Below are 144,179 nucleotides of genomic sequence, written 5' to 3'. Positions count from 1 at the left end.
GGCCTGGTGCAGCTGCAGCATGCCTTTTCAACAGGACGAACGGCTCCACAAGCTCTTCCTCTGGTACTGAAGCTCCTCTGATACTCCTGTAGTATAGTAGCTATATGTATATTTGGAAAAGGTGGAAGGCCAGGATTTTGTTTGTCAGACCGTGACATATTTAGTGCTATACTATTTAATGCCACTGCTCTTAAAATACAACTGTGGATCCAACTTGAGTATTTATTTGATTAATTATTTCTAACTGTCCACCAGGGGAATGTTTCTGATGTACGAGCATCAGTGCAGGACGGGGTGATCAGCTGTTCCTTCACTTCCATGAATACTTTGTCTACTCAGAGGACCACTGGCCTCGACAAAAGCTACCATCTCCTGTTTGCCCATGGACCCAGCAGCAGTGGTAAGGCAGACATTGTGTGACGGTGGAGGAAGAAGTGATTTCTGTGACCAGGGATTAAGATGTTACTACCTGTAGAAAAGTGTGTTGTCTGGGCCGTGAGCCTTCTTAACAGACCTAATGAGCACCTTTTAAGCACGTACTGTATACTTGTATCTGTAGTGAGATGACTGTCACCATTACATTTCACTCTCCACTAAATATCACACGACAGAAAGTTTGGCGTTTGGGGAAAGTGTGGATCATCTCCTGCGGAGCTGGGGAGAGTGCAGCACTGGTGTCTTTGACTTGCTTCTCAGTTTCTCAGCAAATGATCTCGCGTGTGTGTGTGTGTGTGTGTGTGTGTGTATCTGTGACTCTCCTTGCTTTTGCTCAGTGTGTTCAGATGGATAAAAAAAGTGAGGACTGCCAGACACTCTGGGTTACTCAGTTCAACAATGGTTTTGAAATGGGTTCAGTTCTCAGTGAATAGAACCGCTCCAGCACTAAGTGGAGCGCCTGAAACTCCTGGTGATTAAGATGAATATTTTTGTCTTAATGTGCTTCCAGATATGCAATGGCTCCTCTGTCATGTCCGGAGTGCCATCAGTTGTAACTTCACACTAACTCACTTCTAACCACACTAAATTTAGTGCACTCTTCAGGCAAGTACAAATCTTTGTCAACACCTCGTAAAAAATGACCATCTGAACGGGGTTGACACGCAAATCAAAGAAGTCAAATGTTTTGAATGTGATTTAATCCTTCAGGCATTTTGACAAATCAACTGTTTTCCTTACATTGTTAATTTTTGCTGCTTCTCTGGGTAGAGTAGTGACTACTTTGGGGCAATCCTCCGTCTTGTAGCTAGCCCTTCTCATTGGTCGGTATCGGTCTATATAATGAAGTGTCGTGTCCTCTGATTGGTCGGTATCTCAGTCTGTATAAAGAAGTGTTGTGTCCTCTCATTGGTCGATATCGGTCTATATAAAGAAGTGTCGTGTCCTCTGATTGGTCGGTATCTCAGTCTGTATAAAGAAGTGTCGTGTCCTCTGATTGGTCGGTATCAGTCTATATAAAGAAGTGTCGTGTCCTCTGATTGGTCGGTATCAGTCTGTATAAAGAAGTGTCCTCTGATTGGTCGGTATCAGTCTGTGTAAAGAAGCGTTGTGTCCTCTGATTGGTGGGTATCAGTCTGTATAAAGAAGCGTCGTGTCCTCTGATTGGTCGGTATCAGTCTGTATCAGTCTGTGTCCTCTGGGTCTGAACAGTGAAGCCGATGCTGAAGAGAATTAAAGCTGCATCCTCTCTAATGTCCACTGGCTCCAAACAGAAGTCTGATGGGATGGAAGTCAATGAAAAAATTCTCTCCTGATTTGTCAGTTCGGTGAACATTTTCCCAATGAGTTTATGGTCTCAGTCGCTAGTTTTCAGTCTTGGTGTGCAACAATGTGTCTAGTCTTTATATTTTTCATTGTTTTTGGACAATAATGGAGCTCTCTGGCAATGAGGAATGATGATAATAGAACTGGCTTGGACACAGGAGCATTTTGTAGTTTTTGCTGTTATGTGAATATCATATTGCTTACTGCTTGCCGCTGCTAAACATAAGAATGTGCAATGACATGTTCCAGTTTGAACAAGAGGAGCAGCAGTTATCAGAAAACTGAGCCAGTGGTAATAGAGAAACATCAACCCATTAGGTAAACTAGTTATTTCAAAATTCAACAGAAAGCCACAATCATTGAGCTGTTTTGTGCACCTCTCCTGCAGGACGAATCCAGTTCCACAGAGCTACCTTCATCAGTGCTGAAAAAGTTGACATTTCCAGACCTGGGCTTGTTAGAGAAGCTCGATGGCCTCATATCATCAAAGCCCATGGTGAGAACCTGCAAGAGGGATTTCTACGGTACCACTAACTAACAGTCCTAACGATGTGGGAGACCCCTGAGCCTTCACTTAGCACCTCCACGCACATCTATACCTGAGGACTCTAGATTCAGTGTTATTACTCATTTAGCTGTATGAGATATTCGATGGTTGTATCTTTAAAAAAAGTGCTTGAGACTCTGAGGTCGCCTCAGCAGTTGGAGATTTCTGGCAAGTTATGAAATACTGTTGGGTTAAACAGGTTACATTGGATGCCATAGAAAGGCCAGTGCTTCAGGGGGGCTGCTGTTAACTGAAGGCCAGTGCTTCACTTATTTGCTCATGGTCACCTCAGACAGAGGTTCTGTGTTGGCACAGCGGGAAGAAACGGAAGATGAGTGATAAAGCCATCTGCTGTGTGTTAAGAAGCATTCTAACATGAACTGTGTTGCAGGAGCACTGATGCTGACAGCCTGGATGACCGCGGGATCACTGGGAATGATGGTGGCCCGATACGTGAAAGGAGTGACCAAAGGACAAAACCTGTGTGGCAAAGATGTCTGGTTTCTGGTGAGACTCCATTTTCATTCCAAAGTACCACAGAACTAGGTAGGAGCGAAAACATTTGGAAAAGCAATCATGAAAATATTAGATTAAAGTCAGGAGCATATCAGGATAAAAACACACTTAAACATTATGTCTTTGTGACATAAAATGATCAGACAGTTGTTATCCCGGCTGTTCTCCCTCTCCTCCTGGGGCGACAGCGTAGTGAAGTCTCAACGAGCTACACCTACAACCATAGTAACATCATGGATCCAACAGCAAGAAAATGCTGGTGTGTGTTTAAAACTGTGCCAACTTTGTAGAAAGCAACAATATACCTAATGTGGGCTATTTTTTCATGGTACACATCAAATACAATTATCTTCATGTCAGAGGTGGGATGTAAATAAGTACATGTAATCAAGTACTGCATTTAGGTACAATTGTGGGGCATTAGTAATTTAGTGGGGTATTTATACTTTATGTGAACATTTCTTTGACAGCTGAGTTACTTTGCAGATTTAGATCATCAATAGAAAATATAAATCAACTAATAAATGATACGTCATTATAGGTTAAGGTTAAGCTGCCCAGCAGTATAGAAAGGAATTAAGATTAGCTCCAGCTTTCCCAGCTGTAACACTGAAGTGATGAAACAATAATGAATCACTAATTATAATCCTGTCATATGATATATATCATTCAGCAAGCTGAGATGATGTCTTTAGATTGTCTTTAGATGTCTTGAAATTGATTACTGTGAATATGAATTAGAAAAACATTTTAGATCCATTAGTATTTCAGGTATTGGTACCTGCTCTCTGGCAGGTGTCCTGAGCTCTGTCTCATGTTGAACTGTTTGTGGTCCTTCAGGTCCACGTTGCAGTGATGAGTGTGACAGTAGCAGCTACAGTCATCGCCTTTGTCCTTCCCTTCTCATACGTTAAGGCCTGGTCTGGGGTGAGTACACCAGCACTGCTGTGACTGCCGCTTTGGCATCAGAATACACAAGGACTTGGCATTGCACTGTAGTATAAGTATGTTATAGAGTCATTTGGTAACAATGAGAGAGTCGAGAGGCAACATGACAGCAGGCTTGTCTTGATATTTCGAAGGTTGTGTCCAGTCTTTGCTCTGGGTCTGATCTAAATGACCACAAACCCAGAGAGTACAGCCTTGTACTAGCAACGCCACTCTCATCACTTCCTTTTCATCGGTCATGCTACAGCTCAGTGGGTGGAGCAATGGGATGACACTGTAGTCCAAAAGTATGACTTTAAGGAATAGTTTAACAGTTTGTGCTAATGATGACACGATAAAGTGGATAATGATGTGGGACTGTCTCACTCACTCCATGAGAAGGACCCACAGAAAAGCTGAGGGAGGCGGACATGTGCCTCAGTGCTTCAAAAATGAATTAGCTAGTTTGGAAAATGTGTGCCTCACTTCTGTTAAACTGCACGGCACAGCTCCTCTTTGGGACCGTCCCAGGCTCTCCCATGCAGTGGATGAGACGTCCTGAAAGGGGCTGGAATAATATTCCAACTCTTAGCCTGTAGAACACGTGTGGTGCTGGGGCTGCTAAAGCTTCATACACAGAGACCTGTGAGGTCACAGCATAGTGCTTTCAAAGGAAGGAGGTGGAGTCATCTACACCAAAAGGTGTCATCCCCAGGTCAAATTTTATTCAGTCAGGGGGACAGACTGACTATATTAGTTAATACAAAATTCCATATTCTTCCCCACTTATTAGAGCCTACTCGCATCAATACAACTGAACACAAAACAAAAAGAAGCAACAGTCATAAATACCCCAAACTAAATGTTAATACAGATCATATCTCAGTGATGGGGAGTGTGTTTCTTATTTGTACTGCATTTATTTGTGCACAGTCACAGACATAATTATATAGATTTATATAAATATTATATATTAGATTATATAAATATAATGTGCATTTGCAGGAAAATAAAATGAATGAAATGCAACTCAGGCTGACCAGCAACCTGAAGCCAGAGAGGAGGAAAAAGACTAAAGCTGTGCATTATTGTTGACATGAACAGACAAACCCAGTTCAGTCCAGCTTGCTGTCCAGGTTTGCTCCCCAGTACTTGTAATCCTGCACACTTTCCACATCCACTTCCTGGATGGAAACAGGGTAAGGGGTGTTTTCAGCCCACATCATTCAATGGAGGCGTCTGCAACGCTCCTGTATTCAGCTCCTTCCCTTCGCTTGTGCAGCCCTCAGTTACTGTAGGAGAACTACAGATGAGTCTTCCTGCACCATGGTCAGCCTGCTCCCCAGCAGGGCAGGCCGCGGGGGGCTGAACTCACTGGAGAATCAAAGGTTATGACTCTCACAGTGCCTCTCGGCTAGTCCAGGAGAGCACAGGCACAGTAAAGTGGGGAGATGACACACTCCCACCTTTTGTCTGGTGTTCAAGCTGAAGAGATTCAGTCATGGTTTAACCTCAACCCGAGGGAGTGACCGAAGCACAACGTTCAGATGTTCTGATGCTTGTCTGTTTTAGTGAACTGAACTACATGTTATAACCTGTTCTCAGTGTAACAGGTGTGTGACATGTGTGTGACATGTGACACGTCACACACATGTCACACACATGTCACACACATGCAGTGACTGAGTGCCACTGTTGCTGTGTGCTGTTTGCAGGGAGCCCATCCTGTGTTAGGCTGCCTGGTTATGATCCTCTCATTCCTCCAGCCCATTCTGGCTCTTCTGCGCTGTGGACCACAACATCCACTGTAGGTACCCTGTTGTATGGGTCTGATTCATTAAGTCCTCAAATCTCACATCATTCATTGGTGAAATCCAGCACAACATTTATCAGTGCTCTGCTGACCTTGTGCCCCTATCAGTAGGATAGTATTGATTATATACACATATATGTGAAAGTTATTTTATTTCATCGATTAAAGGTAGTGTACCTAATAGAACATTAAAAAACACAATTGTAGTAATGAATGTAATAATGAAAGCAGCTGTATCCCTCTGTCTACCAGTCAAGTTGCAGTTCACATCCATACGAATAATGTGAGATAGGTGAAGAGCATTTCTTATGTTTCCTCTTTTCTCTGACAGGAGGTTTCTGTTCAACTGGTCACATGCTTTAAATGGATTGGCGATAAAAGCTTTGTCTGGTAAGCTCTTGTCTTCAATAAGAAATGTTCAGAAATTCTACCACGAACGTACTGTCAATCCTTGGAACAAGCCTTGAAAAGGCTCTTTTTATGTGACATCACACAGTGGCAGCCATATTCACCGGCCTGAAGTTGATTGACAGCAGCCCTGACCGATGGCTGATGAAAGTGATGGGTGGTTTTGTTGGCTGGGAGGTTTTGTTCTTCATCCTTTTGGATGTCCATTTAAAATGGAACATTAACATTGCAGGTAAATACACCTTTGCATCCCGTTGTTCTAGTAAAGTGGCTCCTCTTGGGTTCAGCCAAGATGAAACTTTGTCAGGATCGTGCTCAGGGAACCTTTCCTGTTCTATCGTAGCAGAGACTTTGGAGAAGACGCAGAAACCCCCAGGACACCAAAGATAGTGATGTGACCTGAACCTGTGTCTCAGTCAGAGACCTGGGGCCATAGACAGGGCTTATCTTACCTTTGGTATACAAGACTCTGTGGGTCATAATTGTACCAATAAAATAGGCACATAAATAGATCTATTAATTGATAGTAAAATAAATGAATATGAAATTCAATTAATAAACATCAACTCCATTGTCTGTACCACTTATCCTTAATGGTCGGTCCCTTACTGTGAGGCAACAGTGCTAAGCACCACATCACCCTGCTGCCCAACATAAACTGACTGTTTACATATCCTGCAGCAGCTTTAATTTTTCCCTTCTTTGTGTTACAGATACTTTGGAATCAAAAATGGTGAGACAAAAAGCCAAATATAGAGAAAAACTGAGATGGCATACTGCTGATTTCTAACGTAAATGTCGTTGTCTTGCCAGATAGTGGTTGGTGTCCTGCTGATGGCTCTGTTTTTCCTGGGCAACGTTACCTTTTTGGTGGCACTACTTGTTGGAATTGGGATGTCATAAGAAGAACCACAATAGAGCAAAACAAGCAACTAAAGCATTTACATTAATATGTATCAGGAGTTGCCAAATTGACTGTTGATTTTGTGATTGAAAACTGCATTTTTCTTTGTGAAATGCTTGAACATATTGTTTCAAAGTTCACTTTGCAGGCCCTACCTCAAAATAACCTGTGTGCAACCTGTTTGTGTGTAACCAAGTATACATTTGTAATTATGTTAGTAGACAAGAATGATAAACTGAGATGTGATGAATAGGTTCTCTCCTGTTTTTTAAGTTGCTGACTGTGCTGTCATTAGCATTGAATTATTAACCTCATCACTCATGTTCAAGTGTTGTCTCTTATATTTCAACCAAATCTTTTCCATAAGTTTAATGTGAGATGAAATGTTCCTAACTTCAAGCTGGTCAGTGAGTTATGTATGATCCCATTTTAAATGATCTCCACTATTTCTGTTTCTACCCCAGTACAGTGGAGGTGAACTGAATTTCATTTGTGGCACACACAGCATTGAAAATTGCCAAATGTGCTGGAGACTGTAGAGAAACATGCAGATTATTTAAGGGCAGCAGTCGTAGCCTGCTCTTCTGCTGTTGTTTCTGATGGGGATGGACAGACACCAGCAAAATTAAAGGAAAACGCTGTGAGATAGGTATCATATGAACATATTTAATTCAATCTATCCTCGATGCCTTTGTTATTGCACATCTCTAAGGACACAGATTTTGCAGCTCTGAGGCTTATTTTGAGCCAACGTTAAACCAGAACCATCTGGCAGCTCTTGCAATTAATCTTTGATGGGGTTTATTAAAAGCTCAACTTGAACGCCTTTGCAGATGGTTTGTGTTTTTTACAGTTTGTACATTTGAGAGATTTCAGAAAGAGGTTGAAGTTTTTATCTAGGTACATACTGATGGGATGGTCTTAACGTCAAACATCCTAGAGAAGACCAGTCTAGCGAGATCATATTAAAACCTTTAGAAAGGCCCTCTGTAATGCCAGGGCCGCCTATTACTCCTCACTGATAGAAGAAAATAAAAGCCCTAGATTCCTGTTCAGCACGTTAGCCAAGCTGACAAAGAACCCCATTGATCCTTGTGTTCCTTTAGAGCTCAGTAGCAATGACTTTATGAGTTTCTTTAATGATAAAACTCTTACTATTAGTAACACACTGTGATTCAACCTTAAACACAGGAAAACCAAACCCAATATTTATATTTTTTCTCTAATTGACCTTCAAGATTCAAGACGTTTGTCACTCCAGTTGTATCAGTGCACCAGTGTGAAATTCTTTGGCTGGAAGCTCCGTTACAGACAGAAGTAAACAAAGAAAAAGAGATATTGGAATAATGATCTATATAGTGTGCAAAAAAAAAACAAAAAACAGTATAAAACGGTATTCAACAGGCACACGTGCAATAAAATAGTATCTAACTATCCTGTCTTTCAGACCCCATCCAAACTAGGTTGCTGACTCCAGAGCTTGGCTCAGACAGCAGGCAGTGCAAATAAAAGTCTTTACTAGGAGTGGTTGGTACGCAGGTAGGCAGTCCAGTGAGAGTTAGGAAGCGACCAAGTCAGGGAACAAGCAGGGCTCAAACAAACCAGGACCAGAATACACAGGGAGAAAATGCTGGACTGCTTGTCACAAAGGACAAGACAAACTGGCATTGAAGGAAGGCAAGACTGACTAAATACAAAGGACAGGCAGGTAAGGGGACCTAATTGGGGACAGACCCTCACACTCCATTAATTTCCACTGTTATGCAGATGATACCCAATTATATCTATCAGTAAAGCCAGATGAATCCAATCAGTTGGCTAAATCTCCAAATCTGCCTTAAGGACATAAAGTCCTGGATGAGCAGCAACTTTCTGCTGCTAAACTCAGACAAAACTGAAGTTATTGTGCTCGACACTAAACACCTCAGAGACACCTTTTCTAACAACATAACTACTCTGGATGGCATTACTCTGGCCTCCAGCTCCACTGTGAGGAATCTGGGAGTCTTATTTGACCAAGACTTGTCCTTTTACTCCCACATTAAACAGATTTCCAGGACTGCCTTTTTCTATCTACGTAATATTGCAAAAATCAGGCCCATCTTGTCTATAGATGATGCAGAAAAATTAGTCCATGCATTTGTCACTTCAAGGTTGGATTATTTCTGTTCCTTACTATCAGGCAGAACTAGGAAAAGAGATCCTATTTCTCCTGTACCAGCTTCTCTTCACTGGCTTCCAGTAAAATCCAGAATACAGTTTATATATATATCTCTCCCCCATCTTTTTTTATATTCCCCCTATGTATGTTAAATAGTTTCTATTTTTACACTTCCTCTGTCCAAACTGTATATACTTTTTGATTTCTAGTCCTGTGCTGTAATGTTGTGCATTTCTTAACTTATCTTTTCTTATCTTATCTCATCTTAATGTTACTAACTTGGTATCTCCCTGGAGCGCACTGGAGAAGGAGGGGGAGGGACCTGAATTTGTTACATATTCTCTTTTCAGTGTTGTCTCACTAGTGTGACAATTATTTTTTTCTGATCCTGGTCTTGTGCATATTCATATTTAAACAAGAAAGAGGCAAGCACAAATCTCTTGAATTAGGAAACATATAGCTAAACCAGAAAAAATAGATAAAGAGCATTACTGTCTGACTGTGCATACATGTAGGATGCATTCAACAGGCATCTCCAAAACCCAGATTAATTCTAAAATACAAGTCAGGTATGTCTTCTGAATCTGTTGAGATAACACAGGTAACTTTAAGATGGTGGTTATAGTTCTAAATATAGTCATTAAACCACAGCAATTCACAACATAAAATTACTGTGTTGACCTACTGACAAACAACACACTGCATTATGGGCAGTGTGGAATATACACTTCCTCTGTAATGTAGAGCTGACATCCTGAACATGTCTTCCCAGTAAATGCTCCTCCACCCCTGCCCTGGTCAAACTTTCCTCTTTCTCTTCCTCTAAAAGAAGGAATGAACCACAGTGTTTCTTAAATAGCATTGCAAATGACTAATGACTGAAACATGCTAAAAGCCAGTGCAGGAGATATTTTCTCGGCAAGACAAATGGATTTTCAGCAGAATAATTAACTTAATTAACAAATTTGCATGCATATTCATCAAGCCATTGAAGTCACTCCAGCAGCAGCTTGATGAACACTGCCGTAATAAGGATCTCATTTACATCCTGTCATCCACCACCATTTGTAGATGAAGATGGGATAAACTGGAAAAAAAGAGAGAGAAAGAGAAATGAAAGATTACCTTGAAAATACAGAAATATTTTGTTAAAGGAGTGTGTGGGTGATGCTGGCTGCTGACTGCCAGTTTTGTCTCAGGGCTTCAAGATGGCAACCCTGGCTCCTTCTCTCTCTCATCACACACTCCTCATGTTACACGTGTTCAAACCCTTGTCACCATCTTGAGGATCTGTGCATTGTATCATGGTATTGCTGCTGATATCAGGGAGCATTTAGCTGAATCCAGGCCTCAGATCTGCAAATAAAAACAGGACTTCTTTTTCTGCATCAGAAAAAAGAAGAGAAATTGTGTAGTTTTTCTTGTGGTGTTATCTGAAAAGCCCAGAAAAGTAAATTCAGATGGTTCATATCTATATGGAAATCTAGATATTTTGAGGTACTGGCCTCAAAGACACACTCCCTTACTGAAACAGATTGTTTTTGCATTTTCAGCTCCATTTCTTGCACTGTTACTGGCCCTTGGTAACAAAGCAGTTCAAAGCAGTACATATCTGTTTTGCAGTCATTGTGGAGACGTTTCTGCCACAAAATAAAGTAAACCCACTGGGTCATCCCTTCCACATATGGTGGGACAACATGAAGACTGTTGTGTTGGTTTCTGGAGCCAACAGCAGAACAGTTTGTGCGCTACACTTGTACCCTTGAGTCTCAGTTTGACCAGAGTTAGTGTAACAGCAATGGTGGACAGCAAAGTGGATTCAGATTTTCAGTGGGCAGCACCATCAGTTTGCTGAAGGAGGTCACGTGATGTCAAGGCCCTGCACTTGATGTCACAATGGGGGCGAAATGTGAACAGTGCATTTTTACACATGAAAAGATGAAGCAGGAAAAACAGAGACAGTCTTTTCTCATATTTACAAATGACAAAAGTATATTTTGTGTGTTTGATAATAATACATTTTAATCTCTGGTTTACTTAATCTGCCTGTGTTTGATGGGTCACTAAAGCCTTGAGGTGTATAGGAATGTGTAAGATAACAGCAGTGCATTTAAGGGCTCATTTGAGAAAACATAATGAATAATAAACATCATCAGCACTGACTCTGAACCATTTGCTAATACTGTTGCATGCTGGGATAAACCTACATAATCACGTATAATAATGGTCTCTAGCCTTTCCTATTGCATCCTGTGTTACTGTGCTGGATAGCTTTGTGTCATTTTAAATCATTGCAAAAGTAACCGTATCCTTTCTCAGCTGCAACACAAAGTATAATCTTCTTTCAGAAAGGATACTGTATACAGTATTCCCATTTTAAGCAAGTGCAGCCTTGTATTTTTCAATTTTGCTTCTCTGCATGATGCCTTAAAGGGCAAAAGTTATATGCAAAAGCTAGACTGGAAGTTATTTTTCTTCTGGCAGTTTCCAAACAGCTTCAGGTTCATTACCACTGTCTTGGGAACAACCAAGACAGGCCACACCCATCGCTGGTGCTCTCTGCAGGAGTGCAGGGCGGTGAGCCACAGAAGAATTATATTACCCCTACGTGTTATCCAGAGAGTGAGTGATGGAGCCCAGTGCCATCTGTGCTGCCTTTCATTTGCATCTCCAACAACTGCCCGTCTGTTTACTCCACTCACTCTCCATCTTTTCTTTATTATTTATTTTGCACTGTCTAAGTACATCGTCGTTGTGACTTTAAAGGTTCTAGTTTGCTTAAGAGAATAATCACGTAACACAGCTTGGTCTCTTAGGGTCATCCTCATGGCATTATGCTCCCATTTGACCAGGAGGAAACTGGAAACAAAAACTTGTATATATTCACAATTCTGCATTTGGGATTCAGTACTCAGTTTGATAAGTTAAGTCAAGCAAAGCCAAGGTATGTGTCAGAAAACCAATCCAATCGATTTCCATCCTTGATGTCTGATAGAAGAGGGTCGATGAGAACAGAATGCCCTTCTGCATTTCTATTTTGCTTTGTTTGCAAAAAATACCCTCAACCGTGTAATTCTTCCCTAAAGCGCTGAACGTCTGTGCTGAAAATGTACACAAACACACACGTACACACACACACACCCTCTGTTCTGCCATCTCCAGCTGGTGATACATGCTTCATAATGACGCTTTGTTGGATCCTGACCAAATGCCAACCAGGGTCTTCCCACATACACCAGCCCCCCTCCCACACACACACATGCACACACACACACATGCACTGATACCATGAGACACAGAACTGAGAGACTTTCTATTGGGTTAACACACTCCTCCTCACATCCTCCCTTCACAAACGTGCATATTTACAACCACACGTGCCGTCTACTCTCACAGAGCACCTGACACTTCCCTTCATGGGTTCATATTTTGCATCAGTGTCACATGTCACAGAATCATACACAATCATCAATTATCATGACAGGATATTTCATATACTGCAATAAATCCCTTAGTCTTTGTATTCAAATGGTGTCCCCACACACAAATTCAACACATTCTGGATGTGACAGAATACAAAAGCCAAGGTACGAGTCACATAATGAAGAAATGAAGAAATAAAGAATGCTTGTCACATATCTCAAAGTTCACATGGGACATGCACACCGGTCTCCTGGGCCAAAGTCCAGTATTCGAAACAAAGCATCCAACTAGCCCTCCACTTCCATATTATGAGTTTTGTTGCTGTTATACATTGGCCTTTAGTGTCTTCTACAGGAGCTCAAAGGGCATCACTTACTAAAGGGTGCTGTATTTGTCAGTGTCAGACGCCAAAGACGGTGACAATAATTAACGCCCTGGGAATGTGAACGGGCTGATCATTTAACAGAGCTCTAACACACTTTCGGAAAGCATATCTCATGTTCTCACAACTCTAGATCAGCATCCAAAAAAACACACAGCAGGTGAAACTCTACAATTCTCCCACAAAATTAAACTTAAAACTCAAAACAAAGGCATGTCTCCTTAAATAGTATTTTATGTTCAAATGACACACACACACACACACACACACAATCATATGACTGAACATTTGTAAGAGTCAGTTAAACATTAATGTGCAAAATGTTAAGCATCACTCTGAATGGAGAACACTCACAAGCAACTTTCTGCTGCTAAACTCAGACAAAACTGAAGTTATTCTGCTCGGCCCTAAACACCTCAGAGACACCTTTTCTAACAACATAACTGCTCTGGATGACATTACTCTGGCCTCCAGCTCCACTGTGAGGAATCCAGGAGTTATCTTTGATCAGGATTTGTCCTTTAACTCCCACATTAAACAGATTTCCAGAACTGCCTTTTTCCATCTACATAATATTGCTAAAATCAGGTCCATCCTGTCTATAGATGATGCAGAAACATTAGTCCATGCATTTGTCACTTCCAGGTTGGACTATTTCTGGTTCTCTGGTTCCTGAGGATCCTGGTCCTGGTTCTCCTGCTGTGGTTCTCTGGCTTCATGAATCACTGCTGTGGATCATCAGCCACCACCACTTTTTACTGATATTAGTACTGTTATTATTATTCAGATATTAACTATTGTCATGTTTTTCAGTGCTACCATATTGCTAATTTATTAGTCACATTCCTATTGTCAGTGCTATAGCTGCTGTTGGTATTTTAGTTGCCGTTTGTTTTGTCTCTCTCTCTCTCTCTGTCCAACCTCCACCCAACACTGTTTCTGTTCCAGGTTTCTTCCCGATAAAGAAGAGTTTCTGTTGCCTCATATAATATCTGATGCTGCTCATGTGGGGATTCTTGAGTCCTTAATGTTGAATTCCTGAATCGTTGGGTCTCTCTCTAATTAAAGAGTTTGGTCTAGACCTGCTCTTTATGAGATAACGCTGTTATGAATTGCCGCTATATAAATAAAGATTGATCGAACCATCCATCTATGGTCTGACATTGGGCAGTTGACACTGGGTGAGCGGCAGGGTCCACCCTGGACTGGCCGCCAGCCAATCACAGGACTGACACAGAGACACAGATAACCATAAACAGAAGAAGCTGGAGTACCCAGACAAAACCCAAGCAAACTCCACCTAGCATCACTAACTAACCCTAGCCCCAAGTTCAAACCGCAAACACTGGCCAGCAGATTGTGCCCTCAGTACAACTAGTCAGCTGGAAACCCAAGCACACACACATACAGAACCTACCTACATAGCTGATCATATTCACACACAAACATCCAACATGCCACATTTCAGGAGATTCAGAGCCACAAATAGACAAAAAATAATTTAAGGCAATGTTTTGGTGAAATCCATAAGCTTGGTGTGTATTACAACTTCTTCCAACTGCTAACAAGTGTTTAGCTTTGCTGAAAATACTTTCTCCAAACTCTTCAAACAGCAACACACCTCCATCACACAATGAGCCAAATAGTTAATTTTCTGCTCAAAACCACATTTTGTTACCAAGTGTTCATTACAAATTGCAGAAAAACCTTCTCTACAATCACTAGCTGTATGAAAACACTGCAAACAGACTCATCATTAAAATGATTCTTTCTAAATGTGCACACATTTTCAGTCACAGCACAAACACATTCGGCGTACTAACAGCTGATGGAGCCACAAAACCTCCATCACCGTTCATGTTTCTGTTCTACCTGCAGACAGCTAACAACATGAAATCCATCGTTCTTTATTCTTCGTCTCCTTCACCACTCTACATCTCTGGCTGAGTGTTGAATGTGAACATTTTTGGCAGCAAATTATCACAAAGTGAGGCTTTATTAGCAACATGAAATCAATGCCAGTGATCAACAAAAATCCAACATACGTGGGCTTTGGTCACAAATGTGTGAAAATGAAACACACAGATCCAGTACAAAAAGGCTCAGAAGGCTCACCAAAGGTGCCCTGAATCTCATCAGAGGTTAAGGCTCTCCTTGGTCTGCCTCTCTCTCCCATGTCGGCATCCATTGCTCGAAAACACAGCTCACCTGTGGTAATTGAACAGCTGTGTAGCGTGTTTGCCTGTGTGAGAAGTGAGTGGATAGTAGGAAATCTAAGGTTGGCGTTTTGAACGGCAGAGTTCTCCATGTGAACATGTGAGTGTGTCAAATGTGGACAATTATGTGTAGTGTTTTGAAAAAGTGTCTAAAGCAGGAAGTGTGCTTGTATTTTAGCAGCATTAGTTAGGTTGACACATGAGTTACAGGGTGTGGTCATTGTGCCTCAGGTACAGACAGCTGAGGAAAAACTACTCTAGTACATAGTACAGCTGGTACTCCTCATCCTATGTTATCACCTTTAAGCACTCAGGAAATGCCATGGCACCTCAGCGTTCCACTATTGTGTGATACACAGTGGAGCTCAGTGATTAGAGGAAACATGCTCTTAACATCCTGTAGTGTTTTCTCCATACAGGCCTGTTTCTTCCACATGGTCTGCTCTCTCACTGTGAGCTCCAGATCATAGATGTAGGTCTGCCAACAAACCATTTGGTCTTTGTGTGGGCTGCAGAGTTGGTGTGTGCGCCCATTGTGTAGCACCAAGAGACAAACACACATACGCATGCTCCCTTCAAGGCGTGCATATATTCTCTAGTAGAGAACCCTAACCCTAACCACCCACCATCCCAATTAAACTGTCACATTTCCATATTTTTACATTAAAGATACAACACATTTTGTGACACAGTGAAGATTATTGGACGTGGAAATGAGCTGAATGTCTGGCAAATGACTGGATGTTCAAGGTTAAATGCTTTTTGGTGTGTCTTCCAAATTCAGTGCCGAGCCTGTGGCCATGGACAGGAAACTCTCTGGTACAAAGAAGAGGAGGAGGAGGAGCAGCCCCACCTACACAGAGGTCTGTTCACAGTCTGCCCACAGTTAGTATCAGTGTTAACTCTCCTTCCTCCTTTGCTCCTGACAGAAAAGAATCGTAACTCACACAGCAGCCAGAGGTCCTTTTCAGAGAGACACAAATACAGTTTTAAACAAATGGTGAATTCTTTTCCTTGGGTGGGTTAACAATCTTGTTTAGAGAGCCACAAACATGTTGGGGGAGTCAGCCATCAAGAGACTGACCAACACATAGTTGGTTTTGCTCTTTTCAAGAGATTTGTTGAACATAATCAAAATGTAGAGTTTTGCCAGCCTTATTAGCCATATTATCTCAGCCCAAAACAAATGTGCCCACACACCACCCTCCACCAGCCAGGTTTCTCGGCCGTTCTTGTTTGTTCCGTGCACAGCGACTGTGAGCTTCCTCCTGTCTGTCGCTGGGCAGCAGCTCAGACTCGGTTTTTTTGGGTCGGTTTCTTTGTGCTAGAGGTTCGCTCACTGAACGATTCACAGACAATCATGCACTAACATACAACTAACCTTCCGTCCCGATGACCAAAACAGATCACAACACACTGTGACTTCATTCTCTGCTCAGGTCTCCACTAATCTTCTGTATCTGTTTAATTCTATTTTAATGTCCTGAATCTCATATAGAGAACCTTTAAAACGGCAAAGGCACAGAAAAGGAGCAGAATTCTTTCAACTTAAATACCTCATTTTATGTTAAATGGGCAGGAAGAAACTAATGGTATTTTTAGGGACTTTGATGGGGTCATTAGCAGTTCGCAGATATCAGTATGAGCTGGTAATATAAATGGCCTCATTGTATGACATGCCCTTCCAAATAGCTCTTAATGTGGCTCTGATTAGCCTGAGTCAAGAACAGACAAACTTCATGTAATTTGTCCAGATAGGATCAGTTCATCCATATTTAATATGGATGAGCTGATATTTATTATTCATAGCTAATGAGCTTCTAGATAGATGAGCCCAATTGTTCTCATTCCACGAGGCACAAGTGCACTTGTTGGAGTGCAGGCCTTTGGATGGACACTGAGACGGGTGAGAGGACATTTTGCTGTCCTTTGTTGAGGTCAAAGTTTCTCCGCGTGAGGGTCAGGGACCCCAGCGGGATGGCAGAATATGAGTGAATGATTTACATAATCTGAAAACATGAGACATTTCACGTCTAATAATCACCTGAAACAGGAACCAGTTCTGTTCTGATTTCATTATTCTGAACACACACACACACTCTAGCCACCTACCAGAGCTAAATGTTGGTCGGTGCCAAACAAAGAAACAGAGAAAGGGGGAAATTGGTAGCCTAGAGGTTAGAGAAGCAGACTAGTGGCCTGAAGTTTGCTGGTTCACATGCCTGGCCAGACAGCACCAAAAAGCTGGCAACAGGACAGCTGTCAGAGTCAAGATCAGATAGAAGCTTCTGCCCCCAAGCCGCAGTGTTTATGTCAGTGTGTCCGGGGTGTTTGATAGGTTAAATGGAGGAGATTTATTTCCCTGAGAGGATTGATGAAGTACTTTTTTATTCTATGAGGGAAGTTTGAAGCAGCATTTCTAAAGTTGCTGCTACCTGACAATTTTATTTATTTACTTATTTTCATAAAACTTTTATACAAAAACTGGAACAAATTATTGGTTATGGATTTGTCATGATCACCAAATTCCTATTTCTTTCATGTAAAACGGTGCAACGATAGTTCATAGTTGTCATAGCAACACCCCTCCCCCTCGGCATGAGGACAGGCCTGCTTCAGAGCTCCGTGTGTTTGTGCCTGAACACGACATGAAGAGAAATTAGTGGTTAGAGACGCTCCTGCCATTTTGTGTGCTATTTTTCCATTGGCCCAACAAATGATTATTATTTTTTTCGTAACTTTTGATTGGGTGGGCAGGAAGCATGTTTGTGTGGGCTGAGCCCGCCCCTGCTCATCGCCACCTCCGGCATTGTACTGCAGGGGCAGGGAGGGAGCGGGATGAATGCCAACCTGACTCCATTCTAAAATGCAAATGACTTGTTGGCTGTTACCACAGTGTGACTTCAGTTTTGGAGCATCACCTGGACCCACCCCTCTTGAGTCCTATTGTTCTGAGGAGCTTAGCATCTTAAACCCTCTAATTAAAACTGGAAAAACCCTCCTCCATGCTCCAGAACACCCTCCTCATCCAAACCCAGATTATTTAGATTTTAATGGAGGAAATTCTGTGTCCCGTACCATCTGTGACTCGGGACATGTGGCAGGATTTTGAACATGGTGACAGAGGGAGAGAACATGCATGTGTCTATCTGTGACAGACACATGCAGATATCAGCACACAAAGACCCACAGAGGGGGCCTGTCTGTGCTCACATCATGCCTCCAATGCAGACAAAGTCCCTTAAACTATAAGGATTGTATTATTTTCCTCTTTCTCTTACATTAGGGAATAGAATTCCCAATGCTGCTCAGCCCCCCTCCATCCTTCCCACCGCTAACCTTTGGAGATTAAAGACAAAGGCTTTAAAGGCTGCAAAGCAGAGTTTATTAACATGAATCAGGAATTGACAATTGGAAACTGTGATGACAACACTTCTTTCATTCTCTCCCTTAATGATTTCATTGTCAACAGTGGAATTGTGCAGTTGAGCAGTAGTCTATCAGAGATGTGTGCTTGCATGGATTTGAGTGACTACTGCTTTGGGATAATGTTTCACCAGGTTGCCGCAGAAGTTGAGCCAGGTTCCACCTTTTGGTCAGGACCCCTCTGCATTGGCCATCCCACGTTGTCAACACAGTGGCCTCTTACAGAGTTGAGTTGAGTAGAGTTGTGTTATCTCCTCTCAGTGTGAGGAAAAGGAATGTTTTTTTTGAACCTTACAGCCTGTAAACATATTCTAGTAGGACCCCAAATACAAGAATGAACCTGAACATGAGCAGAACAACAACTAAAGACACAGGGTCCTTTATGAAGATACAGTATTTGATCACTATCCACATAATTCTACATAGCAGCTTTGTTTCTAACACTTAGTAACATTCTTCATTTATTCAGGGAGTATCCAGGTGCCTGTGCCGTGTTAACCCTATGGAGCTCAAGCTTGTTAGCAACCATTAACAGCACCCAGCTTCATAAATGTAAAGTCAGATTCTAGAGTCACAAATGATACCCGATAATTAGAAGGGAAGAGAAAACACAAGGATGTGGAAACACGAAACACAGTTCACTTGGTGAGTGTTACTCTGCTCGTTTTCAGGTTTCAGGTATTTGGGTGTTTACGTTCTTTAATGCTCCACCCTCTTTCTGAATGTGCCACCTTAGCTACTGTCTCTTTAGGGCCCCCCCAGAAAAGTTCAGTCTGCTCTCATTGGGACACTCCTACATGCCTGAGCCTGTTCCAACTCTGGGCCACATTAGCAGAGCAACATGCTAACACCAAGTTTAACAGAAATAAACAGAACAACTTCAAACACAAAAAACTTCCAGCTCCAAGTCTGAGGTCAGGCCACAGAGCTCGCACCGTTAACAAAGCAGTCCCTGGTGAAATAACACACACACACACACACACACACACATCATTGGGGGGGGGGGTGTTATTCCTGTTGGTTCTTTAAGAGGCTTAATTTGGCTGAATGTGTTAATTGCAATCGCCCATTCAGAAGCTGACACCTTGCAGCTAATGTTAGCGTACTTCATACCACCTTTTCTTTGCAACTTCCTGATATTTAGAAGTACACTTCCACACTCAGTGGCCTTTCTGTAGAGGGTGAACCAGTGATGGAACGGTACCTCAGCACATTTTTATAGATAGATAGATAGATAGATAGAGAAAGAAGCTGAATCGTCAGAAGTAATCCTTCTGTCTACCTGCCAATCAATAAATCAATTAACAGACAAATAATAAATGACTAAATAAATAAGCACTGTGGAACCTGTGCTCTCTTCTAGGCTTTACCGCAGCCATGTTTGATTTGGGCTTAAAGATTTTAGATTTATAAAATGTTGCTGCATTTACAGCTGCCTGGCACCATAGATGTCTGCCAGTTACACTCATTCCCATCATGACATCATTCATTGATCATTATTTTATCTGCATGAACTTCTAATCCTGCCTGACTCTGCTGGACCTCCATATTCTTTGAGCTCCCGCTGGCCGTCAGGCTGGATGTGGACAGATGATGATGTTGATGTTTAGATAGTGGTGAGAAGAAGAGCGATCCTTTGGACTGAGACTCTGCTCTCTCAGGATGATGCACACACAGACCACATCATCTCTGCTGCCAGTCAAACACAGGAGCATAAAGAGGAGACAGAAAATCCTAAATATTCAATAGTAAGAAAAGAGTTCAAAGCACACCAGCACCGAGCTGAAGCAGCCTCACAGGCCAGCTGATCTCATCAGCCGAGGAACACCAAGAGTTCCTTCAGTGTTTCACTTAGTCTGTGTTTTATCTGCTGTATAAAAGTTCCATGAAGCAGGTGAGGCTCCTCCCAGCTGTGGGCCGAGGTTTGGCATGGCCACATCACTGTCCTGCTGGAGCAGAAACACCAGAGATGTGTGGACAGTCAATGTGGCCGGATGTCTGTGAAACAGAAAAAGAAATTCTTCCGCTGTGGCTCACTGTGAAGGGATCTGCGAACACATGAAGCCTGAGACTAACGCCACATTTTCACCAGCGACATCTGAGGGACGGCGATCCACACACACACACACACACACACACACACACACACACACACACACCTATTTACATATTTACAACCACAGTTTCACTGCGTCATTTAAACGAAGTCACAAAACAAAAAAACAAAGATGGATTGCTCCTATCATATATAATAATAATAAATATATAACATAATAATAAAATGATAGAATATATAATGTAAGTGTGATACTATAATGATAATAGGGATACCAATACTGACAAACTACAAACAACAATAACAAAAAGATAACACAATTATTATTATTATTATTATTATTATTATAATTAATGTAAAAATAACACAACATTGTCAATATTATTATTATTATTATTATCAAATAACAACAATAATAATTATAAAATAATAATAATAATAATAATAATAATAATAATAAAGATTGTTGTTATCCTTTTGTTTTATTATTATTAATAATATTGTTATTATTATTACTGTAATAATAACACAGCATTGCCAGTATTATTATCAAATAATAATAATAATAATAATATAATAACAATAATAATAATAATAATAATAATAATAATAATAATAAAGAATGTTGTTATCCTTTTGTTTTATTATTATTATTATCAAATAATAATAATATAATAATAATAGTGATGATAAAGAGTGTTGTCATCCTTCTGTTATTATTATTGAATCATTCTTCTAGAATAATAACCATACTAATCAGAAAGGTGCGGCTCTCCTCTTATTGCATGGCTCCCTTCGCCTTTGTGTTATTGGTGCTCTCTTATTCCGGGGGGGTCAGTCGTAGTAAAAAAAATACCAGCTTTAACTAAACGAGCTGCCAAATCCAAACCAAAACAACCCCAACATCACGCCCACGTGTGTGTGTGTCTGTGTGCGCGCCACAGCGCGTGCGGTCCTCCGAGGGCCACGTCAGTCCTGACAAAACGCGCGTGGCAGCCACACAACAAGCGTTCCGTTAATGATGGTTCAGCAGTGGGAGCGCCCCGTCTCTGTCTCCTTACGACAGGCTGACATGGGCCGTCCCTCAGTTCTGGAAAGGCTTGTTGAGGTCCTCGTGCCCCTGGTACAGGTGTCCCCGGAGGTGGACGTCGTACGGGCCGAGCTCCGCGGAGGGGCCCTGGCTGATGGAGCAGTAGCGGAGGCCGTAGTGGCAGCTCCGGTAGTCCGCCGGCTCCTCGTGTTTCAGGGAGAAAATCCCATTGAAGTTGATGGGGGGGCTGAGGGCCCCTGCGTCCAGGGGGCTGGAGCAGTCTGGGGAGGGGCTGTCATACAGAGCCTCATAGGGGCCGCAAAAGGAGCCGAAGGGCCGCAGGGGCCGCCCGCTGTCCGCCGAGCCGGGGCCCAGCAGCTCGGGCCCGTGGTGGCGGTGGTAGGCCGGGTACAGGGACACCGACTCCCCGCCGGGCTCCGACATGAAGCTGCGGGCGTTGAGCTGCAGACAGCTGGCCACCAAGTTGGTGGTGGGCTGGGAGAGACCCTTACACAGAGTCTGGACGAACGTGAGCAGGTCCGGCCTCTTCCCGGTCCTCAGGATCTCACCGAGGGCCCAGATGTAGTTCTTGGCCAGGCGGAGCGTCTCTATTTTGGACAGCTTCTGGGTCTTGGAGTAGCAGGGCACCACCTTCCTCAGGCTGTCCAGCGCGTTGTTCAGCCCATGCATCCGGTTCCTCTCCCGTGTGTTGGCCTCAATGCGCCGCAGCCGAACCCGGTCCAGCCGGGCCTGGCTCAGCTTCTTCTTGTGGGAATCCCTCCTTCTCATCCCGCCCGCCTGTTCCTCCTCCTCCTCCTCCTCCTCCTCTCCATCCCTCTCTTCGTCCTCTCTCTCCGACTCCAGCGCGTCCCGCGGGGCTGCGCCAGGCTCGGGCTTCACCGGTCTGACGGACTGGTGGGGGGCCCAGCTGGAGGTCCTGAAGGGACCGTCGCTCTGGGAGGAGGGCAGCTCGTCGAAAGGCAAGGTCAGCATGTCGTCCTGCAGCATCTTTGGGAGAAAAGCCAGACCAGGATTAGACGGGCTGTAGAACCCGGACACGGAGCAGATCACACGGTATCGATCCCAGATAGGAAACATCACCGATCACCTCTGATCAGCTGAGAGACAAGAGCTCACTCCCATCTGCATTTTCAGAGAGAAACCACCACATGGATCTGTAACTAAATGGTCAATGAGAATTCTACTACTGCTACTCTACTATTATTCTTAGTGTTATTAGGGCTTATTATTATTACTATTGTTATCATCCATCATCATTTGCAGTATTAGTATAGAAGGCCGTTACCTGTTCCTGCTACTAACTGAGAACATGCCTGTCAAACACCACATGAGATAAAACAGCAGTGATGCTTGAGAGCAGAGAGAAACGAGCCTTGTCATCCATCCCAACAGAACTCCACCTGTTTTTATTCTTCAGTTACACTTCAATATACAAGAGCCAGACACAACCGTCCTCCCGCCACACTGATGAGCTCCTCACCCAGGTTTGCTGTTAAATTCCACAGAGCATCTTCCTGAAGCTTCCGGGCGCTCAGACAGGCTTTCAGCAGCAAGTATCAGTCCTCCTCCTCCCTCTCCCTCCTTCCTCTCCTCTCCTCTCCTCTTCCTCTCCTCTGCCTCTCTTCTTCTTCCAGTATTAAAGACATTGATGCCATCTGCTGCTGACGTCATGGGGCAGGTTAGTTCTCCAGGGATGCTCTCTGTCTCTCCCTCCCTCCCTCTCTCTCTCTCTCTGTATATCTCTTACCCTCTCCCCCCCTCTGCTTCTGTCTCTCTTCCCCGTTCTCTCTCTGTCTGTCTGTCTCCCTCTCTTTCTTCCTCCCCTTGTTCTCTGTCGCTCCCTCTCTTTCTCTCTCTCCCCCCCCTCTTCTCTCTCCCTCTCTCTCCCTCTCTGTCTCTCTCTCTTGTCTTTCTCTTCCCCTGTTCTCTCTCTCTCTCTCTCTCTGTCTCTGTCTCTCCCTCTCTGTCCCTCTCTGTCTCTCTCTCAGTGTGACTATGCCCCCCCCCAGGGCCTCTATCCCAGTGCTCCCAGTGTAACTATGCCCCCCCCCCCCCCCAGTGCTCCCAGTGTGACTATGCCCCCCCCCCAGGGCCTCTATCCCAGTGCTCCCAGTGTGACTATGCCCCCCCCCCCCTCCCAGTGCTCCCAGTGTGGCTGCTCCCTTGGGACAGATTAGAGTTTCTAGATCAAAGTGCTGCCCCTACAGTCCTACAGTCCTACAGTCACATGATGTGAGCACATGAAGGAGGGACAAAACATCCATAATACATGTCCGGTCTAAAGAGTGTGTCTGACAGAGACTGACGACAGCTTTGGGGGTGTTTACTTTTGTGTTGTATCGTCAGTCTCTATAAAATGGAACCATATTTGTTCCACAGAAGCTCTGTTTATTTGTGGGTTATGATATTAGGCTGTGATACATTTCTAGTTGGTATAACTGGACTTGTTGGTTTAGAAACTGTTATTAAACATGGAAAATGAATTTATTCAGAAATGTCACTATATAATAAACAACAGTCATTTCTATGCCTTAACAGAAGATGTGATATTAATCATTACATCAAGGCCTAAAAGGGACAAAATAAAACCTGAATATTAGTGGTGGAGCCTTTTTAAGGATGGAAAGCTTCAAGATAAATAAAGAACTTCTTTCTGACCGGGAAGAACTGGTTTGTCAAAGAGCCCAGTCGATCCACTTCACCGGTTCTTACAAGACCTTCAGTCCAGAATAACTTCCCCGCGAGGACTTGCTGATTTTGATATTGCGATTTCAACCCATAACCTCCCCAGCCTGGAGGAAATGTAATCGCTGCTTCATAATGTCATCCCGTCCCACTCCATTGACAACGATAGTGAATCAGATGGTTTAGGTCCCATTCAAAACACGACACGCCCGTAGTCTCAGAATAATCATTAGACCCACCAGCCCTCACTGATGATGAGAGTAATCTGTACCAGATAAGCACACATCCTACACCCACATCTAAATCTGAGGTCAGTCTGTGTTACGACCTGAAGCACACAGGAGGATGGATCCAAAAGCTCGACATGAGGCAGCACGATCGTAAAAGGTGCGGTTTAATGTTGCATAAGATACAACCAGGACACAGTCTGTACCAAAAAATACTTACTAATAGATACCAACCGGACTGGACTCAGAAACAAAATAATATGTACACCAGGGAGGGGGGCACAGGTGGAAACCATCAGGGTGGGGCAGACAGTCACAGGAGCGGGAAACACACAAGGACAGGAAGTCAAGGGGCCTGAAAAGAGGGAAAGATGAACTGAAGAAAAACAGGAAGTAACAGAAAAAGACATGAAGGAAAGTTAACAAACTTGAGGAAGCATAAGTCAGTCATTATTCATGAAAAGTCATCAAAGGTGAAAAGGTTTCACAATGTCCACTGTTCATCAGCAACGCTAGCAGCCATGCCAGCAGAGTGCTGAGGCTGCAGGTACAGCGCTGCTGTTAGCTAAATACTCATCTTAGCATGTTAGCATGCTTAATGTGTTAACATTTGTTCCTGAGGACTAAACACAGGGGATTCTTATTGAGTCTCAGGTCACCAGATTTGCTGAGATTCATCCTCTTGGCATCATCTTGGAAGTCATTATTTCTATGAGCACACGGTGATGACCAATTCAAAAACCTGTTAAAAACTTGTTTTAAAAAAATAGCTTTTTGTTACACACAGCTCCAAAAAGAATAAGAAAACACTTAAATCTCAAAGTAAAAATATAAATATATAAAAATATGTATTAAAAATTATTACACAGCGGTAAATTATTGCACCAGATGAGTCCAGAGTCTCATCATATATAAACAACATGTACACTCAGAGTGAGGAGTTGTATAGATTAATGGCCACAGGCAGGAATGATTTCCTGTGGCGCTCTGTAGTGCATCATGGTACAATCAGTCTGGCGCTGAAAGAGCTCCTGTGTCTGACCAGCACGTCATGGAGTGGGTTGGACACATTGTCCAAGATGGCTCACACTTTGCGAAGCATTCTCCTCTCTGACACCACCGTCAGAAGGTCCAGCCTCACTCCCACAACGTCACTGGCCTTGCAGATCAGTCTGTTCAGTCTGTTGATGTCCTCTACCCTCAGCCTACTGCCCCAGCACACCACAGCATAGAAGATAGCACTGGCTACCACAGACTCATAGAACATCCTGAGCATAATTCATGTCCGTTGAAATGACATTTGAAGCCTTTTTTCTAAAGGTGAATCTGGAGGTGCTGAATTCCATCTGAAAATATCATATGGAAACAACTTTATTGGGATTATTTTCAAATTTAAACTTATTGCATCTTGCAGGTTTGAGCAGGACATGTGCTGAGAACACCTCGACATACAGATACAGAGATACATGTAACTTAGCAGGATAAGAGCTCTGAGATGAACCTTGTGCTTGTGGTTGTTACTCACTGTAAGTGTGAAATATTCTGTATCTCTATTGTTACAGACAGAAAGATTCCCCCGGTGGGACTGAGGAGGACTGAGGGGTCAGAGGAGGCCGCTGAGAGAACCACAGAGGTGCTTGTGTGGATTTTACACTCACAAGGTAACTACATGTAAAAACTGCTGTCTGATTGCACTGAATGCACAGTGGCTGCTCTGTATGTTTCTAAAGACCTCTAACTTGTTTGGGTCCTGGACTGTGATTCTTCTGGGAGGACAGACATATTATAGACATATTGTGAGTTACATGTACATCCATCCAGCACATACTAATGATTTTTCTTCCTCTGACTCCACAGGTTTGACTTGTTTCTGCTGCTTCCCCAAGTTCTGCAGGCCAGAGCACACATCCATCCACCAGTGATGTGTCATTTAACCTCCCAGTCAAGACTCTTCAGTTCAAGATAAAGTCCAGAATTCCATCTGTCTCTGTCTGTATGTGTGTGGATGACATTACTCTGGCCTCCAGCTCCACTGTGAGAAATCTGGGAGTCTTATTTGATCAGGATTTGTCCTTTAACTCCCACATTAAACAGATTTCTAGAACTGCCTTTTTCCATCTACATAATATTGCTAAAATCAGGCCCATCATATCCACAGATGATGCAGAAACATTAGTCCATGCATTTGTCACTTCTAGGTTGGACCATTGTAACTCATTATTATCAGGCTGCCCCAATAAGTCCTTAAAGACTCTCCAGCTGTTTATTAATAACTGTGTATGAAGGTTCAGGTCAGTGGGTGTCATCCTGTTTTGTTTGTCGTAATCTTGTGGGCCTGTAAAGCCCAAAGCAACACCTGCAAAATACACAGGTGAAGTCTAGTGTTGTTTTAACTTATTGGTTTGAATATTTCTCAGAGAAACTCACTGGAGTGCTGAACTTGTTGAGGCAGAATAATTAGACCCTACAAGACACACTCCCTAATCCTGAGGAGCCATCCCAGTGGCTGGAGCAGTTAGAAGTGGAAGAGCTTATGGAGGAAGACGAGGGATGCCAGGAGAAAGCACACTTGTAGATCTAGTGGTTTCTAGTGGCTAGCCAAAGTTTGTTGCTGGGATTTTCTTTTGAATATCCGGGCATCTATCTGCATCTGCGTTTGGGTCCTTTCCTTCTGAATGTGGCTATCGACCCCTTGTAGACACATCTGTTTAAAGTAAAAACAGTAAGCACTAGAACATACAGTGTTTAAAACAGGGATGTTAGAAGCATTAGCCTGTTGTTCTTACAGGACTCAATAGTGAACAATAATCCATCATCATATCGTTGTCTTGTTGTTACTGTCACAGTTCCACGTCAACTGAACCCACGAGGTTTAAAAATCCTGCAGGCAGAGGCTAGTGGAAATAGGCCTGTGTGTATGTGTGTGTGTGTACTGGAGAGCTAATGAGGAAATAGGGAACGGGTGAGTGGGGAGGACTGAATAAATGAGCAGAGAGAACATCAAACCCAGAGTTAGTTACAGCAGGACACTAGAGGCAGCTGACCTAATGTGAAATAATATTTGCTGGGTTGCTTTGTGTTATGCAGTGATTTAAAACAGTTTTATTGAAGGGGGGGTTGGAAAGAATCAAATTCAATTCTGCGTTTGCACACAAAGTGTTAAACTGGCTTATGTCACAATCTGCTGTGCTGGTCTGCTGCTGCTGGTAATTTTCCACTCTCTGACCTACTTACCTGGCCACGCCTTCCAATCAGTGGCAATCACCCTCACCTAGTTCCCCAGCTGCACGCAATTGCACTCACCTGCCTATTTAAGGTTCAGCAGTAGACTCCCTCAGTGCCAGATTGTCTTAGCTCCACGCCTGACCTTTCAGCACTCCTGTTTGGACTGATTTCCTGGTTGTGACCCTGTTTGCCCCTGACTATCGCTCCTCATCTCTGCCCTGGTAACTACCTCAGCCTTCTGTTCCTGACCACGAGCTACGCCTGTGTCCTTCCTGGCTTCTGTCTGCCTGCTGACTACCTGACCTCCCGCCTGTCAACGATTCTCCGCCTGTTTACTCCATTTGGGTTAGTTTGCTTCGCTGTCTGCCTGCCTGTTGCTCACCCTGGTTCTGGATTTAACTACGAGCCTAGCCTGTCCCTCTCTGGTCCAGTTGCCTCCCATCTACCCAGCCAGCAGATAGTCATCTGCTTTTCCATTAACTGTGCTGCTATTGGGTCCTGCAAACACCCCGTTACAGGTTTATAGTGCTCACTACTGATATAATATCACAACAACTCCTTCAGGCAAAGTGCTGTTTCATAACGTTGGTTAATACTTGAACTGTCACTCAAACATTCCATCCATGTATTATACACCAAATCTGTGCTCTGTGTGAAACAGGCCATATTCAGCATGTTTAGTTCACCATTCATTTAGGACCTTAACATTAATGTTAATGCTTTTCTCCATGTACAGGCAGCTTGACACCCAGTCTCCTCCAAAAGTTTACTGACTGGTTTTATTTGTTTGAGATGAGACCATTTATCTGAGACTTGAGGCAATTATGAAAGCATTTATTGTGTTTTCCTAAAAACACCTCCTGATCTGTGTCACCTAAATGAAAACCCACTGACCACACACACACACACACACACACACACCCACCCACCAGAAGCATCGTTGAACTCCACAGGCTTTGCCCCTGGATGTTCATCTCCAGGATCACATCCATACACACTTAGCTGCTGCAGTGCACCCCCCCTCTGGAAGCCTCAACTGGCCTGGGCCTTTCTGGTCCACTACACACACCAACATCTGAGTCAAACTCCCCATCTCAAACTAATCACTTCGCTGCACTAATTGCAAATGCAAATATGGAAATTCATATTAATGAATTACTCTGTTAATTAGTAGTCTGGGCTTTTGAGGCCAATAAATCACTGTGCAGCAGATAGAAGACAAAGAGGAGGCACCATCCCAGTCTGACATTAGAAATTTAACATGCACATAGATATGAATGCTTACCCCCAAAATAGCCCCCTGAAAACAGCCCCCTGATCCGCTGACACCGCTATGAGAGGAAAAGGCAGCGGGGGAGAGATCAGCTCTCAGCCTGCTTTTAGACTTCATTATCACATTCACCGCTCTCAAAGCCAAAGTGATAGGTGGCTGTTCTCACACCATGAGGCTGGGATCACACATGGGCCAGCGGCAGCAGGGGGGGGGGTTCAGAAACCCACAGGACGATGGTAGATGGATGGCTGCTGAGAGCCGTCAGTTTGTCAGTGCAGACCCACCAAAGCCTCTGAATTCATGAGAATATGAGAATTCAGTGAGATGATTTTAAGCATCAACCTCTAAACTGCCCTGACTGCCACCCCCCCTTTACAGCCCCAAAGAAGAAAACAAGCAGTGCAACAGCAGGGACATGATATCGTACATTGACTGTATCCAGTGCCCCACCCACTGTATATAGAGCCACTCATGTCGTTATCTATTCAGCATTCACTCTGTCTTCATTCCTCGTCCTGTACATCCCTGTGCTCTTCACACCACTACATCATAAAAACAAGCAGAGCAAGTGCTCCACCTGAGGTTTGGTGGTGACTGAACATTTGCACAAGCCTCAGTGGCTGCTGCCTCACACTCACTCATCACTGCCACGACACCCACACACACCCACACATGTTCTACTACTGTCCATAATGTACATATCTCACCTACAGTGTGTTCACATGTATGTCACAGTCTGTGCTGAACACTTCTTATCCATAGTGTATTCACCTGATTCACACCATCGCTCCAGTTATTGATTCTGGATAGAACATGTCCTTAGTAGCACTGCACCTGCATTGTTGCTCCTCCTCATACTGGACAGATCTGCTGCACGTTACTATCTTTTTTACTTTTCACCTCTGGGTAGATGATGAACAGCATTCTGCTGTCTCAGGACATGAGCTACTCTGTGTGACGACCACAAAGATGAGTGTAATCTAATCCTCTCTTGTAAAGTAGATCCACCACTGGCAAATGTATATTTGACCACTAGGGTTAGTTTCTTTTCATCCTCTGAACGTCCATAGAGTTCCTATGAATGAGAATGAATCATTCGTCCATGATTGAACAAAGGGCAGATATGTGTACATTATATATGCATATGTATATATACAAATGAATGTAGTGTTTATGGTCAACTGAGGAGAAAAATCCACATGAATTGTCTCTTAAATCACAACTGTTGAAAAAATAGGACATTTCTGGAGTTGCAGCCTCAGACAGGAGACTGATCACCTCCTTAGGAGAAGGACTCTAAACAGTAATGTCATAATTATGTTCTAATGGAAGTTTATCTCTGTTTAATTTCTTCTTATACATTTTGCCAATATTCTGATTATTTTGGGCAGTCCTACAAAATGTGTGTGTGGTCTCCTACCAGGTCACAGCCCCCCCTGCACTGACCAACTGTCCATTACCGCTAGCCCGTAACACAGCCATCATTCAACAGCACAATGGGAAATATGGCTTTGGCTGGATTCCTGCTCTTTAGATTCAAATGTAAGACCTGCTCAACCAGCACCAACCCCCACCATGTTCAAAACAGTCTGAGTAATGCAATCACCTCTATATATATATACACACACACACACACACACACACACCATGCTTTGCTGGAGCATGGAGCACTTTGTAAACTTCTATTTTGAGTACAGTACAAAGAAATGTTCTACGTGTTATTGTGACAAACATAAAGATCCAGACCCATCCCCATGGGGTGGGGGGCTTTGCTCTTACTACATGTCTTGTTTTCTAATAGAGCTGCTTAATGATGTGTGTCACATTGAGGAGCTTGTGGGTAAAGCAGATCTTGGCGTGGCACTGTCTTTACTGTAATGGCTGCTGACTGCAGTCAGTCTGTATGCACACACACACACACACACACACACACACACACACAGTCATTCCCACGCACATACATTCACACACACTCATTCTCACACACGCACACTCATTCTCTCTCACACACACACACACACACAGTCATTCATACGCATGTACACACACACACACACACAGTCATTCCCACGCACGCACATACATTCACACACTCATTCTCTCACACACACACACACACACTCATTCATACGCATGTACACACACATACACACAGTCATTCATACGCATGTACACACACACAGTCATTCATACGCATGTACACACGCGCGCGCGCGCACACACACACGCAGTTTGTAGAGGCCATGGTCTCGCTCTCAGGAATACCTGCTCCTACCCGACAATCCTGCTCTGCACCATTTACAGGAAGAACAGTACTTTAGTGAGCTAGCAGCTAGCATTTTAAGACAAGAGCAGTGCTAGCTCCTTACACTATTGTGGCTCTCTAGGGAAATTGTGTCATGTCAAAGGTTTTGTGTGTGTGTGTGTGTGTGCATCAGATTTTGTACAATGGCCATATGAAGATGGGGTTATCAGACCTACACCTCATGTGTTTATCCATAGTACCATCCATATTTGATGTATCCTATAGTATAGGTTATTCATTACTTAACTATTAGCCCACTATTCCACTCTGCAAATACATTTGAAATGTTCAATTGATCTTAATATAGGGCTACTTTATTTATTTCATTTTATAAAGTGGACCTTCAAAGTGCTCTTTAAAACTAGCATCACAGTTGTAGTTCTCAGGTTAGGGTTGAAAACAGCATCATAAAAAGATGTATACTGAATATATCACTTATCTAGTAAACCAACAATACTGCATCTAGATGATCTATGTTAAGTAAAACTAAATTTGTTGGTTTATGTCAGATATTTAAGATATATTTATATTCTAGTAAATTAGGATTAGGGATGGCATGTATCTAATGAATATATCAAATCTCTAGTACAGCTGAATTAGTAATAACACTGAATCTAGATGATCTGATTAAATTCGGTATGTAAACCATATAAAAGTATCATAGTAACAATAAAAGATTTGTGACGCAAAAGTGGACTGTGTTTGTTTCCATAATGTTCAATGAGGCTAATTGGTAATGAAGGCACTTCAGGTAGAGTGGGTCGTCCCTCAATCAGAAGGTCGGGGGTTCGATCCCCAGCTCCTATGGGTCAACATGTCGAAGTGTCCTTGGGCAAGACACTGAACCCCAACTAGCTCCTGAAGCAGCTTCAGAAAAATGTCATGACTTCCTTGCTCTTAACACACTATCAGATAAGGAGCTAATTGCTACTCTCAGGAATGTTTTGGGATGTCATTAGCTGGGAAACCACAACCTGGGCCAATTTTGAAACAAAATGTATTATTGCATTATTCTCTGACGATTATGAAGACAAATTAGCAGAAAGGGTACAAACTCAAGTACAGTTTAAATACTGTGGATACACCAGCTCCCCCCAAACCTCCAGGCCTGTTCTGTTGGTGTTGCAAGGGGGCCCGTGCTCCTGCTACATGTCCATTCGCTGATAATCGGAAGAAAGGCAAAGGAAATGAAACTTTTTCTAGATCAGGGTCGCAACTTACAACTAACTTACCATTGCACATTTTACTTCATTCGCTGAGGAGATCTTTAAGTGTAAATTCAACCAAAAAGAAAGTCATACATGCAGAAACAGAAACACAGTAAGATCCCGTCACCAGGATTCAACCCTGTGCTGCCACCTACTGTCTACAATTAACAAGTACAGCCCCCCCCCTTTTTTTTGCTGTGACATTGCCATGGTAGCATGGCAGCAATCTCTCAAATGAAATGAGTGCAATCTGTAGCGTGAGGGGACCACAGCTTGCATTTTGCTGTGCAGCCTTGTGTTCTAAAGTGACAAACCTCGAGATGACCCTGATCCCTGATACTTGGAGTCAGTCCACAGGTCTGCACCCACCCAGCATGGTCACAGGTGGGCTCAGCACACAGCTCAAAATACAGACACTCATGGTCAGACGTTACTCCGATACAAGCCGGAGCTGTTCAGTCAGATTTGTAACTGAGGTAGAGTACTGGAGTACTTATTGGAGAACTTTTTTGCTTTTAAGAAAGCGTAATTATTATACTTATTTAATTGTTAATGTCAAAGCTTTTCTATCTGTTGCCATAATGCATTCACAAAGGCTACAGGCTGAAACAACCTGCTGAATGCACTGACTCATAGAATAAAAAGCTTGTAGAATTCACTACAAAGCCCATAGAAATCCCAACAGAAACACAAAAGGCCAGCCATTCTCATTTTCATTTGTTTGTCTTGTCATTTAATGTCCATCTTGTCTTTGTCATATGTATTTTTATCATTTAAATTTGATTTCTATGTGCTGCCACTGTTCACCTGGATGTTTGTTCAGTCGTATGCTGAGCTGTCACTGAGTGCACACTGTGCCATTTCAGCTGGTGATAGAGGCTAACAGCTAACAGTGAGCCATCGCGCTTCCTTCTCATCTCTGTTGAGAGTTGCACATGCTCAGGGCTGACAGCATTGGAGGAGGACCTTACAGTGAGCAGTTTTTCTCCTCTGGTGAACACAGCGTTTTAGAGAAGAAAAGAAAATTCATCCATTGACTTGAAAGCCCTGCTCCAGAATAACGGGGAACCTTCAGAGAAATGTAGTGGAGTCAAAGTCATACGTTTCCCAAAGAATGAGTATTCATGTAAAATACAGAACCTTGAAAAATGTCTGTAAAGTAAGTGCTTGAGTAGATGGACCTGGTTTGTGTCCAGCCCTGACTAGGGTTTACTCTGCAGTGAAGAGGATGCTGTTCACACACATCTGAAATTTACAAAGCATCTTGAATGCCATGAAATTGAGAGCTTTCTGAACAGGTCTTTCTTGTTATGTTAATGAATATCTTAGCTGCTTAGCAAATAACACTGTATTTTTTTCAGTCAAACAACCAAACAGTTATGTAACAGTGACATGATGTCCACACTTGTTGTTCTTTACTCTGATTGGCTGTCCACTAACTGCCTTCCTGATCCAAAAGGCCCATCTGGCAGCCTGCTCAGGGTGCTGATTAGTCATGGATTCGGCCCTGCACCCTACCCACCCCTCCTCCCGACTCCCTTGGGTGCCTGTGCATGCCACCCACATACAACCTGTGCACATGACAGCCTCCGCTGAAAAGACTTGGCCCTGGTCTAGAACAATGTGTGAAGGACTCAGGTCAGGGCCTCAGTTCATTCAAAGACTTTCAGTCCTTGTGAAGTTACAGCATCAGCTGGCAGTGTGTGAGCACCAGCATGCAGGCGAAGTGGAGCAACACCGTTATGTATTATCCTTTCACTTTCTTTTCGAAAAGATGGCACTGACTCTGTTCACAGAGTGCAATAAAAACAAAAAACTGTTCCAGGCTTTCTTTTGACGATGAACTGAGCTCCTCTAAAAGTAACGGGGAGTTCTACGAGCTGAGCAGACTAAAAGTATCTCCTGCTGTCAAGTCCTGTCTAAGGTTCGTCCTATTTACTGGAAATGGACACCACAGGGGCAACCATCCACCGTGCAGGCAACATGAAGGCAGTCTTGAGGCCATGCAATGTTATTGCAAGGACTGGAATCACTGGTTGATCTTGATCTGGTCTTGCTCTGATGAGTATGCTAAGCAGGAAGCAACGAGGTGATGTGATAAAGTCCCGCCAATGGTTTTTCCCACTGATTCACAGTTGGTAATGCAATAATGCACCAACGAACATAGTTGTTGGTCTTGAATTCTTCTTTGCCAAGGAGGAAGGAAATACTTCAACACATTCTTAGTCCTTCAGGCCAGACACAAGGCATTTAGGGGAGAAATGGTTGATGTAGAAAAACATTAAAAAGCTTAGTGGAGCACCATATTTCCCTCACCTATAGCAAGCTGTCTTTTGGCCTAAACCAATCTTTGGAGACTTGGTCTTTGGCCTGAGGTGGAACATGTAAAGCTCAGCCGAATTCAGGTCAAAGGTAACGTGGGTAATATGTTATGTGGACACCTCCCTCAGAGAATAGTGAGACTGATAGAACTGTTGCATATGTCAAGGGGTCGAGTAAGCACACTGTTGTGACAGAGCCACCTAGGTTGGAGCCGAGCACTCAGATTCTTCAGAGCAGTGGGAATGACCCCAAGGACAGGATGTATGAAGTTTTAAAAATAAATAGCTATAAAATACAAAATAAAACCCCAAGACATAAAACAGAGGCATCATTTAAAAACAAATGAAAAAGGCTTTAAAAGCTTCTACATAAAAACTAAACAAAACAAAGGTCTTTTAAATAAAAGGAGAGAGAGTCACCACAGTCCAGACATAACACACCTCCACTGAAGAAACAACCGTCTTTGGCTAAAAGGTCTGAAGGTCTCCACCGCCTCAGCTCGAGCTGGCCCACCCCACCTGGGTCTGCTGCTTGTCCCCATCTCCATTGCCCCCGAGAATTTTGCTGTATATCTAGAGTTATCATTATATGGTCATCTGAAACCTTTAATTAAACCATCTCCATCAACAGACTCTGAGCGTCCCTTCTGTTCCCTGTCACCTTAATGCTCATTATTAGTCATATTCCTATTATCAGGAATATAGTTACTGTTGTAACTATACCCCCTGTCTCTCTGTCCAACCTCCACCCAACATGGACCCTGACAGAAAGCCCCCCTCCTCTGAGCCTGGTTCTGTTTGAGGTTTTGATGTGTGGAGGGAGACCCCCAACTTGGGCCAGAGACTAAGTATCAATCTTGTCCGTCCAGGTTTTAAGTTTTTCAAAGACTTCAGAGTTCAGCTCAGTAGAGATTTATTGTCGACAGTAAAGCCTGAGATCTGAACAAGACAAAAACTTGAACAGTTCTGACATAGCAATGCACGTCTTTTATAACCTGCCCCCTTGCATCTGTCCCCAGCCAAGTAAAATATAGCACGTTTTACTAGGAGGAGTTTGTCCCTCTGACTACTGACCTGACTACTTAGTCTTACTTGGGGAATTTCCACTGGGAAGTTCTTATTTTTCTATTTATCCTATAGCACCTCCTGTTGGCACCATTAGGTTCCAACTTCTCCTCAATACATTTTTTAAAACAGTACTTTCACTTCACTTTCCACCATTAAGTTCTGCTTTCTTCTTAATGCATTTTTAAAAACAAAGTGTAAAATGAGATAACGCTGTTATGCTGTTGAGTTGCTGAGTTGGTGCTATATTAATAAAGCCTTTGATGCTGTCTGATTTAATCTTCCCTTCACTTGCTCTGTGTCTATGTCTCTCTCCTTTGTGTGCATAATGTGTTTGTCTCTGTTTGGCAGCACATGGATGTTGTTTTCCTGGATATACTGTATATTACATATACATATATTACATTTTACATATATCTACAGGTCTATTCTGTACACACAGTGTGTGACACATGTCTGACAATTAAGTAAGAGAAAGCATTCCTCTGTTGAGTTTTCTTAGTTTATTCTTTTTTCCCATTTAAAGGTGTTTCTTTGGGGATTCTTCCTTATCTGAATAATGGCTCTAGGACAGAGGGTGTTGTATACAACACAGATTATAATGCCCCTTCAGGCAAATTTGTAATTCAGCCATCAGCCACATGCCTCTGGAATTACAGTACAACTCACACCAAGTACTATTTCCAACCAACCAGCCAGACGCCATCTTACCTGGCGCACATGGAGAGACACTTCATGTAATGAAGGTCCTCTTAATGACTTGTACCTTCTCCAATACATTGCATAGATCAGTGTGAAACACATCACACAGAGTCGGACCATATAATTCTTTTGGGGTTGAATGTATTTTACTGAGACTTTTCCTGTGTATTCATGATGTTGTGTGCGGTAACTGAGTGGAAGGAAAGCACACTTAGTCTGGTTGTATTAATATGGACTGCGTAGTAACCAGTAATGCACACAAGTAAAAAAGGTGTTTTTTTGAAGCAGCAAGTACTTTTAATGTTACTCTCTTTAAACGTATGTTCCTCCCTTTAAACTGAACATTTACTCTTTACTTGAGTGTGTTTTTGAGCCATTAACATATTTTTTACTTCGCTGTATTTGCCACTTGCCTTCACCTTTTAGTCTGCTCTAAATGATGGGATGACTCTGGGATGCCATGAGGGAGAGGCCGCCTCGTGTTCCATCTGTCCTGTTCAATCTTTCAAATCCCACATCAGAGACAGACGTTGAGTCTGGCTGATCAGATTTGGTTAATTTGATTTCCTTTATTTTTCTGCTTCTACCCTGTAAGCAGACTGTGGCCTTAAATAGTTTCTTTCCTCTGACTTCTGGCCTGGTGTCCAGGGTTATGAACACCAACTGTATGAAACATGGACATAAGAGTAATTGTACTTTTACTTGAGCAGAGATTTTCAGTACTCCACCCCCACTGCCAAGTAGTAATTAGCTGAAGGGTGTTTAGTTGACTTCAGTCTGAAATCCAGACTGTTCCAGTGTTTGAAGGCAGTAAAGACAATGGCTGATATTTGATGTGTGAATGCAGATTTGATGTATTTGTGTCTTTGTGGCGTAGGGCTCTGCTCAGGGTGAGCTGCTGCTGTCCTCAAGACAAACCATGAGTTTGACTTAATGCTAATGTGAGCTAATTTATCAACAGTCTGTGTTTTAGTTATTAACTCTGCTCAGGTTTGATCTCTTCAGTTCTCTAGGCTGAACTGTACAGCAATTAATAATTTTGACCCATATTTTCTTTAAGTAAGGCAGCAGGAGAGCAGAAAATGATCCTCATCGGTTACTTAAAGCTACCGTGTGTACAATTTGAAAGACTTCAGCGTCTCCTAGTGGTAGAAAGAAGAAGGACAGACACACAGTGGTTATTTCATCCTCTGCATTCTTCTGCTTCTTCTTCTTTGGAAGATCATAAAACCATTGACAGAGGAACAATTAGCATCTTAAATGGCAGCAGCCTATCAGCTCCTCCTGCTGCTTCAACAGTAATACTGTCATCAGTAATAAGTGTCGCTGACAGTGGAGTCACTCTGAAGACAACGTTCCTGCTCCACACTTTGAAGTTTTACTGAATTTAACGATTTGCCCTTTTTGGGGTTATTTATCAACATGTGTCTGGTGTTATCTGACCCTGAGAGTGTGCCCCACCCTTGCCAATCATTAGACTGATACTCAGTACCTCTCAATAGACTTAAAGCACTGCTTCTATCGCAGGGACATGTCAAAAATGCCAGTGACAGTAAGCTTGCATGTGAGACACTGTGGTTCAGCATCAGAAAACCACAGAATGTTGCAAAGAAATAGTGTTATTGCAGCAGGAAAAGCCACAGTGTTCTGGACAGGATGCTGACAGGAGCAACTCACGATCTCCTGGAAATATAATTATACCTATTTTACCCTCTATTTAAAACATTCATCATCAAATCATGGGGAATGACTATTAGAATAACTGTGTTCATTCTCTCTAGCTTATCAGTAGTATCGATTATCATCATTATCATCATCCATGCGTGCTCCAGGAACATGAAGACACTTCCTGAAAAACAGGTATAAATATTCCCCTGAGGCAGGCAGACACTGATAAGAAGAGCAGGAAGCGATGTTCCCTTGTATGGCTCAGAAGTCTCTCCAGGTCATTTGCATGTCCCTCCTTCTCTCTGACATGTTTACAGAGCGGGACGGCAGCTGAATGAGACCTGCTGTCTGCACTGCTCTGCTTGTGAACTCCTGCTCTGGAGGAATTCAGCTGGGACCAGCGATCACATAATGTAAGGCCAGGAAGTCCACCTCCACAGGTAAGAGCTGTGTGCTAAGGTGTCTGATGTTTATTCAATCAATCAATCAAGCAATCAAATCAATCAATCAGTCTTTATTTATATAGCACCAATTCATAACAGCGTTATCTCAAGACGCTTTCCATAAAGAGCAGGTGTAGACCAAACTCAGGCTCAGGGGGGGGGGGCTTTCTGTTGGGGTTTTTTGTGCATCTTTTGCTTATCATTTGATGAGCTGTTGATCATCTCCATAGTTCCTATGACGTCTGAAAGGGTGGGGGCCAAGAGGGCCAATCTTGTGGCATCCAGGGTCCACTGGAGCCACATGGACCTACCTGAGTCCACCGCAGCTCCGGACCACCAGGCTCATGGTATGAAAGTGATGGAAATGTACTCAGCAGTAAATGTACACCACAGCCTGTCACTGGTGGTGTTAATCCCATTCACTTCTGTGTCACAAGTAAAGTCGTAACACTGACAGTAACATGTCTTTTTCTTAGTGTCGGTCATGTCATGATGCCATGATGATATGACACTGGCTTCTTTTAAGGCATTTCAAAAGAATTCTGCTTTATTGCAACTTTTGGCGGTATTTTTACAGCACACGTCTATTCATTATGATTTTACTGTACTCAGTCTGATCTGGTGACACGGTGACATCACCTCAGTGATAAGTTACCCAACGACGATTCAGGCTAAGAGAGTTGGGAAAAGCAGGGGTGTCATTGATGTTAAAGCTACCTGTAATGAACTGACACTCTTTAAGGTGTAGAGCTCACATCAGTGCACATCTGACTGCAGCTATAGTCACTGTGATGTCCTCTTTGTTCACATAGACACTCTACGTATATTTGTATAAATGAGGGGTTATCCTGTAAAACGTCATCATTTTAAAAGGAGGCATCGACCCATCACAAATCTGTCACATACAAGTAACTAACTGAGGAGCAAATGATTTCACTATGTCAGGATTCAGTGGTGGACACTGGCTGAAGAGTGAAGCCCATCAGATGAGATGTCAGTGGTCGGCTGTCGATGGAAGCTTCCTGATTCGGTCACTTTGTGTTGTTTGCAATCAACAGTTTCTTGTTACAGGCCTCATTATAATGTTTTGCATCATGTCAACCACAGGAAGTTTGAGCGAGGAGGACAGCGTCAGGAGATGGCTCACCAGCCCTGTCACTGAGTGAGTGTCTACATGGTTATACAGGCTGCTAGGAAATACAAGATCTACACAGCTTCCAACTAACTTCTGATAAGAGACACATTTGATTTGAAGTATTTATCAAAGTCTTATAAAAATGTGTTTATGGTGTTATTAACACATATATATGTAATATACTAATTAACATAATAAGTTATGTATCATGTTAGAGGGATTTTTAACAGCAACAACAACCTTAATCTAAAACCTTGCCCTGCTTCTGCAGATAATAATATATACATTCATGTCATTTCTGGGAGAAAGGGTTCTAGCAGCCTAACTTATTCTGACAATAATATATGACATGTTCAGCTGACTACATTGACTGTTACTGCCGGCACATGAGGGAGGCTGGGGAAGTCTGAGATCATGTGGTGGACAGAGTGACAATGAATGAGAAGAGGGAACGTGGCAGGGGGGGACAGAGAGGCAGAGAGGGACACTTCAGAACTGCATTAGCTTGTATGAAATATTGATCAAATTCATGTATTAATGGAATTTTCATCATAATTGATAAAAGAATCGAAGACTTTTGATATCTTCATCTGACTGACACCTTGTGATTAGCACTGTAAACACAGAACCATGGATTTACATGAGATATTATACAATATGGTATGGTAGTATCCAGAGGTGTGGACTCGAGTCACATGACTTGGACTGGAGTCAGACTCGAGTCATGAATTTGATGACTTTAGACTCGACTTGACAAAATGTAAAGAGACTTGCAACTCGACTTGGACTTTAACATCAGTAACTCGTGACTTCACTTGGACTTGACCCTTTTGACTTGAAAAGACTTGCTACTTTCCCCAAACCCAAAGATTAAAAAGTATGTTGACATGGACCACTATATATCTATATCTGTGTGTGTGTGTGTGTGTGTGTGTGTGTGTGCGTGTGTGCGTGCGCGTACCTGAGCAAGCGCGCTGTCGGCCCGACATCCAATCAAATTAGATCCACGTTGTTTTGATCCGACAGCATCCAACCAATCAAATTACAGGACAACCAATGAAGCGGATAAAGCAGCGCGCCAGTTGGCAAAAATGATACCAAAGATAGTTTCGTTTGGGTATAAAAACTACGAGGTGGTCAACAAAAAACGAATCGCAGTATGTAAAACATGCGGGTCGAAGATTACGGATGGAGACGCAACAACTTCCAACTTTGTTCGACATTTGAAGCTGCACAAAGAAAACTAAGCTAACACTAGCTTATAGGCTAACTAATTTAACTGCTAGCTGTAACTCACTGATAGCGTCACTAGCGCCAACAGGTATATGCATCCACAGCGGGTTAATTCCCTTGCTCATACTTATATTGTAAAAGGATGGTTTGGGATTTTTGAAGCGGGATTGTATGAGGTGCTTAGTCAGTGTACCACAGTAACGCTAGTGGAAAGCGGCATAATTGCCAATTCACTAGTGCTACTCGGCTCGACTAGGTTCAGACTGCTGTCAGCAGCAAAACGTAAGCAAACCTAATCAAATCTAGTTTAGTTTAAATGTACTTCATATTAAGTTAAAATAGTGAAAATATTATTAATATAGCGTACAATGAAAATGAAGACTCAAAAGGACTTGAAACTCAAATGGAGGACTTGGGACTTGACTTGAGACTTGTCAGTCTTGACTTGGGACTTGACTCGGGACTTGCCTGTCTTGACTCAGGACTTGACTTGGGACTCGAGGGCAAAGACTTGAGACTTACTTGTGACTTGCAAAACAATGACTTGGTCCCACCTCTGGTAGTATCACAGTATAGTGCCAACATCAAGTGTGTGTGTGTGTGTGTGTGTGAGTGTGTGTGTGAGTGCTTTCTTGTACTCTGTCCCTCCTTCTGATAAGATGTGACCTGTGTTTGCAGGGAAGATGCAAAGCATGAGCCACTGCGGGAAGCTGCAGGTACATCTGATGGAAATCTTTCTCTCTGTTTTCACTGTGGAACTGTGTCGCCTTTACCTCATGTCAGTCTCATAGTGTCTTCTCCCTTGTGTGATTCAGTGGTACATGATGGTGAGTACAACAATCTGTTTGGTTTAGAGCACTTCTGTAAAGGTCTAGTGAGCTCTTAGTGAGTGGACCGTTGTGCACAGTTCTAGTCCAGTAATGAATAGCTGAGATCTCGACCCGTTAACCTGTGGAGGAGAGGATGAATACTTAGGCTGCATATATTATGTCACAGAGGTGTTAGTGAGCATGAGAGAACACAGGAGTTACAGGAGCTAATGTGCAGTTTGTACAGTGTCTGTTGTGCAGTGAAACACACTGTGATGTGGTCAACAGATTATATTCCTGCTGCTTTACTCAAAGAAATGAATTGATTTCTTTTATCATTTATTTACTCATTTGAATACCCTTTGCCAAGACATGTTTTTTTCCTGACTACAGTTAGCCTGTTATTGGTTGAGGAGTGCTGAATACTTTCCTTCCCATAAGACTGAAATCAGAATTTTCTGTCTGAATTAATGTGGCTGAAAATGAATGTGGCCATGTGAAATCAAAGGCCACACTCTGATGAATTTATGCATGTTGTTGTTAAGCAGTGTGTATTATGTAACCTACACATCCCCCATCCTGCCCTCAGGTCAGCCCATTCAAACAGCATGCAAATGGTGGTTTAGAAAACCATGGAAACGGCAAATTTCCCTTTATGCCTCTGGCCACTCACCCCCCCCCACACACGCACACCTTCAGGTGCTCTGCTCGGCTGTTTGCCACTCAGGCAGGACTACCTTTGCCCAGAGTGTTGGGTTTGTTTGAGGCCAAAATAGAGCTTTAGACATTAGAGATAATGCTGTGTTCTACTACTGAAAGTCACTCAGACCACAGTGACGGAGGGCTGTATGCAGTGTTGTCATCCCCACAGAACCGTGGCAGTCTGTAGATACGCCTAGGACACACGCTTATGATGAAAAGATGTTGCAGAAAAGTGCATTTGACCTTTAAAAGCAGTTTTACAATGTTACAGTCTAGAAAGTTTCTGAAGGTTTGACCACAGAAAGCCTTTAACATAGGTGGCTGGCCATTCTGCCACTCAACAGTCTATCAAGAGTCAGTTAACCCTTCAGCACAGGTGATAGGCACCAAATGAAATGTTATGTTATTCATGTGAGTTCCTCCTCAATGTCACTGTGTTACCCTGTGCTTGAATAATTCAATACTATTGATAATGATCTGTGGACATAGCCTCAGTGATATCACCTTGAGATTTCTGAAAAGCCAGAGTGATGCTCCGTGGGTATGGAATCAGATTGGGGATCTATAAAGTTTTTTGAACTTTTTCTAACTTTTTTTTTTTTTGGGAGAAAGAATCTTTCATTCGCCATGCAAGGCATGCATGAAGAGGAAGCATAGGGGGGCATACAAGCAACTGCTTCAAGATTAAAGTGATCCCCAGGAGTCAATTCAAGCAAACAGGGGAACAACCTCCGGGTCACAGCCAATAGGAACGCGCCCTTGAAAGAGCCTGCCCACGCGATAGGTTTGTGTCAAAACTCAAACAAAGAATCTGGCAGCGCAAACGAAAAAGCCAGAAGCGTAACCAAAAGAGAGAGAGGGCGAGAGCAAAACTACATCCTTGAACAAAATAAAAGATGTTTTCAAGAGACATTTTTTATTTTGAAGGTTATAATTTTTTGCTTGAGTTCATTTTTTTCTCTCTCAAATCCATTTATTTTGATTGACTTTTAATAAGTTTTGCTTGAAACTTTTGAAACAAATCTGATTCCATACGTGGGTGGCTCCATATCTCTGCACTACCATGCTGGCTAACACTAAGAAGCTAGCCGCTAGAAGCAGCTTATATGCTGCTCTGCGTTGCTGCGGTCCATCTCTGTTGTCTCCCTGCTGTGCAGCTTGTGAGCTGCTCTCTCATGGTGAGAGACAACAGTAGTGTGTGTGTGGTAGTTTGTAATGTGTCAAGTGTTCTCAGTTTTGTGGACAGTGCTATAAAAATAAATCTTGACTGACTGAGAGAAATCAAAGTATTCAGTAGTTAAACTAGCCTATAGAAGAGGGGCCTGTACAACCGGGCCAGGAACACACTGCTCCTCTGATCTAAAAGGTATCTGGGTGGAAAAGCCTGCACGTTGTGACCTGTGTTTTACTGCAGCTTTGATAAGCCAACACTCACCCTGCTCACCCTGATCACACAACCATCTGCACCCCATTACTCCCACCCACTGAAGGGTGTGCCTCTCCTGCGCTGTCTGCGCTGACCAGCTGGCCCCCATCCCCTGGCAGAACTTGGAGCTGTGTGAAGCCCCCTCCTACTTCAAACGCTGCACAATCATCTTGGTCCCCATGAAAGCCTCCATCACAGGATTAAATGACTACAGGCCTGTCTCCCTCACCTCTGTGCTCATGAAACCCTTAGAGAGAGACTGCTGCTGAAACACCTGAAGGACATCACAGGCCTACTGCAGTTTGTCTGCCAGGCAAAAAGTGGATGATGAGTCAACATGGGACTGAACTACGTCACACAACACCTCATCTCCCCAAGGACACAGGCCAGGATCCTGTTTGTGGACTTCAGCCCGGCGTTCAACGGCAGCATCCCAGAAGACCTCTGCTCCGAACTCAGCCAGCTCATGGTGCCAGCCCCCGCCTGTGGATCACCTAACAGATCCCGGGCAGCAAGGGAAGCTGGGGAACATCTGGACAACCAGGGATGTGTGCCATCTGCACCAATGACTCACCTCAGGAGAGTGTCTGTAAACTCTTGAAGTCTACAGACGATGCAACGATCACCGGCCCCCTGGTGTGGTCAGAACAACCTGGAGCTGAACAAGCTCAAGGAATTTTATTTTCATGAGTAGCTGTTTGTTTTTTCTCCTTCTTTATATATCGTGACTGTTATGCACCACAACAGCAGGGCTGACCAACTTGTGTTGAAATAGTTTGCTTTAATTAATTTTCTAATCAAAGGTGAACTAAACTGTATGCAAGTTGTGAGGCATCTCTACAATTTATTCATTTGAACTCTATGTTACCGATATGTTTGTGTTGACTATACATTCATTTATCATAGCGTGTAGCATGTAACATGGTACATACCAGTCCAGAGGAGATTAGTCTCTTCATCTCTCCAGGATGTGTTCTATGGATATGAGCCGATTCTGCTGGAAAGTTGTTTTGCTGTCTGTCATAGTATTGTGTGGTTCTCATGTTTCTGTGTTTTGTATCCTGTACAGAGCCACTGAGGAGGAACCCCAGCAGTGACGATGACCTGGCCCTGGGTGTAGAAGGTAAACAGCCTCCTATCCTGGCCTTGTACGGTGACATTCTCAGCAGGGAATCTTTACAGGCACGGTCTGGCACACAAGGCACCGAGTTAAATATCAGTGTGTATGTGCGAACACCAGCAGAGAGACAGAGAGCTGGAGGGCAGTTTGACTGTTGTATGGCCCCGGTATAACAAACTCTTTAATTGGAGAGAGACCCAACGATTCAGGAATTCAACATTAAGGATTCAGGAATCCCCACATGAGCAAGAAAAACTTTCTGTCGGGGTCTGTTTGGGTGTGCATACATAGAGATGATAACGGGATATTAAGAAGTGTTTTATTCACCTATTTTGATCATTGTGTTGATGGTACGTGTCTACAGGCCTTTGTACAGAGATTTCACACTTGGCATTGCGTAAGATGATATGAGGCTTTTGCATAGCTGCTTAGCCATAGAAACTAATTTCCTGAAGCTTCCAAAACACAGTCCATCTGCTGATGTTGCTTCCACAGGCAGTTCAGAACTCTTTAGTATGATGGAAGGCTATTTTTCAGTGGGGGAGTTGAAGGACAGGTTTCACCCCAACTGATCAAATTTGTCTTCAGTACCAACTTGAAAAACAAGATCTGGAGTCCAGACAGAAGCTAAACAGTATCAGGATGTATGGATTGAAAGAGGCATCTTCTGAGATATGCAGAACTTTAATGAACCCTTCAGCAAACTGTTGCAGCTCCTGTCTGAGATGAATTTCATATCCATACTGACTGGTCCCAAAGTCTCTCTGTCATTATTCACTGTTTAAACTAACAGACTAACAAAGAGGAACATCGTTAAGTTAACATTTGAATGCAAGTGAATTCAGCCGTGTCTCCTCACTAGAAAGTCAAAGACAAACATAATCTGGAGAAATGAAAACCTACTGTGGACTGTGTCCTGGTAGGTTGTGTTTTTGACACAGTTCACATTCATCTGCAGAGGAGTCTCCCTGTGCTCACCTTAAATGTCAAACATGTAGATCTCTGGCTTGATATACAGTATCACAACTAGTTTGAGCTAGTTGTGGTCCAGTATACACCTTACATGGAAACCTTCAGTTCATATACACAGAGAAAGGAGTTTTAGGTGAAGTAAGAGATGTCTTGTGCCCCACTGTTATACTTACAAAATCTGGGAAAATGTGAAAAGTCGAAGCTTCTGAATTTTTCAGTGAGTGAAAAGGAGTGCATGCCCCAATGTCAACAAAGCCATTTCCACTGCCAACATGTCCTCTGTAAATTCAGCAGGTCAGATTCAACTCGTTAGAGATCACTTTACACAAAGGCCTGCATTATCTTAACGGTTTGATGAGAGCCTGTCTCTTTGGGCCCTCCAGAGCCCCCCTACCTCTGCATGTGTGTGCACTCTCCTGTAAAAACCAATTACAAGAGGATCAGAGCACTGTGGGCCACAATGTTACTGGCACTAACAGAGTTTTTGTCTTTTTCTTTTGCTATTTTCCTTTGAAGATCCTTCAGTGAAGTGCCTGCAGGTTAACTGGATTCAGGAGGAGTTTTTTTTGGTATTGCATAAGGTATGGCAGTAGAGAGGGAGAAACACTATGCTCTTGACACCATGCCAGTGTCAAATGGAGTCCCCGTCTGGGAGAGGGAGGTAGAGGCGACTGCCAAAACCCAAACACCCTCAGGGGAAAAAAGAAGAGAGGGAGGGTGAGAGACAGAGACAGAGAGAAACACTTTCCTAATATAGCTCGAGGAGCCTTGACAGCAGACCTGGACAGGATGTACTGACATTCAACCAGCATAAAATCGAAAAGATGATTCTTTGTGCTCTGCCTTCTCTTTTCCTGATGTTTCCCTCTCTGCTTGTTTAATTTATGGCTCCACATTCCCTCTTTCCTCCTTCATCTAGATAACATGACTTTTCTCCCCCTGCAGCGTCTTTATATGGTAACCAGGGAGTGAGGACAGTTCAGGACTTTCTGCGGTAAGGACGCTTCTCTTCCTCTTCTTCTCATCTTGTGTCAGATGAGGCTGAACTCGATCACACTGGAATTCATTCTAGCACTGTCAGTAGTAAATTGTCTGTATTTGTATAGCTCCTTTCTGGTCATTTTGACTACTCATAGCGCTTTTACATCACATCCTCATTCACCCATTCACACATCATTCATACAGGAGGAATCTAAGTTGGAGGAGGCTGTTCTTTCACACACTGAAGTATAGCAAATGTGTTAAATATGCAGTTCTGTATAGATGCTTTGATACCGTTGATTTTAAGTGAAAATGACCTAAGTCTTAGTTTATGTTAAGGTTTAACTGTTTATGATATTGCATAACATTTGAAAACATTTAATTTTAAGGTTGGAATTAGTGAAGGTTTGTGTCACAGTTTAAACTTCTACTGAAATTAGCTGCAACACATTTGGCAGAGGTCTGTGAACATCTGGTATCTCCTCCATCCATGCTATAACCTACCTGGATCAGCACATTAACCCTAGTCTCACTTTATTGCATAGGACCGTCCTAAATGAACCCCCTAGCAAAAACAGGTCATTCTAACGTATATTCCTGAAAACTGTGCCTTTTGAAAATGGTGTTTCTGACCAGGTCAGTCCAGCAAAACCAGTGGGAGAGAGTTGATCCTGTCAGCTCCACTCAGTGTCTGAGTGATGCACCCCGCTGTCAGTCATCATATTAACCGTCCTGTTCCATGTGGGCTTTGGCTGACTGGAATCCTTCCCTATTGTTACTGGATGTGTGGGCATCAAGTCTGGTTTCTAATGTTTAGTTCTGTCTCTTGGACATAGGTATCGGAGTTCTTTATTTGCTATCATATGGTACATGACCCAGGGGCAGATAAATGCTCTGTGGTTTATATCAACGCTATAAACGAGTGATCTACCACTGCAGTGTGTCTTTGACTGACAGTTGGTTCAGGCTGTAATAACAGCTTGTGGACCTGACCAGATAGTTAGACATTTAACTACAAGTCACATTTACCAGGCAAATAAGCCTCACCTCCACCCTCTGGATAGCACAGAGCACAGTTTGCAAGTGAAAGGATCAGAGGAAACTTATTACACAATGCTCGACAGCTGTACAGCAAATATGAAGCAGCTAAATGCACAAGGATGATATAACAGATTAAAGACAGCAGCAGGTTAGACAGGGCTCTGATCAATACAGAACAGGAGCACAATGTGAGTACACCAGACTATATGTATGCATTTCTGTCTGTTATATTTTGAGGACAAATCTTCAATTCAGATCAAACAGTTTTAGAATTTGACCTGTTCAACAATGTGTCTAAACATTTGGTTTCTTTGTTCATGTGCATGAAGAAAAATACAATGAAAACAGGAGGCTGTAGGTTTTCTGACAGCTACACCATCACAAGATAATATTACCGTGTCCATTCAAGATCATGTCAGTTACAATTGGTTATTACAATATTTATCAGTCAGGCTGCTGATTATCAAATGATAACCCACAATTCAGTGAGTTGTGTAGTCTTTGGTTACTACACTGGGTAACATCTCATGTGTGACACAGTTGCAGTAACACAAAAGCTTCTGAGGTTTGATCTTTAAAACTCCAGTGTCAAACTGTAATGAGTGGGTTTATCCCACAATGATCCGTTACAACCAGCTCAATATGGCTGAACTTCATCTACATCTTTCTTATTGTTAACACATCCCATTCAAAGGTCACATCCTGTGTGTTAGTCCTGTTTCGGTGTTACCTTGTCTGTGTGTCAGCTCTAAGCCCAGTGGCCCCTACTGAAAATATAAATCTTTAAAAATGCCACACAAATATACAATTTCTACAAAGGCTCAGAAAGTTCCTGGTCATGGTAAATTTAAGCAAATGTTTTTCAAACAAATGCTGCATAAATCATCTATTTGTTGGAGACTATTTTCAGTGGCAGATTGATCCACATGTGGTCCTCTAGTGAGTATTTGGAGCAGCAGGTTGGTGTGTGAGGGGACCGGATGAAAATGATCTACAGATCCTTTGAACTTTTCCTTAAACTAGTTTGTCTGTGCAAATTTAAGGTTACACATCCTGAAGTGAAAAGATAAGACCCAACGTAAGGAACATGAAAAATAAGTGTATGACTGGAACTGTGAACCCTCTGTTGTGGACCTGTTCAGGTGGAGCAGGTCAAGTCCAGCTCTCAGCAGGTGGAACAGCCTCAGCTCAGCAACGTCCGGTCACTCTGTACCATTCAGGTTCGACACACACACACACACACACACACATACTTGAGAAGGAAGTGGTTATTAGTGTATGGCAGGGACACATACTAATTTCTGTGTCATTGGCCTTCTGTGGGTAGTGTGATGGACATACTGAACCTGTGGAATGATGACCCAGAGGAGGTTCTCTTGGACCTGGGCTTTGGTTGTGATGAACCTGACCTCTCTGGACGCATCCCAGCTAGATTCATTAATCATCAGTCTCAGGCACGAGGAATCAACCTCCAGGTGTTTCTGGATGCACAGAAGAATCGCCTGGACCTAGAAAATCCAGATGTCAGCGGTAGGTCTGACTTTTAGCAATATGATCAGTGTTATGTACGGAAATGTACAGAAAATTGTTTCTGCACAATACACATGACAATGTTTAATTGTAATACGGGCATTATGCAAAATTTTGGAAACTGCTGACATGTATTTGGAAGAAAACAAATGTTTGAAATAGTATACTGTATATTGGAGCATTTTCCTTTCAAAATAAGTAAGGGTCCCATGCCAGTATAACAGACGTAGACCAAAGCACACTAAAGTATGTGGAGCCAGGTGTAACTACAGGGATCAACAAGTTTACACTTTCAAAGACAGTTCTGGTAAATGTTATAGTTAATTAAACATAATGTGGCAAAAATATTCACATTTTTAGTACATTGAAATCTAATATACAAAACACAAATCATACACAGAACAATAGCAATTTACAGTACAACAGATTTTTTTTTTAATTTACATATTTTAGGTTCGAAATTGCCGGTAGGTAAAAAAAAGTTTTGGAATTGGTTCAGCAGATTGCCAACTAAATCAACTGTGCCCAATCAAAGTACATCCACTATTAATCAATTGATCAATCAATCAACCAAGCAAGCAAGCAACCAATCAATCAATCTTTATTTATTTAGCGCCAATTCATAACAACGTTATCTCAAGACACTTTCCATAAAGAGCAAGTCTAGACCAAGCTCTTTAATTAAGAGAGAGGTATGTATGTATGTATGTGTGGATCTGTTGGAATGCTGCCATAGAAGTAACCCCAGTGAATACATGCAGATTATGTGGGATATATGGATACTGCGAAACCCAACATCTAAGATAACCAAGATGAGGTACAACATGTCACAGCAATGTGGAGCCAGGATGACAGGTCAGAGGGGGGATATCAACATCATGACTGAGACTGGGTACCAACCGCCAACAACAAGCTCTTACGAGAGAGATTCCATCGACACAAGGGTGGCTGACCCAAGATTGAAGATTGTGAGTAAGCTGGATACCCCGCAACCCCACAGCCAATCACCAAGACTAAGTAACAAAGAACCCTCTGAAAGTCTACTAGAAGATGTGAATGCAGCATAACAGACTATCACTACTAGGACCATAACTGAGACCAATCAGTTGATACTGTATATATATATCACAGCAACAGTGATCCCAGAGATGCTTGGCTACAAGATGAACAACATAAGCCACAGAGAGCATTACCCCCTAACTGGAAACAGGAAACAACTGGTCAGTTATCTACCTTTTGACAACATGGGAGCTCCTGTCAGGCATCATAGCAGCTAAGATGAGTAGACACATGGCCCAATACATGAGCAAGGCCCAGAGAGGAATTGAGAGCAACACCAGGGGAGTTAAGGACAGCTACTGGTCGATAGAGCAGTCACCCAAGACAGCAAGACAAGACAGACCAGCCTGTGCCCCACCTGGAATGACTACAAGAAAGCCTACTACTACGAGTGCCACACTCATGGATATTGGAATGCTTTGAAATGTACAACATCAACAGGACCTTAACAGCCTTCAGCAAGAACTCAATGGGGCTGTGGAAAACAACTCTGGGGGCCAACTCAAAGCCAATAGCACAAGTTACCCTCAAGTGCGGCATATACCAAGATGATAGACCATCCCCACTGCTGTTCTGCATAGGCCTGAACCCCCTCAGCCAGATCATCAAAGCGGAGCAATCACCAGTCACCTCCTCTACATGGATGACCTCAAACTGTATGCAAGGAATGAGCAAGACATGGACTCACTGATCCAGATGTAAGCACAGGTAAGGTAGTTCTACCTGCTTGGCATTTCTGCCTGTCGCACCTCCGACAGTGCCATTGAGCAGGCTGCAGGGTCATCAGTCAGGAGCCACCCTTCACTGCTGTTTCGCTCCATTATTCCCGGAACATCTCGAAGTGGTAGATGACATGGACTCACTGATCCACATCATCAGGATCTATAGCAATGACATCGAAATGTCATTCTTATTAGATAAGTGTGGTTGAATGGTATCGAAGAGAGGGAAGAAGATCTGAACCGAGCATGTCGAACTTCCAGAAGGCAGCATTGCAGATGTTCAGGACAACTACAAATAGTAATCAGTAATCATGCTGCTATAATTACTGTTATACAAGTAGCAGTAATTTACAATTTGCCCTGATAAGTTTCAAACAATATGGGGGGACTGGCCGTTCTTGTGGATTCGGTTGTTGTGCCTGTTACAGTCGCTGGTGTCAGTGAGTTACTTGTTCCACGACTATCAACTGATCTGCCCAGTGAACCTGTTTGAAATGTGTTGTCAAACTTTTTCTTGTCTTCTGCCTTTTCGTCTGTCTCCTCAGATCGGTTTAGACAGCTTGAGGTTCTTCAGCAGGTTACTACAGCATTCTCCTCCTTGGTGGGGTCTTCCTCCTCTGCTGTCAGAGGACCGCAGGGCAAAGACCTTCCTCCTGAGGCCCGGGAGAGGAGGAGGCGCGTGGGCATGCTGTTCAGACGAGCATCAAAGAAGTCACTCAGCCAAATCCGCAACCATAAAAGCCAGGACCTAACCACATCTGCTGCAACCTCTCCTCTTTGTGCAGCACCTGAGCTACTCCAGCCTCCAGCCAGCCTTGGAGATAAGAAAGTCCCCTTAAAAAGAGTTAGACCTGGACTGGAGTCTGTGTGTCTGAGTCCTCTGGCAGAGGAACAAGGAGCTGGTCCAGACCCTCAGCCTCAAGCAGCGTTTTTGACAGCACAGGACGGAGCCCTCCGACCCCCTGCGCTGAGGGAATGTCATCCCCTGACAGCCAGCACATTTTCACAGAGGAAGAGGAGCCTAGGGCAGGTCAGGGAATCATTTGAAATGGAAGAGGTAAGTCAAACTGCAACTGTAAACAGCAGGCCCATGAACATGGCTTAACAGATTCTATAGGCTGCCCAAACCACACATTTCACCAAAAGACTCTAATGCATTGTGGCAGATTTTACAGAGAAAGATGCTTTATTGCTATGAATTTAATCTACATTTTAGCAAAATGTACAAGAGTTTCTTATTTTCTTACCAACCCCATTTATGTACAAATGTGTCAGATCCAATGATCTGCACTCATAACGACTTCATATTGACATGTATATTGGAGGACATATACTAGCCCTTTTAACAATGATACATTTTGCATGAACCTACATGCAAAATGTTCATAATTGCAAAACATTCTCAATCAATGTTTATTATTTTTCTTTTACATCCAGTATCTGTTCCAATAAAGAGTGAGCCATATTTCTATGGTTCTGTTCTAGCAACTCAACTCATGTAGTTAAGTGTAGGACAGGATGGTGGTTCAGTTTTTAGCATCATTATGTCATGTTCTTTGTGCTTTGTTGACCTCCTCACTAATACTTTTCACTGTGGTACAAGACCAAGACATTACATTTCCCGAATTAGAACTAAATGTTACCAGTGAACACTGCGGGTCCTCTAAAAGTATGAAACATGTTTGCTTCATATGAAGGCAGTTACAAGAGGACAGGGTTGATGTGAGAGAGGAGAACAATATGAGAGGCATTCCTTAATATGCAATGCTTTTAAATCCAACAGCCATAAATGATTAAAGGGTTGAATGAACCAATCCTGACTGAATCTTCTGTATTTCTGTATGAACAGAGAGTGAACATCATTTTATTTATCATATTATGGTTTATCAAGGAGCTTTTGTAGACCATAAAATGCAATAAGCTTATCAGCTCAAGGGTATAGTCTAATGTTTTCCATTTTTACAGCTGCTGTAGTTAACCTTCCTGCAAAGCAAATTAATGTTGTCTCATATCTCATTCCAGGTCCACAGTTTTGATGAAAGTAGTGTTGCAGGGATCTACATGGGAGGAGCAGAAAATTCAAGTACAATCAAACATTTTCATCCTCAAACTTCAAATATCTGAGACTTGAAGGCTTTGGAGAGTATTAGATATGCAATGCATGGGCACATACACATACACATACAGAATACATCATTCTTTTGCATACAGTTTGTATCTACCATGATGCAGAAATGCAAAGTCATCAGAGGCTTTGGTCATTTTCATATCTGGATCACTGCTGTTTAGACCTGTTCTTGTCAGTGCAAGCGGTTAGGAAGGTGAGCTTCACCAGTTGGCGTTTTTCGATTATGTCAGTCTTAATGATGTTGGTTTTGGAAATGCAGTACCAATGTTTGATCAAAGAAGCGCCTGTTGGCTTTTCCTGACTTTCTGTCTCCCTCAGCTGCAGGACTACAGTATAATGCACAGTAGCAGCACCAAAAACAAATTACAAGTTAATTATGTAACCTGTAATGAAAAATTGTTGATATTAGGAGGCATCTTTAAGGACAGTCAGACCAGCAGGTTTCCCTGTTTCCAGTCTGTCCTAACCTCCACACAGACCTTGGATTCATCTCTGTACAGGGCACACACATATAAAACGATATCATCTCATGTGCTTCTTTCCCAAAAGACTGGACTGTTGCCCTGTTGTTGGTATCTTTGGGCTGGATCTACCGGCTGTTGTTAAGTAATGATTTTAATGCACTGTTGCGTCTGCCTTTTGTTTCCCTCCCCTCCTTGTGTGTGTGAGCAGAGTGGGGAGTGATACGGACCAACAGCTGCCAGTCAGACAGCAGTGGCTTTCTAGAAGAGCCATTTATTCCCCCCCTCTGTCAGCAGGCATCACCAGGGCCTGATCTCATCAAGGTATCCTCACATACTAATGCATGCTTACTTCTCTCAAAAGCCCCCAGCTTAATTGGAGTGCAAAGCAAAATCACCATAGCCGCTTAAGTTACTGACTAGAATGTGACAGCAGTACATACAGTGTACAAATAGCGGTTCATGTTTGACGGTCTGTGTTGTCTGTCTGTTTGGTTGCAGGCTCCATCAGGCCTGTCCGGAGGGAGCAGTGAGAGGCCAGGCTCCCCTTCTCCTTCTCCTCCTCACACCTCCCCATCTCTCCCACTGTCCCCATTTCTGCCCTCCTCTGGTGTTGACAAATGTCTCCCTTCCTCACCCTATCCTCCACCAGAGCATTCTTTAGTCTTTGTCCCCTCCCCATCTCCTGGTATGCTGTGCGTCCCAAAATCAGACCTGAGAATTCCAGAGACAGAAACACCACCAGACCAGGATCTGTGTCCACCTGGTTCATTGCTTGAATTGGTGTGCGAGAACCTTCCTTCTTGCTCTTCCTCACTTGAGTTACAAAACATGAATCACTCCCAAAGCCCAACTTTCCCTTCTCCTCCCTCCTTTAAGTCTTTAACATCTTCCCCCATACAACCCACTTCACTGATTAGAGTCTCACAGGAGATAAATGATGGCGAGGACGCTCCGTCCCCCTACCTCTCTACTCTTTCTCATGACTGTGAAGGCACAACATACTCCACTTTTTCAAGTGTACCTCCATCTGTTTCATCTCCTTCTGCCTCTCCAAATTTTGATTGTCAATTTTCTGCATCCTATTCAATGTCTTCTTTAGAGTCTGACTGCTGTGAGAGTCCAACGAACACACAGTCAGAACAGACTCAGGTGGCTTTACATGCAAACTCCCCCCCTGATTCTAGCGGCTCCTTGTCTCTGCTTCCCTCTTCCCTTTATTTACCTCCCTCTGCCCCTCCTGATTTTCATTGCCCATGCCCATTAGTGACCCCCCCATCAATCGAGTCCCTCTCACAGAGTCCAGTAAACAGTGAAACAGACTCAGGAGGAACAGGCCTGTCTGATCCACTGACCACCACACAAATGAAAGAGGAAGAATCACCCCCCACTCTCTCTGAGTTGGACGAGGACAATCCTTTAGCCCCACCCTCTATCATTCTGGACTCTTCCAGGTTGGAGAGGGGTTGTGTCCCACTGTCCAGCCTTTCTCCTAGCCCTTCTATCTCAGTTTGTCAGTCTGCCTTGTCACCACAATCACATGATCCAGATTGTCTCATTGATCCAGCTGACCTGACAGAGCGCTCTGTCCCCAAACAGGACACACCATGTGACCAGGTGACCCAACCATGTAACCATGATGATAATACAGACCCTGTCCAACATGTTATTCATAGTAAGATGGATCACCTTTCGTTGGATTTACAAGGGGAGGATGAGGGTGAGAGACACACTGATGCTGTGCAGACTCGAGAGGCTGTTGTTTACCTTTCAGACCCAGAGAGTTCTGATGGTCTGCCAGCAGGTTCTCGATTACTCTCTAAGGAAGTATGGAACCAAACAGAAATAGAGCCACAGGTCCCTTCCTGTAGTTTGCAGAATGAGCTTTCAACTGAAACCAAACCGGAAGAGTTAAGTAAAGTCTCTCCAGTGGAAATTAATGGCACAGAAAGTGAGTCACCTAAAAGTAGTCTAGTTTTACATGATGGAGAGGCAGACAGCCAAGATGAAAGGGATGCAATCCAAATTGAGAGCTTAGACTTGATATTTCAAACCTCAGTGGATGGCTCAGAAGATGACAATGAAGACGTGGATGCCTTTTTTCTGCAGCTTGATACTGAGGAGCGAGTCTATTGGGCAGAACCCATCCAGGTTTCCAATCCATCCCCTGCGCTTGAAGTGTCATACAGCCATGAATTTGCAGATGGACCTTCTGAGAATGCAGCTGGACCCAGAGGCCTGCATTCATTTTCATCCACAATCAGAGACTTGCCTTTATCTTTGACATTCACAACAATGGACAGTGATCACTTCTCCAGAAATGCAACTGCTTCCTCAGATAGATCCTCCTGCTTGAATCCAGCTCCATTTCCAACCCCCTCTGCAACCTCAGACCTTAAGCCATCAAACCGCTCTGTTTCTGTCCAGATGTCTTCATCTCTAACTTCTCATATTGTCCACAGGAAGGATGTTCCCTACACGACTGATGCAAAGCGCACCCTTCTCCCTGGTATACTCCCTTTGGACACCTCCACTCCTTTCCGTGCTGTACAGTCATGGACAGACCTGCATATTCAACAAAACACTCTCAAGGAGAAGAACTTATCGGATGGGGCTCTTCATACTGTCCCGAACCAGGTGACTGTATCCACGAGTGCCTCACAGACTACACATAGACCTACACTGATCTCCTCTTCATCTCCATCTTGCCCTCTGCTGTCTAATGACTGGCAGTCACATGACTGTCTCCCTGGGATGGCTAGAAATGACCGCACTGTGTCCGCCTCTGCGGATAAAGGGCTGTGGCCTGATGAGGAAGAAGAGGTGGACAGGACTGGAAATGAAGATGAGAAGAATCTTTGGACAAAAGGCAATGAGACAGCCAGCATGGCATGCTGTTGCTCCTGTGACCATAAGTGTACCTGCTGTACTCAGAGGAATTATAACGTGGAGCGCACTGTGGGAAACGTCCCTGTGAGTAATACCACACAGCACACTGTCTCCTCATGTCACATTATTTATTTACTCACATTGACTTGGGTAGCTTCCCAGTGTGTCACATTCTGCTTGTGATTGGTTCAGTCGTGGTCTATTGGGTCTCAATGTCCACTGGAAACATTTTAGACTCAGAAGTCACATTTATAATACACTTTAGAGGCATTTTGCAGACATTTATTGTGTGATACAGTGTCAATATATGTCAGATGGGATAACAGATTCTCAATGGTAGTTCTTGAATATGACAACCTTTTGTTTCTTCTAACTCATTTTGAATATCGATGTCTGCTTTCTTTAACATGCAGTTTTGGCTACTTCGTAAAATCGTAAAATAATGGTTTTAATAAGCTGTGATCAAATTTTGTACTTGTTATGTTGACTATAGAAACAGAAAAATGTCTACATGAGAACAGCTACAGTGATGTGTCATCACTGCTGTATATGTATATGTATACAGTGAGCAGCGTGGGAATTTTCCTACTGTGCTGGACAAGTAATCAAAATCAGTTACACACAGGGTTGTGGATGTTTAGTAATCGGCCTATTAGTTCATGCCTAATATGTGCCACAAGTCACAGAGAATAAACATGATGTAATATTATGAAGACAGCTTCCCTGTGAGCATCTGTTGTCATTAACCAGTGCTCCTGATGTGTTTGTCCAATGATGTTACTGCCATAAGTTATAGATTTCATCTGATTTGGTTCATTCCATATATGCTTGTTATGCAGGCGACACACCATTTGTCAGTACTGGTGAACTGTATGGCAAAGATCTGTCATAAACACAAAAACTCCTCAGCAATAATTAAAATGATTGACGAGAGTTTTTTCTTCTGCAAGGTCCTGTGAGGTGCGTTCAGCACACAATAGAGCAGCACATATATAAATGCATGATACAGGGATTTCACTTCAGTTACTTTCAATAACAAGCGTGCCCACGTTGTGTCCAGCACTACTGTCCACTTTAGACACTTCCACTGTCCTTTTCTGGATTGTAGTCCGGCTCTGTGTTTATAGCATGTTTTGTGAAAAATGAATGACTGATCAAATTGATGTCTTAGTTTGCTTTTGATTCATCTGTTTGCATGTGTTTTGCATGTTGTAACTTTGTTAAGTTGCAGTGCATTCAGCTGTCATGGCCACCATACTTTTGTCATAACACAAACAGAAAGTGGGCTTTGGGAAGCACATAAGGTCAGTAACTGCTAAATCCTGTTATGTGTCAAAAGATCTGTTGTGTCTTCTCTGATGCCGATGATGTGCAGATGATGGGAGGAAAACGTCTGCTGACAACGACTTGATACCACAGATCAAAATAATTGATGAAGGAATCCACACAGACAGCTGTTAGTGAAGTGCAGTGGATTTGAGGGAGGTCTGAGGTCCGTGTTTGTAAAGATCTAACCTGACTGAGACATCCATCAAATCTCTACTTTATGATGACAATGCAAACAGTGATGTCCTGTGTGAAAATAAAAGTGGCCATCAGTGTCATCAGAAATACTGTATGTTTGTTGTCATGTTACCATAGTTCTTGAGATTTCAAAGCAAGGACCGTATTAACATATGAATGTTGCATTTGCATGTGGAGCTTGTGGAGCTCTCTCTTCATTCTGTCTTATACTCTCCATTCTTGTGTGTTTTTTCTCTGTAGTTCAATGTAATTCAGTAACATCCACAAATGACACCCAAATGAGCTGTGTGGTGAATTTATATTGAAATACTGAAAAGACAAAGGTTTGTTTTATCTCCCTTGCAGAGAAACGTTTCAGTGGTGCCTTCTGTCTTCAAGGATACATGAGCCAAAAATGAGCCCATAAATAAGTTGTTCACACAAACAGTTTTTATCAGACAAGAATTACATTTCATTTGCAATCCATCATCTATTCATGGACTTCACCATCACAAAGGGTATGTGTTCAGATGATTGTGCTTCTGGTGTGTCTGATAATTCACTACAGTGCTGTCTCATTCAGTCCAGTTTTATACACAGTGATGATAATAATAATAATGGTGGATAAGGGTTTGGGTGATGTGCTGCCAGGGTCCTCACCCGCACCATGTCCTGAGTTCTGGACGTACTGGAGCCTGTTGAGGACTTTGTTGGGAACCCCAGACAGGACTCCATTGCAATCGTCAAGACGGGAGGTTATGAGGGCGTGGAGGAGTCTGAAAGTGATGATTGGAGCCTGGAGATGTTTTTGAGGTGGAAAAAGGCAGACTGGGTGATGGATTTTATAAGATAAGATAAACCTTTACTCGTCCCACATTGGGGAAATTTGCAGCAGCAAAGAACAAGAACAACAGTGCAAAGATAAGTTAAACAACAGGTGACTATATAAGTAGAATATAATATAAATAGAATAAAAAAGCTATGCAGTAAATATAGCAAAGAGATTGCACTGTAGTAGAATGGATGAAGTGATGAATTATTGCGCCAGTATAGGCGGTCGCCTAGAGCACCAGCTGCTGGAGGGGCGCTGCCGGTAATAATTTGCATCCCCGAGTGGCGCCCCCCCCACGAGTGGCGCCCCCCCCCCCCCCCCCCCCCCCCCCCGAGAGACGCCCCCGGGCGCGGGGCGAGTGATCGGTGCGCATCTCGCCTAGGGCACCATTATGACTAGAGCCGGCTCTGCCCACCACCTCCACTAAATCCAGCAGGCCTCCTAGGACAGAGCTAGCCCTCCTCACCAGTCTGTCCAGTCTCTTCCTGTCCCTGGATGTGGGATTGGAAACTGACTGAGGCGTCTAGGATGACACCAAGGTTGCAGACCTCGGGGGATGGCCTGCTGGAGCACCCGTTGATATCCAGAGGCAGATCTCCAACTTTCTGAAGTAGCGCCTTGGGGGCCACAAGCCTCCAGTAAAACCAACCAGCCATGTACCCATCTATCATCCATCCATCCATCATCCAGCTATCATCCATCATCCATCCATTATCCATCCATTATTCAGCCATCATCCATCCACTTGTTGATCCATCCGTCCGTCTGTGCGTCCATCCATCCATCCATACATCCATCCATCCATCCATCCATCCATCCATCTATCCAGCTCCCTCTGGATGTCCGCCCCCCATCTCAGCTCCTCAACTGGTCTCTGAGGCTGAGCCCAAACACCCAGAGGAGGAATCTCGTTCAGGCTGCTTGGATCCCTGATCTCTTTCTTTGGGTCATTACGCAGAACTGATGACTCAGCTCCCTCTTCACCACAAAGCTCCAGGTGATGCACACTGGAAAAGCGTTTTGCCCAAACTCAATGACTGGAGAAGGAGTGACCAAGACAGTGAACACATTTTGTTGAGCATCACTGACCCCGATGATTGTGGGTGGTTGGATGATTTAATCATCAGAATTTGGTCAATTCAGTCCAATAACATATGAGCGCATTAGTTTTGTCCCATTCATGTCTGTGGGGAGAATTCAGACGGCTGGCCAGTGGAGGTCGTGAACCAGCTCTGCAGATATGATTTCAGATTTTCAAATCTTATTCTCAAATGTTTGAGATTTAAAACCTACATTTTCAGAGCGTATTTTCAACCTTTCAAATCTGTGTGTGTGTATATACGCATAGTATATGTATATATAATATATTTTTCTAGATATTCTGTGCCGACATTCAGTGTGTTCAGGGTTTTTTGGTGTAGTTTAGTAATGTTTTGTCAGCTGGTGGATGGACATAACAGATCTGACAAGAATGTTTGTCTCATGTCAGGAGACAATCCTGACATGTTTATTAACCACAATCACCAGTTTTCTCTTAAGCTCTTAAAACTAACACTAACTTATTCATTTGGCTGCCACAGCCATGGTCTGTATCCATAACCAGGTGGTGGTGATATTTATTTACTCCTGGATGTGTCCTCCACAGTACTCTCTGGATGAGTTGGAGGAGATGATGCTGTGTCTGCAGCAGTTTCGCTCTGTGCTCAGCAATATGGAGGAGCAGCTCTCTGAAGACCAGGCAGCAGTTTACAGTGCTCTCTCTGACCAGGACAGGTACACACTCAAGTCCATGGTACACCTAATCTACGGGGGGGGGGGGGCAACAAAATGTCACAGTTATCTCACAAAGAATCTATGAACGGGTCTGGAGGCTGAGGACAGAAAGCTTTTTAAAAGGAAGAACGTTGAGAGTGGACCAACCAGCAGGAGACACTCCCCAGGCCAAGGTCATGAATTCAGCCAGTCAGAAGGAGACGTTCACAGATCCTTGCTGGATCAGAGCACACACTCTCACAGAAACACAGGGGAAAACTAGACACAGGTCAAAACACGGCCAAGTTTATACATTATAAACATTATAAAGCTCTGTTTGGACCCCGACATGGACAGGCTGCAGCCTCCACCTAGTGTCAGCATAAACATTATAACATTCTTACATCTGTGGATTATAACGCCATATTTGGTGTTAGTTTACACTCGGACAACACTGGCCTTCTGTTCATGAAGCTGTCTGACAGGTACAGGGAGTCTTTTTCAGCAGGAGGATGCTCCACTCTGTCCCTCTCCTCACAAACAAGGCAGATGTATCGGCCTGTTAAAAAAGGAGCACCTAAAGGTCCACTCCATCTGGCTTTACATTGGTTTGCAATAGCAGCTGTAAGTCTAAAATGATCTGCCATCTTTCAGTTTTTATCAGATAATGGACAATGTGTTTTACACGGTAAGAATACAACACATGATAATATACAGTGTGTAGTTAAGAATAGAAAATTCTACAATCTGTAATTCATCCTTTAAAGTTGGTGTTTGATCAAGAGTTAGTCTGTTCTCCAAAACACTTCAGTGAAACAAATAATCTGTACAGTTTCTGGGCATCTGCTGTTGTCAGGACACTAAATCGTTCCCTTGATCAAATCAGATCCTTGATCAGATTAAAATCAAGGCAAACAATACGTGTGTAGGAGGGGACATAAATCTGTTTACACACTTTCCTCTTGGTGAAAGAATGCAAGTGTCCATATCGCACATCATTTTAGGGAGAAAACCTGGTTTATAAATGATAAGGTGATAAAATATCTGATCAAGTGTGTGTGTGTGTGTGTGTGTGTGTGTAGGGAGAAGGTCAGAGACATAGAGGAGCTGAGGCAGGCAGTGAAGCAGGAGGCTGCAGAGCTGGAGATGCAGCTGAATGAACTGGCCCATCACTATGACGACAGCTTGAAGATGGTAACATGGTTACTCTGACACACTCATACCTGACAGGGTGGATCCTACAGAAGAGAAACTGAACGCCATCGGGACAAAACACACTGATAACACCTGATTACTGCTGTCATGCCGTTCTGATATTGTACTGACGGGCCGTTAAGCCAGCAGTGCTGAACAGAGCATACTGAGGCCGTGGCTTTGGTATACATGTTGCCATCTAGTCCAGATTGAACTGCACGTACAGTGGTGCAGTGGTCAGTACTGTCAGCTCACAGCTGAGGCTCTGCTGGCTAACTTGGTCCTCATACCTGCGTGGGTTTTCCCAGAGTTCAGACCTACAGGGTAGACATGCAGGTTAGGTTGCTTGATGACTCTGACTTGCCCTGTGACTGTGAGTACCACTCCTGTCCAATGTCAGCTTGTAACCCACCCCACACCCACTAAAGGATAAGCAGATGTAGCTCACAGAGGGACATTTTGATGTGATTACAATTTGGTTTTTTTTGCTCAATTTCTCCATATCAGTTAAATTTTTCAAACTCTTCAAACAGTTGTTTTTAGTAACACACAATTTTTCTCACATCCAAAACCAAAAAGCACTTTATAGACAACTCGGAGTCAATTTGTGTACCAGAGCACTGACATTTGGCAGCATTACAACCAGTGTCACTATTGTCTTTGTCAAAGTATATTTTATTGATTTATTTATCTGTTTAGCAGAAACTGATATTCCTTGGCATCAAAAAGAAGGAAATGGCCTCTGTGAGTTAGACAGTAACTCCTTTTCAGATTCATTACACATACTGACATACGAGAGCGACAGACAGAGAGATACAGTGGTGCTTCTCTCTGGTAACACTCTTAGGAGAGAGTCTTTCTGGTGCCTGATCCATCCCTGGCAATCATCCAGGAGGAGACTCTGATCATGTGGGTGTCATAAACTCTCCCCCCCTGTGAGGAGACACTGCCTCACCTAGCACGTCTTTCTCAGAGCTCAGCAAGGGATGGAAATATGTGCTCAGTGTCCAGTTGGGAGTTCATTTTTAATTATATTAGTCTTTGATCGCGATATGGCTGCTTGCAGTGTTCCCACCAATCAACTTTGACAGACAGACGGACAGACAGACAGACTGTGAGAAGAGTTTTGAAAACTGCACTGGGTCAAAGTCACTGTGTACAAACTGAAAATTTTAATTTTGCAGTATCAAATAGTGTTATCAAAAAAGACTCTGTGGCTGACAGCAACACATTAGTTTATCAATGTTTAGCATTAGTTATGCTGCTGTGTCTTGATAGTATATCATCTTAACCACTCGACCATCAGGACACCCCACCTTTGGACTATTATTATTTACTAATGAATGGTTCTTTTTGTTGGCAAGACGATTCATCTGTTTTAAAATGATATTTCATTTATTTTCAGTTTTTCTGTCCTGTAGAGGTAATGTCCTTTTTTACTAGATATTTACTGGATGTTTTTCTTTGTTTTTGAATAGAAGATGCACAGACTGTTGGATGAGCAGTCTCTGCTCTGCTCGCAACTCAGAGTCTTTCTACCAGGACCATCGGCCACACTGTCGAGCCCCACCTCCAGCAGCACAGTAGCCACTCAGTGCTGTCTGCTGCCCCGGCACCCCCAAACTGAGGCGCAGAGAGACCATGTGTCCTCCTGGAGCACCTGGGATGTGGCCTCCCCCAGACAGTCCCCTCCTGGATCAGAGAGCCTCTGTGAGGGTCTGCGCTGTTCTCCCACTAAAGCAGAGAAGCTGGACGTACTGGGCTTTCTCCAGAGGGTAAGACCGCCACATTACGATCAGAAGCCAAACAAGTGGACAGTGAGCAATATAGTTACCTGCAACCTTTTAGGCTTCAAACTCTGATACAGTAGGCTTCAGGGATCATATGGGTTAACTGCTGTGTCCTCATCTATTTTCAGTTTCCGTGTCATGGCTGCTCTATGTTTAATAATACACATAGCACAATAAGAAATACAGACAATAATCACATTTGCCTTTATAATACAGCAGAACATACTTCTATCATTTAGCTCTCTACATCTTTGTTAGGTGAATAAACAGAACAGAAATATATTTAAACAGTTTGGGGTCAATTGGCTTTGAATGCCTTTAAATCTAAACTTTATTGCTAAATAAGGGTTAATATTGAACAGTTTTAAAACCTATGTCTTATAGCCATAGTTTTGGCTCAAGTAACTTAACATTTCTACACATGGGTGGTGTGTTAACTTGGCCGTCCAACCACTGAAATCAAGATGTTCCGCCTGCATACGAAACTGTGACACCAATAGTTACCTTTGGTGCAGTGAGGGAGGCGCCAGGCCAACCAAGGCCAACAGCCCCATATTTTAGCTTCAACTATGATAAACTTTTCCTGTAAGTCTTACGAGTCGTTACGAGGGCATATGTAAACAGAGAAAATGATACATACCATGCAAAGGGTCGTATACAAGCATAGAAGAAGTAACTCAATGCAAAGTGCCCATTTTGCCATGAGAGAGCAAAGAGAATGTCCATTTGAATATGCAGGTCAACTAGAATACAGAGAAAACCTGCTACAGTGGTGAGGGCAGCACATTCACAATGTCAGGCTAGATGGCATCTAAATTTACTATAAACTCTTCATATCATCATTCAACATATCATTTGACATGAGATCAGATGTGTCTGAGGTCATACCACTGCTGAATGTTGTGTTTCCTGTTTTCCAGTTGAAGGAGACTTTGCGTCATTCTGTGAACACAGACTCATTGGAATAGAAGGTAGAGTCTATTTAATCACTGTGAAACAGTCTGTGCTTGTGTGAGTCCTCTCCCACAATCCACAGACACACAGGTTCAGTGGTGACTCGAAATTGCCTGTAGGTGTGAGCATGGTTGTCTGTGACCCTTACAGATGAGCGGTACAAACAATGGATGGATAAACAGTCCACACTTTATTCAAAGTTGATTCAAACTATTTTCCTCATAAAGAAATTAAAGCAATTACATTGATTTGCATTTACAACATTTCCCTAAAGGAGTTTTTCTAAAGCGTTTACTGTCAGCACAGTAGCAGTCAATGTGGACTAAGCCCTGCATTGCGTTTACAAAAAATGCATTCAGTGACCGCATTTTTCTAATTTTATGAACTGTTTTCCCACTCAAACCACTCAAAAACGCACTCAAATGTGCATACTTTTTCTTGTAAGTTCACCGATATAAGAGGTATAACCCACTGTGAATCCAGTGGTTGTTTAGCCTGAGATAGCCAGGCATATTTATCCCACTTTAAACTTAGCAAAATACTCTCAGAGACTAAAATCTCCCATTAAAGAACAGGCCAGAAAACCTCTTCTGGTGCACGAGTATTGCTAAAACATGGTCCTATAAATTGCAATGGAAACAGACTTAGCAAATACATAATGATGTACATGAAATATGTAACTTCAACTTCCAGTGAAGCTCCTGCTTCCACTGAAGAGATGAACAATAGCAGCGGACGAACACATCAGACTGTGATATTGTGACACTGTATTGCTAGTGGTGAGGGCAGCACATTACCAATATCAGGCTAGTTTCCCTAACAATGTGCTCAAGAAGAATCTCATTCAGCCAATGTGCTGTATATATTCAAACTAATTTATGGGGCACAGAACTTTTTACAGTCATTGCAGCTCTGTTCCCTTAATGATATCTGCGGGACAAAGAAAAAGTCCAATTACAGTTTAAACATTAAAGAGGCCCAGTGCAAATTTCCCTTTTTTTAATGTCGACTAGTGAAAAGCTGAAGTATTGTCTTGTCCTGGCTAGAGCCAGCCATTCACACCACTAATACAAACCACAGGAACGACATATAGTGGAGAGAACGAAGCAGAGATGAGATGTCTGGTGCCTTTCATCTCTAAACCCTCACGGTGTGTGACACTGTAGTATTCATCAAATTAATACATAAACACAAATTCAACATTCCCATCATGTTTCACTTGTTTGAGGTTGCTTGTTGCAACTTGATTAAGACATTATTTACATTAGACACTGTCGTTAAAGACAGATTTGACAAAAAGCTATGGAACGTTCCGTTGGACAAGTCAAGGTGCCAATGATCGCAAGTTATACCTTACCTTTAGACCTTTAGTTGTAGTTTGTTGCTTTTGTGTTATGCATTAAGGTGTATTGCTGTTTGGATTTGTGCATTCTTTCACAGCTTGTATATTATCCTGTGTTTCAGGTGGCAGGGATGCTGCATGAGACTGCATGTGACTGATGAGAACCAGAAGTTTCCTTAAGTCCTCCATTCACTGAAGGACATGTCTTATCTTTTCAGATTCACAGTTTTAGCTTTAGCTGGTTATTCGTCACATTTTGTGACAAACGTTTCACATTTCACTCAACAGTAAGTGGCCTTTTAGTGCTGCTGAGACTAGTGAGACTGCTGCAAACTGTTTTTGTCTTTTTGGTGAAAGGAAGTGTATAACCCTGAGAACTAAAGCAATACCTTAAACAAAAGCATTTGTAATGGCATAGAATATGCTGTTTTGTTAAATGCTTGTTTACAAGGTGAGATATGTGAATATAAATCTGAGTTATTTAATGAAGATGTTGTTTCACACTAGGCGTCTGCTCATTGAATGCACAGTGCTTCATATGAATAATACCACTACAATAAACCTTTGGACAGTGAAACATTTTTGTTGGTGCTTGTATGTTCATGTTCTCTTTGAGTCTTTTGTTTTACATCCAGGATGTAGTGCTCCAGAGAACGCTTGGAATAATAGGTCCGATGAAGTACAACACACACTTCAGAGCAGGATGTATCAATTACCGGAGTAGAATCAGTCATCAAGACTTCAAAAGGATTTAGTATGAGTGGAGCCCGATGAGTGTTTTATTTGTAGGAAACAGCTTATATAACTCCTGTGCTGTAGCAAGAACATGATCCGAACCATCCTCTCCACTTCCACACACAGGGCCCATTACACTGCACACTAAAAGTGTCTTATTTGTGTAATATAACTTTTGTCAATGTTTTTATTTTCTTACTGCTTCTTCATACATTAAATGTGAACAATAGAAGGGATATGTTCCTGAAAGATAACTATGTAAGTACATCTCATCTGACAAAGAGGGTAGAATGAATGTTAATGCATAATGTATTCATGTGGACTCACCTCGTCATTGTTCAAGCCCTCTCAGGTTTTGTACAGTTGTGTGGATTCATATGATATGATATGATGTTTTTGTAACAAAGTTCACATACAGATGCTTTTAATGCACAGGGGGCTATAGCTTGATCTGGTTGATCTAGTCTTTAATTTAGCAAGTCATTTTAAGACATCTCAGTCGGGGTGGGTTGGGGGGTGGGGTAAGCTAATGGATGCAGAGGAGAGAGAAAAAGCTCCTCCTCCAAGCTTTATAACCCAGATTCACAGTCGCTGTTGCCCCACTGACACTGCTGACACTGAGGTAAGAACAGAATCTGATTCCTTGTTTCTCACAGCTGCTTCGTCTCTGGCTTCATCTGATTGTAAGTTTGTTTGTCTTTTAGCTGAAGCTTTCTGTGCTTTTGCTATCTTTTTCTTGGCTTCTGTCTTATTCATCTCCAGACAAAGTCTTCATCACATGTGCTTCCTTGTAGTTGTTCTGGCTTCCAGGCTCTCTCAGTTATGTCCTCTTGGAAAATCATATAATCATCATCAATGAACAAACTAAATGACACTGCTTACAAGACAACATGTTTTGTACACACGTGTGTAAATGAAAGGTATAAAAGCTGGAGGGCTAAAGGTAGAGCAGGCGATGCTGGAGGGCTCCTAGACAAAGAACTGCTGTCTGAATGTGGTGACTTGATCAAAGCTTGTGTTGATGCAGTTTTGTTGTAGCAGATGTGTCAGTTAGGCACACGCACTCACATACACACACACGCACACACTCACACACACAGCTCTTGAAGTGCTTTATCCTTTGACAGTGTCACAAGGTCCACTAATGAATAATGGATTGTGTGTGTGTGTGTTATGTGATCTGTGTAGAAAGCCCAGAGGCCTTCCGAGATGACAACCGGCTGTATGAGGTCGACCCTGGAGCCTGAACATCGACTGATGGCACAGGAGAGTATACACTGTAAGCTCTGCCCAGTCTTTTCAACCACTGCTATTACTACTAGGAGTGATAATCCTACTACTACTGCTATTACTTCTACTACTGATAATAATGCTACTACTACTGTTAGGAATACTGACGATACCACTATTACCAAGAATAATACAGTGGTTTAAGTCAAACAGCTCACATTGTGCATCAGATAAAAGAAACACAGAGTAATCAAATAATCAAAATGAAAAGAAAGAACTTTTTCACCTCTTTTTCCTTTTTTTTCAGTGACAAAATAGACCCAAATTATTTAAGGAGCAGATTAGTATACACTGGTTTTCACCTTGACTTTATCTGTCTGTGGTGAGCAAAGCTCAAAAGGAGACAAAAGAGCTGTTTGAGTGAAGAGCACATTGTTACAATCCTATTTGTATCATTTGACTTTGACCAATAATTTCCTATGATCTATTGTGATTTTTCAGATTTTTAGAGGCTGCCTCTGACACCAATAGATAAGAGATGAAAATAATGATCCTTACTAACAAGTTGCAGCTCTTCCAGGGTCTCTTATTTCCTGTACAGTCCACAGAAACGCTTTAAGGTGGGACGCAGTGTGTGTTGTCCTTCCAGCCTAAATGATTAGCTGTGAGCTTGTCCTGATTATGATGCCGGTGACAGGGTGGCATTAGAGCTTCATCTGTGGTTCTCTCTGAGCTCTGTGGAGTAACCATGTGGAGTAACTCTGCCGAATATAAGAACAACTCCGTGTGGCTACAAACAATAGAGTACGTGGTTACATGTGTTTTTTAATTCGTTTTGTTTTAAGCACAAGATCACGTCTGTGTTTTTTAGCACAAAACTGATCCAGATACTCCATGGGCTGAACCCTGACCCTCTGTGGAGACATGTACGATACGTAACAGTGTGTGTGGCTGTGTGACAGACCAGGAGGTGCTGGAGAGCCTGGTGGACAGGAACTCAGAGACCAAGGATGATGAAGAGGAGCCGGAGACTCTTCACACAGAGAATCAGGAGGAAGACCAGCTGAAGAAACCTCGCAGAAAAGACACACCCATCCTCAACTGTCCTCCACATATACCAGGTGAGCACACACACACACACACAGAGACATACACACACACACACACACACACACACACACAGAAACCCACAGGCTCAACCATGATTGATGGACTGTAGCTGAAGATTATCAATATTTATGTCGTAAGGCCATCATGTCAATGCACATTCAAGAATGGTGAGTTCATTGTTTCTGTGATCATCTAACAGGGATCTGTGCTGCCTTCTGGAGCTTTCTGTCTGCACTGTTACATATCAGTCATATTGGTTTGTGGTGACCTTCCAAAATACATACAGATCTCACGTTCAGCTCAGAAAGTTTTGTTAGCTCGTGTGCTGAAGAGCAGTCTTGACTATTTGAGCCACAAGAGTGCTTGTGTTTTAGGCTAACAGGCTAACAGGCTATCAGGCTGAGTTGAGCAACAATGTGTGTGTGTGTGTTTGTGGGGGGGATGTCAGGGCAGATAGTTCAAACTGTGACTGTAGCTGCTCAGGTTTAATTTGAGCCACATTCTGTATTAAAATTGATTCTGCAGTTTGTTGAACAGATGAGTTTCTTAATTTTAGCATACTGGATACATTTTGCTGATTGTAGTGACATGACCGTGCAGTTTACTCCATGGAAGTTTCTCAGAGCCTTTTAACCAGCTATGACATGAAGCTTCACACCTACCGAGTAGTCATCAGCTGATGACAGAGGTTCATTGTCGTCTTGTGTGGTGGATCTGAGGGGAGAACTCTGGTGTCCTCTGATATAAATATCCTCCTTGAATCAGAAAGTGGATTTGTAAACTGTGATGGACAGCTTGGGCAATCATTTTACCATTCACCTTCATTTTCTATGTCACATACTAGCCTGGGGATTTGTTCCCAACCTTTTTGAACGACTGACTGACTGCTTCTTCACCTGTTAGAAATAAAGATTGATTGATTGATTGATCGATTGATTGATTGATTGACCTATCACACTTGGAGCCTCAGTCACACATCCCAGCTATTTTCTGTGTGAGCTAGTGTTAATTCAGAGAAAATACTAGTTGTCTAAAATTGTATCAACAGCAGGAAGCCTCTGCAACCAAATTACGGTTTAAAGCCGACAACCTGTGTTTTCCTTCTCTGTAGGAGTAAGACTGTTAAAGGCTGAGAAGCAGATGGTCCACTTCGAGGACGAGGAACAGGATGAGAAGGATTGAAGCCTTTATTTAACTTCTATTTAGTTGTCAATAAATGTTTTGATGTTCAGTCTCATTAAATATAGCTTTGACCAAACATTTCATTGTCCTGATGTTTCTGCTCTCCTCACTGTGAAAAAGAATGATTGTTTTTGATATCAACTCAATGGCCACACTAATCTGACAACTGGCTGCACACGTGTGGAAACTTCTTGAGAGGCTCTACAATAATGTGGACATCTGTCAGGCATTGCATATCTACAGGACATACTCCAAAAATATGCAATCAAGCCATTTTCAGCAGACATACATACAAAGTCTTATACAAAGGGCCCCTTTCAGCATTGAATATCAAAGGGGTCCATTCTAGTCACTGAGCTGACAGCAGTTATTGGGTTTTACCACATTCAACAGTATTAGACCAAAAAAAGGAGAGTCCATGGTGGACAAGACTATTTATTATGGTTACTGCACCCAATGGAGCATAAGGAGGGACAAATGTTTCTATCAAGTACAGTGGTGTAGGTGGTGAGAAGGAGAAATTTATATTTGAGTGAAAAATGTCGATAGGCATAAGTGAAAAGATAAAGAGAAAAGTGATTTAAGAATTGTGGCATAACGACACTTGTCACTTGTCAGTGCCGTGAGAGTGTGCACATATGCATGTGTCAGGCATGAAGAGGTAGAAGTTCTATCAACCATAGGCTGCACAGGTAGCCTACATTTGATGCATTTTCTGTTTAACTGGAGCTGTTGTATGTTTTCTTATAACCCAACAGGTCAGGATATTTGATCAGGAAACGCCTGTCAAGTTGTGTTGTTAAAGTGCACTGATGAATGTATCCATTGGGGGCGATCTTAAATGTTGCTTACTTACTAAAAACCTACTTTTATCCATGGCTCCAGACAAATGTCACATTTATTGGCTTGTATCTTGTTCAGCAATAAAAAGCTGCTTCTCTCATCTTTTATCAGCTGAGTCAGTGCGCTGGTGAAGGAATGGGTAAGATAGATTTGTATGTATAATGACTGGAGGTATATGAAGTGATTCATGCTTTGTTGGAAATGTATTAATGGATCAATCTAAATCCAAAACCACTATTATTTGAAAACAAGGTTGCTAGATTTGATGTGATATTCTGTGTTTTTCTGTGTTTCTGCCCATCTCTGACACTTTAGATGCTAGTTGGGGTTGGGCTTAAGATGCAGGCTGTGCATCAAGTTTAGGCAGGAGGAGGAAACGTACTGGACTGGTAGCACCAGCCACACAAAGACCCCACACTTCACTGTACTTTTGGTCTGTTTCCACTGATAATGACATTCTTTCAACTTGGTGTTTGGTCAGAGCCCCAAGACCGCTACATAAAGTTTCTGTTTGATGTGGAAAAACTTAAGTGCCCTGCACAGAGCCCTGACCTCAACCCCACCCAACACTGCTGGGATTAACTGGAACACTGATCATCGGACGTTGCCAGTTTTTACTAATATTAGCTGTGTTATTATTATTCATACATTAACTATTGTCATGTAATATTGATCATTATTAGTTATATTCCTATTGTCAGCACTATAGTTGCATAACAGTGATGGTTGTTGAGCCTCTGAGCCTGGGTCTGTTCCAGGTTTCTTCCCATTAAAGGGGATTTTTTCCTGCCACTGTTGCCTAATATAATATCACATATTATAACATAAAGCTTACATATCATCCTGTAGTCTCCCCTACAGCTTGTAAGGGACCAGATTCTAAGGCCCCACATATGGGCAGAGCTTTATAAGGCCCTATTTCAATCATGCAGCACCTGCTATTTGATTCATGTGTGTGTAGCAGCACAAAGTGCAAAAGAGCTGGGTGATGGTGAATATAGATGATAGGTGTCATATCACTGGTGTCATTGCAAACACCTTCTCCAGGAAACCATCTTGCTGTCTAGATGGTGCAGAAGGGCACGAAATGAACACACAGGAGGACAAATCTGCAGCCAGAGGCAGATGGTGTGGTGAGTTTCTTTTTTAACAATGAATTAGTACAATTACAGTAGACAAAAGTGTCTGCTTATGCCATATATGTATTCACATCACAATTCTACCGTATCTCATGTTATTAATGGTTACATTAAATTAAGTATTAAATGTTGGTATGATAGACTTTCACAATAAAGGTAATGGAAATGAATATAATGTAAACTGTAGGTTATCTGTTCCAATTGATCTGTAAACTTCAAACCTCAGCTGAGACTCTGTAGCTTCAGCTCTGAAACTTGCTTTCGTGAAGCAAATAAAAATAATAATAAAATAGCATTGTATGACAAAGTCACAGCAAAGCTCACACATTAACCCATTTCACCCACTCAGAACCTTCTATTTATTTTTAATACAGCCAAGTCATTGAACTCTAACATCAGAGCTCACCTCAGCTCACCTGTAAATGGCAAATATCCTTTCAAGTCATTTTGACTACTCAAAGAGCTTTTACATCACACATCATTCATACAGGAGGAACGCAGGAGGAGCCTGTGCAGCCCTGGGTGATACAGTGCCTACCTCCTCATGACTGTACTGCCCAACACATGCATATGTTAAACAAGGTACTCACTCTCACGGCATTGTGAAGAATTCTGAAATGGCTTTTCTTTGTTTGCCAGCATAAAATCAGCTGACGAAAGCACTAAGCTCAGTTTTGAGGACGGCTGTATAGTGCCTTTCGCTTTTACATCACATCGCTATTCACACATCATCCATACATCGAGGAATCTAAGTTGGAGGAGACATTGCTTCACATTGCTTCATTGCTTCAGGAACACGCAGGGGTTCAGTGTCTTGCCTTCAACATGTGGACTTGGAGGACCCTGGGACTGGATCGCCGATCTGCTGATGGACCCACTTAACTCACTTAACAACTAGCTGTGTGCGTCTCTGAGCTGTGTAGACTGTTACTGTCAGGATTCTGCTGATAAAACAATGACGAACATTCACAAACACACTAACCAGCTGGATAAGCTGTGTGTTATTTACCCAATAATGTCCATAAAGTAACAGCCCTTACAATAATCAGTCAAATCCTGATCCACTGGTGATGCTTTAGTTATATAATATTAATCCTATAAGCTCGTGTCAGATATGATAAATGTATGGATGGACTATCAAACAGCACTGCTGCCTGAGATGTAGGGTAACTGCTTCAAACCTCTGTCCAGTGGTCCACTTCATCACCATTCAGAAGTGCTGCAGCTAGCTGACAAGGTGTAATACATCAGGTTCAGGTAAAGGCCATATGTCGCTCTGTCGGTCTTATTAAAATAATCGGTCCACTTTTTACAAAAGGCACACAAACCCTCTGCATCAGTCTGACCAGTAACACTGTAAAGACTTCAAATGGCAAAACACTACCCAACATGGGTAGGACAGTTCAGAAGTGCCTTGACATTGTCAGCCCTAAACATGACAAATAGGCAAAAACACACTGACACTGAAAAACATTGGTACAATTACATTAAAGAACAAATACATGTTCCCAGCTGGACAGGAGAGGAGGCCAAGTAGTGGGAGTGAAATTATTAATAAAGATGTGCCCTGTGACTGACCAGTCCAGGGTGCAACCAACTCCTCCACCATCCTTAAGCATAAGCGTCATAGACATTGGATGAATGATGAAAATGTATTCCATATCATTTTGTAAAATGTATTAAAAAAGCAGGGCCCTGTGCATGATTGCAATCAAACAGAAGATCAGATGGAAAACAAGGCTACAATGTGCAAATATGAACAAAGAGTGATTATCATGTGATATTATCTTATGATGTGACATCACACTCCACTATAAGGTCACTTTCTGCGACGCAGGGAGATGCGCTGCAGTCTCCTGGCTTTTCCTCTGGCGTCAATTGGTCGCATCTCAGTGGTCTTGGACCTGACCAGTCGGTAGGAGCTGGCACAGTAACTGGGTCTCTTGCAGTAATAGATCAGAGGGCAGTCACGCTGAGGATCTGCAGAGACGGCCAAATCAAAGTTAGCATGAAATCACATTCCTAGCAACATCTCAAAATCTCAGAAAGTCAACATTATATGTCAAGTAGACTTAATTAAAAAGTATTCTGAGATGTAGTGGAGTAGTGTACTCACATAAAATGAAAATACTCAAGTAAAAGTATATTAGTATTGTTTCTAAGTACAGCTGAGAGCTCAACAGACTGCAACTCAAGAAAAGACCTTCATCTTCATCAATTCTACAACACTTAGAACAAACACGCTTCAAATGGGCTGTAAATCTAGAGAGGGACAATTGAAGAGTTTTCAGAGGACACGCTGTACTGCCACTGTTTGAGACTGTTGAGGCTGTTGAGGTGTATCCACGCTGTATGTTGTTGATTTTGGACGTTTGCTGCTGCTCTGTTCTGTGCATGCACTGAAAGTGACCGCTGAACTATGAAATAATCCTCATACAGACAAGCACTGCCCTGTGTAGTTTACATGATGCAGACATCTCACCAAGTCGTACAGTAATTGTCTCACAGGTATTAAGTTAGTGATGAAGCCACAGGATTCGTCTGTACAGCCTGAGCACCACTGCCTCTCCTTCTGCTGTTCATGGTGCATCACGTATGGAGGTGTGTTTTCTGAATGCTGTGCAGGTGTTGTCAGATTGATGAAGATGTTATCTTAATTTACTTGTGTCTTCTCTGTTTGCATGGGTTTTCTGAAGCTGCAGAGTGCCGAGCTCTCAGGGCTACCCTGGTTTCCAAGTAAGAAGGTTGTTGGGCTGCATACCATTCTGACAATGCTGCTGCTGCTGCTGCTGCTGCTGCTGCTGCTGGTCTGGGTCGCTGCCCTTCTTGTCTGTGTAATTTGGGCCTGAGCCCAGCAGAGAGCCTGCAGCCCTTCCTGGATTACTGTCTGCTTCCTCCCGTTTGGGCAGTCGTTCCTCCACATCTGTTTTCATCTCGTCCTCTGCATGGTTGGCTCTGTCAACACTTCTCTTTGACTCTTTCTCCACTTTTGTCCCATTCTCGTCCTGGCCGCCCTCCTTCTTGACATTTTCCTCCAAGTCTATCAACACACACACACACACACACACACACACACACAGCATTTAGAGGCACATACATTAGTAGATGCAAATATTCTCCATAATGCTGCTTCATCTGATGTTTATCATGATGTAACACACACTAAGTGAGCCAGTCAGAAGACACTGTGGTGCAGCCAGGAAGCAAAACTGATCAAGTTGCTGCTTTGCAAAGAAATTAGACACTGATGTATCCTAACATGTCGTCCTGATGCTGCCACATGGTGGTGATGATGACATCCCAGCTGAGCCGATTCACATGCTGTCTATGCCGTACATGTAGTTAATGTGCAACTCCTCAGAATGTGTATCTACGATGGCAGCTATGGAAATACTCTAATAACTGTGGTTGGTAGGCTCCGAAAGCTTGGGGTTTGGTGTGCATGCTTCCTTGGTTGGAGAGTTTGTGCTGAGAGCTCAGATACCCACAGGAACGTCATGCTGTGGGGGGTGCGGGGACCATGTTGTCCAGTGAAGAGAAATAGAGAAGTGTCAAAGCTGTGCTTTTTTGGGACTGAGAGGCACTCTCTCTGTATGTTCCTGCTTCTGACTCAAATATCACCTTCTCTGCTCTGCAGCTGTCACTTCAGAGTCCCTCCTCCACCTCATGCACCTCTGAACTTTATCACAACCACAATTCTTATGTGGTCCTCCAGTGAGACACAGATCCTGAAGCTCTCTCTCTAAGCGCTTGTCTAAACAAACCACATATGTGTTTGTTCATTTTAATCATATAACATTATTTCTTGTAGAAATCGTTGTGTATTTGTGGTGGGATACAGTGCTCAAACACAGGGCTGCCCAGCCCATGAACACGCCTGTAACTGCTAAAAGCCTTTGAAAAAGATCCAGCACTGTTGACATCTGGTCACAGGATGGCTACTCAGAGATAACATGCTTGGAACAGGCAGGCAAAAATTGGAAAGGGCCTTATAAAGACTGAATCATTTAAATGCAGGACAATAAGAGGTCGGTGTGGCTACCTTTGGCTGCCTGGGCCTTCCATGTCTCCCTGTTGTGACAAATCTCTTGGTTCCATGTGACCTTGAAGCTCTTGAAGTCCACTGTAGTCAAAGAGAAGCTGCCCTCTGAGCCTGTGCTCTTCACACTGGAGTGCTTTCCATCGCTGCCACTAATACTGTTGACGCTGTGGACACACACATTTATCCAATAACAGAAATGTACACCAACAGTTAAAACAGTGGAACTGATCAAGAATGGGTGAGTTTTGGTGTTGAATAAGGCATGCCACCTTCCTCAGGCTTCAGTTTCCACTGTGATGCTGCTTATTGGCTAGACTAGCGGTATAAAACTCACAGCACACAGAAGGTTAGTTAAACCCTAATAGGAACATTCACACATTCAACCATTCAGTAAAGTTTTGGGCTCTAAAACCAAAGTAATGATGCAGGCTAAGCAGCTCTGCAGAGCTGGTGTCTCCTGTCATATTACACTTGATAATTTGATTTTAAAATGACCATGTGTGTTAAGACAGCTGACCAGTTGTTTTTTTAATTGAAAGCTGCACTAATAAATTTTTATAGAAACAGCTGGTGAAAGTATTTTGGTTATCATTAACTAGGTCACACATATTGAGCAACCCATAGAGAATTATCATCTTTTCCTTCAGCTCTACAGAGTCACACAGTCCAAATAACTGTTACTCTAGCTTTTTAGCTGATGACACATTTATAACACCTTTATGATGTGATCATATCCAAATATTGTTTGTTCAGTTGTAGTATCATGCAGCTGTAATATTTTTGCTCATTTATACATACATATATATATATATATATATATATATATATATTCTCAGCCTGGTTCTGTTCAAGGTTTCTTCCCGTTAAAGGGGAGTTCTTCCTGCCACTGTTGCTCAATCTAATATCTGATGCTGCTCATGTGGGGATTCTTGAATCCTTAATGTTGAATTCCTGAATTGTTGGGTCTCTCTCTTAATGAAAGAGTTTGGTCTAGACCTGCTCTTTATGGAGTGAGATAACACTTGTGAATTGGCGCTATATAAATAAAGATTTATGGATAGATGGATGGATGGATGGATGGATGGATGGATCCTAAAACTGCTTTTAGGCCACTAACTGAATTCAGTTTGTCAAGTTGTTATTCAATTTAAAATGAGTGTGAATAAAAAAAGCATTTTTTCCCTTTACATCTCTGCTGAACTGATACATTTCTCTCTTGTGTCTGCACACTGTGTGAAAGCAATTTCCTTGTTGTTTCTTTCAGTGGTTTGCTGATAAATGAGGTTTGACATAAGCGCTGAGTTCTGACAGACTGGAACATACTGGTGTTAAAGAAATGAATGAAGCATGTTATGTACTATGAACTAATACTGTTACATGATATAAACTGATCTTCACACTGAAAGGCCAAGCCACATATACCATAAAGGTACATAACACACATCACAAAAGCAATACTAAGGGTAGAGTGAGGGAGATGCCAGTCTAAACCAGGGAACAGGCCCACACAGTCCTGAGAAGAGCTCTACTCAGCTGGGACAAGTCAAATCATCTGTGAGGGTGGACTCTGACTGCGCAGGGCCTTTAGTAATAAAGTGGGTCAGGTCAAGACTGAGTTCTCCTCTCAGGTTTAAATAATAATAATATGACACCAGATTTCTGCATGGGTTCCACTGCGTTTTGACCAATAGAACAGCTTCATTATAGCTGAGCAAAATTACATTGTGACTTGTGATTGAGTCATAAGCACCATCATAGAAACATCTAAGACATCAAATGTGTCCGGACGGATGACGTTATTATTATCTAACATTAGAAGGTCTTGTGTGTGTCACCTAGAGCGTCTGAGGCCCGCCGGTCCAGAACGAGTTGCCTCCTTGATGAGCGCTGTCACAATCTTCTCGATCATATCTGTCAGCACGGTGAATGTTGGCTCCACAATGAAGTCAATGAATCCTGCAGGACACAGTAACATGCCACATTGACATTTTCTGTAAATAAAAGTGCTCATTCAGCAAACAAATCTTATAAATATAATGATTTAAGTCATCACAACCTAACCTAAGGTCAGTTTCCTCAGACTGTAACCAGAAGACTGCACAGTGACCTCAGAACCACAACCTTCTGCCAGCCTGGTTCATCCAATGCCAGACAAGAGAGCAGCACACTGAACGACCTCTGTCTTTCTCCCTTCATGGACTGGTAACACAAACCTTAAATGAGCACACATATGTGCATGTCCAGGCTCACAGCGGTCCTGGAGAATACCAGAGGTGGCTGGTATTCTCCAGAACCGCTCTGAGCCTGGACATGAGAATACCAGCCACCCCCTGCACACCACCTTCTCACACCAGAGGAGCTTTTTCAGCGACAGACTGTAGTACCCGGTAGTGCAGGTATATCGCGTGACATTAAAAAAAACGCGTTTGCGACTTGATTGACGTACAGGGCGGCCAGTCTGAGATCTCTTCTCTGCTACGGGTTGTGGGCAGGGACATGCACGCGGTCAAAGCGCTAGCTACTGCAAAACTCCAGCGAGCGAAGTGACCTAGTTAGCCTTCCAATCTATATCTACTAAAGAAGGGATACTCTGGGACAGGGAATAGGATAGGAAGGGATATTTGACTCCATTCAGTGCAGGTCATCAGAGGAAGGTAGTGACCATAAATGTATTGAATGTTCCAGTTACTCTTGCCACCTATGTGCATTACTACTGTCACTTTTTATGTGTAATACCAAGGGTTACATTAGCTGCAGTTATGCAGTGTACACCAACATATATTGTATATATAAAGTATACTCAGTATATATAGAAATGAATATATGTTTAGCATTTTTAATGTAGGTAGATCATTTTGACCTGGTCATTTTAAAAGTAGCTTGCAAGCCGAAAAAGTGTGGGCACCCCTGATCTAGGGTCTACATCAAACTAATCATCCTTTCCTAACTTGTCACTGTCACACCGTTACACTCACATATACATCTACATGAATTGGCTTGGACCCCCACCTGGACACAGAGCTAACAGCCATACATGTGTCTCATGACTTGCCCTTGTCTCCCTCTGACCCACATCAGAAAGTTTCAGAGTGACAGAGACACAGGGCATCCGTAGTAACCATAGTAGCTTAATCAATTTCATTGTTATGAATGAATTGTTATTTGTCTCCTTCCTCACATAGTGTAAAATGGCAAGCCCCAAAACACACATCTTTCCCTCCCATTCAAAAATGACTCTTCACTCTACTGGATGGCAGCCATCTTGAATTTCTGGGTCAAAATGATGTCATATCATCAAACTTATGTCTGAATCAGAATCCTTGTGGTCGACTTACACAAAAAAAGTGTCTTGATGCATGATTTTTTTCAAAAGTTAACTTATCAAGATGGCAGCTTGGGTTTGGCCCTCTGGCAAAAAATCCTGGTTATTTTTGGAAGAGACCTGGGGGATCAGTTTTTACATTAAAGGTCCACTTAAGTCAAATCAATCATCAACCCATCTTTGCAAGAGAATGGTCATGGAACTGAGGTTTTGGGCCCAAAGACATCTTTCCTTGACCTCATGACGTTTTCCACTGAGGTTCAGTAAAAGTGATTAATAAAATCAGTGGAGTCTGGTGGCTTTAAAGTGAGCAAAGAGAAAGACACAGTTTCACTTCCCTGTGATGGATAAAGTGGTGAAAGTATACTCTCTCTATATAAATATATATATATATCATACATTTAAACTGATGTTTAATTTTTTAAGTGGCTAACATGCGTTTTCCTGCTGCCCCCACCCACAGCAGTACATTGCCTAGTGTCTGTGGCGGTACTGCTTCCTGCATCACAAAACTAGGGGTGTTGTGACTGCCATCCTCTGCAGGTAATGCACTGGCTATGGGTACAAATCGACTTCAAATAATGCAAACTTTCCCTATAAACCCATGTTTCCCAAACCTGCTCCTGGAGAGAGTTGATACGGAAACGCAAAGACAACTGTCCAGGCCACCATTTCACCAGTCACTAAATTTACTAACAAAAAACCATCCTCCGCAACTGGCACACAGAGGTTGTCGCTCTCTGTGCCACAATCGGCCTTTGAGCCCTCCTTCCTTGGCCCTACACTGCCAGTACCAGTCATTCTGACTGCTAACTGTACTAGGCCAGGGCAAGCACCCCCAAAAAGGGCTGCAGCCCCGGGAACCTCACTGACAACATGCCCCGTCAGGAAAATGTTTCCAGCTCACATGGGCTCTGGGAAGAGTGACGGCCCCTCTGCTCTGTTGATTCTGTTGACTGCCGACCAGCATAAGACTCACCTGTCCTGGTGTGCCATGTGCATATAAGGCAGAGCAGCAGATACACACCTGTGGCAGATCTCCCACTACTGCACTTCTTAGTTTTGCCATTTTTGGTTTCCTTTTGTTTTTCATCCACTCCCCACACTAAATGGTAAATGGTCTGTATCTGTATAGCTCCTTTCTAGTAATTTCGACTACTCAAAGCGCTCATCACATCCTCATTCACCCATTCACACACATTCACACACTGAAGCTGCTTCAGGAGCAAGTTGGGGCTCAGGCCAAGGACACTTCGACATGCTGACAACAGCCACACTAATGATCTTACAGATATTTCCCATCAATGTGTTTATTTTTGCTTATTTTGCTGTTAATAAATTACTTTCCTCTTTAGTGGGGACAAACCTGCAAATGTTGAGTAAGGTAACAGGCCCAGGCTGGTAGCTGCATGGTGACATTGCTTAATTGTGTGTATTAGCGTATTATTTGTGCAGAGTGGCAATTTTCTTGTTTATGATGGTTAATAATGGTTGATGGTAGATATTGGTAGATAGCCATCATGTTATTATTAACCATCAACAATTAATTAAGTTAATAATAATATGATTTCATAATAATAATGATATATAATAGCAATCTTACCAATCTGGGACTGGGCTACCATGGTGGACTTGCGGTCACAGAGGGGGGAGAAAGGCAAACCCAGCTCTGCTTCTTTATCACCCTGAAAACAAATTCAACATTATAAGATACCATTAGCACTGGTTTACTTGGGCACATTCACCTACACATGGTTTCATTTTCTCTCTCTTTTTCTTTTGTTAATGTCAAAATGTCAGTGAGGGGCTGAGGAGTTGTGCTTTTGGATACCACAAGCTTACAACCAAATAAATGTAATGCCCAGTTGCCTTTGAACAACAGAAGAAGACATTGTTGGATAAGTTTTGCCTATGAAACACAGATTTCTCAAAGACATCCAGCATCATCAATATGCAACATAATGTCCTGTCTTGACTCTGTGGTTGATGCTTGTTGCCTTGTTTTCACACCCATCATCGTACCTCCCCATGTCTAAACGTGTGTTGGTATGACAAATAAAGTTCCTTGAATCCCGGAATCATCTGGACATCTGCAATACTTGTCATGAAAAACAAAATTATTAAACTGAGCATGTCCTTGGTGCAGAGCAAGTTCCTCTGTAGCATTAAAGATTAAAGCCAGCTTACTGGTTAGAGTGAGAGTGAGCCAGTCCTGTGATGATGGAAACCTGTGTAACATCCAATCTTTCCAACACATTCATTTTCCAGTAAGTGTTTTGATGACCACCTGTCTGAAGAACTCCTCCAGCAGAGATGTGGTCCAGCGGTGATGAAGGTCCCAGCGTTTGGCAGGGTGGCTGATGTCAGCAGTGTGCAGCAGCAGGGATAAGGCCTTCGGTTTGTCAATCCTGCAAATAGTCCAGTCCACAGCAGTTTTCAGTGATAAAACCTGCTGCTGTCCAACTGCTAAAGAAAAGTACTGGCTTTTGCCCAAATGTGTTAGCTCATATCATACTTGAAATAGTTAAAGCTTGTAAAAAACAAAAAGGAGATTTTTAAAAAAATGAAGAGAATCACAACTTGCGAAATAGCTTTGCAGTGAAGTATTTCATTTCACATTCAAGGAGAAAGAACTGGACTGAAAATGGTCCGCCATGCTGGTAACAGTTTTGGCTGTAATAACCCAGCAGGTTAGACTGTAGCACCATCTCATCCAACAGTCGTTTGTCTCCACAGTGTCTGACAATGTTTAAAAAGTGACAGCAGTAGCCCGTTGATTCATTGATTTGAGTTCCCCACCCACTTCACTAGTACTAGCACTAAGGATCTACTTGTAAAGTTAGTGAAACATGCAGCTCACAAACAGACTAGAGCATTGATCAATCAATGTAGACACAGTTAATACATTTAAAACACATGAACAGTTTGATATGTGCACTAAACATAAACAAGAATGGACTCAAACTTTGTATACTTGTGAAGCTTTGTGTGTGTGTACAGAGTTCTGAGAATATGATGTCTGCTTTCAGATAACATATAAACAATTGAGAAAAACTGTTGGAGGTTATATGTCAACTTGTTTCTGCTTCTCTCTCAAACTAGCTACTGCAGTCCATAAAACTTTGACAAAGCTGAAAACCCAGCTGATAGGGAGGAAGTAGTCATAGTAACTCGAGCCACATGGCAGTACTTGTAAACAGTAAAACAGCACCAACCCCAGTAGGAGCTGGACATTGGACCATGGCCTAGGCTCCTAAGCAGTGCCCAGATTGACACATGTGTCAGAGTCCACCAGAACCAGTTAACTGTCTCCACACCAGTCTGTCACATATGCCAGCTGCATACAATCAATCAGGTTTGGTTAAATCCAGGAGGAGGCCAGGCCTCTGTCCTGTCCTGTCCTGTGTATTGTTGTGCAAGGCAAATCAGGATGTATTCAGCAAAAATGACACAACTACTAAAATACTGACTGGCTACACTACAAAACTTTTTACCTGTAATAATCTAAAATCATTCTGAAGTAAACCCACTACTCACGCCTCAGGCTGTTGCAGGAGGCTTTTCATGGCTTTGATCTGCTGGAAGTGGCAGGACATGTCAGTGGCCAACACCATCTCCACCACCAGAGCCCGGAGTTCTCTGAAAGACACGATGAGAGTGAAATATCTCATCAACAACTGGATGGATTGGCATTAACATTCAGTTCCCTTCAGAGTTAAATGACCTTGATGATTCCTCAACTTTTTGTCATCAAAATTCAAAATTGTCAAAAAATATGCTCTCAATTTAGTTATTCGCACTTTCAAAATAACATTGCAAAATAATAACACTAATAATCAAAATAATAAATCAATTACCTGTGTGCATGTATTACTTAATTCATGCTTATTGACATTCTGTCCTTGCCTACGTATAAAACAGGCAAATGGTAAATGCTCTGTATTTGCACCTTTCTAGTCATTTCGACTACTCAAAGCGCTTTTCCATAACATCCTCATTCGCCCATTCACACATCATTCATTCAGGATGAATCTAAGTTGGAGGAGACACACACATTCACACACTATTTTACATTCTCACACATGTGCTATTTTCAAGGTGAAAAGGGGAAAGATCTGTATATGAACCTTGTACCTCCCTACTGGGGTCTCTCATGGTTCTGTTCTGGGCTCCCTCTTCTTTTCTCTGTGCACCAAGTCACTCCACTCGGTTTCTCTCACACACAGCTTGTTCTACCACAGCTATGCAGATGACATTCAACTAATTCTCTCTTTTACCTAATCTGAAGTCCAAGTACCAGCACTCTGACCCTCTTTGCGTGTCTGGCTGACATCACAGTCAATCAGTCTTTATTTATATAGTGCCAATTCACAACTAATTTAATCTCAAGACACTTTCCATAAAAGAACATGTCTAGACCAAACTCTTTGATTAAGAGAGAGACCCAACAATTCAAGAATTCAAATTTAAGGATTCCCAGAATCCCCACATGAGCAAGCATGTGGGGATTCTTAATGACATCTCTCAGTGAATGTTTGCACATACGTAAATTCAGTTGTGATAAGACCAATGCAACTACTACCTACACCTAATGCAACTAATCAAGGGCCTCATTAGTGGCATCACGTGTGCTTGAGATAGAACACAACAAATACCTGGACTGGCGAGGGGGTTTGTTCACAGTGACATTTGGTTACATGTCAGAAATATGGGCAAGTCAAGAATATTGTCCAAAAGTTTAGAGAGGAGATGATTGCTTTGCTCAAACAAAGATAGCAAAGGCACTGAATGTTCCAAGATATGTTGTTGGAAGCAAAGTTCACAAGTTCAAAGCTAAAGGAACACTGGCTGCACTACCTGGAAGTGGCAGAAACCCTTGAGTGACTGCAAAAGGCCTGCAGTAAGACTTGGTAGCAGCAGGCACTGAGGTTTCAGTTTCTACAGTAAGGAGCATTCTAAACACTGAAGGCCTCCGTGCCTGAACTCCAAGACGTTCACCACTACTGACCTAAAAGCACAGAGAAGTTGGCTCCAATGTGCTCAAAACCATAATATGAAGCCAATTTGGGATACGGTTCTGTGGAGTGATGAAACAAAACTGAACCTTTTTGAGTCTCTGTATCAGCGGTACATCTGGAGGGAGAAGAATGGGGCATATGCTGAAAAGAACACTTGGACCGTCAACCTCCATCACAAACTGTCTAGAGGGATAAGCAAAGGTGGCATCAGTCCTTCCCACATTGCATGGTTTACCTTTTTGAGTTTGATGGTGAACAGCTTCTCCGAGGAGCAAACAGGAGATTAAAAAAGAGATAAGATATCGCTTGTATGTCTCACCTCCAGTCATCTTTGGAAAGATTAGAGAGGATGTTAATTTCATCATCCTGTAGAAGACGATAGGCAGCACTGACATGGTGGTTCTCCAAAACAGCCCGGTCATTGTACAGCATTGCTGTGTCTGATCTGCAAATCCGACATTCATTACAAGTATGTATGAAAAATGTCCAGTAATGTAACATGATAAAAATAACAACCTCCAGTTCTATCATTTTTATAAACGTGATATATTGACTTGATTGTTTTATGTGCAGAATAATGACATAACTTTTTAAGCTTTTTTATCTATCCTCCATTTGTCTCTTCACTATCTTATCATGGAAGCTTATTCTAAGCTATGTTCCCAACACCTGCAATTATTTAAATGACAAATGATGCTAGGTGTAAATTACCTGGTCTGAATATGAAAGTTATTGGTGGTCCCTGTATGTTCATAATCATGGATGGCAGCTGCAAAAATGATTGCAAAGATCTCCAACTCAGTTAGCCAGTGCTGAGAGAGAGAGAGAGAGAGAGAGAGAGGGGGGGGGTTAACCACGATGGTGTCTACACTGAAATCGGTGGAGCTCCTTAATGATGAATTTTTTAGCTATGACATTATTCATTTATGCTGGCCAAACAGACACAAAGGGACAGGTTTCATTTCATTTGGGTTTTGAGTTATGAAAAGCTATGTGCTGATTGACTTAAAGCACTCTTGGTACACTGACTAAACCCTTACTAAAAAAATCTGAAATCTTTCACTATTGAAAAAGTTTTTTCCAGTTTCCATTTTTCAATAACCCAACACAAGACCTACCACCATGCCAGTCTTGAGGAGCAGGTAATGGGTAGTTTGTGTGACATCCGCAGCATGCATCAGGTTGTGGTAGGGGTTCTTGTGTTTGCTGTAGCCCACTTCCAACGAGTCCACAAATGATACAAGAGCAGAAATAGGGACCTGAAATAGAAGCAACACAACAAAGAACCACTGATATGTACTGCAGCTTTGATGTACAGTACGTTATTCATGGTTACATCACATCATAGGATAACTCTTCACAAGCTTACACGGCGGTGCAATACAACAACAGTTCTTGAAACAATTTCTACATAGTTCATTTCATTTCATATCATTTCACCTCTTGGATCAAACTTTAGTCAGCAGAATCAGAGATATAGTACTTTTTAATTCCTTGTATCGTCCTTCCTTTTCAAAACCATGTGCCTACATTATCCACAATGCAACTCAATCATTAACAGTTTGGTTGGGGATTCTGGTGTTTAAATGCTAATATCTGCTTTTACTTGCAGATTTTCACAGAGCAGAATGGTGGAGTGCCACATATGACACAAAAAGGTGAGTGTACAGTGCACACATTTGGAGCCCTGAAGACTCCAAACTTTGAGACACCATCACAGAACGAAGACCTTCCTGATCGGCCTCATGTTTTGTACATTCATAGTCAAAAGGAACAAACCATTCCTCTGTGATCTTGACAATCTCTTTTCTTCTTTGACCCCAGTGAGGAGGAATTTTATTACCATCAGTTAAAGTGATTACCATCTTTCCCCATGACATATGATCCAGGTATTAGAAAATGTAAATGGAATAATGCATACATGACGACACCCAATCATATATCTGAAATGACTGATAAAGAAATTTGTTGGCATACCTTAAAACGATTGATCAAGTCGTATCTGGACAGAAGCTCATAGAAGACTACTTTCAGGGCGTGGTCTCCACTAGCATCATTCAGTGCAAACACATCGAACGACCACATGTCCACATGCTAAAACAGATACATACAAACAGGTTTCATTAGTATGTAAACCAGACCTTATGTTTTAGTTTCTTCTAGGTATCATGGATAAGACAGCATAAAAAGATAGAGTTGTTCCTCTTAGTTACCTTGCATATGCAAAAACTGTATGGATGTGTGTGCGTGCCCTCTGATGGTTGCCTCATTATAGATTAAATCAAAAAGTTGAAAATAATATACACCATTAATCTGGTATCAGACTTCCCTGAGGTGCTGGAGCTAAAAAATAACAAACTGACTAAAGCATGAGTAAGCATCAGAATCTCTTTAACATGCATGCCTTCATGCCTTTCTTCAAGACATCAGCACGTAACCACTGGATGCTGCAGTACAGACTGAGAGAACATTATTTTATTAGTCTTAATGCAGTGTTTGTGTGCCTAAACATCAAGGGAGTTAGAGTCGTGAATATCTACAAGGTAAAGACACAGAGTCTATAGAGATGGTCAGCAAGCACTAAGCACATGAAATGCAGCAGATAAAACGACATGGTAGTTGAAGTAATCTAATTTATATACTTTAATTATGGCCACATCAGCTCCACAAACAAGACACACAGGTTCACCTCCGATATCGACAAACAGGAAACTCTGGCCCCACCTGCTTTGAAAGTCTCTGTTTTCAACGTCCACTTTTAGTTTAGCCATTTATTTTGGGGGGGCTAGCTTAAGTGTCACTATAACAACGCTGATCGATGCATTGATCCGCTGATCGGTGTGTCATTATACCTGTGGGAGGAGGGGCTGCTGCACGGGTCCTGACTAGCGAGGCAGCTGTTCAGTGCATTGTGGGATTTGTAGTATTAGAGGTGGGAGTGCTGTTTACCGACGGGCCATTCTTAATAGTCACATGAAATTATGTCGTGGGCCGGATATAATTGTATCGCAGGCCGGATGTGGCCCGCGGGCCTTGAGTTTGACATGTATGGTCTAGATCATAAGAATGTTATATGTTGATGCTATAGCGACACTTAAGCTAGCCCCCTCAAAATAAATGGCTAAACGAAAAGTGGACTTTGAAAACAGAGACTTTCAAAGTAGGTAGGAGCTGATGTCCATAATTAAAGAATATAAATATGAGACGGCACTACAGCAGGATAAGTACAAAAAAGTTATTTAAAATTCTATTTATTTTATTGAGGAAAAGTTGTTGAAGTTTGGCTGTTTACATTCATATTTCTGGATAAAATATATATTATATTATATTATATTATATTATATTATATTATATTATATTATAAAAGAGTCACTTTTAGACTCTTCACTAAATGTTGAGCCCGTTTGGCCCGCGACTTAGACCGTGTTTTAAATTGTGGCCCTTTCTTTGATTGAGTTTGACACCCCTGATCTAGACCCTCATACACACCCCACAATTCAATGATGGACTGTAAAACTCATGTGCTTGGCATTAGAACCTTTGTACAAAATAAAATGAACGTTTACTGCTGTTTGTATATAAATCTATCACAAGCTTCTCACTGTACATGAACAAACAGGCACACACAGAAATACCTTGAGCACCGTGATGACATCTGTGGGATAACTGAGACCCACGTTGGAGGTTCGTCTGTACATCCTGTGAAAACAAGCCAACACACACTGGCTCATATGGGGAGAATTAGAACCTCAAATTCAAATAACTTTAATTGGCATGACAGATCAGAAACCTTTATTTCCAAAGCAGTACAGAAAATTATCAACACTGACACATGATTAGCAACAAATACACAATACTTATATTCTTTCTGTTCTATATTTTGTGCAGTTGTCTTCTCTTAGATGTGCAAAGACAGTTTGGAACGGGGACATATACAATTTTCAAAATAATTAAAATACTATATAAAACGTGATAAAATTCTTTCAAAACATTCATTCAAGCAAGTTCAATCCATTATCTCTAACATTAGCAAGATGTTTCACAGCTGGTGTCCCCATAACTTAGCAAGGGAGATACTCAGATAGTACATACCATCCATCACAGGTCATTAGGACATCTTCCTGAAATATTACCAACAAATAAAGCTGCTCTGAGACTCTAGTGTGTCAATGTTAAATAAACCTCTGCTTACCTAAAACCAACTGTATGGATACTGTTTTACAATAGTGTCCTCCCAAGAAAACAGACAGCATCAGCCTTTCAACAAACTATTCCAAACCATGTTTAAGTTAAACTGACAAGCCACTTCAGTGTACATGTGTGGTATCAATCAATCAATCAATCTTTATTTATATAGCGCCAATGCATAACAGTGTTATCTCCAGACTCTTTCCATAAAGAGCAGGTGTAGACCAAACTCTTTAATTAGAGAGAGACCCAACGATTCAGGAATTCAACATTAAGGATTCAAGAATCCCCATATGAGCAGCATCAGATATTATATTAGGAAACAGTGGCAGGACGAACCCCCCTTTAACGGGAAGAAACCTGGAACAGAACCAGGCTCGGGGGGGGGGGGCTTTCTGTTGGGGTCTGTGTTGGGTGGAGGTAGACAGAGAGAGAGAGAGAGAACACGAGCAGCAACCAATAACAGCAGCTATAGTGATGACAATAGGAATGTGACTAATAGATAAATATGGTAGCATTGAAAAACATGATATATGATGGTATATAGTTGTGTTTCAGTAAGAAATGGTTTTTCAATTCATTAAAAGTTTTAAGAAAACAGCAATATGAATCATTTCTAAAATGATGACAAACAATTAATTTTGTTGTAAAACATGAGTAAGAGAGTCAAGTCATGGTCACTTCTGTTGCTGTGCTGAGACCCTTGTTTAAATGACTATGTTTATTCTTGTTTCCATATTTCCATATTTTTATATGACTGGTAACAGATGGCAGCACCTGTTTTACAGTATTTGATCAGCTCTGGTCAAACACCAAATAAGGAGCCACACTCAGAATCAGAGGGGACAGAATGGAGTTTGATCCTGATGAGACAAAGCAGGGTAGTCAGCCATGTTTGTCAAAATAACCAACCATTCTTCTTACTGGTTGGTGACGATAGTTTAAATCATTACTAAGATCCAACAATCCCACAGGACTGGTACATAAAGTTAACTGAACCACACGAGATCCAACAAAGCCAAATAAAGTAAACTGAACAGACCAAACCTCTCCACAAAGATGCCAGCCTGCACTGCATGAACAATGCTGCGGAAACGTGGCTTGTCTTCGTTTCTGCGCAGCATCAGGCCCCTCTGCCGGGTGAAGGTGGAGGCCAGCCAGTCACGAACCTCTGAGGGCACCGACTCTGACTGGATGTCACTCAGCTCATCCTCTGGATCCACCAACTGCCTGCGGGGAGCGACACATTCACAACAAGCAAAAACTCAGAACAATGTGCCATTTCTGCAACACCAATATATAAATGATCACGTGCTGCTGTTGTTTAGTTATTTACACTATGTATCACACTTTCTCTCCACAACTGCTGATTGATGATTTAGCTTCTTCAGGAAAGTAGGCATAATTTATATTGATCTGCAAAATCTTTAATCAGCAATTGAAAAAAGAAAAAAAAACTACATGCTGTGGCAGCAAATACACACATTTCTACCATGGACCTAAAGGGTTAATATGATTATTTGACTGCATAGATACCACCTATTACATTTGAACAATATTGGTTTGCATTTGTAGATTTGCTGTTAAGTGTGGAACTGTAAGCAGTCTTGGATTTAATGCATGATTTTTGAATTTTGAACTGTAGAAGTATGCAGTATATTTGGTGTTTAGGTGGTTAAAACCTCGGGAGCAGAACTGCAAGGCAAATGACACAGTAAGACTTATTCTAGTAACTTTTTGAAAATTGTAAAATATTATATTTTCCTACTTTTGTGTGTCATAATGAGAAACAACAAATGCTGTTGGTCTTATGTCCCAAATGTTCACATTCCTTCGTGGCATTCTGGTGACCCACCTATGCAAGTGTGTCCTGAGTGTTGCAACTGTTTCTTAATGTATTCAGCTTGTATCAGTGTGGATTTTACACCAATTACTCATTTATTAAAGTAAACAACACTGTACTTAAGTACAGTTTTAAGGTAGCAAAGTGCCATTTTATTCATCATTGTACTTTTACTTGACAGCTGTAGGTACTAGTAGGAAGATTTCGATTTCCACACAGCATCTACATTGCTTATTAGAAAATATAATGCAATGTTACAGACTAGAATACCCAACAGTTTATAAAAATGTTTAGTGCCAGTAATAAGAAAAACATACCTGATTCTTACACATTAGACACCCTGAATACTGATAATACTCCTGGACTTTTTCTTTGGAAAGCATCCTTTAATGAAGAATCTTTATATTGTGGTGTTGATACATCAACTTGCTAAATTTACTTGAGTAAACAATCTAAATCTCTATAAACCTGTTTAACCACTGCTTGTATGTCTATAGAATGAATGAATCATAACAGGACCAAGATGCAGAATGTTAAAATTCCCCAATCTTTGTAACAAAAATGTACACCTTTGGTAGCAGACATTTAAGTATTTTTTGGTAAAATCACAACTGAGTTGAAAGTTCCTTGCCTGGTTTCCTCAATGTATAGAGATTCAAGGACTGAGGCGGCGTACTCCAGGTTTTTCTTAAGGTCCACCACAGATGCCTCCCCCCTCTCCAGCTGCTTTACAAGGCATCGCAACCTATAACAAATAGCCACCATCCAATCACAATCATGAATCGCTTTGATTCAGCAAAGATATCTCACAGCTACATTAATCACGTTTGCTGTAGTGCCACAGCAGTTCGATGAGTTCATTCATTCAGTGAGCACATCCTCTCTTTCCATTTTGGGCTTTCCATGAATTCTCCATTGATGCAAAATGTCTGTTTTACACATCATGAGTATCTCATGATATAATAAGTAGTCTCCCTTGGAATTTGCTGAGTATTTTTATGCTCCCAAAGTGGTGTCCTCTAGGACCACTCTCAGGACAAGGACATATGGCATTTGTCATGGGAACTTACTGTTATCTAACTCTGCAAAACTGTGGGCTAAAGGCTAATTTATGGTTTTGTGTTAAGTAAAAATTGGACTCTTGGGAGAATCTGGAGGGTTGGTAAGCAGCTCCATCACACTGTAACAGCAACACTGTAGGAAAGGTAGGAAAGTACTGGATTTAGCCTAAATAATTAGTTGCAACAAAGCTCTCATTTCCATGGAAATGAGATTAAACTGTTAGAACTATCCATCAGAACCATGCAAGATAATGTGTTGTCCTTAAATTGTGAGGGTTGTATATGCAGACCATCAACACACTGAGTTTGTCTTCCCCCCTGACACTGGACAACCAAACAAACATAAAATCAGTAGTTTGTTGAATGAGTTTGATATGACATACTGCATTACATGGAAACATAGAAAGGAAGTACCCACATTAATAGGATCAATAAAACAGGGTGAAATACTGTCCTCTGTTGACAGTAAGAAACAGATTGAATTAGATTAAATTCACTGGATTATTCTTAACTCTTGAGTTAATGTACAGAGATGAACTGATTGAGCTGTGTGAGGAGGCTGTACATTAACTCTGGTGCGCTTTGCTGTAGCCGTGTACCAGACAGGCACAGCCACAGACAGATAAGCCATTGTCAATGTTGACATATAGCGTGGCAAACGGACATTGGACAGATGGAGCAGATGGAGTCACTGTGTCATCAGCAGTCGGATCGACCGCTGATGTGGGTGTGTGATACCAGCAGGAGTCCAACCGCTGCAAAAGGATAAGAGTGCCTCCCCCTCAGGAGAGATGCTGCGCACATTAATGCACAAGGCACAGGAGCATAACTCCATTATTTAGATCTCCAGACATACTGATGGGATTGGTCAGGATGTATGTCTAATGTAATTAAATGTTCTGTTTCTTTCACACATCCAAAAGGTCACACACACAATCCAGGTTCATATTTCAGAAGCTAAATCTTTCATTCTATTTCCCTGATGAATTTCCTTGTGCTGTAAAATGAGGCCCTCAGTCTTGTTTTAAAACCCAGGTGGTGTTAGGCTGCAACACATTTCCCTTCATTAGGATTTCATTTGGCAACTATGATACCTTTACATAGCAGACATAAGCAGTAATTAGGAAAGACAAAGGCCAGTCAATGTTTGTATTTTGTGTTTCTGCAGAAGTTTCTGTGTAGGTGTATTGTTTATGTATGAATGTGTGACCTGGTAGCAGTCTTTTCCATTGCATCGGGAGCATCAGGGATTGGCAGCTCATCAGCTAGGATCTCCTCGGAGCTGCGTGGATCGATCAAAATTCCTTTACGGTTGGTGATGTCAGCTCCGGCTGTGAAAGCGGTGCATAGTGCATTCTGGGATCGTGAGCCTGGATAATTTTTATACAAACAAACATATTTTGCTTGTGCATGTACTTTCAAACACACCAGCACATCACATTTTCTATTACACACCTCATGATAACAATTCTAAAAATAAATTTCCAGGGTGGGACTTGATAAAACTCACGTGCAAAGCGGGCCAAAGGACGACGGTTGCTTTCCCCCGCTTCATTGGCAACTGTAAAAAGAAAGTTTTACATTCTCATTTGTAGCGTACGTCACAAAATTTAAAGGCCTCAAACAGCCATGGGTCAGCCCACAGGGGTTTTCACTTACTTTGCCTGAGCAGACATTTTGTACTGTACTGTGTGTGATTCAATCAATCAATCAATCAATCAATCTTTATTTATATAGCGCCAATTCATAACAGCATTATCTCAAGACGCTTTACATGAAGAGCAGGTCTAGACCAAACTCTTTAATTAGAGAGAGACCAAACGATTCAGGAATTCAACATGAAGGATTCAAGAATCCCCACATGAGCAGCATCAGATATTATATTAGGAAACAGTGGCAGGAAGAACTCCCCTTTAAAGGGAAGAAACCTCAAACAGAACCAGGCTCAAATGTGGGCAGCTCTCTGTCAGGGACCGTGTTGGGTGGAGGTTGGACAGAGAGAGAGAGAGAGAGGCAGAGAGACAGAGAGACACAGAGAGAGAGAGACAACACAAACAGCAACCAAGATACTAACAGCAATTATAGCACTAACAATAGGAGTGTGACTAATAAATTAGCAGTATGGTAATATTGAAAAACATGGCGAGTGGCTGACGATCCACAGCAGTGATTCATGAAGCCAGAGAACCACAGCAGGAGAACCAGGACCAGGATCCACAGGAACCTGAGAACCACAGCAGGGGAACCAGGACCAGGATCCACAGGAACCTGAGAACCACAGCAGGAGAACCAGGACCAGGATCCACAGGAAACTGAGAGATGAGAAAAGCACAGAAACGCTCCGGGGAAGATAGCAAGTTAGTAACAGACATTAAAGAGACATGAAGCATCAGGATGGAGAGGAAGAGGAGGAGAGAGGAGCCCAGTGCATCATGGGAGTCCCCCAGCAGTCTAAGCCTATAGCAGCATAACTAGGGACTGGTCCAAGGCCTGATCCAGCCCTAAACTATAGGCTTTATCACAAAGAAAGGTTTTTAGTCTACTCTTAAATGTAGAGAGGGTGTCTGCCCCCCGAACCCAAACTGGAAGGAGATTCCACAGGAGAGGAGCCTGATAGCTGAAAGCTCTGGCTCCATCACTACTTTAGAGGACTTTAGGAACCACCAGTAGGCCTGCAGTCTGGGAGCACAGTGCTCTAGTGGGGTAGTACGGTACTATGAGTTCTTTAAGATATGATGGAGCCTGACCATTAAGAACCTTGTAGGTGAGGAGAAGGATTTTAAACTCTATTCTAGATTTTACTGGAAGCCAATGAAGAGAAGCCAGTACAAGAGAAATATGGTCTCTTCTTTTAGTTCTCGTCAGAACAGGAGCAGCAGCGTTCTGGACCAGCTGGAGAGTCTTTAACGATTTATTGGGGCAGGCTGATAATAAAGAGTTGCAATAATCCAACCTAGAAGTGACAAATGCATGGACTAATTTTTCTGCATCATCTGTGGATATGATGGGCCTGATTTTAGCAATATTACATAGATGGAAAAGGGCAGTTCTAGAAATCTGTTTAATGTGGGAGTTAAAGGACAAATCTTGGTCAAATAAGACTCCCACATTCCTCACAGTGGAGCTGGAGCTTGGATTCATCTGGCTTTATTGATAAATAGATTGCCATCTCCCATAATCTCCTGTGGCTCCTGTTAAAATAGGATATGGGTCAACATGTCGAAGTGTCCTTGGGCAAGACACTGAACCCCAACTTGCTCCTGAAGCAGCTTCAGTGTGTGAATGAGTATGAAAGAATAGTCTCCTCCAAAATTAGATCCCTCCTGTATGAATGATGTGTGAATGGGTGAATGAGGATGTCATGTAAAGCGCTTTGAGTAGTTGAAATAACTAGAAAGGCGCTATACAAATACAAACCATTTACCATTTATTACTCTTACTAGTATATCAAGTTTTGTGACCTCATGGAATACCTCTACCCAACTTCAGTCTGCACAGTGGTCAGATCAGCAAGATGCCTAAGCTGCACTTAACTTTACTTGTTGTCACTTCCGAACTTTAACCGGTAACCCTGTATGATATTATTTAATTAAATAAATATCCATAATCTGGATACTTTACACAAAAGATAAAGTACACTCTTAGAACTAAGGGTTCCAAAAAGGTTTTTCCTGAGGGGCAGAAGCCATTTGCTTCTGAAGAACCCTTTTTTGAAGAAATTGTTCTCCAAAGGGTCTTTGATAAGATCTTTAAGGATTGTTGAAAGTCCACATACAGTCAATCAAAACACAAGAAAAGCAGGAGTTCTTTTGCTGTGCTCAAAGGCTACTCAGAGTCAGAGTCTCCTCAGTAATCTAATAGAGCAAAAAATAAACAACATTTTAAATTTTTTAACATTTTAAAATCCTGGTCCTGATGCCCTCCTTCCCTACATGTTACAGATGTTTCCGGCTCCAATACACCTGACTCAAATGAATGGCTTGTTATCAGGCTTCTGCAGAGCTGGATGACGAGCAGAAGAGCCACATTCAGGTCATCAAACATCCTCATACTACGTCATACTAATAGTGATTACTTTGGGGTCTGATAACAGGCTTGGTCACACCCCTTCACTCTGTTCACACACTGTATGATCACCTGCCTTTCTGTGTAGAAGATCAGAAACCTCAGAGAATCAAGTTGAGTTACATCTAATATGTTATGACAAACAGTGTGGTATGCCAGTGGCTTGAACGAGAGGGTTTGGGTGATTCACAAACACCTTTTCTGGTGAGATGGTATAATGCATTATTAATGTCCATGTTGTCATATTAAAACCAGAGTACAAAATAAATATCTAAAGCTTCTTGAACTGTATCATCACAGTAAAGCCAATTTTGTTGTTGAGTATGGCCCAAATGGATGCACCAGTAGATATATTAAAATACCATCCCACTGAAAACACCTAACCTGGAGTCACAGCACCACAATACAACAGGAAACGCTGGAGTTCAGAGAAACATTGAAGAAGTCAATAACCAAGAAGAATCCTGCATTACATTATTGTTTGTAAATGTCTGATGAGTGGACCTGGGCATGATGCTGCTGTCTTTTTTATCTGTCCTCTCTATTACGTCACCACTGCTGGACATAAGATGAATTCTCCTGGTTTTAACTCATTAAAAATATTCTCAGTGTACACATTGGTAACTGGAACACAATTTGTTCAAATTATATATGACCACATTATTTAATACATGGGATTCAATCGTTTGAGGAATACATTCTGGTTCTTCACAGAACTGTCAGAAGACAAGGGTTCTAGATGAATACCGTTGAAATATAAGTGTTGTCAGTAGAACCTCCTAGGTGGATTCTTGTGAGCCACTGTAGAAGGTGGAGAGGTTCTGGATAGAACTCCCCAGAGAGGGTTCTAGGTGGAACCATAACACCATAGGTTTCTCTACAGAGAATTTATCATTGGGGGTTCTGGGTAGAAACTATCACAGATGGTTATGAATATAGTCCTTTTACGTTGGTTTCTAGGCAGAATGCTCGGAAAGGGTCCCAGGAGGAACATTTATAGTAGGTTGTACCATGAAACAAAAAGGGTTCTCCTGTGGGGACAACCCAAAAAACTGCTACATGGTTATCACCTTTATTTCTAAGATTGTAGCGCTATCTGTCACTGTAGCTGTCACTGTAGTGACAAATCTAATTTACTGTGATTACAAACAGCCATAGAATATTGTAACTGCAAACTAACAATTTGCCTTTTTTATTGTGTCTTTATGCCGCTTGCAGCTATGGATGGAGAACTTTTCCTGAGCTCTTAAAATTTATCAGAACTTTTCCTATAAAAATACTTCTGTTAGAGTGTCTTATAGAGGCTGATATGTCAACTCTAACTCATCCCTGACTTTTCATAATCACATAAAGACCTCATGTCTTCTTCAGGCAGGCAGGGGACTTCCTCAACAGGAAAGGAATGGAGGATTGCCCTGAGATGGACAAGTCGAACTCAGTACTCATACGCCATGAGTTGTAGATTAAATTTTGTGTGAATCTGTACCAAACTTGATCCTCTTGCAGACAAATGTTTGAAAGAACCAGACTAAAGACAAAAGACTGACAGATTTCTTCATTTTTTGCAGATTACCATCACTAACTTTGGGGCTTGTCAGAGATGCCGTGTGTAACTCCGTTTGCTTTGAAGGACTGAAGGTTATGACCACAGTCAGGGGTCACCCATGGAACCTGATTCCACTCCTACAAACACAGGTTGAGAGGAAGTAGCCGGACCACCAACCACCACCACTGAACCAATCAAGAAACTAAAATCATGTTCCACAGGCACACAAAAGAATAAGTAAAGAGATTGTAAATGTGTTGTACAGCAGGATAAATATAGAAGAATCTTTGACCCAGTAGGACACTTCAAATATTTAATGGAGGGTACCCAGAAAGAGTGAAGGAGTGTGCGTGTGTGTGTGTGAAAGTGATTGGGAGATGGGGAGTATGGCTGGAATCAAGCAGAGAAGAGAGATAAAGTGCAGTCAGATTATGCTTTGTGGCAGAGGCCACTTCATTAGTGATAATGACTCCCAGAGCTCAGCACCCTAACAACTGACTACTCACACACACACACACATACACACACACACACACACACACACACACACACACATTTATTTTCACAGTCAAAATGATGTCACAGTCATTTCCCATCTCTTCTGGTTCCCATAGAGACAGCAGTCTGGGGAAAGCATGTGCACACCTCATAGACTGTTGCATAGGGTCAACAGAGAGGGAAAGAAATAGCCAGGAGAAAAAAGAGAAACAGTCAAAGAGGTCTTCTCCCCAGTTTCTCAGTTTCAATCTATCTCTCTTAAGACATTGTCTAATCTGGTTTCAGCCTTGAAATCAACTTAAATTATTCAATGATTTCCAGCTGTCTCTGGAACCCACAATGCTGAATATATATGTTTTTAATTTGTTATTTACGACTGACATTGTCCCTACAATCTTTAAGACTGCTGTGGTTAAACTTCTACTTTTAAAAAAAACACACTTTGATCCAGGGTGTCTAAATGATTACAGACTCTCAGCAGTACAGTACAGTATCAGCAGCTTTTAGCCCACATAATTCATAATCGTTTTGAATATTTTCAATATCTTTTAAGGGGCTGTCAGTCCACTAAAACTGTGTTTGCTAAAGTGGTAAATTATGCTGTATGGTATAGCATACATCAACTTCCATCACTACACTGATGATACTCCCTCCGCTGTATGTGCCTGTGAAGCCTGACAGTCATGCTCAAGTTAGTAACTTAAGAGGTCTGCTTGTGCGCTGTAAAAAAATATATATAATAAGATATCACCATGCTCCTAAATTCTGACAAAACTGAGATGCTGGTCATTGGCCCTGCTCATTCTCACCAGACATGAGTTTTGATCATGTAACAATAATTCTGTTATGTTGAATCCGTCCCTCTGTTTTGGTCAGCACATTAAACCAGTCACCAAGATTTCTTTTGCCACTTAGTCTTTTCTGTCCATGGTTGATGCAGAAATTGTAGTTCACACCTTTGTTTCATCCAGACTTGTTTACTTTTACTGCAAGCTATACAAAACATGGGATGAGGTGCAGAAGAATTGAACTGTTACTTTTCACATGCCTAATCTTATCTGGTCTTGGTCTCAGTGCATGGTCACCTAATGTACACCCTGCGTCCTTAACTAGAGGACTGTGAAGATTCATCGCTGGCCTACAAGGGGTGAAGCAATTTGTCTTTGTTGTAGTGACAATTGGTGCCATCATTTTTCAATCAAACAGCTACAGAAGCAGAAAGCTTGCACCACCACATGCTGAACTTGGCTACAAGGATTTACCCCCAATCAGAAACCAGAGCATTGGTATGGTCCAACACTAATGTTGGATGATCAAGTCTGGCCCACAGCCTACGTTCCAACTCATCCCAAAGGTGTTGGATGGGGTTACGATCAGGGCTCTGAGCAAGCCAGTTAGGTTCTTACCCCCCAAACTGAGAAAAGGATTTCTTTGTTCACAGGGTCATTGTTATGTTGAATGTTTGGAACAGAAATCGTGTTCCAAGTTCTTGCTAACCTTTACAGAGTAGTGATAGAAAGCATCTTGACTGGAAACATCACAAACTGGCATGTGCACGGCCCAGGACAGGAGGGTTCTACAGCGGGTGATCACAGAACATCACAGGTACTCATCTACCAAACATTATATCGATGAGATAACTGCACAGGGCCCAAAGGACACTAAAAGATAGCCTGTTCACCCTGCTGCTGTCTGCAAAGTATAGCTAACCCTTAATCTGAATATTTGTATATATGTGCAGGATGAAAGGACTACAACCAAGACTTCATTGCGCAACCCTGTGTTGTAAAATGACAGTGAGCTTCGACTTACCCTTTATACGGCCCAACACAGGACAAAACAGTATCAGACAGTAAATGTACTGTAAAATATGTGGTCCACTTTCCCCATAGAGTGTATTACACAATACAAATATTTAAGGACTCTCATGGACCCCAGTAGATAAAGTGATTCACATTCAATTAGATCTCACCTTTATATGACAATATATTAAAAAAGGGTCACATTACAGATCTAGAGAGGAATACTGTAGACTGAATGAAGTTGTAGATATGATGAAGCAGTCATATCTTTAATTAGTTTCTTTTCTCTTGAGGCAAAGAAGACATGCAACAGATGGAGGAAATGTATCAGTAGAACATGCACCTACAAATCAAATACAATAAACCTGAACTAAAGACCATCATCTGCTCAGCAACACAATAGCACCAGGCAAAACCTCTCTTTCTCTCTCTCTCTCTCTCTCTCTCACACACACACACACACACACACACACACACACTCTCACCCACATGCATAAAATCACACACATCATACCAGGATGTAACAAAAAGTCTGTTACCGATGGTGAAGCTGAAGCCATCAATGCTGAAAGTGGCACTCCGGCACTTTTTAAATCCCTGTTTTTTAGTTGTTGCCTCTGTCATTGTGGCTCTTGATGTGAACTCCTGTGCTCTCTGTGTTGCTGTACAGCGTTGTTTCCCAAGAGATGAGAGAACCCGGAGGCTGTTTCCCCTGAGTGGCTGTTACCCTGGCAGTGCTTTCAGTCCCGCTGGAGGCTGGAGGTGCTGCAGAGCTTTCAGTGGTCGTGTTCAGGAGGAATGCTGGCTTTCTCCTCCCTCCTCCTCTCTGCTCTTCATTCCTCAAGGCCACTGTGATCCTGCAGGAGCAACACAATAGCAGCTTTCTCACTCTGTCTCTCTTCTCTGCTTCTCTCTTTCCTCTATCATTCACAGCTGACTCAGCAGCAGATATATGTCTCTTTCCCTGTTGTGGTCTACTATATGGCCATCCCCTCTTCTATATGAAAGCCAGTTGATTAGTCTCCTCCTACTTCATCCACATCCTCCTTGTTCACCCCCCTCCCCCTTCCTACCTTCATATCTCCATAGAACTCACTGTATTTCCACCTATCTGTCTTCTTTCAGTGTCATGTCACTCTGTCAGAACTATGTAAATGGCTTTGAATGTCTATCCACAGTCAGGAACTGGTGGGTGTAGGTTTGGTTATTAGCAAATATCATAGATATTATATATACATATGATAAGGGTTAAATCCAAGCACTGGCCATCATAACCATCTGCTATCACATGTATATATACACACAAATAATCACAGACAGCTGCTCTTCAATGCATAACAGTTAATTTAATGTTCACAATATCATTCAACAATTAGTAATACTTCAATCAATAAACATCCATTTTTCAGATGTACTCACACAAGTGGGTACGTCATGCTAGAGTTCAAGGTGGCGGGCAGGTCTGCAAGAGTCAAACAAAGGGCCAAGGGCTCAATGGAGATGGTGAATCAGCACATTTTGGACACAGCTGAGTTATGCTACCACGCTATCTGCACTAAAGGTGTGTGTGTGAAGACATTTATGTGTGCATATGTGTGAGTTAGTAAAGGAGGGAGAGAAAAGCAAAGAACATTCTAACCACCATTTTGGCACAGTCTCAATGTCTAGCCTTTGGTGTTTACATGCAAAAACATTACGTAATGATGTCAACATGTAAAGGAATTGGTCATCCATCAGTGCATATCACCACTCTGTCAGCCTCCAGGTTGCTTGTTTAGCAAAGTATGTCCTCTGCCTCCTCACATGCACATGCACCCCCCATGACTGATGTCAGGTGATCAGGCCTGGCTCACAGTTGGCATTCCAGTTCATCCAAAAGGTGTTTAATGGGGTTGTGGTCAGTACTCTGTGCAGACCAGCCAAGTTATTCCACTCAAAACTGAGAAAAACAACACTTCTCTAATATATTAAGATTTCCCTTCACTGGGAACCTAGGAACCACAGAAACAGCAGTTACACCTGATGTGTACTTGGACTGTTTTTCTCCAATTGATCTTGCTGAATTGACCTCAATAATCTCCTCATCTAGACCATCAACATGTCTCCTAGACCCCATTCCTACTGGACTACTTAAAGAGGTCCTGCCCCTAATTAACACGTCCTTACTGGATATGACAAATCAGTCTTTACTAACAGGCTATGTTCCACAGTCCTTTAAAGTAGCAGTAATTAAACCTCTCCTGAAAAAGCCTACTCTTGATTCAGGTGTGTTAGCTAACTATAGACCTATATCCAACCTTCCCTTTCTCTCCAAGATCCTGGAGAAAGTTGTAGCTAATCAGCTGTGTAATTTTTTAAACTGTAATAGTCTATTTGAGGATTTTCAGTCAGGTTTTAGAGCAAACCACAGCACAGAGACAGCACTGGTGAAGGTTACAAACGACCTCCTTATGGCATCAGACAGAGGACTTCTCTCTGTACTGGTCTTGTTGGACCTGAGTGCTGCTTTCGACACCATCGACCATCACATCCTGTTACAGAGACTGGAACAGTTCATTGGTATAAAAGGAACTGCATTAAGCTGGTTTAAGTCCTATTTATTAGATCAATTTCAGTTTGTACATATTAATAACGAATCCTCTGTCCACACTAAGGTTAGACATGGAGTTCCACAAGGCTCAGTGCTTGGACCAATACTCTTTATCTTATATATGCTTCCTCTTGGTAATATTATCAGGAAGCACTCCATTCATTTCCACTGTTATGCAGATGATACACAATTATATTTATCAATAAAGCCAGATGAACCCAATCAGTTGGTTAAACTTCAAATCTGCCTTAAGGACATAAAGTCCTGGATGAGCAGCAACTTTCTGCTGCTAAATTCAGATAAAACTGAAGTTATTTTGCTTGGCCCCAGACACCTCAGAGACAGCTTTCCCACTACCTTAACTGCTCTGGACGGCATTACTCTGGCCTCCAGCTCCACTGTGAGGAATCTGGGAGTCTTATTTGATCAGGATTTGTCCTTTAACTCCCACATTAAACAGATTTCTAGAACTGCCTTTTTCCATCTACGTAATATTGCCAAAATCAGGCCCATCATATCCACTGATGATGCAGAAAAATTGGTCCATGCATTTGTCACTTCTGGGTTGGACTATTGTAACTCTTTATTATCAGGCTGCCCCAATAAGTCGTTAAAGACTCTCCAGCGGGTCCAGAACGCTGCTGCTCCTGTTCTGATGAGAACTAAAAGAAGAGACCACATTTCTCCTGTACTGGCTTCTCTTCATTGGCTTCCAGTAAAATCTAGAATAGAGTTTAAAATCCTTCTCCTCACCTACAAGGCTCTTAAGGGTCAGGCTCCATCATATCTTAAAGAGCTTATAGTACCGTACTACCCCACTAGAGCACTGCGCTCCCAGAATGCAGGTCTACTGGTGGTTCCCAAAGTCTCCAAAAGTAGTTCAGGAGGCAGAGCCTTCAGCTATCAGGCTCCTCTCCTGTGGAATCTCCTTCCAGTTTGGGTTCGGGGGGCAGACACCCTCTCTACATTTAAGAGTAGACTAAAAACCTTCCTTTTTGACAAAGCATATATTTAAGGGCTGGATCAGGCCTTAGACCAGCCCCTAGTTATGCTGCTATAGGCTCAGACTGCCGGGGGACTCCTATGGTGCACTGAGCTCCTCTATTCTCTCTCCTCCTCTTCCTCTCCATCGTTATGTCTCATGTCAGCCAAATGTCTGCCTCTAACTTGCTATCTTCCCCGGAGCGTTTCTGTACTTTCTCATCTCTCAGGTTCCTGTGGATCCTGTGGATCCTGGTCCTGGCCCTGCTGATGTGGTTCTCTGGTTCCTGTGGGTCCTGGTCCCGGTCCCGCTGATGTGGTTCTCTGGTTCCTGTGGATCCTGGTCCTGGCCCTGCTGATGTGGTTCTCTGGTTCCTGTGGATCCTGGTCCTAGCCCTGCTGATATGGTTCTCTGGTTCCTGTGGATCCTGGTCCTGGCCCCGCTGATGTGGTTCTCCACCAGCCAATGGATGTGTGTCTGTCCAAGGCTACAGCCTGTCTGTCCTTGGGAGCTGGATCTCTCCTTCACTGTGGTGCTCCCTGAGGTTTCTCTTTTCCCACTGGGTTTTTGGAGTTTTTCCTTCCCGAAGAAGGAGGGTCATAAAGGGCAGGTGATGCCTCGGACTGATCCATTGGCCTCATCGACTGCTGGACTCTTTATTAGATTGTTTGTTCGCTTACACTTGTTTATAACTTTGTAAAGCACTATGAGACACTCTGTTGTGATATTGGGCTATACAAATTGAATTGAATTGAATTGAATTGAATTGAATTGAATTGAATTGAATTGAATTGAATTGAATTGAATTGAATTGAATTGAATTGAATTGAATTGAATTGAATTGAATTGAATTGAATTGAATTGAATTGAATTGAATTGGGACTAAGGGGCCTAAATATCAGGAAGCGCATGGGCCTGAACCTTTATTTGATGTGACTGTTAATATGTCCTGTTCAGACGTCAATCAAATGACCACAAAGAGGCACAAAATAACCAGAAAGCGACACAAAACAACCAATGAGAGACTGACAAACACAAAAATACCACAAACAGATGTGTGGCTCTTGCTCTTATGTAGGTAAGGCTTGGGGCCTTAAACATGTCTGTGCCCAAGGGCCCATTGCCTCATAATCCGTCCATGGGTGCAGTGCTTTGACCAAGTGTATAACAGAATACCAAAACTGAATGGTTCCCAGTACCCCGACAAACTCTACAAAACACCAAGAAATGAAAGTGATTTTATCAGAAAAAGAATTATAATCATGATTCTATCCCCTGCAACCACATTACTTGTTCCTGAAGCAAAGGCTTCAGTGTGTGAAAGAGTCATTCCTCCTAGATTCCTCCTGAATGAATGATGTGTGAATGAGGATGTAAAAGCACTTTGAGTAGCTTAAATGAGTAGAAAGGCACTATACAAACCATTTACTTTTGCTCAAGGTTAGCTGGTTCAAAATCACCATCATTTGTTTTATTTGTTATGCAAAACACATTTCTTCACTAATATGTGTCATTAAAATGTGACCCATAAAAGGTGAGAGTGATAATCCCCTCCCTTTTCCGTCTGTAGGTCTGTGGGCCTCTGATGGGAAGAGCGCCTCTTTCCAGGTTGAGCTCTTTGCCCTCAGGTACCTATTTCTATTTTGTCATTCAGTTTTGCTGGCTGTCTTTGTTTGTTTGTTGCTGTTACTCTGGTAACAACACAGAAGCCTTCACGCAGTCCTAGCAGCTGCATTTGTGAATATAGAGTAGTTAAAACGTATTTCAGATGGAAACAATCCCAAAACACATGACAAAATGTTGATGGATCCTCAACTGTTGTTTTCTGAACAACTGAAGTTTTCATTCTGTCGTTCATTTTACAGGTTAGTGTATTTAGGTTATTAGTTAATGACAATTAATGACAATAACTGTTTAATATCTTTAAAAATGAATAAACTCTACTAACACTTCAGATCACATCAGTTATGAGCCCTTCTCTGGATACATGAAATGATAAATGTTTCTTTATTCTTCCTAATTTCTTGTGATCTTTCGTCTCAAAGAAGTAAAACACTGTACATAACATTTAGCGTGAGAATCCAGTAGGAGCTGGACCCTCGAGGACGTGCTGCCAGTGGAGGTCCCTGCAGTGTTAGGTAGCAGCAGTGGGGGGACAGAAAGAGGAAGAGGGTGGTGTGTATCTTCTGCTTTACTTCAGACTGCCTCTAGGTGTCCCTGTAAACCAGATATCTGTGCAGCTTCTCTTTGTTGTGTCCTCTTCAGAAGTAAATTGAATTTAGGATGTTTCCTTTTCTGAAAAGCACATGATCATCTTGTGATTCTTTGCCTTTTCTGTCCCTGAGTCACTGGAGCTGTTGTCACTGTTAGATAAAGTCTGAGCTTTGCTGATGCCCTTTGGAGCAGAATGCATCCAGGTCGTTGGTTCCTTGCAGTTCTCCTGGCAGTCGGCACCTCTGAGCCTTGTTGTGCCGGACCTCTCCATGCCCAGTGCAGAGTAGAATGGTATGCTTCATTACTTTACTAGATACTTTGATAGAAGATGTGCTGCGTGTTGTTTTGATAACTCACTGCACAAAATGCTTATCTAGGAGAAGCCTGGGGATTAGCACAGTCATAGTGATACCAAAACATTTGGGTTTGACATGATGTCTCAGATAATGATATATTAAATGTACTTGCAGATAAATATTTATTTAATTAAATTTTCTTGAATTTGATGCTGTTTCAACCTAAATCCTGCTGTGCATCATGCGTCAGTGTTGATCATGTGATCATTGCTCCACTTTGCTGATGCAGTTTGACTGTAATTGGCACATTGGCACAATTGATTTTCAGACCTCTGCGGTAACTTGCCACCGTCTTGTATTTACTGTAAAATGAATTAATTAAAAGCATGGCTTCCTTTGTATTTTATGATGACAGTTGTGATGCGATGGACAAAATAACAGAAAAAACAAGAAGAGTGAAGGTGAGCAGGGAGGCCTACGCAGCTCATCACCCTCTGCGTACGAAAGTGATTCCAGATTTTTACACTCCCTAACATCCTTTTGTCCAGCCTGTAGTCCCATTTTTAAAACACTAAACACAATTAGCAGTTGGAAGTGTAAAGTGAAAGTGGACTGGTCCATGACAGACAGATGCTGTGCCCACAAGTGTTTCTTTCACTTTCTCTAAACTCTTCAAACAGCAACACACCTCCATCACACAATGAGCCAAATAGTTAATTTTCTGCTCAAAACCACATTTTGTTACCAAGTGTTCATTACAAATTGCAGAAAAACCTTCTCTACAATCACTAGCTGTATGAAAACACTGCAAACAGACTCATCATTAAAATGATTCTTTCTAAATGTGCACACGTTTTCAGTCACAGCACAAACACATTCAGCGTACTAACAGCTGATGGAGCCACAAAACCTCCATCACCGTTCATGTTTCTGTTCTACCTGCAGACAGCTGACAACATGAAATCCATCGTTCTTTATTCTTCGTCTCCTTCACCACTCTACATCTCTGGCTGAGCGTTGAATGTGAGCATTTTTGGCAGCAAATTATCACAAAGTGAGAATTTACTTTATAGGAATAAACAGGACGTGACAGACCCGCTGCAGTAAAAGCTTTATTAGCAACATGAAATCGCTGCCAGTGATCAACAAAAATCGCTAATGTGTAAAAATGAAACACACAGATCCAGTAAAAAAGGCTCAGAAGGGGAAAAGCACCAAAGTGCACAGTCCTGTTCTAATCTATATGATCTTCAGCATTTGGCCTCATGTTCTTGTCCACATCACATCTCATTTGGTCTCTGTGCTGCTTGAATTAAAAACACTGGACAGGCCTTATCCACCCCCAAAAGGACACACTCTCTCTTCTCTCTGGGCTCCTGCGTGTTGTTCTGTATCCACACTGAACAAAATGAGTCCAACAAGTCCTCTTTTTACTGAACATGTCCATGTAGGTGACAGAAGTCTCAGACTGAGATCAGAACCAGCTGTGCTTGGTCTGTTTTACACAACGTCAATCAGCTGTTTCTCACTGTCTCAGTCATCTGTCCATTCAGAGATGCTCATTAGCTGTTTCAGTCCAGCCTCTGAGCTGCTGCTGTAGCACAAGCAGAGGCTTTCTGCTGTATTTAAGGGGTTGAACATCAGGTTGTCATTGACGGCAGGCTGTGTTCAAGCATCCATCAATAAGACTAGAAAGATCCATCATTTTAGTATTGGTTAAATTGTATATAAAGGAAATGTGAGCATTTCAGAAACGTGTTGTGTGGAAACATCATGGACTGTGTTAATGGTCCATGACAGACAGATGCTTTGCTGACTGTGTTTAGAGTTTTTAAAATGGGACTACAGACTGGACAAAAGGATCTCAGGACTGGAACTACGTATGTGCTGTTACTGCATGCTGCTGTTCTGAGCTAGTTTGCCCAGTAGGTGGCACTACAGGAAGGGCCATGAGGTCATTTAAAGCAGAGATGGATGACAGCAAACTCTGTGACCGTCTGCCCACTGGACTTTGAGATTTGCTGTGTGCAGCTGGAAGCTTTAGCCTTTAAGGCCATAAACACTTACAAAAGCAGCTACACAGGTGGATTAAAGGAAATTCTCATGTCCACAATTCATAACGCTCCATTACATTAAGTAGGGTTGAATTTGTTGTTGCATTAGAAGGCATTGTATTTTACACGTTCGTTCAGTCCCATAGCAACTGATATTATTAAGACATTAAGGATGTTTGCTGTGGAACCATCAGAGTATTCATTGGGGAATTTATTGGGACAGAACATGTTGTAATCTGATCTTATCATTGGTTGTAAATGAGTTTCACTGGTCAGTCTAATCAGGCCACTGAGAAATAATTTCTGGAAAACTCCATCAGAGACAGTGTTGCTCATAATGAAGAGAACCTGGTCTCACTTTTAGACAGTTTTTCATTGGCTCACACCACTTTGACATGATCCTTTTCTTGAATTTGAATATTGTTTTATTGTTTGAGTTCCATGATACATGCAAATAAAGAAAAGCAAAAATGAACAATGGCACAAAACAGTGACGTGCTGCCAGCACTCACAGCTAACATCCACTAGATGGCACCATTTACTTTTTGTATCACATGACATTTCTAGTGCCTATTTGAATTGTTCAAGGCAACCCAGGGTCCTCAGACAGCCCAACTGCCCACTCAGTGACTGTGCTTGTTTTTTCTCATGCAGGTACTTTGGGATACCATGTCAGGTGGTTTACGAATCCTTGGTCTCACAGATAAAGAAGTGGACGACCATGGCTGGCTGCACCATGGGAGGACAGAGGTGCCTGTACAAGGTGTGTGTGTTTGTGTGCGCATGTGTGTGTGTGTTACATTCAGTCACATTCTATATAGGTGTTTGCTTTTACAAAAGTCTTTACCAAGTCAGCACAGTAGCACTGATGTGGACTAAACTGGATCACTTTTCATTACTTTTACACAAAAGGCATCTAGTGACCACAGCTTCTATAATCCATCACCATTTGACAGCTGCATTACATGTAATTATCAAAACTCGTTAATTTACATTCAAAACCTTAAAAACGACATGAAAAAAGAAGCAGCATGCGGTAACAGCACATACGTAGTTCCAGTCCTGAGATCCTTTTGTCCAGTCTGTAGTCCCATTTTCTTAAAACTCTAAACACAGTCATCTCTACAGCATCTCTTCTGTCATGGACCATCAACACAGTCCATGATGTTTCCACACAACACATTTCTGAAATGCTCACATTTCCTTTATATACAAGTTAACCCAATACTAAAATGATGGATCTTTCTAGTCTTACTGACGGATGCTTGCACACAGCCTGCCGTCAATGACAACCTGAAGTTCAACCCCTTAAATACAGCAGAAAGTCTCTGCTTGTGCTACAGCAGCAGCTGATTGATGTTGTGTAAAACAGACCAAGCACAGCTGGTTCTGATCTCAGTCTGAGACATGGCCCGGTGCTGGACTTCTGTCACCTACATGGACATGTTCAGTAAAAAGAGGACTTGTTGGACTCATTTTGTTCAGTGTGGATACAGAACAACACGCAGGAGCCCAGAGAGAAGAGAGAGTGTGTCCTTTCGGGGGTGGATAAGGCCTGTCCAGTGTTTTTAATCCAAAGAGCACAGAGACCACATGAGATGTGATGTGGACAAGAACATGAGGCCAAATGCTGAAGATCATATAGATTAGAACAGGACTGTGCACTTTGGTGCTTTTCCCCTTCTGAGCCTTTTTTACTGGATCTGTGTGTTTCATGTTCACACATTTGTGACCAAAGCCCACGTATGTTGGATTTTTGTTGATCACTGGCATTCATGTTGCCAAACTAGAAAAAATCACAGTGCACATCAAATTCATTTTTCCCAAAGATGGTTTCTGTCATTTTAGGTAGTTCTTACACGCTGATGTCTGTTCAAGTGCAAATTTGTGGTTTTACTTAGTTATTTGATGCTATATAAAGGGGATGGACTAGTCATGGTGTTGAGTGACTAGTTTAGGTTACTTGTGATGTGAACATCCAGACAGTGCTGTGAATCATCTTCACTGCAGAGCAATAGATAGATTATTCTTTCTGAAGTCAATGATTATCTCTTTTGTCTTATCAAAATTAAAAGATGGATCAAATTGTCAACTGCTTCACCTCATTTCTGAATGCAGACTTGTGATGCAGCCAAAAACTGTTGTTGCCTGGCTCAGGGAAGTGATGGTGGTAGAGGAAGATGTCAGTGAAGACCTCTGCTACCTCATCTTATTCTTCTCTAGGTGTGCGTGGAAGAAGGTCCTTACAACATCAGCGGTTGCAAGGCAAAGTGATTTTTTATCAGTAGTGGAGGCAGACGTCTTTGCAGTTTTATACCAAAACCGTACCAAACCTTGCATAGAACTCATTCCACACAGTGTGTAGGCAGCTTATCCTTGTCACAAGATGGTGACATGACCTTATAGTCGGTGATGTTCTCAGTGCCCCTCCAAAGATGACAGGTATCATCAATGTGTTCAAATTTAGCCCTGAAATTTCTCTGCACACCTGCACTTTACATCTCTAATGGTACTGGGTGGGTTGCCTCTTGCTCCTCTCAGTGCAGTATTAACTTAATAGATGTGAAAGCTGTACTGTGGGATTTCCAAACCTTGTGGATCTCACTTGTCAGCCAGGGGTTTGACTGGAGTAGGAATGCATGTCCTGCATGTTGCATGTCCTGTAATCTTATACAAGGGGTCAGCTCTGCAGGAAAATAATCTAGAAAGAGTGACTAAACCTTTACAAACAATTCATCTATTCATCTAGACTACCCTTATGCCTTATACCCCTTTAACACCTGGTGGTAAGTTTTTGATGTTATTGTACAAAATTAACTTTGAAGCAATTAGAAGGAGACTGTCAAGACATTTGTAGGGTGCTGAGGGAGATTCACTTCTCGGGAGGGGAGGCCCAAGAGGAAAATGGTGGTGAGGTGGTTAGCACTGCTGCCTCACAGCAAGAAGGTTCAAATCTGCTGGCCGGCAGGTTTGTGGTTTGAGCCTTGAACCTTTCTGTGTGGAGTTTGCATGTCCTCTCTCTTGTGTTTGGCCCACGATACAAAGACATGCAGGTCAGGTTCATTGGTGGCTCTAAATTGGCCGTAGGTGTGAGTGTGAGCATGAATGGTTGTCTATCTCCATGTGTTGGCCCTGCAATTCATTGGCGACCGGTCCAAGCTGTGCCTCGTTGACAGAGGGCCAGAGGTGGAGTCCACCCTTGACAGGTCACCAGTCAATCACTGGGCCAACACAGTGACAGACAACTATTCACATCTATGGGTTAGAGCCACCAATTAACCTAACCTGGATGTCTTTGGAATGTAGGAGAAAGTCGGAATACTCAGAGAGAACCCATCCAAGCACAGGAAGAGCATGTTCTCCAGCTCCCTGGTGAAAAGTTTTGATGGTATCTTGCCATCAACAGAAGCTAGCAAGTTACTGCAGGAGCCACGCTTGTCAGAAGGTTTATCTTTCTTGAAAATGACAGATATTTACAAGGTTTTTAGCTCTGGGAAGATCATCCCTGCTAAAACAATCCAAATGCAACTTACTAGCAACTTAATCGTTTTTTTGTAGAATACTGGACTGAAACCATCCTGTCTGGGAGCTTTCCCTCCCTTGAGAGTATGTATGACTTCTGAGACTTCTTCCTTACTAATTGGCTTGCATATATTCACTTTTAGCTCCTCAGATAGGAACAGAAACTTTATCTTAGATAGATAAAGATGTACATCATTATAAAACTAATGATTTTATTGGCTGATTGAAGGTGCCTGGATCCATTCCTATCTTTCCATTCCTATTTGGCTTGGTTTTAGGCATGCAAGTAACTGGCCAAGTTTCTTGCCTGATGCAAATGACATTTTAGCAACAAAGAAAAAGCCTCAGCTTTCCTGCTCAATAGCTGGTTTAAAGGAGATCAGAAGGCATCCAGAACTATTGCATCTCAAGGCTATGTATTGTCTTCTCTACATCTAAGTGTCTCTTAAGAGCATCTCTTTTCTGAGTTGAGATAAGATATAACAGCCCCACACGTGTCTGCCTCTGCAGACTCCTACAAGGTAGAGGGGCTTCTACCATTAAGTGATGAAACGCTGCCATTCTGCAGCAATGTACTCAACATGATAGTTACACAATAAAGAAGGATTCAGTTGACAATGTCTGCAGTCTGGATGTCTATGGGAGGGGGCTGCCTACAATGATGTGGGAGTGATCAGACAGATAGGGACTAGATGGCAACTAAACAGTCCACTACCCTTCAGTTCTTGAAGAAAGAAAATAATATATATTCTAGAAAAAAAACCTGATGGGGGATTTTAAAAATAAATGTTTGCTATGTTTCTCCATAGTACAGCCCATACCTTCATCTACAACCTGTTGTTTCTTAATTTCTTAACTCTTAGCTACTATTCCACTCTGCAAACACATTTTAATTGTTTTTTAATACTGGACCACTTTATTTATTTCATTTTATAAAGAGAGCCTTCAAAGTGCTCTCTGAAACTAGACCTGGGATGTCTTGTGTCCATGAAATTAAAAAATGAAAACTTTGTCTTAGAACTAAACCAAATAGATCATTAGAAAGGTGTCGGAGAGATGATTCTTCATGGCTCCTGCTGTGGAATACTGACCTTTGAACCTTGACCTCAGCGCATGTTTGAAGGCTTATAATTCAGCATCATAAGGGGCTACACACATGGGAGTTTAGGGTTACAAGCATGTAGTCCACAAAGCACATGTAGACTGGATGGGCGAACTCCCTTGACTCGTCCCTAGAGCCAGTCTGTGATGCTGGGGGTCAGCACACCCAGGATCCCGCAATGGCCTGTCGCCCGGTCCACAGGATGGCGGCTCTATATTAGATATATCTATCAAATATAGCAACTATCTAGTACAGTAATAACACTGCATCTAGATGATCTTTGATCAAATTCAGATTGTAAACCATATGATAGTATCATGATAATAATGGAAGTTTTGTAACGTAATGCAAGGCAAATGTGTTTGTCTCCAACACAATGGTTGATGAGGCGAATGGGTAAAACTGGTTCTCCTATGAAAAACGAACGGAAAAAATTATTCAAACTAATGGCCTTAACAGTATAGTCTGCTGTATTGTTGAGTTGTTGTGTTTTTATGTTGAGAAATGTTTAATATTTAAATTAGATCAAATTTCGTGACTATTTCACAAACTTCACTGGGTTGGTGGTCAGCAGCTTCATGGTGAACTTCTCTTCATCTCTCAGACTCTTGGTGGACTCTGACTCCTGTTTTACAGCTTTTATTGTCTCCTCTCTGTCAGACTGTCTGATGAGTCCGTCTTCCTTTGTTCAGGTCGCTCTGCAGTGAACACACTTGTTCCAACGCTGGAATAGAAACTTCTAGCTGAACTGCAACATGATGAAGCACCCTGTGCAGACTTCCAACTGTATACATCATTATTATTGTCTAGCGATCAGCTGGCCTGAGGTCAGGCCAGAGGTCACCCAGCCAGAGGGCTTTTTAAGGCGTCTGACCACTTTTAAGAACTAGCGAACATCCTCTAGGTGACTTATGGAGTGTTTACCCACTCTTTCCGTTTTTTCTTTCCACTGTTGATCTTATACTGATATGGTTTCACTTCTGATTTGTCAGTGGCTGATGGCAGAAAGGAGGGCTTGGGAAGGTGGGATAAAGAGGCCTGCTTGGAGGAGGGGTTTAACCAAAACCAAAGAAAATCTCCAGCCTCCTTGTAACTTTGAATTTGATAAGTAAACACAATATAAAGACATTTTTAATGCGACAGGCTTTTAATGAGACATGGTTTGGTCTCTCTACAGCTGAAGTCTGCCTCAGTCCACTTTGTAGCAGCCCAGCACACTACTCCCTTTAAGAGGTACGTGGACCTAATCAACTTCCGACTGGCGTCCTATCACTTCTTCGCCTGTTGTCACGTATCGGTAGGTTTTCACTCTGCTCATATTTATTATCTGACTTATTCATTCAGTCTAAATGGCTGTCTGTACCGCCCCTTCCTCTTTCACCTCATATCATTTCCTCCTCTCCATTTCTCTCACCATCTGTTTCTTCTCTTTCTCAACCTCTTATGTTTTGTTTTCCTTTCATGTTATCTGTTTTTATTCTTGTGACTGTCTCTCTCTTTATCTGATTTTGTGCAGCCTTGCCTTTTATTCAACACATATGCCTGTTACGCTGTCTGTAGGCCATGTCCGTCTCTGAGACCTGGTATGCTGTCAAAGACCACGGCACCAACTACTGCAACCTTTACAACCTCATGGAGGGTAAGCTGAACACAGCATGTGATCGACACCCTTTTACTAACTGATTAGTTTGGCCTGGAGTCTAGTGGGATGGACGGAGACCAGCCTGTCACTCTGCTTTAAGATGTTAGATGCCAAAACGCTGCAAAGCAGGTTACTGACATTTGGAATTGGAACTGGAATTATTAAATTTACAGTTATTACAACATTGTCCTTTTTGCCAAATGTTCCATCCCATGTCTCCACAGTGGTGCAGCCATTAAGTCACCCTCTCTCAGGATGCAAAGGTCCAGGGTTCAGATCTCCAGGTGGCAAAGTCCTGCTTAGCAATGATGTGACATGTGGTGTATCTTTAATCTCTCAAGTCAGCTGCATATTTGCTCCACTGGTCTTCTTTACTAAAAATGTCAAACAGTCAGGATCATTTACACAGACTTCACTGATCTTACTGTATCACTGCGTCAATCAGTGATACAGATGAGGATATATCCTCATCAGAGGATCAGCACAGCTAGAAACAAGCATCAAATGCTCACACACTGCTTGGATCCCAATCACTGCTGCTTCCTACTATACTTTTTTATTTTCATATTTTTTGTCAGGCTCAATTTTTTAAACGCATGTTATCGTAACTCATTTTAACTCCCTTATGTTCTAAATATGACTAAAAACATTTGTGTTTTCTACAAAGGCGTACCTGTTCCACGCAGAAGAGTGTATGAGTAAAATGGTCTTTGAAGCTATTTTCTATCCGCCATAAAGCATCCTTAAAGTAAACAGCATCTCCCTCTCAGACTGCTGCACAGCACAGCAGCAGCTACTTTTCAACAGTTTTCTAATTCTTATTATTTAGAATAAAGATTCTAAAGATCATCATTATAAAACCTCACCTGCTCTTTACCTGTCAGTCAATCAATCCTGATTTATTTAGCAACAATCCATAACATTCTGTCAAGACACTTTGCAAGTGGGCAGGTCAGAAGAAGCAGGTCAGACCAAACTCTTTCATTAAGACCCAATGACTTGGGATTCAAGAATCCCAAAATGAGATAGAAAAACTCCCTTTTGATGGGAAGAAAGCTCAGACATAACCGTTGGCTGTGGGACAGAGAGGGAGAGGGAGGAGGACGGGGGAAAGGGAAGGAGATGCACAGTAAACATCAACCATAATAATAATATTAACTATATTACTATTAATACATTAACACAGAAAACTTGCCTCTCAGGGCCTCTGGAGTAGCGTGTCCTTGGACTGAAAGGTGCTTAAAATGTAATTTACTATTCTTCTTCTTATAATAATAATAATAACAATAATAATAATCATTATTATTAGTAGTTAGTAGTAGTAGTAGTATTCTCTTTACCTTAGTTTATTACAAGGTTTTGTTTAATACTCGTGTCTGATTTGTCAATTATGGCATTCTACAGTGATTTCTGTATAAGAGACCATTGCTGTGGATGCAGTTTTGATTGTAGAAGCAATAAAATCTAAATGAATAAAATCAGTTTCAAATCGATGTTTTATGTCAAATTCATGACGTATTTAGTCCATGATGAGCGAGATCATGTGCAGTGAGTGTTGTAAAACTTGAGGATGAACAACATTATTACCTGTCTAACACTCACCATCCATTCGTAGTTTAGAGCAACACATCTTAAAAAATACTGGCCAGATTGCAAAGCCATTGTGTAATAGTTTTAATGACAACACCCTCTCTCCTTTTATGTTCAGCTCTCTTAAATGAATGAATAAATGAATATTAAGCACAGAATGGATTGGTTTGTCCACTGTTGGACATTAAAAAGTGGGCAGCATAATTATTTGTGCAATAAATGATTAAACTGAATGAGGAGATCCAATACCCTCACGCTTGCAATGGTCATTAAAAAGGCTTTAAGGGCAAAGAAGTTTTAAATCCATCACTAATGCAGCTGTGAGAGACCAGAAAACATTGATCTTCTTTCATGTAGTTCAACTTTCACACTCTTCCTCTGAGGAAGAATGAATCTGAATCAAGCTGAAAACATTTATATAAAATTCACTCATGTCTGAATGAGGAAAAGCTGGTGTTTCAGCAGCTTGATGAAGCCAGAGGTTTTACAGTGTGTTCCATATTTGCACATGACATTTGCCACCATTTAAACAGACTGATGCTCATTCATTTCTGACAAAGTTGTTGTCTTCACGTGTGGACAGATGCTCCTCACATCCTTTCCTCCTGTGGTTTGTTGAACAGGAAGTGGTCTGACTGAAGCCAGAGGTTATAAGGAGGTCACCAGTGACTTCCTGTGCACCCAGCGCTCCTCTGCTAACTGCACTGTCTACTGACCCTTCTACTGGTCAGCACAGTATACCTGGGGAAACCCACAAACAGTTTAAAGGTTTGGACGTTCTCCTTTCCTGAATGGAAAAATATGTACTCCCAGGTTGTATTAAAGTCAGAATGATATTACCTGCTTGCTACTGTTGTTTTTGGGGTTCATTCTCTTCCTGTTTCCCTTAAAATGAAATAAATGCATGAATAGAGTGTGTTCTCACATTCAGTATATTTTTCATGTAAACTTTTACCACAGTTTTGGGGGATTTTATGCTCTAGTGTACAATTTTTCTTCTTTTCTTCTCTGTGGCCACTAGCACCGCTCATTGGTAGTTCACCTTGTGGCATTAGGGTGCAGAACAATCAATCAAAAATTGCAAATCTTGATTTTTGTGGTGTAACATTATTTCATACTAAAACTATAGATGCATTTGTAGTCTAGCCGCTGTAGCTGACTTCAGATTTAGTTTAACGTTAGTCTAGTTAATAGTAACCACGGTTTACAGTTAACCAGTGATTTGATGGAGACTATTGATTGGAGCATGGACTGATATCTGAACTGAGTGCACATATTTTGAGTAACTCTGCAGCGTAACAAAGGCAAAGCGGGTGAAGACTTGAAACCAAGATCAGCTTTATTAGCTGGTATTTGTACATTTTACAAGCTAGAGGACAGCATTAAATATATTCCAACTGCAACATGAAAGCAGTCCAATTAGCTATCAGAGATGAAGAATAAAAGGTAACTAATGGCACTCAGTCATATAAAGGCCCCCAGTTATCTGTTAACTGACTCAGATATAATTAATAGCAGTTGTTTCCTAACAAAAAGGAAATAGTGATAGTAATTCCATGAACCAATTCATCCAAACCTTTCTCAACAACATTCACTACTATATCAAAAAATTCAGGAATGGAGTCGTGTGTATCTGACAAGAATTTCATGAATGTCCCTGCCATGATCCAGCTAAGTATGAACAGGGTAGCCTCATCAACGTCAGGAGACCAGAACCAGGTTCAGCCCATATCAACCCCACATGTGGTGTCAAAAAAAGCTCAAAACTACATGTTCAAACATAAATCAGCACAAATGGCTGATCTTCACCTACAGTGTAAAGTGAAGGAACACATTCAGACTAAGAAAATGAAACATTTACGTTCTAGAGCAGCAAATTTATCCAGCTGATCACTTCACCCCTAAGCATGATGGGAAATGGAGCACATATGATGACTTTTGCACCTTTGAGCTTTAGAACTTGTTGCTCTGATTGAAAAATTTTGTGTCAAATCATCAAGGATCAAATGAAGCTATGACTCAGTTGTCCATGTGTGAAGATCAGGGCCCTGCCTGATGATCAGTCGTCCTGCTTCATGACCACCAACTCACCATGGCTCTGTGTAACAACCAAATAAAGACTCAAACATAATTTTGGCTCACCAGGTGAAAGTTTGATGCTGTCATCTATCTTCCTTGTTTGTTGTGGGTCCATGCAAAAACAAAAGCCACACAGAAGACACCAACAGAGAGCCACTTGGTGTTATTATAGCTGTGGATAGCGCTCAGAGGTGAGCCGCAGTCTGACGAGGGGCATCATTCTTTTTGACACCTAAACCAGTTTTGGCTCTTAAAAATGATTGTGGAGTGAGGAGGGCAGAGGGAGCCACAGAGAGAAAATACACCCTTAGCTGCCTGTGGATTACAGGGCAACTTTTATTAAGGGAGCAATATGCTCAGCCAGACTTCGCCATCCATCAATGAGACCCCCCCACACACACACACACACACACACACACACTGTGGCTGCAGTGAGGTGGACTCTGGCGTGTCTTTTTTCAGGGATGAGCAAGAGACTGGCAGGAACCTGCAACATCCCAGATCAGCGGTGTGCTCTGAGCTATAACACAACGGTCGGTTGCAACATGTAGCACAAAGGCACAATGACAAAAGACGAGCATTTAAGAAAATGTACAAATAACAAATTCTGATCAAACTGATTATCAAACTTTCCATAATATTGGATGGTTATCATTCTCCTTAGAAAAGCTGTGCAATCCTCTGTTGTTGATGCACTAACCACAGTGCACTAAGGTTGGACATGATAATGATGTTTGATTCAGGTTAATACAGCAATTATCTGTGAGAAGCAAACAAAAAATACATAGACAGAATAATAGTTCACTAGTGTTTCCAGCAGGGGCGTTACTAAGAGGTCAGGGACCTGTGTGTGTGTGTGTGTCACATTATATTGGGGGGTCCCTGCTGTGTGGCCTGGAACACTACTACCTAACTTTAATTTAGTTTGACTGCAGTGTTTGACTACAGTTTATTTACATTTTCATGTTTCATGCAATAAACATGTTACAAATGTTTCACTTAACGACTTTTAACATCTGTGCCTACATGACATACTCATGTATAACCACGTATTTCATTATATATTCATATTCACAATCAGTCTTATAAATTGTGCTGTACATGAGAATTTCAGGGACATTTCCAAGATGTAGCATGCACATCTTCTGGATCACTTGGGAATTTTCCACTGGCAGCAGATATCACAGTCTCAGGTTTTGCGACAGTCAAAAAGCATCCCAGATTAAAGCCTGGAGGCCTTGCGTTGATGACATCAATGGTTTCCAGGTCTTCCTCTCAGGCTGCATGACACTCCAACAACACACCTGCAATATATTACAGGACAAGTTTGCATTTGTAATGTGTTTTTTTGCTGCTTGCCCAGTTGGGCAATTGGGTGAAGAGTCTAAGAACCCCTACAAACTTTCTACTAGCTGTGATTAAAATTTCACACAACATTTACATAACATATTATACATACAAAAAACATTTAAGAAAGAGAGCATTTCTTTTTCAGCTTGATTTTTTTTCAGATTGGAGCATCCCACAGCTTCCTTAACAGACAGGCTGGTTTTAATATACAAAGTGCAAAGTGGGCAAGCCACTGATTCCAGAAATACTTTTCCTCACTGATTTCCTTTTAATGACAATAAAGTACTCTCATGGACAATCGTAGATCCACTGTGAGCCAGTGGTTGCTATACATATATGCAATAACTTTTAACAGGGGGAACAGATAGTGACATTGTTTCAGATCAAACTAGTCTCCTTGCCCTCCCTGCTGATGATGGCCATCTCTCAACAATGCTCTGAGAGTCAAACTTGTCCAGAAGTGGACCCTCAAAACCTCTGGTAGAATCTAACTATGTACACTTACAATTCTGAGGTACTTGTCCTTAACTTGAGTATTTCCATTTTAGCTGTAGTTACTAGTTACTGGCAGGATTCCATCCACACACAGCTACTATTTGTGTTTGAATCAACTGTTTCAGGATTAAACTCCATTTCATCCATGAGGTAAACAAGCCTGCCTCCATCTGCCTTTGTGCTCTACTCATAGCATTGTATGCTGTATGTTACGCACAACATATGTACAACATATATTGCATTTGCCTTTTTTGAGCAGTAGCACGATTAAGCAACTGTATGATTGTCAGAGAAGGCTCCCAATGCATTCTCGAAATTGTTGGAGAAGCTGAACATCCAGTATTTGGCACTGGATCATTCAGGAAATGGTGAGTCGACTGCTCAGTGAAGCAGGGAGCTGTCTGAGACACACCCAGAGTGAGCAGGACTGTGTGGCATTTCACCAGCCTTGTCCCTCAAAATGTCCGTTGTCTGTGAAATCCCAATCACATTCAGACATTTTCTGGATGCTGCTAACGACAGCCATGTAACTGAGCTCCACTAATTTTCCTGTTATGTGCTGTTACTTGATTTACTTTAAAAGGCTCCAATGATAAAACACAGATTTGTGTCTCATAACTAACTCTGCTCATCAGACTTCCATTGGGAGAGGGCAGCAGTAGGTCTGACTTCAAATAGCTTTGGCTTTCAGAGATCATTTTTAATTGACAGTTTTCTGTCTGGCTGACACATTTTATCTGCCCCTTCTGTGTCCGCATGTGAATGCATTCCACTCCACCCCGATCTGTCCAATTTGAGGGCTACTTTGCATGCGACATGCATTACTGCGCATGTCAATATAGTTTATTCAAGAGTAAAATGCATACTATTTTAATATGTCAGTGTTATCGCTGAATGTTTTTTTGTTGTTGGTGTCTCAGTAATGGGATGAGGACAAAGAACTGCCAAGAAAATACACACCCATCCACATAAACACTGTCTTCACCTCTCCCCTTTTTCTCTTTCTTTCCATCTCTCTGCCTCACTCTCCACTCCCCCCTCTGTCTCTCTTTAGTTCAAAGGCTGCCAAATCCTTCCCAAACCAATTAGAGTGTATGTAAGGTCCTCAGGGGGGCCCTGCAGTGACAGTACAGGGTACAGAGTGGCAAGGGGTCTGAAGAGGCAATCACAGTCTGCAGTATTCAACACTATCAGAGAAGAACAACAATAGCAGACCATAAATCAGCCCTGGAACAGTGAATAGACATCGACTTGTTGAATATGGGGAGACAAGAATAGCGACTGGTTGAACGAGCAGGAAACATTAAAAGTCACAAAAACAGAGGACCCCAACAAACATACACAAGCATGCATGCTCACAAACATCACACACACACACACACACACACACACACACATTTTTTTTTCAGATTGGAGCATCCAATCTTAACAATATAAAAAGTTTCAATATACAAAGTTGCAAAGGGCAAACCACTGATTCCAGAAATACTTTTCCTCACTGATTTCCTTTTAATGACACCCTCACTCTCATGGACAATAGTAGACGTTCATATTATGGCCATCACCAAAGAAGGTCTTCCCTGCCAGCTCTGTTCTGCTCCTAGACATTTAGCTCTCCAATCACTCAGGGAACTCTGACCACTAATCGAGCGAGAGAGACAAGCAGACACATAGAGGGGGAAGATGACAAACATCAGCTCTACATGTGAAGAGCAGAGGAGCGGAATCACTTGTTGGGTGGTGTGAAGAAATGGGCCTCTGGTGTGAACAACCTGCTTACCGGTTTTCTTATTGGTTGGTGAGATAAGCAAAAGACAGGGCTAAAATTAGTTACGGCTAATGACAAATGGCTATATGCAACATTTCCGACACCCTATAATACAAACAGTTGTAGTTCTAATAACACATGAGCAACTGTTGAATTCAACTGGCAGCATAAATGAAACAAACCTGTGAAGCTGAGTTCATATTTATTCTTCAGGGGTCCTCCACAGGGGCTGTGAAGAGGTGGATCTGGATCCACAGGCTGCCTGCAGCTCTGCTCTGATCCATCACTCAACCCTCAACAAGCTCATTAATCCTGACAGAACATGAGCTCAGCCAAGGAGGGCAGGAGGGGAGTGATGAAGATCCACTATGACCCAGTGGCTGCCTCTGTGTTCACAGCAGCATGGGGGATGCCACTAGTGTTTGTGTGTGTTCCTGGGTGATGGTAATGGCATGCTGGATACTAAGACTACTGAATACCCTCCTCAGCAAAGCTTCATTCAAATTTTGTGTTGTGCCAGGCCTGCCCACCAGTTGTACCTGCTGTCTGATCTACCTTAATGGTTATAACTTGTTCTTTCAATCTCTCCACCAAAGTGTCCCAAATATATAGTGGGGCAGCTATCAATCAATCAATCAATCAATGAATCAATCTTTATTTATATAGCGCCAATTCACAACAGCGTTATCTCAAGACTCTTTCCATAAAGAGCAGGTCTAGACCAAACTCTTTAATTAGAGAGAGACCCAACGATTCAGGAATTCAACATTAAGGATTCAAGAATTCCCACATGAGCAGCATCAGATATTATATTGAGCAACAGTGGCAGGAAGAACTCCCCTTTAACGGGAAGAAACCTCGAACAGACCCAGGCTCAATGTGGGCGGCTTCTGTCAGGGTCCGCGTTGGGTGGAGGTTGGACAGAGAGAGAGAGAGAGAGAGAGAGACAACACAAACAGCAACCAACGTACTAACAATGACTATAGCACTAGCAATAGGAGTGTGACTAAAAGATTAGCAGTATGGTATTATTGAAACGCACTAACAGTACTAACAATAGGAGTGTGACTAAAAGAGTTACTAAAAATAGTTTGTTTCTGTGACTTCTAGAATAGATCTTAGTAAGTGAGGGATAGTGTATGGTATGCAGTTGGTTTGGCAATAATGATGCTGCTTGTTGACCACTATCCGGCTTATTACACAGCTCCTAACTGAAGAAATCAAGAATCTGACATAAGACATTGATTTAAAAATTATTTTATTGATATAAAGTTATTTATATATATATATATTTAGTTACTGATTTTGCCATCAGAACACCGTCCATAGCAACGGCCTGCAATACAGAAATAACAGACCACAGAATGCTGTAATGAACAGAGTAATGGAGTATTCAACAAAGCTATGTGATAAATGTATTTAAACTCTAGCATGGTCAGGCTTCTGTCTGTGTCCGTGATCTGCTGACTCTCTATGAGCCTGATTGCTGCCCACTAATGCTTCCTCCTTTTGACACTCAGGGCCTTTGCTGTCTGGGCCCCGAAGCTTTGGAACTGCCTGCCTGAAGACCTCAGGCACTTAAACTCAGAGTCAGCTGACAATAGGAATGTGACTAATAAATTGTATTGCAGTGCATCATGGGAGTCCCCCAGCGGTCTAAGCCTATAGCAGCATAACTAGGGGCTGGTTCAAGGCCTGAGCCAGCCCTAAACTATAGGCTTTATCACAAAGGAAGGTTTTTAGCCCCCTCTTAAATGTAGAGAGGGTGTCTGCCCCCCGAACCCAAACTGGAAGGAGATTCCACAGGAGAGGAGCCTGATAGCTGAAAGCTCTGGCTCCATCACTACTTTAGAGGACTTTAGGAACCACCAGTAGGCCTGCATTCTGGGAGCGCAGTGCTCTAGTGGGGTAGTACGGTACTATGAGCTCTTTAAGATATGATGGAGCCTGACCATTAAGAACTTTGTGGGTGAGGAGAAGGATTTTAAACTATATTCTAGATTTTACTGGAAGCCAGTGAAGAGAAGCCAGTACAGGAGAAATATCGTCTCTTCTCTTAGTTCTCGAGCAATGTTTAATTCCTTTGTTTTATTTTTCAATGAAATTTAATTTCAATGCCAAAACAACTTATGACAATATAAGTAGCAATGTTTCCTTTTTCAGTTCAAGGTGTGTTTTCAATGCCAAAATTTAAAGACACTGTCCTGGCTCCATATCTGCAGCCTTTCAATCAATCGATCAATCAATCAATCAATCAATCTTTATTGATGTAGCGCAAATTCATAACAGTGTTATCTCAAGATGTTTTACATAAAGAGCAGGTCTAGACCAACGAGACCCAGCAATTCAGGAATTCAACATTAAGGATTCAAGAATCCCCACATGAGCAGCATCAGATATTATATTAGGCAAAAGTGGCAGGAAGAACTCCCCTTTAACAGGAAGAAATTTCGAACAGAACCAAAACAGATGTGGGTGGCTTTCTGTCGGGGTCTGTGTTGGGTGGAGGGTGGACAGAGAGAGAGAGAGAGAGCAAGAAAGAGAGAGAGAAACAGCGTCATGAGTGAATCTAAACCACTTATCGTTAAGGGCCGTGGGGGGGCTGGAGCCACTTCCAGCTGACATTGGGTGAGAGGCGGGGTCACCCTGGACTGGTCACCAGTCAATCACAGGGCAGACACATAGAGACAGACAACCATTCACACCTACAGGCAATTTAGAGTCACCAATTAACCTGCATGTCTTTGGACTATGGGAGGAAGCCAGAGTACCCGGAGACAACCCACACAGAAAGGTTCGAGGTTCCTTCTTACTGTGAAGGAACAGTGCTAACTACCACTGCACCACCATGCTGCCCAGCATACAACATAAGTAATAAAAGATAAAGATCAGGGGTTGTTCGGCCAAGCAATCTGCTTTAGAAAGCATGTCATTTGATAGTAGATAATAAATGAAAGCAACAGAATGCAAATGGTGTGAAGTTGACTTCCTACATTTAGCACACACTTCCATCCTTGGCCCATTTTGAGTACACAAACATAGACACGCACTTGTAGAGATGTATGCAAGCTCTCTCTTTCTCTCTTTCTCTATCTCTCTCTCTCTCTCTCTCACACACACACACATGCAAACACGCACAAACTCTGTCTGGTTTGTACGTTTCAGTCTTCTCCTTCCTCCACTCATTTCCACACCCTCAGAACAACGCCCCACCTCAGATCCAGCCCTCTCTCATGTGAAGGGGAATTACAATAATTTGTCATTGTAACCTGCAAGGGGGAGTGGGGCATATGATGAGCCAATCACATAGGAGGAGGGGCTTTGGACAGAGAACATAGGTAGGATTTTGATTCATTGCTCTGTCTCAACCACAGAGATTAATATTTGAATGTAATTATTACTACCTTGGCTATTACTGACCATAATGAATGAAATCAGCTGTGTGAGAGAGAGAGAATAAGACACAGGTATTTCATTAAAGCTTCAAGAGACCTGGAGGAGGTGGTCTCACTTACTGGCCAAATGAAAGAATGATTGGATATGTTGAGCTGGTGAGGATAAGGTGGTACTGAGCATTCTAATGAGGACAAATATCATTATCGTGAGCAGCTGCTCTGTCTGTGATTCATTTGGCCACTCTACTATCATTTGGCTAACATCAAATGAGGCATAAAGTAATGGCAAAGCAGAATTGTGCTATTGAATTGGATTTTATACAATCACTGTAATCATTTTCAAAGCTAAAAACAAATCAAAATGATGAGAAAGTCCATCAATCTTTATCAATCAATCTTTATTTATATAGCGCCAATTCACAACAGCGTTATCTCAAGACCCTTTACATAAAGAGCAGGCCTAGACCAAACTCTTTAATTAAGAGAGAGACCCAACGATTCAGGAATTCAGCATTAAGGATTCAAGAATCCCCACATGAGCAGCATCAGATATTATATTAGGCAACAGTGGCAGGAAGAACTCCCCTTTAACAGGAAGAAACCTTGAACAGAACCAGGCTCAGAGGTGGGCAGCTTTCTGTCGGGTCCATGCTGGGTGCTGGTTGGACAGAGAGGTGGGGGTACACAAACAAACAGCAACCGAAATAATCTCTGGATGGAGAGGAAGAGGAGGAGAGAGGAGTCCAATGCATTATGGGAGTCTGAGCCTATAGCAGCATAACTAGGTGCTGGTCCAAGGCCCCAACCAGCAGTTAACTATAAGCTTTATCACAAAGGAAGGTTTTTAGCCCCCTCTTAAATGTAGAGAGGGTGTTCTTCTCTTAGTTCTCGTCAGTACATGAGCAGCAGCGTTCTGGACCAGCTGGAGAGTCTTTAAAGGACTTATTGGGGCAGTCTGATAATAAGAAACAGAAATAATCCAACCTGGAAGTGACAAATGTGTGGACTAGTTTTTCTGCATCATTCATAGACAAGATAGGCCTGATTTTAGCAATATTAAGTAAATGGAAAAAGGGAGTCCTGGAAATATGTTTTATGTGGGAGTTAAAAATCCTGATCAAAGATTATTCCCAGATTCCTCACAGTGGTGCGCAAGGCCAGAGTAATGCCATCCAGAGTAGCTATATTGTTACAAAATGTGTCTCTCAGGTGTTTAGGGCTCAGCACAATAACTTTTTTCTCTAGTTTAGTCTGAGTTTAGCAGCAGGAAATTCCTGGTCATCCATGACTTTATGTCCTTAAAGCAGACTTGGAGTTAAGTCGACTGATTGGATTCATCTGGCTTTATTGATAAGAATATTTGGGTATCATCTGCATAACAGTGGAAGTGAATGAAGTGTTTCCTGATAATATTACCTAGAGGAAGCATATTTAAGGTAAATAATATCGGTCCAAGCACTGAACCTTGTGGAACCCCATGTCTAACTTTAGTGTGGACAGAGGACTCATTGTTAACATGTACAAACTGAAATTGATCTAATAAATAGGACTTAAACCAGCTTAATGTGGTTCCTTTTATGCCAATGAACTGTTCCAGTCTCTGTAATAGGATGTGATGGTCAATGGTATCAAACGCAGCACTCAGATCTAACAAGACAAGTACAGAGAGAAGTCCTCTGTCTGATGCAATAAGGAGGTTGTTTGTAACCTTCACCAGTGCTGTCTCTGTGCTGTGGTGCGCTCTAAAACCTAAAAATCTAATAGATTATTGGAATTTAGAAAATTTGCTAATTGGCAGCTGCTTTCTCAATAATCTTGGAGAGAACGTGAAGGTTGGATATAGGTATATAGTTGGTTAGTACACATGAATCAAGAATAGGCTTTTTCAGAAGAGGTTTAATTACTGCTACTTTAAAGGACTGAGGTACGTAGCCTGTTAGTAAAGACTGTTAAGACCATTAAGAATGGGGTCTAGGAGCCAAGCTGACATTTTGGATGAGGAAATCATTGAAGCCAATGTGACAGGTGCACATGAGGGTTAGGGTCAGATGCCTGCAAGAGATTAATGGGAGGAGTGAGTAACAAATGGGCACTGTTCCGGTACGTTGTGGTGAAGAGGGAGCTGAGCCGCAAGGCAAAGCTCTCGATTTACCAGTCGATCTACGTTCCAACCCTCCGCAGGCTGTCTGGGCTCAGCCTTAAAGATAGGGCGAGGCGCTTGGACATCCAAGAGGGGCCTTCACATCAAAAGGAGCCAGTTGAGGTGGTTCGGGCGTCTGGTCAGGATGCCTCCTGGGCGCCACCCCTTAGAGGTTTTCCAGGCATGTCCCTCCGGGAGGAGATCCCAGGGTAGACCCAGAACCTGCTGGAGGGATTACATCTCTGCACTGATTGACCTGTTGCCACCACGACCAGACCCAGGATATGCAGAAAATGATGGATGGATGGATGGATGGATGGATGGATGGATGGATGGATGGATGGATGGATGGATGGACTGTGTGTTCCACAAGTATCCAAAGTAACCCTTTAAAAGACCAAAATCACACAACATAAAACAAACTAACAGATCGAGACACTTGGAATAATAAAACAAAGGAGGTGAGCATCACGGGTGAAAGAAGAGCGATGGAGGCGCTAATATTGCTACTGACTATATATATATATATATATATACATATATATATATATATATATATATATAGGGAGAGAGAGAGAGAGAGAGAGAGAGAGACCTGCTCTTTATGGAAAGCGTCTTGAGATAACACTGTTATGAATTTGTGCTATATAAATAAAGATTGATTGACTGAAATACAAACCTAACTAGACTCTAACACTCTCATCATGATACTAATGCTGACTAAAGCCACTGGAATGCTCAACACAAGGGTACAGGACAGGGGAAAACACAGACAAAATACACACCAAGGAAGGGAGCACAGGTAGAAACAATCAGGGCGGGGCAACCAATCACAGGAGCAGGAAACACACAAAGACAGGAAGTCAACAGGAAATAGATAACACATTAACTAAACTTAACAAACTTGATGAGACATAACAGATGCATAGCTATTGTCATAGATTTTTTATGGGATTCAAGTCAGGTGACTGTGACATCCACTCTAGTATCTTCCAGGACTTTTTCTGAAGCAAAGCCATGGTGGACTTTGCTTGGGATCATTGTTGGAAAGTCCACTGGCATCCAAGCTGAAGCTTGACAGTGTAACATTTTCCTTTTGGATTATTTCACGAACTTCTGTGAGACTGGTTTGGGTCACCATAGGTTATGTTCATACTGTCGCTATGAAATTTTGTCTGGATTCGAGCTTTTGGAAGCATGAGAAAGTGTTGCACTATAGTTTAAGTGCCATAGCTCTCATGCCACTAAAATATTTTGTTGAGGATGTTCCTATTGAACCTAAATCAGCAAAATTGTAAATTGCTTTCACTATTGTCAGAGTACAATATAACATAGAGTAGAATACAAATTAAATGTGGAAATTGTTTGATTTATAAATATTTGAATAGTTCATTTGATCTGCTCCGTCCCTTGTAGATTTTTTAAACATTTTTCTTACTTCAAATATTCTATGTGTTCAATGTGTTATTTGGCCATAGATTTCTCAATCTCCCTTTTTTTGCCTTAAAGTGATCTGTCCCTTCCTGTAATCAACACAACCAATTTGAATGCTTGATGGCCTCATTAGTATGCAAATGTGCATATGATGTCATCTGCCTACTTTTAGAAACTTCTGGCACAAGTGCTAGCTACTGCCATTGGAAAAGAGTTGGCAACCCAGGTCATAATAGAGGTGTTAAAAACTTTAAACAGTTTTAAATCCCCAAATCTAAATCGGAAGTATTTTGTTATTAGACTCTAGTGCTAGTAATGAATGGCACATAGTTCAACAGTGTTTCCCCCCCCCCCCCCCCCCCCCCCCCCCCCCCAAAGCAAAGGGCCACAGGCTGCATTCCATTAACCCTAGAACACTAACGTCTGGTGATTTTCACCCACACGATTGTGGTCCTAGCTCCATTATTTTTCATCATTCACACAGTTGTCAGTTGTCAGAACTGTTGTTCTTCAGGCCACCTGTTCCTTGGACATGTGAGCCTTGTCCGGTGAAGGCACAGTCTCCCTGCATCATTGACAACTGTGTGAATGATAACAAAGATGAGATACCCAGAAAATCATACAAACAGACAGGTAGGATACGAAGTAGGCAGAGCACAAACAACGATCTGGCAAAGGACTAGACAAAGTGACTGGTGTTAATACAGAGGACTAATGAGCTGATGAGGGGTGGTAGAGGGTGTTGATGGTGAACTGGAGGGATAAAGCTGATAGGTGCTGACTGGAGGAAAAGCAGAGGGGTGTGTGCAGGAGGGTGGAGTTTAGGAACAGGAAGCTCCAGCAGTGTCCATGACAGCCCTATGTAGAACTGTTTTGATTGAAGAATATCTCAGCTTTTCTTCTTTCCTTTTCTCAAGAAAACAATAAAGTACAAAAAAACCTACATAAAACTGCATTCACTGATTTCGTCTTACATTTTTGGCCACAAGGGATCATAAGAATTTCAAAGCAAGCCTGACACACTGTCACCTGTCTTTGTGGCTAATGTGTTGTGTGCATGCAAATACCTGTTCACACCCACAGAACAAAATCAGCAGTAGTTTCAAGTGGTGTTTATAGTCTACTGAAAAATATATATATAAAAATAAATAAATAAATAACACGTTGAACACTCAGGTGTTTGATTTTCTTCACTGGATGGTAACTTAGTGAGCCAGTTGGTGCTGGGTAGTTGCTATGCAGTGGGTTTATCAGAGCTGGTTACTGTTAATGTCTGCCGGCTGCAGCTAGAAAATAGGCTAGGAGGGACAAAACCACACGAATCATCACCAAAACAAGGAGCTGAAAAAGAACTCAAAGCTATTAAAAGAGGTGAGTGACAAATCCCTGTGAGCTTATTCACACTGCATTCATTTGCATTATTATTATACAAAAATATCAGTTAATAGAGCTTTAAGTAGAACTGCAACAAAAGCATCAGGCATAAATTGCAGACAATTAACAAGGATTTGCGCTGTGTTTACTTTGTACAGAAAAAGAAGGCATTTGTAAAACCTATGTAAATGCCCACTTGATTAGGTGAGAAATCGTGATCCCTGGAGCCGAATCAGGAAATAGATGGCATATGAATGGAAGTCTTATCAGTCATGGATTAATTGCTGTGATTTACACTGGTTTTGATGTCACTTTGACCTCTAGTTGTTCACATTGGGGTATGGCCAGCCCATTAATCACACATAAATGGTTGTCACAATTGGATTCTGCGCTCATTTAACATAGCCAGCCCCTGTCAAGTGGTTGACAGATGGAGAAAGGGGGGAGCAGGGAGACTTGCCAGACAGGAAGGTGACTGGACACCCAAGTGGGTTTCATGAGGGTTTCATGGTTCTTTAATAAAAGACACAATGATTAACTCTCCAATTTGATCATAGATCATCATAGTGGGGCAGCTAGGTTGAAATATTCATAACAAGTGTGCATTTTACAGTAAAAGCAACACCTTTGGTCAAAAGGTTTATATGTTGTGAAAATATCCAGACATCAGAGCACTGCAAATTTGGCCCCTGTGGGCCATGAAATGGCTGCCAAAGATGTGATAAATGTTCTTGAATGTTACAGAACTGATTTTATGACTGCCAAGGTGTGTTCAAGCTGATTAGATCAAAAGTTAGAAGACCACAGGCTGTATAAAAGAAGTGAGTGTAGTTTCTGGGTCTGAACAGTGAGGCCGAAGCTGAAGAGCCTTAAAGCTGCATCCTCTCTAATGTCCAGCAGGGGGCGACTCCACTGGCTCCAAACAGAAGTCTGATTAGATGGAAGTCAATGAGAAAATGAGTCGACTTCTCACCCGATTTATCAGCTCATTAAACATTTTCCTGATGAAATCAATCAGAACATCATGACTAAGCCTAACCAATCAAACGTGGGGGTGTGAATGACAGGATCTTCAGCCTTCCATCAGTACACAAGAATAACTGAAGGTATTGGCTGGTTATGGACAGGTGACTTTGATTCTGTATTCTGTCGCTCTAATGCAGAGGAGCACATGTAATTTGTCCGTCATGTTATTCATATCAAATTCAACTCAAATTTCTCTGTGGCAAAAATAAAAAAAACATTTTGTACTAGTCATTGTTCTTTTTTTTAATTGCACTGCTCATGTTCAGACGTTGGCCCCACCAGCCCGCCTCCTCAGTTGTTGTATCATATATAATCCGACCACTGTTTTCTATATTATACAACTATATATGTATGTTAATGAAATGCAAAATATATGAATTTGCTATTGCATATCAAAAAACGTAAAACAAAACTTCTAATTCTATTGGAGTTGGTGCTTTGCTGTGATGGATTAGTTGGTGAGTCTCGGTGACACGTGTGCAGTACTCCGACAGCAGATTACTGGTTTCCTTGCCAGCCCAACTAAGTGGGCTTGGTCACAGGTTAGAGACTAGATAAAGGCAAGTGGGTGAAATTTGACCCTCAAGTGTTGATGCTTCTTTTATTTGACAATTATGTTTTTCTCAGGTTAAAAGCTTTTAAAACACTTAAACATAAAGAGGGAAGAATCATGCCCCTGGTATTATGACATCTGATTTAATCAGCCTGAACACAGCATAGCAATCATCAAGAGTCATAAAATCAGTTTTCTGCATAATTTAGGAACATTTAGCATCTATTTGATGACCATTTGTAAAAATCAGGGACCAAAAGTACTCTGTGCCAGATGAGTTTCTTACATCACAAAATGCACAATTGTTGTGCTTAATGTCCCCCTTATTTCAGAAATGTTTGTTATGTCATATCATAAGATCATAGTACTACATTTGTCACTGACCGTTTACCTATGTTATGATATATGTTATTCAGCATCTGTGTAAAACAAGGAAGAAATCATAGACCTTTTAAGTTTAACTGCATTAATATTTGCCAAACAGCAGACAGGGCAAAGAACATTTGCTGTCTCTAAATGAATTAGTGATCACACGTGCAGGACTAACCACGTATGGGAGGGATCTCAGTAGCTAGTGACTGATCTGATCTGACATTCAGTTTTCTGTTACCGTGGGATGGTGAGAAACGTCTTCTCGATTCCTCTGTATGTATGGTACATGTGGAGAATTGACAAATAAAGCTGACTTGACACTGAGACTGAGTCTGAATGGTGACTTGAATGCTTTTCCCATCAGATGAATATGGGGGTATACCAAGGTAGTGTTACAGGGTTATTATCTGTTATCTGGCCCAGGTACAGCCAGGCAGACAGGAGATGTTAAAGCAAAGACGTAAGCACATTGCAACATAACTTTGATGATCTGGCCAGACGCGAGTGTGAAGGGGATGGTTAAATACTGCAGGGCTGAAAGTGGAAAGGGGTGAGTGGGGAAGGTCAGGTGACAGGGGCTGTAGGGAAAGTCAGGGCTTTTGGTGGGCGGGTAGAGCATGGAAATGAATCGGTTTGAGGAAGTGGGAATGTTGCTGGTGAGAGGGACAGACAGGCGTAATGTAACAGTGGTGCACAGCCCCAGGCCTCCACGAAGCTGTAGCTCTGTGTGTGTGTTGTAGGTACGGACTCAGCTCCGACTGGACAGTTATCACATAATTAACTCAAGGAAGCTGTTCATTTTCAATCCATTCTACAGGCTGCTCTTCCAACCTAAGCATCGTATGACTGGATGATCCTGATTATGTCCTGAGGGAGTTAACATCGTCCATCCTCACAGCATGACAGATGTACGCATGTGTAATGTTCATCCCACCCCACAGTGACACCAACGAAGCCCCGGAGGAGCTATATGGAGTTACTGACAGGCCTGAGACCTCACAGCCAGAGGCTGCTTTGATTGTGGATGGGGATGGTCTGCCCTTGTCACATCCCCTTCCTTAACTAGACAGACAGATAACTCCAACATACTGTAGTCAGGGAGTGAGTTATTGAGCTTTGTATTGACAGTATGAGAATAGAGCGAAACTGAAATGAAAAAATAAAAGAAACACTGAGAATGGGGCCCATTAATATGTATTTCCATCATGTATTATAGGCCTCATGAAGTCTATCTGATAAACAGTGTATGGCTATCAATATAGTTAAACTAGCAGAACAGAACAGGTTACATGGTGGACAATTAATTGTGCATAAAGCAAAAAAACATGGCTCCTAAAAATGAATGCCAATTAAAAGTTAAAGCAAATATAGACATCTTGTAAAAACTAAAAGAAGATGCTCATAGATGGTTTTCACCAAGGAGTGCAAGGAAAACAAAATGGTTGTCAGCAGGGTTCAAAGGACAAGTAATGGGACCCACATTATGCAAACATTATACAGATCTCGAATTACGAGCATCACCTAGTGGTTGCAGAACGAACTGGAAGTTTTTTCTCAGGTCAAATCAGAGGATCTAACACCAAATTCCTGTCAAGATATTACCAGCACATCAGCTGTCCAACACACAATGGTAAGACCACAGTTCCACCACACCCCACGATATACGGCCCTTCCTTATCCTCTCTTCAGCAAATAAGATCATGTCTCGGTTCTGCTTCTGTCTGGCTGGAGGCAGAAACTTGAGCAAGACACACTGATCACATGGTCTGACCAATCAGACTCAGACTACGTGACTGTGGGGTTGCTGCCATTTTCAACTCTAGCTTATTAATCAAGCCTAGACCTAAACTTAACTCTAATTCATTTGAAAGCCTTGTTCTTAGTCTTTCACATCCAACCTGGAAAACACTAAAGCCGAACGTAAGCAAAATTTGTGAAAACTTGAACTTGCCACCAAATTAGAAGAATCCTGCTTAATCTAGCAAGACAGTCTGAAAACCTATAGGAAGGCCCTCTGTAATGCCAGAGCCGCCTATTACTCCTCACTGATAGAAGAAAATAAAAACACCCCTTAATTCCTGTTTAGCACGTTAGCCAGGCTGACAAAGAGCCAGAACTCCAGTGATCCTCATGGTTCTTTAGAGCTCAGTAGCAACAACTTCATGAGCTTCTTTAATGATAAAATTCTGACTATTAGAGACTAAATTCATCACCTCCTGCCCTCAACAGGCTCTGATTCAACCTCAGACTTAGTAATCATGGAAATAGTTGTTGGGCTTAATGTACATTTGGACTGTTTTTCTCCCCATTGAACCTCCTGAATTTACTTCAATGATTTCCTCATCCAAACCGTCAGCTTCTCTCCTAGACCCCATCCCTACTGGGTTACTTAAGGAAGTCCTGCCCTTAATTAACACATCCTTACTGGATATGATCATTCAGTCTTTACTAACAGGCTACGTACCACAGTCCTTCAAAGTAGCAGGAATTAAACCTCTTCTGAAAAAGCCCACTCTTGATTCAGGTGTATTAGCTAACTATAGACCTATATCCAACCTTCCCTTTCTCTCCAAGATCCTGGAGAAAGTTGTAGCTAATCAGCTGTGTAATTTTCTAAATTCTAATAGTCTATTTGAGGATTTTCAGTCAGGTTTTAGAGTGAACCATAGCACAGAGACAGCACTGGTGAAGGTTACAGACGACCTCCTTATGGCATCAGACAGAGGACTTCTCTCTGTACTGGTCTTGTTAGACCTGAGTGCTGCATTTGATACCATTGACCATCACATCCTGTTACAGCGACTGGAACACTTCACTGGCATGAAAGGAACCACATTAAGCTGGTTTAAGTCCTATTTATCAGATCGATCTCAGTTTGCACATGTTAACAATGAGTCCTCTGTCCACACTAAAGTTAGACATGGAGTTCCACAAGGTTTGGTGCTTGGAGTGATATTATTTACCTTATATATGCTTCCTCTGGGTAATATTATCAGGACACACTCCATTAATTTCCACTGTTATGCAGATGATACCCAAATATTTTTATCCATGAAGCCAGATGAACCCAATCAGTCGACTTAACTCCAAGTCTGCCTTAATGACATAAAGTCCTGGATGAGCAGCAATTTCCTGCTGCTAAACTCAGACTAAATTAGACAAAAAAGTTATTGTGCTTGGTCCTAAAGACCTGAGAGACACATTTTGTAACAATTTAGCTACGCTGGATGGCATTACTCCAGCTCCAGCTCCAGCTCCACTGTGAGGAATCTTGCTCTAACTCTTTTCCTGCTGAGACTCTCACACATACTAGAAATATTACCGTTACCCCCACCCCCTGCTCACTAGTCAGGAGTAAACCCTCGGAACAAAAAAAGAGGGGACCCTGCTGCTTTAAATGCTAACAATGGAAAACTGAAAGTGAAAAAGACAAAAATGAAAGACATATGTGATCATTTGCTAGTGTGAGGTAGAGAGACATGAAGAGCCAAGACATAAAACCAAAAGAAGAAGGTAACATTGAAAATGAGAAGGAATGAGGGAATGCAGTGGATGGAGAGACCATGATGAAAAGAGTGGGGCTTAGGTAGGATGGATGGCCTCTTACAGGCCATCTCTGAGTCGTCTGGCTTCAGAATTGGCCGCCGGTCAGAGTGAATGATGCAGGGTGACATTTATTGGAGTCCAGAGACCAAAATGTGCAGATAGAGAGAAGGCCATGAGACAAAGGAGGAGAAAAGAGTAGCGGATGGGTGGAGAAAAGAAGACACAGTGAGTAAGCCACAAGGAACTGTACTTTTCTGACATTAATGTGCGACCTCTATCATTACAAAGACAGACCAACTGCTACAGAATATATCCTCCAAATGTTTCCTTCTTTCCTCCAGCCTCATCTGTCATTCTTCCCTGCCTCTTTACGAGGCAGATGAGAAAAGGCAAATATCCATCAGCCATTAGGGGTGAGGCAGGATACTTTTCTTATCAAGGAATAAAGGAGGGAGCTGCGCACCTTAAATCCCAGCACAGAGACATTTATTCAGAAAGGAAGCAAATGCATCCCTAGCAAAAACGTAATGCTGCACTCAGTGTTCTTTTGTGTGTGAAACTTGCAATTGAAAAGTGGAGAGGGGGTCAGAGAAGAAGCTTTTTACTCTACCCTGCATTTCACATCGTTATTCTTTGGACTTTGAATCTTTGGCCTGGGAATCATTTTCACTGAGGATGGGGGGACATGTCCCTGTCACACTTCAAAATCCATAAAAAAAACTTTGAGATTGAACCTCTGGGGAAAATGAATATTCAAATGAACTGTGGTTTAGCCTGCAGATGTTTTGTGGCAGGCCAGTGTTGAACAGTCATGATAGAACAAATTGAGATGACTGTTGTCTGACCCTCCAGTACCTGGTAAAGACTGGCGAGACCAGGGCCAGCTCACACGGGCCTGGAGACTGCAGTCCACTTCCTCTCTGACTGACAACACTGCAGGCTCATTTTTCTCTTTGAGCATTTTCCTCTTCTGTTTTGGGGGGCGGATTCAGTCTCATTGTGTCTTCATCATGTGACCATGCAGACCAGAGCTATTATAGTTTGTATTTCTCATCAGTTTTTAATTCTATTTCATTTTCAGGTTTCACTTTTGAATTCAGTTAGTTTCCAGAGACTGTTTGCTCATTTTACTTCAGTTTTTACTGTTTAAAACTTAAAACTTTTAGTTTAGTTTCACTATTAGTTTTAGTCTTATTATTATGATATGGGGGTGTTCAGAGTTGGTTTTCTATCTAAACACATCAGTTAGTGAAGGCAGCTGCCTCCCAGTCACGTAGACATCCCAGTCTCAGCAAACAGACACACCAACGCCTCCTCAGGCTGCTCGTGTCCACAAATCTGACAAAAAACTGACAAATACTCAAACTAAAGACATTTCCTCTATATTCAGATTTTATTCTAGTTAGTGTCGAAGTTCAAAATATAGTTTCAGTTTATGTTTCTGTGCTTTTTTAATGTTTTGTTTTCATTTTTATTTCAGTCAACTAAAATATTAGTTAGTTAGTTTTAGTTAACTATAATAACCATGCTCCAAATAGAATGGGAACATTTCTGACATTCAAAGGAAACACACAAATCTTCCCCCTATGGAAAAAGACAATGTAACCTCAAAGCCAGTGCTATAACTCATGTAAAGCGCACATGACCCATGGGGTTGGAAGTAAGTTACCCTCAAGTTTCCAGGTTCAGGTTCCAGTTTTTAGAGCGTTTTCTCCCAGTGTCAATGAATGCAGCAATTGTTCAATTCCGTAATTCCTGTTCTTCCTTTCTAAGTTCGACTGCTACTGTTTTGCCACTGTTTTGTTGTTACTCATTATCCAACCAACCAGGTTATTTGTTTGTTACTTAAGTCCCTACACCGCATGCATGTGAAGAAAAGTGCTGGGACACAAATGTACATTGCACCATTTTTGCTGTGAGGGTTGCAGTGTTGCACCTGAGGAGTGTTTGCACCCCTGGACACTCAGTGAGTCTGCCTCTCCACAAGTGGCCTCAGCTCAGTTTCTGGTTTTGTGGCAATTTTTAGATTTTGTATTAAAGCCTTTTTTATTTTTACTTGCATCATTTTTATTCCCCTAATTGGTTCTTGTAGTTTTCGTTTTGTTAATATTTCCTGCCCAGCAGTTGGAGTCCCTGTCCATTCGATTAGTTTGGTTTACTGTAAAAACATGTCTTGTCAGTAACAAGTCTGTGTCAATTTTCAAAGCAATATTCAAGGTTCTTGGTACAGTATTTCCTGGGGTGCAGTTCCCCCAGTGACCTTGTTCTTTTTCTCATTTTCCCCTCAGTGAGTCAACCAGACCAGGGCAGTTGTGGGCTGAACAATTAAACAATGTGCTGAAACCGTCGAGAGCTCCACAGATCTAAGTGTAAAACTCCTGTCCTCTGCAGTTGCTGCACTAACCAATGGGAACCTCATTCTATCCGAGGTGCCCTTTGACTTTTGTCCACTCAAATCTCATAGTCTATGTGTTTTTGATGCTTTGCATGTCAGAGAGCAAATGATAGCCCAGTTAAGGGTCCTCGATCACATTGTGAGGTGTCACTCTTTGGTGGATCTCAGCCTCCCCCCCCTGAATATCCTGGGAGAGGACATTGCCACTGTGGAGGTGTACAAGTACCTGGGCGTCCACATTGACAATGTACTGAACTGGAGGACCAACACTGATGCTGTGTACAAGAAGGGGATGAGCCGCCTCTCGTTCCTGAGGAAGCTCAGATCCTTCAACGTGTGCAGCAAGATGCTGGAGATCTTCTACCAGTCTGTTGTAGCCAGCAGTACTGCGCAGTGGTCTGTTGGGGGAGCAGCATCAAAGCCGGCGACACCAACAGACTGAACAAACTCATGAAGTAGCTCTGTGATTGGCTGTAAAACAGACCCTTTGAAGTGGTGGTGGAAAGAAGGACCATGAACAAACTGTTGTCCATTCTGGACAATCCTGACCACCCACTCCACCCACTACTGGACAGACAGCGGAGCAGCTTCTCAAACAGGCTGGTTCAGCTCCGCTGTCACAAGGACAGATTCAGAAAATCTTTTCTGCCAACAGCCGTAACCCTGTTCAATAACTCAGCTCTGGCTGGCAGAGAGCTCTCAGCACCCTCTGCCATTTAACATGAACATGTTACTACTGTATTTAAAAACTTGAACTACAGTTTTTATTTAACTTGCACTTTGGTGTTACCCTGCACATTACATCTGGTACTTTTTATAGTGATATAACATTTTGTATTTATTTAACTTATAGCATTTTGTTTACTTACAACATTTTGTAAATTTTTATTTTGCTTATTTATTTGTTTGTATTCATGGTGGTGGTCACTTTAACTTCTATGCTATTGTAACTCCAGAATTTCCCCCGGGGATCAATAAAGTATTTCTATCTATTCTATCTATCTATCTATTCCTGAGTATAGATGCCACTACAGAGTCTGTACCGTTTGTACCTTTGTCCAGTACACAGGCATCATCACATGACTCTCCTCACACATGCTTATGCATATTATGCTTATCAGTCTGTAATTTAAATCTTGTTTGAAGACTACTTTTTATTGCTAACAAATGAATTTTATTTTAATTACAGCACATATTGTATTGAACTTGTATTCTTGCCTTTTAACCCTTTTTTTATCACAATTCTTTTACTATGTTACCAATTATCAGGGTCACTGACTCTAATCATTTAGCACTTTGTAAACCTGTTTTTGAGTGTAGCACATCAAAACCTGTAATCTCTACATAGAAAGTATGGTGAAGTTTTTAATCGATCAAACAGGTAGACCAGTGCCAATCAGACTTTGATGTCAGAAACTAGACAGTGCAAGCCCACCCTTATGTCGTGCTTAGAAGAACAGTGTTTCTGGTTAACAAACACTGAAACATTTGGAGCATTTTTCATCTCTCTAAGGTATTTATTCTGCCATCTAGCATCAGGGGCTGCTGATTGTAGCAGCTCCAGCCTTACTATGGGCTCCTTTCAGCACAGTCTCTCTCGGCCAAATCGCGTCTGCTCTAGTTAACTCTTCAAATTCCACCAGAAACAACTTGACATTCCACTCCACTAAAGGTGGGTGCCTGGGCTATTTCTGACAGTGGCAGCAACTGTGTGGAGCAACACAGAACAGATGAGGCGGGCAGGAAGCAAACGGCAAGAGAAGAGAAAGAGAATTTTCAAAATAAAACACCCTGTGTGTGTATTCCTGCAGCACCACATATTATTTTCTAATCTGGGGTACCAGGCCAGAGGGTTTTTAATACCACAGATGACCAGAGGTTCATCTTGGCTGTGGAGAAACACTTTGACTTTGACTTTAGCTGCTGTTTGTAGCTGCAGCACAACAAAGTAGGAAATACTGAAACAAGAAACGCAGCCTGTTTGCTCATGTTATGGCGCTTTTCCATTACACAGTTTTAGCTCAACTCTACTCGACTCGGTTTCGGTCGTTTTCCATTACAATTACGTAGCACCTCAAAGTGGGTGGGGTCGTCATAGCAAGGCAGCCCGAAACTCCAGTGGCGTAATTTGTATGCGACACAAACACAAACACAACTAAGGACATGGAGTGTTTGGTTTGCGTGTAGCCGTTTACCTCATTCACAGAAATAATAAAAACGCACTGTTGCTGTTGCCAGGGTTTTAAAAACGGCGGGTTTGATTCTTGTGAACGAGTTGCTCACATGACTCATCTAGTGATGTCACTCCCTGGCCAATCAGTGGCCTGCAGTCTGTTGACGTCACATTTTCGACTTGACTCAGCTCGCTTGGAACCCCGGCTGAGTAGGTACTAAAAATGTACCTGATACCAGGTACTATCACCTAGTGGAAAACCCTAAAGACTGAGTCGAGTCGAGCCGAGTAGGTGCTAGTGGAAAAGCGCCATCAGAAGCATGAAAATTGGAGACGTCACAGCTCTAGCTACTTAAGTTGTCCTTGTTATTGCGCACACAAGCTTTCACAACATAACCATTCTTCTTGCCCTTCTTCCTCCGCCACCTTCCCTGGACACTCCAGAGGGTGTTTAGTCCAGTTTTTCAAAAAAACAAACTTAAACTACAATTGTTAAAGAGGACAGCTGCTCTCCTCTGACCAGCTGCCTACTGCATGATGAGAGAGATCAGCTGACAGATAACAATAACGATAATGGTTGTTGAGTTGTCTGTAGTTAGACTGTACAGACAATCTAGAGTTTCTTTTACCCGTGTATTTTTCTGTCTATAGAATTCCGTCAAAATCTTCAGGTATTTTTGTTGGTGCTTCAGCAACCTTCAAAGCTAATCAGTTTGACACATTAGTGTCTTGTTCAGCTTAGCTGTACACTGCTGATTCCACTGCTCACTTACCAAACTCACCTCAGTCTACAGTCTGTTTAGCACTGTGAGGCCAATGCATATTTAGGCAGAACTATGAAATTTCTATGAATATAACCATGCTTCTGTGTACTCCAGCACCTTCAACCCCCCCACCCCCTGATGTGACATTTCCCAGACCCCATTTTGGTGTGCGAAACAGATGACACTTTGCTGGTCATCGGTATTAGTCTCAGACTAATCAGCTCATCCTGTTTGTTTAACCTGAAAAACGCCCTCACAGAGGACGATCACATTTATTATTCAATATGGAAGAGCCAATCTTCTCCAGGGTTTGACCTTTAAGCTTTGTGGATAGTGTGTGTGTGTTTGTGTTGTTGTATGTGTGTGTGTGTGTGTGTGTGTGTGTGTGTGTGTGTGTGTGTGTAATGGCTCATATGGCTTTTATTTTCCTCTTTTCTGCCCAAATTACCATTCCAAAATTTCACCTTATAACAGAATTTACAGGTGTTTTTCTGTCTTGTTATGGCTTTGTAGTGGAGTTCACTGGGAATTTTGATAAATGTGCAAATTTAAGTGATCATTCTTGATTGGATTATGTTCTCATAGATTTTGTAGTTGAGCATCATGAAAATAAGTTCCACAAACCACAACCCTAAATAACATATTATACTTTAGAATGAAGCAAATGTTGTTGGTTGTTGTTGTTGTTATTATTGAAGTGATTAAATGATGGGTGACAGCAGTACCTGCTATCAGACTTGTCCAACAAGGTCTGTTCCCTGTATGGTTTAAATGTGCTCATTGAAACGTGAGCTGAAATGAAAGAATATGGATAGCACAGAATAGGTTTCAGTGCAGGATTTTTTTAATGTTTTGACCCTCAGTATGTTTGACTTGAAACTTGACTTGTTTGTCATTCTTTTCCACTTTCTGTTGTTTCCATCACAATGAAAGAACATGAAGGCTTTAGGGAATTGTTTTGTCTTCTTTTGCTTTTTTCAGTTTTAAGGTAAGGAATGTATTTACAGCCTCCTGTTAACTGAAAGTAAAGCTTTACTTTGTTCATTTTGATCATTTAAAATACAGGGTTGAGTCTGCTCACTGAGATGTAGAAGCACAGAGATCCAAAAAGAAAATGAATAAAAGTGAAACAACTAGGATCTAAGAAAGCCCAGCTCTGACTCAAAGGGGTGAAAGAAAAACCTTGTGGCATTGATTGCCCCCCCCCCCCTGGAACTTCAGGGGTGATTTGTCACTAAAAGACCATAAATCACTGAATGGGAGGATGTAGGAGTGGTGTTTAGAGGCAGAACATGACCACCCATCCATCTACATGGAGCTGCAGACACCACACACAGATCCTGAGGCTCGAGTTCAAGGCCAAGGTGGAGAATTAATCCTCGGGTGGCTACAAACTCAGTAGCAAAGCAGACCAGAGCTTTTGTAGCTCAGACCTACAACCCTCCAGCCTAGGAGGTATGAGGGGCTGTCAAACATTGTCAAGCACACAAGTTGGAGCTTCTTGAACAATTAATCAGATGCTTACATACGTCTGTCAATCTACTGGTCTAACTTCCTGGACACACATGACTGTGAGGTCAATATCAGCTCCTACTGGATTTTGAGAGGAGCACATGAACAACATAAATAAGAATAAACAGTTGTGGAGAAGGTGAACATCTTCATCCTTCCTCCAGCCACAGTAACAATCACTACAACACATCTGCTCTATGTTTTCCAAATGTCAAATGTACCCTTAATAACATTAAATGATGAATCTGATGTGGAAATATATCGTTGGCTTAGTGTGAGAGGCGGGTTCAAGCGTGCTGGTCATTAATTAGCTTAAGTTTTCAAACCCATCAGCGATGCTGCCTGTGAAAATCCTTCTTTGCTGGAACATTTCTCCTCATTTCCCCCGCACACTGTGCATCAAATATTGTCTGAGCATCGTCTAGAAATCTGAATCAGAAACAGAGTTATTGCCAAGCAGATTTATATATTTGTTGATGTATGTAGGTTATATGTATGCATACCCAGCATTATTATGTTTAACATATTTAACAAAAGTTTTGATTTTATGACCTGCTGTAGGCATAAAATGTTTTATTTTCTAACATCACATCTCTGACATTCACTTAACCACATTCAGGATTTTTCTCAGCCAAAGGTCTCCATCTCCATCCCTAAAATCCACAAAGACTAAAATCATCTCCTTCATGCAGGATGAATGGTTGCCCACAGGGAGTCAGCATTCTGAAACACCTTCACTGCCCTCTGAATAGACTAAGAAAGCAGACATAAGGACATTGTCATAGTCACATGCTATCACATTTCTCCATCTTCAATGAAGAGAATGCTTGAGCAGAAAAGGAAAAAGAGGTGAAGATCCTATCACATAACAGAAGATCTGGTAGAGTACAAAAGTCTGCTCTGCAAGACCACACACACACACACACACACACACACACACACTTCCACTTAGCATGGCTGGTGCTAACCTCACTGTACAATATGTCTACATGGGCCATTGTAGAGTCTTTGTGAGGGGATAAAGTGAGAGCACAGGGGAAGGCATATGTCTGGCTGCCTATGGCCTGGGTACTGATAGTATTGTGATGGGTGAGGAAAGGGCTGCTTATTGAGGGATAAAGAGTGAGAGGATGAATGTGAAGGAAGCGATAACATGACTCTTTGAAATCCTGCGGAATCCCTTTGGTAGTCATCTGATTCCACTGATTTTCAGATATCCAAAACGTAGAGCAATCTTGGTTTCACCAGTTATTTTATTTTGTTTTTTTTATTTTACAGACAGAAGCTGACCAGTATGACCAGTTGTTAGGGATAGACAAAGACTGTGGACAAAAGAAACCAATCCTGACTGTCAGTAGGGAACAAGGACATGCTTTGCTCATCACATGCTTTGATGTGGCAGTGACCACCAGAACAATGAACACAGAAGTTTCCTTCTAAAGCACAAGACTTTACATGGCCACTACAGGTCCTGATCAGGTCTGTATGCGTGTCCATCCGTCCGTCCTTCTGTCACTGATGATCGTAATAAATGAATAGATTGTATGTAGGCTTTCTCTGGCAGCAGAAGATGGATATCTAGATTACATCCATTCCAGACATCCTCCATCCCCAAGTCTTGTAATTACCAGACGCACAACCTGCTTTGTCTTCCAAAAAGGATGGACTCTAATTGTGGGCCAAATTAAAAAGCTTAATGAAACACTGCTGTGGATCATTTATCACCACTAACAAAACGACAGTGATGACAGAGAAGGGAGGAAAATGCGGACACATAAAATATCTATGCCGCGTTTATTTGGTTCACAACTTTCCCATTTAGGCTTCAAACCCACAGGTTATTTCTTTTCAAAGCTGACTAGAAAAAATATGTAGAAGAAAGGATTATACTGCTGGCAA

General features: G+C 42.1%; 5 protein-coding genes across 6 annotated transcripts in view; 3 read left to right on the top strand and 2 right to left on the bottom strand.

The window, feature by feature from the left end:
* Positions 1-6,964, top strand: part of LOC139221174 (putative ferric-chelate reductase 1) — an 11,934-nt gene extending 4,970 nt beyond the window's left edge. Inside the window, exons 6-15 of the mRNA XM_070853088.1 lie at positions 1-63; positions 256-400; positions 2,150-2,257; positions 2,700-2,815; positions 3,665-3,751; positions 5,467-5,558; positions 5,896-5,954; positions 6,061-6,204; positions 6,686-6,705; positions 6,786-6,964. The exon at positions 1-63 is cut by the window's left edge and continues 39 nt beyond it. Of these exons, the coding sequence (XP_070709189.1) occupies positions 1-63; positions 256-400; positions 2,150-2,257; positions 2,700-2,815; positions 3,665-3,751; positions 5,467-5,558; positions 5,896-5,954; positions 6,061-6,204; positions 6,686-6,705; positions 6,786-6,875 (924 nt within the window). The 3' untranslated portion in view covers positions 6,876-6,964. The remainder of the gene's footprint in view (positions 64-255; positions 401-2,149; positions 2,258-2,699; positions 2,816-3,664; positions 3,752-5,466; positions 5,559-5,895; positions 5,955-6,060; positions 6,205-6,685; positions 6,706-6,785) is intronic.
* Positions 6,965-21,624: 14,660 nt separating this feature from the next.
* neurod6a (neuronal differentiation 6a) lies at positions 21,625-22,668 on the bottom strand. The gene has a single exon (XM_070853319.1). The coding sequence runs from the start codon at positions 22,666-22,668 to the stop codon at positions 21,625-21,627; it is 1,044 nt and encodes a 347-aa protein (XP_070709420.1).
* A 16,280-nt stretch (positions 22,669-38,948) lies between these two features.
* On the top strand, positions 38,949-70,621 carry itprid1 (ITPR interacting domain containing 1). Its single transcript, XM_070853318.1, has 17 exons — positions 38,949-39,060; positions 39,821-39,875; positions 41,760-41,797; positions 45,088-45,141; positions 47,056-47,104; positions 49,275-49,352; positions 49,460-49,662; positions 51,989-52,500; positions 53,466-53,526; positions 54,244-54,356; positions 54,534-57,005; positions 60,902-61,029; positions 62,091-62,202; positions 63,681-63,977; positions 68,212-68,302; positions 69,216-69,374; positions 70,475-70,621. The coding sequence occupies exons 1-17, from the start codon at positions 38,949-38,951 to the stop codon at positions 70,543-70,545; spliced, it is 4,605 nt and encodes a 1,534-aa protein (XP_070709419.1). The 3' UTR covers positions 70,546-70,621.
* Positions 70,622-74,346: 3,725 nt separating this feature from the next.
* pde1ca (phosphodiesterase 1C, calmodulin-dependent a) lies at positions 74,347-100,551 on the bottom strand. Its single transcript, XM_070853317.1, has 17 exons — positions 100,452-100,551; positions 93,512-93,562; positions 93,212-93,371; positions 91,572-91,685; positions 90,145-90,327; positions 88,545-88,608; positions 86,887-87,003; positions 86,028-86,168; positions 85,621-85,721; positions 85,229-85,354; positions 83,429-83,530; positions 82,179-82,299; positions 81,495-81,576; positions 78,405-78,525; positions 76,570-76,733; positions 75,289-75,567; positions 74,347-74,507 (listed from the first exon to the last, which is right to left on the bottom strand). Exons 1-17 carry the CDS (start codon positions 100,534-100,536, stop codon positions 74,347-74,349), a joined length of 2,172 nt encoding a protein of 723 aa, XP_070709418.1. The 5' UTR covers positions 100,537-100,551.
* A 5,302-nt stretch (positions 100,552-105,853) lies between these two features.
* On the top strand, positions 105,854-116,626 carry LOC139221486 (uncharacterized). 2 transcript variants are annotated; one of them, XM_070853411.1, is made up of 5 exons: positions 105,854-105,989; positions 108,703-108,811; positions 113,850-113,969; positions 114,233-114,311; positions 116,528-116,626. In XM_070853411.1, exons 1-5 carry the CDS (start codon positions 105,892-105,894, stop codon positions 116,617-116,619), a joined length of 498 nt encoding a protein of 165 aa, XP_070709512.1. In that variant the 5' UTR covers positions 105,854-105,891; the 3' UTR covers positions 116,620-116,626. The 2 variants fall into 2 exon arrangements, with proteins under 2 accessions (XP_070709512.1, XP_070709513.1); XM_070853412.1 differs by having other exon boundaries at positions 114,189-114,311; positions 116,528-116,625.
* The last annotated feature ends 27,553 nt before the right edge of the window (positions 116,627-144,179 follow it).

The sequence above is a fragment of the Pempheris klunzingeri genome, chromosome 21, assembly GCF_042242105.1.
Source record: "Pempheris klunzingeri isolate RE-2024b chromosome 21, fPemKlu1.hap1, whole genome shotgun sequence".
Taxonomy (NCBI): domain Eukaryota; kingdom Metazoa; phylum Chordata; class Actinopteri; order Acropomatiformes; family Pempheridae; genus Pempheris; species Pempheris klunzingeri.
Note: the sequence above shows the minus strand (reverse complement) of the source record. Positions and strands in the feature narration are given on the sequence as shown.

What these genes read in the sequence shown, in the direction of transcription:
- neurod6a (XM_070853319.1), bottom strand. Translation starts at nt 22,668, where the DNA reads ATGTTTCCTATCTGGGATCGATACCGTGTGATCTGCTCCGTGTCCGGG.
- itprid1 (XM_070853318.1), top strand. Translation starts at nt 38,949, where the DNA reads ATGACGTCTGAAAGGGTGGGGGCCAAGAGGGCCAATCTTGTGGCATCC. An exon ending in AATCATTTGAAATGGAAGAG is followed by an intron (nt 52,501 to 53,465) that starts GTAAGTCAAACT and finishes ATCTCATTCCAG; the next exon opens with GTCCACAGTTTTGATGAAAG. An exon ending in GGCACAGGAGAGTATACACT is followed by an intron (nt 68,303 to 69,215) that starts GTAAGCTCTGCC and finishes GCTGTGTGACAG; the next exon opens with ACCAGGAGGTGCTGGAGAGC.
- pde1ca (XM_070853317.1), bottom strand. Translation starts at nt 100,536, where the DNA reads ATGACAGAGGCAACAACTAAAAAACAGGGATTTAAAAAGTGCCGGAGT. An exon ending in CTTTCCAAAGATGACTGGAG is followed by an intron (nt 83,531 to 85,228) that starts GTGAGACATACA and finishes CGTGTCTTTCAG; the next exon opens with AGAACTCCGGGCTCTGGTGG. An exon ending in GAAGGCCCAGGCAGCCAAAG is followed by an intron (nt 75,568 to 76,569) that starts GTAGCCACACCG and finishes GTGTGTTGATAG; the next exon opens with ACTTGGAGGAAAATGTCAAG.
- LOC139221486 (XM_070853411.1), top strand. Translation starts at nt 105,892, where the DNA reads ATGCATCCAGGTCGTTGGTTCCTTGCAGTTCTCCTGGCAGTCGGCACC. An exon ending in GCCCAGTGCAGAGTAGAATG is followed by an intron (nt 105,990 to 108,702) that starts GTATGCTTCATT and finishes TTTCTCATGCAG; the next exon opens with GTACTTTGGGATACCATGTC. An exon ending in CCTTTACAACCTCATGGAGG is followed by an intron (nt 114,312 to 116,527) that starts GTAAGCTGAACA and finishes TTTGTTGAACAG; the next exon opens with GAAGTGGTCTGACTGAAGCC.